At 36.2% G+C, this 144,179-nt stretch overlaps 7 protein-coding genes, 1 non-coding gene and 1 pseudogene across 8 annotated transcripts; 5 read left to right on the forward strand and 4 right to left on the reverse strand.

Annotated features, from left to right (window-relative positions):
• The first annotated feature begins 9,381 nt into the window (after positions 1-9,381).
• On the forward strand, positions 9,382-9,882 carry LOC112730365 (uncharacterized). Its single transcript, XM_025780453.1, has one exon. It carries the CDS (start codon positions 9,382-9,384, stop codon positions 9,880-9,882), a length of 501 nt encoding a protein of 166 aa, XP_025636238.1.
• Positions 9,883-15,757: 5,875 nt separating this feature from the next.
• LOC112731262 (small nucleolar RNA R71) lies at positions 15,758-15,865 on the reverse strand. The gene has a single exon (XR_003167049.1). It is a non-coding gene; the product is annotated as a small nucleolar RNA R71 (small nucleolar RNA).
• A 14,979-nt stretch (positions 15,866-30,844) lies between these two features.
• On the forward strand, positions 30,845-32,659 carry LOC112730366 (uncharacterized). The gene is made up of 5 exons (XM_025780454.1): positions 30,845-31,183; positions 31,238-31,732; positions 31,829-31,873; positions 31,973-32,217; positions 32,278-32,659. Exons 1-5 carry the CDS (start codon positions 30,845-30,847, stop codon positions 32,657-32,659), a joined length of 1,506 nt encoding a protein of 501 aa, XP_025636239.1.
• Positions 32,660-38,269: 5,610 nt separating this feature from the next.
• LOC112730368 (disease resistance protein RPV1-like) lies at positions 38,270-39,344 on the reverse strand. Its single transcript, XM_025780456.1, has 2 exons — positions 39,162-39,344; positions 38,270-38,761 (listed from the first exon to the last, which is right to left on the reverse strand). The coding sequence occupies exons 1-2, from the start codon at positions 39,342-39,344 to the stop codon at positions 38,270-38,272; spliced, it is 675 nt and encodes a 224-aa protein (XP_025636241.1).
• Positions 39,345-40,094: 750 nt separating this feature from the next.
• LOC112730369 (UDP-glucose flavonoid 3-O-glucosyltransferase 7-like) lies at positions 40,095-45,608 on the forward strand (annotated as a pseudogene).
• A 21,103-nt stretch (positions 45,609-66,711) lies between these two features.
• On the reverse strand, positions 66,712-76,636 carry LOC112727911 (disease resistance protein RPP2A). Its single transcript, XM_025777847.3, has 8 exons — positions 76,004-76,636; positions 72,392-73,457; positions 71,650-72,107; positions 70,240-71,344; positions 69,717-69,995; positions 68,557-69,381; positions 67,215-67,718; positions 66,712-67,060 (listed from the first exon to the last, which is right to left on the reverse strand). The coding sequence occupies exons 1-8, from the start codon at positions 76,459-76,461 to the stop codon at positions 67,001-67,003; spliced, it is 4,755 nt and encodes a 1,584-aa protein (XP_025633632.2). The 5' UTR covers positions 76,462-76,636; the 3' UTR covers positions 66,712-67,000.
• Positions 76,637-110,116: 33,480 nt separating this feature from the next.
• Positions 110,117-121,407, forward strand: LOC112727915 (uncharacterized). The gene is made up of 8 exons (XM_072208373.1): positions 110,117-110,289; positions 117,270-118,056; positions 118,214-118,489; positions 118,894-119,718; positions 120,147-120,719; positions 120,797-120,873; positions 121,076-121,178; positions 121,263-121,407. The coding sequence occupies exons 1-6, from the start codon at positions 110,117-110,119 to the stop codon at positions 120,848-120,850; spliced, it is 2,688 nt and encodes an 895-aa protein (XP_072064474.1). The 3' UTR covers positions 120,851-120,873; positions 121,076-121,178; positions 121,263-121,407.
• LOC112727914 (disease resistance protein RPP2A-like) lies at positions 120,016-137,276 on the reverse strand. The gene is given in 9 exon segments (XM_072209575.1): positions 120,016-122,061; positions 122,537-123,004; positions 123,112-123,451; positions 123,453-123,916; positions 124,264-124,542; positions 124,788-125,892; positions 126,198-126,655; positions 127,051-128,092; positions 136,667-137,276. Coding segments are annotated over 9 exon segments (4,659 nt in total). The 5' UTR covers positions 137,125-137,276; the 3' UTR covers positions 120,016-122,016.
• Positions 128,765-130,433, forward strand: LOC112727916 (probable UDP-glucosyl transferase 73B6). Its single transcript, XM_025777856.3, has one exon. The coding sequence runs from the start codon at positions 128,980-128,982 to the stop codon at positions 130,378-130,380; it is 1,401 nt and encodes a 466-aa protein (XP_025633641.1). The 5' UTR covers positions 128,765-128,979; the 3' UTR covers positions 130,381-130,433.
• Positions 137,277-144,179: the final 6,903 nt, after the last annotated feature.

The raw sequence follows: 144,179 nt of genomic DNA on the forward strand, positions 1-144,179 counted from the left end.
CAAGAAATGACTAGGGCTATGCTATGTGAAAATGAGGTTCCAAAATTTCTATGGGCCAAAGCTATAAATACAACTTGTTATATTTTGAATAGGACTATCATTAGAAAAGAGTTAAAGAAAACTCCTTATGAGCTATGGAAAGGAACCCCTCCTAATCTTAAGTACTTCCATATTTTTGGATGCAAATATTTTGTGCTTAATAATAAAGAAAATCTTGGAAAGTTTGATCCAAAATCCTATGAGGGAATGTTTGTTGGATACTCTACCATTAGCAAAGCTTATAGAATTTACCTCAAAAAACATAGAACCATAGAGAAATCCATACACATTTCTTTTTGTGATACTAATTCAATTCCTAGTGTTGTGGTAGAAGATGATACAGGTTGTGAGGATATTATGAACCAGGAAGTTAGTGAAGAAAATTCCAAGATTGTCCCAAGTGAAGATTCTGTCCACCCAGAAATGTCTCATCAGGATGGAGGAGACATTTCCAGTTTGTCTCCTAAGCCAGTAAGAGAATCCGGAACAGATCAGAATGGTGAAGCTCATCAAAGCAGTTTCTTACCTCCAAGGCCAAGAGAATGGAAATTTTTGAAGGGTTACCCCCATGATTTTATCATTGGTGACCCTTCCCAAGGCGTGACCACTAGATCCTCAAGCAAGAAGCAAGTTGATCAAAGCAATGTTGCTTTCTTGTCCCAACTAGAGCCTCTCAATGTAAAGCAAGCCCTTGAAGACCCTTCATGGGTTAAAGCCATGGAAGATGAGCTTGCTCAATTTGAAAAGAATGAGGTTTGGACACTTGTACCCAATCCAAATGGTAAGAAGGTACCGAGCACTAAGTGGATTTTTAAAAATAAACTGGGTGAGGATGGTAGTGTTGTTCGTAACAAGGCTAGATTAGTGGCCCAAGGTTACGATTAAGAGGAGGGTATAGATTTTGATGAGTCTTTTGCCCCGGTTGCAAGAATGGAAGCAATTAGGTTGCTTCTTGCCTATGCTGCCCACAAGGGGTTTAAAATGTTTTAAATGGATGTCAAATGTGCTTTCCTTAATAGATTTATAGATAGAGAAGTATTTATGGCACAACCCCCCGATTTTGAAAATAAAAAATTTCTAAATCATGTTTTCAAACTTTCAAAAGCTCTTTATGGGCTTAGGCAAGGTCCAAGAGCTTGGTATGAAAGGCTTAGTGCCTTCTTGTTGGAAAATAAGTTTCAAAGGGGTCCCATCGATACTACTTTATTATTAAAGAATCTAATGATGATATTCTTCTTGTTCAAGTTTATGTGGATGATATAGTGTTTGGATCGGCCAATGAATCCTTGTGTGAAGAGTTTGAAAAACTTATGACTAGTGAGTTTGAAATGATTTAATGGGAGAACTAACATTCTTTCTTGGTCTCCAAATTAAACAAACTCCTAGTGACATTTTTATTCACCAAGGAAAATATGCTAAAGAATTAATCAAGAAATTCGGCCTAGAAAATTCCAAACCTATGGGAACACCAATGCATCCAAATACTAAACTTGAAAAAGATGAAATTGGAAAAGTGTGAGTGTATGTTCAAGGTTTCAATCTCACCCAAAAGAATCCCATCTTTCAGCCGTCAAAAGGATCATTAGATACATTAAGGGAACATGTGATTATGGCTTATGGTATCCTAGATCTAATGATTTCTGTGCAGTAGGGTTTTGTGATGCAGATTATGTGGGAGATCGGGTGGATAGAAGGAGCACCTCCGGAATGTGTTGCTTCCTTGGAAGCTTTCTAAATATGTGGTCAAGCAAGAAACAAGCCACAGTTGCTCTATCCACAGCCGAAGCTGAATATATATCTGCCTCTGCATGTTGTTCACAATTAATTTGGTTGAAAACTCAGTTGGAGGATTACAAATTAAAAATCAATAGTATACCCATATTTTGCAATAATATGAGTGCAATAAACATTTCTAAAAATCTTATTCTGCACTCTAGAACCAAGCACATTGAAGTTAGATATCATTTTATTAGAGAACATGTGCAAAAGGGAACTATTGATATTCAATTTGTAAAATTCGAAGAACAACTTGTTGATATTTTCACTAAAACCTTGTGTGAAGAGAGATTATGCTCTTTGAGGAACAGTTTGGGAATATTAGAATTGAATTCTATTGATAAATTGTGAATTTTCTGATTCTGTTTGGTTTTATCTCGTAGGTAGGGAAGAGACAAATCTGGCTGTGCGTGGAACAAAGTCATGAGATAGGGGGAGACCAAATCTAGTGTTAGTAACAATGGGCCCAACCAATCCTTCTTGACCCACTCCATGACTCTGGCCCGTTTGTGTTAATCATCATTTTAAAAATAGTTCATTTTGGTAGCTATCATATCATATATTGTTAGGAGGAGTTCTTGTCACATCATAATCTTTTTCCATACCTTCTTCCCTTGATTCAAGGAAAAGATCCAGCAGTTACTTGTTTAATTTTTAAAATTTTCCTTGTTGATAACCGCACCACTAAATGCTCATTACTCTAATTAATCTCTCTCCACTCAGCATTTATTGTGGTCTCTCCCTCTCTCCTCTCCAACCCATTTGGCCACCTCTTCATTTCCTCACCTTCCTATTCACTTCTCTCTCATTATGAAAAAGAAGGTAGCGCCTAGAAGAAGCAACAGAACCCCACATACCAAAGTTCCTCCATCTTCTTCTACTCCTCACACTCACACTCATATCTATATTCACTCTACTTCATCTTCTTCACTTTCTTCTCAGTCAACCGAAGCCATGAGGAGAAAAGTCATTGCCCAGAAAACCTCATCTCGAAAGAAGATTGGTAAGGAAAAAGAACCTGTGATAGAAGAAGAAGAGGAGTCACAATCCTCCCCACCCCCATCACCTCCAAGGAAATCAACTCCACATACCTCTGGCCGCAGCTCTCAGCGCACAAAAGGATATGTTCTTCGAAACAAAAGAGAGCCTCCAAACTTGGATTCTCTTGATTTCAAAAACAAGTACAACAAGAATCATTCACATTTTGATCCGGCTAGGTTCAATTCATGTGCTGCTTATGAGTTTCATTCCAAAGTTCTAGTCAACCGCAAACTGTGTTCATCTTATGTGGTTTCTCTGGAAAATCTGTTTGAAAAAGGTGTTGATTTGTCTACTTTATTTGATAAAATCAAATGGACCCCTCTGCTCGAGATCCGTAAGCCAGTTTACCCAAATTTAGTTCGTGAATTCTATGCGAACATGATGTACCACGATGGAGAAATCCACTCATATGTCAAGAAGGTGCACCTATCTCTGAATAGAGAGACCATCAGTGCTGCTCTTGGATATGAAGATACTGGACCAATGGCATATATGACAGGAAAGTGGGATTCTCAGGTTGGAATATCCTATTAAATTGCTCTCATTTAAGTTTGTGAGAACTTCTCTGCATTGGATGGGACGGTTTTGACTCATAAAGCTCTTGGACCTGTAAGAGCGTTACTTCACCGCATCATTAACCATATCTTGATACCTCAGAGCGGATCATATCAAAGGGTAACAGTTTGTGATACCCTGGTTTTATTTTCTGTTATCACTTCATCTCCTATTTCCTTTGCTTACTTAATAGTTTGTCACATGTGGGAATGTGTACAAAGTGACAAAAAGGCAAACTTGTCTTATGGTATATTTCTTACATGCATTTTCGAACATTTTAATGTTGATGTGCTCAATGAACCTATAGAGAACAGGGTTTCAACTTTGAAAGGAGGAGGAATTTTTGAAGCCATGAAAGGCAAAAAGGGAAAAAGCGCTGTTGAATCAGATGATGAAACTGAATATCATCACTCAAGCTCTTCCAAACTTTCTGACTCAGTCAAAGATGTGTTGCAAGAATTCTCTCAGATGACCCATTTGATGATCATATCTTTCAAGGAGGCAAGAAAACACGCTTATAAGAATGAGAAGGCTTGGAAAAAGTGTCATGAGAGAATTAATTTGTTAATCAACAGCTTTGGAAAGGACATGGGTGATGCGGATGAAGACAACGAATCCCTGGGATCGAATGTTAATCTTTCTGATGTTTGATATGCTATTGGCTGATAGTATCTTTTGAACTCTGTTACTTTTTATTGCTTTCTTATTTTGGTATTTTGTAACTATTAGATACTTGTTCTTGGATACTCTAGACCATTTTGTTTTGATGAAAAACAAATATTCTGCTTGATTGTATGCTGTTTTCATTTATTTTGCAGGACCCCCATTGATGACAAAAGGGGGAGAAAAGTTACGAAAATTAAAAAATAGGAGCTAAAATCTGAATGATTAATGATTACCCCTGTGATTATGTGCTCTAAATTTTTCCTATGCTTGTGATACAATTGTTTACTCTTTCCATGATTTATGCTCTGATTTTTTGCTTATGTGGTTCATGCTTTGAGTTATGTTTGATCATTGTATAAATTAGCTTGAGCTCTGATTATATTTTTGATGTGTTATCTTACCATTGTTTAGTATAAATTGTCTGAATAGTTTGGCAGGAAATCCTTTTAATAGGAATTATTTGTACATGATAGTTTGAAGTATGGTTATATGTTGAAATGTACTCTGAAGGTACTCAAGCATGCTTTTGGTTGTTTAAATGAGTAGAAAATTTTTTAGATGATAACAAATCAAGTTTTGTTTATCACTTCACATCTGCTTAAAAATCAAGCTGTTCAACATTCTTTAATATCCCATATGTTGAATACATTGTGGCTGTGAGCTTGGTTTTAAATGTTACAGGTAATGCTTCCTTTAATAAAATGGCACATATTAAGGGGGAGCTTTGTAACAATTGAAAAGGGGAAGGATTACAAACCAGCAAAGGGAGTACTCTAAACCTTTACTCTTTTCCAATTCAAATTTTAATAATGTTTGTCATCAATGGGGAGATTTATGAGTTTGAAAAACTCCAAATTAATTTGATGATGATCAAACATTATTAAAATAATTAATTACAAAATTATTAATTTAAATTTTGATGCACATTAGTTGATTAATAATTTTGTGTTGTGCATATTTTGTTTTGGGCTGAAAAATGACAAGCCCAATGTGAAGTTAAAATTCAGCCTTGGTACAAAAAATGTTTTAATCAGTATGGCTGTATTGTTATTATAGTTGGGCCAAAAAAATCTTTAAGCAAGTCCAATTAAACCTTTGGTAAAAATCCAACTAGCTTGGTCCGAATTAAAAAGAAAGAAGGAAAGGGGGTAGTGCTTGATTAGTTTCGGTTACCCTTACTCACTTTTGATGGAATTCAAATTTTATGAACTAGCTTTAATTGTCTTGGTAACATGAAAGAGAAAATGCAAGTGATTTGATGGCATTAAATGGGTTTTACACGTTACTAGACAAAAAGCATGGGAAGTTGGTTTTAATTGATTTTAATTGATATCACTCATTACTTCCAAAGCTTTCCTTTTCTCTTCTCTCTCTTCTCTCTCTTCAGATTCGGTCACATCCATCAGAGGAAGATGGAATGAAGAACAAGCTATCAGATGATGGAAGAAGAAGCTAGAAGCAAGAAATGAGCTAAGGTGATGATGGCCTTAGTAAAAAGAAAATCTATAGTAGGGTGTGACTGAGATCTTTGCCACAAATGGTAAGATGTGGTGAAGAAGTCTCAAACTCTCCATACCCAAAAATGGAAGAGATCCAACTCGGTCAGAGAAGAAGATCCCTGAGGCATGACTCGTCTCTATTTTTTGTTCACCCATCACAGAAGGTAGCTAGAGAGGCTACGTGAAGGAGGAAGCAAAAATGGAGCAGGAGGAGCTGTCAAGGATCAAGCACTCATCAAGGGTCAGAAATCCTTCTTGGGGACCAAGTCAAGATGGAAGGCTCAGATTGATGAAGCTTGATGAGATGGGATGAGGAAGAGGTAATTGCATGTTGGATTTTGCATTCGGTTTCCTCATCTCTCTCTCTCTCTCTCTGGCCGAACCGATTTGTTGTTGAAGAAGAAGAAGATTAGCACGGTTCAACTGTTTCAACCTTGGAGGCTTCCCCTTCTATAATAAGGGTGAACATCCAAGGCTTGAGGCAAGGAGAAAAGAGTGAAAGCACAGAGTTCTCATAGCTACCCAAGCTAACAGAAGTTCTTCTCCTTCAATGTATTTCATGTTGTATTTTTCTGTTTAATTTTGTCTGTCTTGAGTCTCATGGAAAAAGGAAAACATTGAGGTTTGTATGAAAAAGCCATAGAGAGGAAAAAGGCAGAGTATACAAAATTAAAAGAAAAAGCCATAGATATCCTAGAGGTACTTTGTACATCTATGTTGTGTATCATGATTCTGTGGGAATCCCCTTATAAGTTGGGTTAACACTTAGCAGTTGAAAGCTTGGTAGGTGACCAAGTCAAGTTCAGGATTGGGAATAGATTCTGGACTTGTCCCGAATAGGAAGGGTAGTTCCTAGGGAGAATTAGTGTCTGTAATCAAGATGATTATAGTGAAATTTCATCATTGTTGTGATAGAGACTGGATATAGGCTGCATTGCACTTGGCAGATAAACCAGGATACTTCTTGGTCTGATTCTCTCTTTCTCTTCTACTCCATTTCAGTTCCTGTTGCTAAGGAGACAAAATTGAAAAATATCTCCTGACTGGGTACGAGACAAAAAGAAAATGTCTCGTGTCTGGTTATGAGACAAAACACAAAAAAATCTCCTAAAGCTAATTTAAAAGGCTGCAAGTATTATTACTCAGCAAAAAAGGGATAAGATTCAACCCCCCTTCTCTTAGCCACTGATAAACCATCAGTATTGATCAAATTTTTTATTTTTTAAGTAATTTCGATTCATTTCTTAGTTTAATTGAGGTTCATTTAGGTCTAAAAATAAATTCGATGTGTTTTTGTTGATGATTGAGTCTCTTTAACAAAGAAGAATGAAATTATTCATTATCACTTTTATTCAATCGTATTAGATTCCATTCAATTTGTTTTGAAAGTCATCCCAACTATTGGGACAAATTGTTCATCAACAACACACCTGAATTGCAAATGAACCGAAATATTATTGTAATAACACCATTGTGTAATAACAAATGAACCAAAAATTGTGCAATCTATAAACTCAGAAACTCTTACATTCTATTCAAATTCAAATTCATAAACAACATTGTTCTTAACAAAAAATGATTTAAATTATTCATTATCATTTCATTCAATTGTATTAGATTCCATTTGGGCTCTTTCAAAAAATTCCACTTCCCTTCCACTTCACATTATCAAGTACAAGAAATACCTTTGTACATGAAAGTCTTTTCCAAAACCCAAGACTTTCTGGGTCAAACTTACCCACTGTTCTTGTATGTTGTTCTTTGAAACAATAACGAATCTCTCTTTCCAAGATGTTCAAACGAAACAATATTAAAGAATAATTATCCAACATTTGTTTGATTATGGAAGACTTTTTATTTAATAGTAATGATCTGTAATGCGTATTTATTTTTTGTTGAGTTTCTAAATGTTATATGCTCTATTATATTACTGGTAGGATCTAACCATTCTTAATTATCATAATTTTTGTTAATAATGTATAATTATTTATTTTAGAATTTATAAAATTTATGAGATTATTTTACTGAATATTAGTCATGACTCTTTTTGGATTGTGACACAATTGAGGAAGGTGATGAATTTGTTAACCTGGCTATTTATGCAAATGGAGGCATCGACAATGCTAAAAGCGACCAATTTGATGAAGCCAAGCGTAGCAACAAGGAGACAATGGAGCAAACCATTTTGGAACAAAAAAGGTAGAAGTTTGATGAATTTATCTCTCATTCCAATAAAGAACTAATTAGGAGATATAAACAGTCTATATTGATGGTTTTAGAAACCCATAGTTTGTTCCAAAAAGTATGGAATTTGGTTTCTGAGAACTGCAACTAAGCTCTCTGTCCACTTCATTGATTCTTTTTCTCAAGCAATTATTGTTGAATTTGATTTCGTTACATTGAAGTGGTTATGTCCAACCAGTAATGGAAATCCAATCCCTCAAGTAAGAGAGCATTTATGGCAACATCTTACTTTCCTTTTTTTCCCTTATCATTACAGGTTATGCCTTTTTGTCTCGCAATTGGTGATTTTAAAATTTTAATGGTGTCTTATACCCTTATGAGGTTAGAGGTGGTCTGTTTAACAAGGGTAGAGTTGCTCAGTTTGAGACTTTTTGGGAAGAATGTGGAACACTGGACAGAGGGGGGCTGCTGAATCCAAATTTACTTGGTTCCATCATAGGCAAGATAATATATACATTCGGAAAAGGTTAGACAGATTGTGAGCAAAAGAGATTGGCGCCTTGTTATTCCAGAAGCATTCCTTGAAAATCTCCATAGAAGACTGTTGCGGCCCAGCCCAGTTAGCCTCATGGCCGACCCGGCCAACGTAATGCCTCGTCGGATCCGGGGGGCCGGTTTACGGGGCACCGCACAACCGGACCTTGACCCGGGTACCTCTCTTCCAAGGAGCCAGCTCACCTGGCAACAGCTGGCAAGGGGAAGCTTCGCGGAAGGTGGGTCTGTCCTTGAGGGCCCACTTTTGACACGGTATATATGGGGAGGGTCCTACCCCTCCCCCAAGGTACGTCACCATACCCTTATTCTCTGTTACCTGCATGCTTCCTGACTTGGGCGTCGAAGTGTCATTGCAGGTGGCTCCCCCCATATTACACCGCGAGCTCGGGAGATCGTCTACTTGCGTGTCACCCATACCAGACCTGGATCCAAGCTTACCCCATCAACATCCAGTGATCAACCTCGACCCGTCCAGAACCTCGAGTAACCGAACATTGGTGCCGTCTGTGGGGACCAGTTGACATGGACTTCATTCTGGGCACTGTGGCGATGGACGACGGAGGCGATCCACGCGGGGAGGAAGGCAGGGTGGCCACCCACTCGTGAGCGCACCAGATCCCCCCCGCGGCAACCCGAGAGATGACCCTTTGGAGGAACAGGTAGTGATAGCGCCAGAATAATACAAGAACTGCGCCACATGGTGCAAAACCTAGAGTGAGAAGTGGCCAACAGGGAATGCCATCAACCGACTCCTAGTCAAGAGCGTTTCCGATCTCCTCAAAGAGGAGAAAGAAGCCTCCGAAGAAGTCACTCCAGGCGCACTCCGAGCCCCCGGACAGAGTCAGAGAGCTGGGAAAGTAGGAAAGTGCCCAGGAGACGACGAGATCCCGTGATTTACTCCCGGTCACCAACAAGAGATACCGTAGAGAAAGACCGAGAAGGCAGCAGGGAAGGAAGAAGGAGAAGCCGACCACAGCATGAACACAACAGAGAAAGGTCAAGGAGAAGCCGACCATACAGAGAAGACAGCAGGGAAAGACCGAGGAGAACCCGGTGACCGGTGGTCATGTGGGCGACCCCTTTCCACCACTCGATCCTTGGAGTTCGGCTGCCGAAGCACTTTGATAAGCCAACAGATATGAGGTACGATGGGACTCAAGATCCCCAGGAGCATCTAACAGCCTTTGAAGCCAGGATGAACCTGGAAGGAGTAGGCGATGAAGTAAGGTGCCGCGCTTTCCCCGTAACCTTAGCAGGACCGGCGATTCGTTGGTTTAATGCCCTCCCTCAGGGCTCCATAACCACCTTTGCCGACATCAGTCGTGCCTTCTTGGCTCAGTTCACCACACATATCACTAAAGCGAAGCACCTGATCAATCTGCTAGGAGTAACGCAAAGAACCGGCGAGCCGACCCGAAAGTATCTAGATAGATTCAACGACGAGTGTTTGGAGATTGACGGCCTAACCGATTCGGTGTCCAGCTTGTGCTTGACCAACGGGTTATTGAATGAGGATTTCAGGAAACACCTTACCACCAAACCCGTTTGGACAATGCAAGAAATCTAGAACGTGGCTAGGGAGTATATCAACGATGAAGGAGTTAGCCAGGTCGTGGCAGCCAATAAGCGGCAGCCCGCCTACTCCAATGCTCGCCCGCCCGGCAGTGGAAAAAGGTCGAAGGAGCACTCCAAAGATGGAGGATCAGCTAAAACCTTCAAGCCGTTTCCCGGGTAGGGAAGTTCACCAACTATACCCCTCTATCAGCTCCAATTGTTGAAGTCTATCAGTAGATCGCTGACAAGGGCATCTTGTCGAAGCCCCGACAACTCAAGGACAGGATGGGAGGAAACAAAAACCTCTATTTCAATTACCACAAGGGCTATGGCCATAAGATCCAAGACTGCTTCGACCTGAAAGACGCCCTGGAGCAAGCTATTCGGGAAGGAAAGTCGGCTGATTTCTCCCACCTTATAAGGGAACCGAGGAGGCGGGACCACGATCGATCAACGAGGACAAAAGCTGAGCCGTGAGACAAAGACGGGAGCCCGAGGAGGACAATGAGCGCGGCCTCACTGTTGTAAACGTGGTGATCGGAAGAGATGTTCCCCCCAGATCAAAATCGGCTATCAAGAAGGACGCCAAAGTCTTAGCTATGTCCTCTGGCCCCACGCCGCCCTCCCAGAGGGTACCGTCGATATCATTCGGCCCCGAAGATCAATGGTTTGACGAGGTCACAGAGAACCCTCCAATGGTGATCACATCTAGGGTGGGCACCGGCTTAGTGAAACGGATTCTGGTAGACATGGTAGCTGATTCCAATATCATGTTCCGCAATGTATTTGATGCTTTGGGCCTACGGGATACCGACTTGAGGGGCCACCAACACGGCATGGTTGGTCTAGGCAATAACTTCATCAAGTCCAACGGAGTAGTTTCCCTCCTGGTCCTCATCGGTGGAGGCCGAGGAAAGAGGTCGCTAATGGCAGAGTTTGTTGTCTTAAGAGACTCCACGACCTACAACCTCATCTTGGGGAGGAAGACCATCAACGAGTTTGGGGCGGTGATTTGCACCAAACTGCTATTAATAAAATTTGTTGCTGATGATGGGTCAGTGGGGACCATCAGGAGAGATCTAGAAATGGCGGTCGCATGTGACAACGCCAGCCTCTCCCTGAGGAAGAAATCTAAAGAAGCATCCGGTGTCTTTCTAGCTGACCTGGATGACAGGGTTGATGACAAACCCAGGCCGGAACCCGAGGGGGACCTCGAAAATTTCAGGGTCGGCGACTCGGATGAAAAGTTTACCTTTGTAAACAGAAACCTGCCCCATGACTTGAAAGAACCCCTGATGGAGATGATCAGAGCCAACGGCGATTTGTTTGCCTGGACTCCGGCCAACATGCCGGGAATAGACCCCCAGTTCATGTCACATCAACTAGCCGTGAGACTGGAGGCAAAGCCAGTGGCCCAAAGGAGGAGAAAAATGTCCTAAGAAAGGGCAAAAGAGGTGGCCAGGCAAACGGCCAGTCTACTAGAAGCGGGCTTCATCCGGGAACTCGACTACTCGACGTGGTTGTCGAATGTAGTCTTGGTTAAAAAGCCCAGTGGGAAATGGAGAATATGTGTGGATTATTCCGACCTTAACAAAACATGTCCCAAGGACTCTTTTCCCCTTCCCAACATTGACGCTCTTGTTGACGCGGCGGCGGGTTACCGGTATCTGAGTTTCATGGATGCCTATTCTGGGTACAATCAGATACCGATGCACCGGCCAGATGAAGAGAAAACGACGTTTATAACGCCAGGAGGGACATACTGCTACAAGGTAATGCCATTTGGGCTGAAGAACCCAGGGGCTACTGATGCACCACTATTTCGTGGTACATCTTGTACTTAATTGAGTGGATTTTATCCACTATTCTCACATTCAGTCATGTAATTGCATGTTTTACATTTTCCTTCCTGATTTTGTGCTATGATTGAAAACATGCTTCTTTGGTCTTAATTTGGCTAATTTTAATCATCTCTTATTACCATTCAATGCCTTGATATGTGTTTAAGTGTTTTGATGAGCGGATAATTTATACTCTTTTTGGCATTGTTTTTAGTATATTTTTAGTAGGATCTAGTTACTTTTAGGGATATTTTTATTAGTTTTTATGCTAAATTCACATTTCTAGACTTTACTATGAGTTTGTGTATTTTTCTATGATTTAAGGTATTTTCTGGCTGAAATTGAGGGACTTGAGCAAAAATCAGATTCAGAGGTTGAAGAAGGACTGCAGATGCTGTTGGATTCTGACCTCCCTGCACTCAAAGTTGATTTTCTAGAGCTACAGAACTCCAAATGGCACGCTCTCAATTGCGTTGGAAAGTAGACATCCAAGTCTTTCCAGCAATATATAATAGTCCATACTTTGTCCGAGTTTAGATGACGTAAACTGGCGTTGAACGCCAGTTCCATGTTGCAGTCTGGCGTTCAGCGCCAGAAACAAGTTGCAAAGTAGAGTTCAACGCCAGAAACACGTTACAAACTGGCGTTCAACTCCAAAATTGACCTCTCCACGTGAAAGCTTCATGCTCAGTCCAAGCACACACCAAGTGGGCCCCGGAAGTGGATTTCTGCATCAATTACTTACTTCTGTAAACCCTAGTAGCTAGTCTAGTATAAATAGGACTTTTTACTATTGTATTTTAGATCTTCGGATTCTCTTTGATTAGTTTTATGCTATCTTAGACCTTTATGGGGGCTGGCCATTTAGCCATACCTGAACCTTTCACTTATGTACTTTCAACAGTAGAGTTTCTACACTCCATAGATTAAGGTGTGGAGCTCTGCTATTCCTCATGAATTAATACAAAGTACTACTGTTTTTCTATTCAATTCAAGCTTATTCCACTTCTAAGATATCCATTCGCACCCAAGAACATGATGAATGTGATGATTCTGTGACGCTCATCATCATTCTCACTTACGAACACGTGCCTGACAAACACTTCCGTTCTACATGCAAACAAGCTAGAATGAATATCTCTTAGATATCTAATACAGGGGACCGAGTCCGAGATATTAGAATCTTCGTGGTATAAGTTAGAACCCGTGGATAGCCATTCCTGAGATCTGAAAAGTATAAACTTTGTCTGTGGTATTTCGAGTAGGATCTGGGAAGGGATGGCTGTGACGAGCTTCAAACTCGCGAGTGCTGGGCATAGTGACAGACGCAAAAGGATAGTAAATCCTATTCTAGTATGATCGAGAACCGACAGATGATTAGTTGTGCCGTGACAGAGCATTTGGATCTTTTTCACTGAGAGGATGGGATGTAGCCATTGACAACGGTGATGCCCTACATAAAGCTTGCCATGGAAAGGAGTAGGAAGGATTGGATGAAGACAGCAGGAAAGCAGAGGTTCAGAGGAACGAAAGGCATCTCTATACGCTTATCTGAAATTCTCACCAATGAATTACATAAGTACCACTATCCTATTTTATATTTTATTTATCTTTTACTTATCAATTCATAAAATCAGTTTAATCCGTCTGACTGAGATTTACAAGGTGACCATAGCTTGCTTCAAGCCGACAATCTCCGTGGGATCGACCCTTACTCACGTAAGGTTTATTTCTTGGACGACCCAGTGCACTTGCTGGTTAGTTGTACGAAGTTGTGACACAGAATTAAGAACATGAACGTGCATATTGAGTTTTTAGCGCCGTTACCAAAGAAGGAATGATCACGATTTTGCACACCAAGTTTTTGGCGCCGTTGCCGGGGATTGTTCGAGTTTGGACAACTGACGGTTCATCTTGTTGCTCAGATTAGGTAATTTTATTTTAATTTTAAGTTCTTATTATTCCTATTTTCGAAAAAAAATACAAAAAATTTCTTCTTTTTTTGTTTTTACAAAATTAATTTTCGAAAATCCAAAAAAAAAAATTTGATTGATAAAATCACAAAATCAAAAATATTTTTGTGTTTCTTGTTTGAGTCTAGAGTCAATTTTTAAGTTTGGTGTCAATTGCATGCGTTTCTTTTTCTCATGAATTTTCGAAAATTCATCATATGTTCTTCATGATCTTCAAGTTGTTCTTGGCCAGTCTTCTTGTTTGATCTTTGCATCTTCTTGTTGTGCATCTTTTCTTGTTCTTCATATGCATTTTTGCGTTCATAATGTCTAAAGTTTGAAAATTTCTAAGTTTGGTGTCTTGCATATTTTTCTTTTCTTAAAAATTTTCAAAAATAAGTCTTGATATTCATCTTGATCTTCAAAGTGTTCTTGGTGTTCATCTTGACATTCAAAGTGTTCTTGCATGCATTATGTGTTTTGATTCATAATTTTTATGTTATGAGTCTTTTTCATATTTTTCTTTTTCTTCATTAAAAATTCAAAAATCAAAAAATATCTTTCCCTTTTTCTCTCTTAAAATTTCGAAAATTTGGATTGACTTTTTCAAAAATTTTTAAATCTAGTTGTTTCTTATGAGTCAAGTCAAATTTTCAATTTAAAAAATCTTATCTTTCTAAAATTTTTTTCAAAAATCAAATCTTTTTCAAATTTTCTTAATAATTTCGAAATTTTTAAAATTAATTTTCAAAAATCATATCTTTTTCTTATCTTTATTTCATATTTTCGAAATTAATACTAACATTTAATATGATTGATTCAAAAATGTTAAGTTTGCTACTTGCCTAGTAAGAAAGGTTCAATCTTTAAATTTTAAAATCTTATCTTTTTGTTCCTTGTTAGTCAAGTAATCAACTTTAATTTTAAAAATCAAATCTTTTTAAATTTCTTTTTCAAATATTTTTTTTTAAAAATAAGTTTCAATCAATCACATCTTTTTGTTTCAATCATATCTTTTTTTAATTTCAATCATATCTTTTTCAAATTCAATTTCAAAATCTTTTCTAACTTCTTTCCTAACCTCTTATCTTTTTAAATTTGATTTTCAAATCTTTTTCAATCAATCCTATCTTTTTGTTTCAATCATATCTTTTTCAAAGCTACCTAACTAATTCTCTCTTAAATTTTCGAAAATACATCCCCTCTTTTTCAAAATTTCATTTTAATTAACTAATTAGTTTTAATTTTAAATTTAATTTAATTTAATTTTCGAATTCTAAGTTTAATTTTAAAAATATTTTTATTTTTATTTTCGAAATTTAACTTTAAATTTTTAGTTTTATTTTTCGAATTCTCTCACCTCTCTTCTCCTTCTATTTATTTATTCATCTACTAACACTTCTCTTCCATCCAAAAATTCGAACCCCATCTCCCTCTCTGTGTTCGAGTTTTTCCTCTTCTCTTCCTTACATTACATTCTTTTCTTCTTCTACTCACATAAAGGAATCTCTATACTGTGACATAGAGGATTCCATATTTTCTTTGGTGTTCCCTTCTTTTTCATATGAGCAGGAACAAGGATAAGAACATTCTTGTTGAAGCTGATCCTGAACCTGAAAGAACTCTGAAGAGGAAGCTAAGGGAAGCTAAAGCACAACTCTCTAGAGAAAATCTGACAGAAATTTTCGAAAAAGAAGAAGATATAGCCGAAAATAATAACAATGCTAGGAGGATGCTTGGTGACTTCACTGCACCTAATTCCAATTTACATGGAAGAAGCATCTCAATCCCTGCCATTGGAGCAAACAATTTTGAGCTTAAACCTCAATTAGTTTCTCTGATGCAACAGAACTGCAAGTTTCATGGACTTCCATCTGAAGATCCTTTTCAGTTCTTGACTGAATTCTTGCAGATCTGTGATACTGTTAAGACCAATGGGGTTGATCCCGAGGTCTACAGGCTTATGCTTTTCCCGTTTGCTGTAAGAGACAGAGCTAGAGTATGGTTGGATTCTCAACCTAAAGATAGCCTGAACTCTTGGGATAAGCTGGTCATGACTTTCTTAGCCAAGTTTTTTTCTCCTCAAAAGCTTAGTAAACTTAGAGTGGATGTTCAAACCTTCAGACAGAAAGAAGGTGAATCCCTCTATGAAGCTTGGGAGAGATATAAGCAACTGACCAAAAAGTGTCCTTCTGACATGCTTTCAGAATGGACCATTCTGGATATATTCTATGATAGTCTATCTGAACTATCAAAGATGTCATTGAACCATTCTGCAGGTGGATCCATTCACCTAAAGAAAATACCTGCAGAAGCTCAAGAACTCATTGACATGGTTGCTAATAACCAGTTCATGTACACTTCTGAGAGGAATCCTGTAAGTAATGAGACGCCTTAGAAGAAGGGAGTTCTTGAAATTGATACTCTGAATGCCATATTGGCTCAGAATAAAATATTAACTCAGCAAGTCAATATGATCTCTCAGAGTCTGAATGGATTGAATGAATCATCCAACAATACTCAAGAGGCATCTTTTGAGGAAGAAGCTTATGATCCTGAGAACCCTGCAATAGCAGAGGTGAATTACATGGGTGAACCTTATGGAAACACCTATAATCCCTCATGGAGAAATCATCCAAATCTCTCATGGAAGGATCAACAAAAGCCTCAACAAGGCTTTAATAATGGTGGAAGAAACAGGTTTAGCAATAGCAAGCCTTTTCCATCATCTTCTCAGCAACAGACAGAGAACTCTGAACAAAACACCTCTAATTTAGCAAACTTAGTCTCTGATCTGTCCAAGGCCACTCTAAGTTTCATGAGTGAAACAAGGTACTTCATAAGAAATTTGGAGGCACAAGTGGGCCAGCTGAGTAAGAAAATCACTGAAACACCTCCTAGTACTCTCCCAAGCAACACTGAAGAGAACCCAAAAGGAGAGTGCAAGGCCATTGATATAATCAATATGGCCGAATGCATGGAGGACAGAGAGGACGTAAACCCCACTGAGGATAACCTCATGGGACATCTCTCAAGCAAGAAGGAGTTCCCCCTTTGAGGAACCAAAGGACTCTGAGGCTCATCTAGAGACCATAGAGATTCCAATGAACCTCCTTATGCCCTTCATGAGCTCTGATGAGTATTCTTCTTCTGAAGAGAATGGGGATGTTACTGAAGAGCAAGTTGCCAAGTACCTTGGTGCAATCATGAGGCTGAATGCCAAATTATTTGGCAATGACACTTGGGAAGATGAACCTCTCTTGCTCATCAATGAACTGAATGATCTGGATCAACTGACATTACCTCAGAAGAAATAGGATCCTGGAAAGTTCCTAATACCTTGTACCATAGGCACCATGACCTTTGAGAAGGCTCTTTGTGACCTTGGGTCAGGGATAAATCTCATGCCACTCTCTGTAATGGAGAAACTGGGAATCCTTGAGGTACAGGCTGCCAATTTTTCATTAGAGATGGCAGACAAATCTATGAAAATGGCTTATGGACTAGTAGAGGATGTGCTAGTAAAGGTTGAAGGCCTTTACATCCCTGCTGATTTCATAATCCTAGACACTGGGAAGGACGAGGATGAATCCATCATCCTTGGAAGACCCTTCCTAGCCACAGCAAAAGCTGTGATTGATGTGGACAGAGGAGAATTGATCCTTTAACTTAATGAAGACAACCTTGTGTTTAAAACTCAAGGATCTCCTTCTGTAACCATAGAGAGAAAGCATGACAAGCTTCTCTCAGTACAGAGTCAAATAAAGCCCCCACAATCAAACTCTAAGTTTGGTGTTGGAAGGCCCCAGCCAAACTCTAAGTTTGGTGTTGAATCCCCACATCCAAACTCTAAGTTTGGTGTTGGGAGTCTATAAAATTGACATGATCACTTGTGTGGCTCCATGAGAGCCCACTGTCAAGCTATTGACATAAAAGAAGCGCTTGTTGGGAGGCAACCAAATTTTTATTTATTTAACTCTATTTTTATTTTTATTGTTCTTTCATGTTTTATTAGGTTCATGATCATGTAGAGTCACAAAATAAATCCAAAAATTAAAAATAGAATAAAAAACAGCAAAAGAAAAATCACACCCTGGAGGAAGGACTTACTGGCGTTTAAACGCCAGTAAGGAGCATCTGGCTGGCGTTCAACGCCAGAACAGAGCATGGATCTGGCGTTGAACGCCAGAAGCAAGCAACATCCTGGCGTTCAAACGCCAGGAATGCACCCTGAGAAGAGCTGGCGCTGAACGCCAGAAACAAGCATAGAACTGGCGTTCAACGCCAGAATTATGTTGCATATGGGCGTTGAACGCCCAGAACAAGCATCACTTCGGCGTTTAAACGCCAGAAATGCATGCAAAGGTGTTTTACATGCCTAATTGGTGCAGGGATGTAAATCCTTGACACCTTAGGATCTGTGGACCCCACAGGATCACCTCAGCATCTATGGACCCCTCAGGATCCCCACCTACCTCCACTCATATTCTCCCCTCTTCTCATTCATCTTCTCTTCCCAATAAACACCCTTCCCCAAAACCCTTCACCAATCACCTCAATCTCTCTTCCCTATTACCACCTACCACCACTCACATCCATCCACTCTTCCCCATAAACCCCACCTACCTTCAAAATTCAAAATCACTTTCCCACCTAAACCCACCCAATATGGCCGAACCTACTCCCTCCCCCCTCACTATATAAACCTCTCTATCCATCCTTCATTTTCACACAACACAACCCTACCTTCTATACCTTGGCCGAATACACCCCCCTCACTCTCCTCCATATTTTCTCTTTTTCTACTTCTTTTCTTTCTTCTCTTTCTCGAGGGTGAGCAATATTCTAAGTTTGGTGTGGTAAAAGTATAAGCTTTTTGTTTTTCCATTACCATTGATGGCACCTAAGACCGGAGAAACCTCTAGAAAAGGGAAAGGGAAGACAAAAGCTTCCACCTCCGAGTCATGGGAGATGGAGAGATTCATCTCCAAAGCCCATCAAGACCACTTCTATGATGTTGTGGCCAAGAAGAAGGTGATCCCTGAGGTCCCCTTCAAACTCAAGAAAAATGAGTATCCGGAGATCCGACATGAGATCCAAAGAAGAGGTTGGGAAGCCCTAACCAACCCCATTCAACAAGTCGGAGTCCTAATGGTTCAAGAGTTCTATGCAAACGCATGGATCACTAGGAACCATGATCAAAGTGTGAACCCGAATCCAAAGCATTGGCTCACCATGGTTTGGGGGAAATACTTAGATTTTAGTCCGGAGAATATAAGGCTGGCGTTCAACTTGCCAATGATGGAGGAAAACGCACGCCCCTACACAAGAAGAGTCAACTTTGATCAAAGGTTGGACCAAGTCCTCATGGACATATGTGTGGAAGGAGCTCAATGGAAGATTGACTCAAAAGGCAAATCGGTTCAACTGAGAAGACTGGACCTTAAGCCTATAGCTAGAGGATGGTTGGAGTTCATTCAACGCTCAATCATTCCCACTAGCAACCGGTCTGAAGTTACTATAGACCGGGCCATCATGATCCACAGTATCATGATTGGGGAGGAAGTGGAGGTTCATGAGATTATACCTCAAGAACTCTACAAGGTGGCTGACAAGTCCTCCACTATGGCAAGGTTAGCCTTTCCTCACCTCATTTGCCATCTATGTAATTCGGCTGGGATTGACATAGAGAGAGATATCCTCATTGATGAGGACAAGCCCATCACTAAGAAAAGGATGGAGCCAACAAGAGAGCCTATTCATGGATCTCAAGGGACGCATGAAGAAGCTCATCACCAAGAAATCCCTGAGATGCCTCAAGGGATGCACCTTCCTCCACAGAATTTTTGGGAGCAAATCAACACCTTCCTAGAAGAATTAAGTTCCAACATGGGACAACTAAGAGTGGAACATCAAGAGCACTCCATCATCCTTCATGAAATTAGAGAAGATCAAAGAGCAATGAAGGAGGAGCAACAAAGACAAGGAAGAGACATAGAAGAGCTCAAGGACATCATTGGTTCCTCAAGAAGGAAACGCCACCATCACTAAGGTGGACTCATTCTTTCTTCTTAAAATTTTCTGTTTTTCATTTTTTTATGTTAAATATTTATCTATGTTTGTGTCTTATTACATGATTATTAGTATTTAAGTGTCTATGTCTTAAAGTTATGAATATGAATCCATCACCTCTCTTAAATGAAAACTGTTTTAATTACAAAAGAATAAGAAGTACATGGTTTCGAATTCATCCTTGAAACTGGTTTAATTAGTTTGATGTGGTGACAATGCTTTTTGTTTTCTAAATGAATGCTTGAACAGTGCATATGTCTTTTGAAGTTGTTGTTTATGAATGTTAAATATGTTGGCTCTTGAAAGAATGATGAAAAGGAGACATGTTATTTGATAATCTGAAAAATCATAAAAATGATTCTTGAAGCAAGAAAAAGCAGTGAATACAAAAGCTTGCAAAAAATATATATATATGCGAAAAAAAAAAGAAGAAAATAGAAAAAGAAAAAGCAAGCAGAAAAAGCCAAAAGCTCTTAAAACCAAAAGGCAAGAGCAAAAAGCCAATAGCCCTTAAAACCAAAAGGCAAGGGTAATAAAAAGGATCCAAGGCTTTGAGCATCAGTGGATAGGAGGGCCTAAAGGAATAAAATCCTGGCCTAAGCGGCTAAAACAAGCTGTCCCTAACCATGTGCTTGTGGCGTGAAGGTGTCAAGCCAAAAGCTTGAGACTGAGCGGTTAAAGTCAAGGTCCAAAGCAAAAACAGAGTGTGCTTAAGAACCCTGGACACCTCTAATTGGGGACTTTAGCAAAGCTGAGTCACAATCTGAAAAGGTTCACCCAGTTATGTGTCTGTGGCATTTATGTATCCGGTGGTAATATTGGAAAACAAAGTGCTTAGGGCCACGGCCAAGACTCATAAAGTAGCTGTGTTCAAGAATCAACATACTGAACTAGGAGAATCAGTAATACTATCTGAATTCTAAGTTCCTATAGATGCCAATCATTCTGAACCTCAATGGATAAAGTGAGATGCCAAAACTATTCAAGAGGCAAAAAGCTACAAGTCCCGCTCATCTGATTGGAGCTAAGTTTCATTGATAGTTTGGAATTTATAGTATATTCTCTTCTTTTTATCCTATTTGATTTTCAGTTGCTTGGGGACAAGCAACAATTTAAGTTTGGTGTTGTGATGAGCGGATAATTTATACGCTTTTTGGCATTGTTTTTAGTATATTTTTAGTAGGATCTAGTTACTTTTAGGGATGTTTTTATTAGTTTTTATGATAAATTTACATTTCTGGACTTTACTATGAGTTTGTGTGTTTTTCTGTGATTTCAGGTATTTTCTGGCTGAAATTGAGGGACTTGAGCAAAAATCAGATTCAGAGGTTGAAGAAGGACTGCAGATGCTGTTGGATTCTGACCTCCCTGCACTCAAAGTTGATTTTCTGGAGCTACAGAACTCTAAATGGAGCGCTCTTAATTGAGTTGGAAAGTAGACATCCAGGGATTTCCAGCAATATATAATAGTCCATACTTTGCCCGAGTTTAGATGATGTAAACTGGCGTTAAACGCCAGTTTCATGTTACAGTCTGGCGTTCAGCGCCAGAAACAAGTTGCAAAGTGGAGTTCAATGCCAGAAACACGTTACAAACTGGCGTTCAACTCCAAAATTGACCTCTCCACGTGAAAGCTTCATGCTCAGCCCAAGCACACACCAAGTGGGCCCCGGAAGTGGATTTCTACATCAATTACTTACTTCTGTAAACCCTAGTAGCTAGTCTAGTATAAATAGGACTTTTTACTATTGTATTTTAGATCTTCGGATTCTTTTTGATTAGTTTTATGCTATCTTAGACCTTTATGGGGGCTGGCCATTCGGCCATGCCTGAACCTTTCACTTATGTATTTTCAACGGTAGAGTTTCTACACTCCATAGATTAAGGTGTGGAGCTCTGCTGTTCCTCATGAATTAATACAAAGTACTACTGTTTTTCTATTCAATTCAAGCTTATTCCGCTTCTAAGATATCCATTCGCACCCAAGAACATGATGAATGTGATGATTATGTGACGCTCATCATCATTCTCACTTATGAACACGTGCCTGACAAACACTTCCGTTCTACATGCAAACAAGCTAGAATGAATATCTCTTAGATATCTAATACAGGGGACCGAGTCTGAGATATTAGAATCTTCGTGGTATAAGTTAGAACCCGTGGATAGCCATTCCTGAGATCCGGAAAGTCTAAACCTTGTCTGTGGTATTCCGAGTAGGATCTGGGAAGGGATGGCTGTGACGAGCTTCAAACTCGCGAGTGCTGGGCGTAGTGACAGACGCAAAAGGATAGTAAATCCTATTCCAGTATGATCGAGAACCGACAGATGATTAGTCGTGCCGTGACAGAGCATTTGGACCTTTTTCACTGAGAGGATGGGATGTAGCCATTGACAACGGTGATGCCCTACATAAAGCTTGCCATGGAAAGGAGTAGGAAGGATTGAATGAAGACAGCAGTAAAGCAGAGGTTCAGAGGAACGAAAGGCATCTCTATATGCTTATCTGAAATTCTCACCAATGAATTACATAAGTACCACTATCCTATTTTATATTTTATTTATCTTTTACTTATCAATTCATAAAATCAGTTTAATCCGCCTGACTGAGATTTACAAGGTGACCATAGCTTGCTTCAAGCCGACAATCTCCGTGGGATCGACCCTTACTCACGTAAGGTTTATTACTTGGACGACCCAATGCACTTGCTGGTTAGTTGTACGAAGTTGTGAAACAGAATTAAGAACATGAACGTGCGTATTGAGTTTTTAGTGCCGTTACCAAAGAAGGAATGATCACGATTTCGCACACCATGTTTCCAGGGTTTACAGGGCAGGAATGGCTTAGAGGATAGAAAGGAAGTATGCAAAAGTGGAAGAAATACAAGAAATTAAAGGAACTGCTAAAGCTGTCCAGCCTGACCTCTTCGTACTAATTCGACCATAACTTGAGCTACAGAGGTCCAAATGAGGCAGTTCTAGTTGCGTTAGAAAGCTAACATCCGGGGCTTTGAAAAGATATATAATTTGCTATAGTTTGCACGCTGTTAGGCGACGTGCACGCGTGGATCACGCGCACGCATGACCTGGAGAAAATTCAATCCACGCGTACGCGTGGACGACGCGTACGCGTGACTTTGCCGCATGCTAGACGTATCAGAAATCGTTGGGGTGATTTTTGGACTATTTTTAACCCAGTTTTCGGACCAGAAAACACATATTAGAGGCTACAGAGTGGGGGAATCAAGAGACAACTTCTCATTATTCATACTTTTAGGTCTTAGATGTAGTTTCTAGAGAAAGAGGCTCTCTCATCTCTCTTAGGTTTTAGGATTTAGGATCTCTTCTTTCAATTTTCAGGTTCAATGTTCTTTTGATTTAGTTTCTCTTCTACTTTCATTTATTCTAGCATTCTAGTTTATTTATTTTTCCAATTTAGTTTATGAATTCTCATGTTTAATTTGATTTTCTATTTAATGCAATTTGAGGTATTTCAGATTTATGATTGCTTTCTTCAATTCATAATATTGATGCTTTCAATTTAAGTTAGATTTTTCTAACTTGGCTTTGGAGTTGATTATTATTTGGAGACCCTTGAGTTGGAAGACTCAAGAGTTAATTTGTGATTGGCTCTCTAGCCACTAACGCTAATCCTTCCCAAGGGAGAGGATTCGGACTTGTGAATAGAAGTTGGCTCCCAACTTAACTTTCCTTTATTTAGTAAAGGATAACTAAGTAGAGACAATAACCTATTACTATTAACCTTGAGAAATCCAACAAGGATAGAACTTCCAATTAATCTTCTCCTAGCCAAGGCTTTTTAATTTAATTACATAAAACCTCTTGTTTATTTTTATTGCCTTAATTTATAATTATTTATTTTCCCATTCTTCAACTCTAAAAATTCTCAGAAAACCTATAACCAATAATAACACACTTCCCTGCAATTCCTTGAGAGACGACCCGAGGTTTAAATACTTCGGTTATTACTTTTTAGGGGTTTTGTTACTTGTGACAACCAAACTTTGGTATGAAAGGATTCTTGTTGGTTTAGAAACTATACTTTCAACGAGACTTTATTTGTGAAATTCTTTACTAGCAAAAATCCGTTCATCAAAATGGTGCCGTTGTCGGGGAATTGCAGACGTGTGCCTTATTATTGGTTATTATAAATATTTACTTTTTCGTTTCTTTGTTAGTGTTTCTTATTTTAGGAGTTTATTTTCATTAATTTTTATTAGTTTTTATTTCTTTAGCTACTATGAATTCTCACCCCTTTGGCTTTAAGTTTGGTTCCAATGTTGTTGTAAGGAATGGAAGCTATAATGAGAATAGGCATCAAGGTTGGAAGAATCAAAGATGGGAGGAGCCACAAGGATTTGATCAACCCTCTTGGCAACAACCCCCTCCAATGCGCTATAACCAACAACCATTCTATGATGCATACCAAGACAATAGTCATGGTAGACCTTTTCGCGACAACCAACCTCCACTAAATTACTATGGTCAAGAGCCATTCCAGGGTGCATATCAAGATGATGAATATGGTGGACCCCCTTGTAGTTACCAACAAGCCCCACCATATGCTTATGAACCCCCTCCTCAACATGACTTTGAACCACCATACCAACAAGTCCCTTACCATCAAACACCCCCATATGACCCTAATCCTTACCCACCATGCCAAGAACCTTATGAGCCATACTTAGAAATACCCCAATCCCAACACAATTACTCTCAAGAACCAACACCTCAATATACGCCATCTCCATATCCTTATCAAGAAGAACCACCTCCGTATTATGAGCCCTTTCTCCCAACAAATAAACCCTCCTATCCACCCCAACCTCCATTGGATAACAACACACTTATCTCTAATCTCATTGGTCTCGCCTCTAAAATCCAAAATCTTATATCCCGCAGAAACCAACCCTCCACCTCCAATATTCAACCCTCAAACTCTAGTGCGCTTCCTTTCAACCACATAATGATCTTCCCATCCCATCACCACCCTCCATGGAAGAGCACCCACATCCATTAATCCAAGAGCAAGATGATCCCAACTATGCTATTGACAAGAAACAAGAAAAAAGGGATCGTCTTTGCGAATTCATACTTCATAAGAAGCTAGATGAAGCCCTACAGGTGGAGGTAGTGGAGACCCTTGAAGTCGAAGGAGTGGTTGAAGAATTAGTGAAGGAAGACATCAAGGAGGAGTCTGATTTTGTCTTAGAGCAAAAGGAGGCCCAAAATGTGGAGGTAGGAGAGACCCTTGTAGATGAAGGAGTAGTTGAAGGGAGTTGTCATGGAAAGGAAATCATCAAGGAGGACTACGAGTTTATACTAAAACAACTGGACAAAGTAGCAATTATTGAAGAAGAAGAAGAGGTTGCAGACTTAGGAGATGCTAAACCTCCATGGGAAAGTCCAGTTATAGAGCCTCCTTCCAAGATGTTTGATGTTGACATTGAGGAGGGTGTACAACCTCCAAGGCATATCATGGTTGAAGACTTTGAAGAGGTTGATCAAGAGATGGAGATTAAAGAAGAAGAAGCACAACCCCCTATGCCCTTGGTAAGCCATGAAGAAGAGTTTGAATTGGAAGAAAGCTACCAAGAGGAAGAGGTTGAAACTGAAGAAGCTCGCAAAGAGGTGGAAGTTGCCAAGGGAAAGCTCAAGGGAATAGAGCTGGAAATCACCTTGCCAAAGTTGTTGGAGACCTCTCTCCCAAAGCCATCACCATCCATTCCTCCATTCAAGTGGGTAAATCTTTCATCTCTAAGCTTAATTAGCCCACTTGAATATGGGCTACTTGAGATGGATGGTCAGCTTAGAGCTCTTTGTGGCTTTAAGAGTAAGAGGGAGATAGTTAGTGATTGGCAACACAATCCTAGGTTCGTTGTGGTTGGGAGCTCAAAATCTAAATGTAAGGGTTGGTGTAGAGCTCGAATGAATGGGTCTAGGAAGCTGTTTGGATGCCTTAGTGAGAACTTGGATTGCTTACCAACCGGATGGAACCATGATGATCAACCTGAAGACGGGTGTAGACTCAAGATTTGGGATCCGGGAATATATGAGGATCAATTTTGGGAGCTCAAAGCTTGTGAAAAATCCCATCAAAGCTTGGAAAATTTACTTGGTGTTGATAGAACTAATTGGAAGTCCAAGCATTGGTGGAAGTTTCAGGATGAGTTCAAGCATAAGCCACCATGACAAAGAGCTCACCAAATGTCCAACTTAAGGACTTTAACTAAAAGTGATAGGTGGGAGACAACCCACCATGGAATGATCGTCTCTTTTTATTCTTAGTTTTATTTTATTTTAATTTTATCAGTGTTAATTCATAAATTCTGCATCATCACCTGCATTTTGCATTCTGCATATATATAAAAAAAAGAAAGAAAAGTGCGTCCCACGCGTACGCGTGGGCGACGTGTGCGCGTCACCCGTATTTTAGTCACCCCACGCGTAAGCGTCAGCGACGCGTACGCGTGGATCGCCAGATCGGCGTCAATGGGTGATTTGGCTGAGAGTTGTGCTGCCTTGGTGCTGGTATTGTGCGTTTAGCACAACCAGTGGTCACGCGTATGCGTGACCGACGCTTACGCGTCACTAGGATTCTTGCTCACCCACGCGTAAGCGTGGATGACGCTTACGCGTCACCTCTTCTTTTGCACACCCACGCGTACACGTGGGCAAAACTTACGCATCGCTTCGCAGATTCCATTCTTCTCCTTTCTTCTCTCCCTTCTCCTTCTTCTCTCCTCCTTTCTTACTTCCTTCTTTATCATCTCTTTAACTTCTCATCCCTCCTCACTTTCATTCCATTTTACTTAATTTAATTACATACTTTCATTCATTGCATTTTAATTTTATGCATATTTTTACTTCTTTTCTACGTTTATTATTTTTTCATTGGTGTTAAATGTTCTTATTCAACTGTTGTATCTTTTCTGGTATTATTTTGGTGCTTCGTGACTTGTTTCCATTGTTGGGAAATATTATTTATAGGTTAATGCTAATTTTTTATGATACTTGTATTCCATTTGCATTGACATGAACCTATATTGTCTTTCATTACCCACACTCTCTCCCCTATTATTGCACTTTTTGCACTATTGATATGCCATTTGCTTCTATTATTTTCTCATTTGCATGTTGTAGCTACCATGTAATTTAGACCCTCATTATTTGGCATAAACCCACCCATATTTTATTTGTTTTCTATCTTTGCTCCTGGGTTACTTTTCCTCCTATTCCTCTTCTTTCAGGGTGGCCACCGAGAAGGGAAAGGAGAAGTTTCTAAATGGGGCGAACAACAAGTCCATCTGCATAATCCACTAAAGAAAGAGCATCAGTTGGAGCAACTCGCCCACTTGCGCATCTCAGCATGCACCGAGGACGGTGCAATCTTTAAGTGTGGGGAGGTCGATACCGATCTCCGTGGGTTAGTACCTTCCTGTCTCAACACCAATGTTTAAATTTTCTTTGTAGTTAGTTGTTGCATTTGCATGTTTGATTGCATGTTTGTTACATTTTGTGCATATTTTACCAACTACTTGGTTGAAGTAATATTTACTTTTTCAAGAAACTTTTTAGAGTATTTCACTAATTTGAATAAAATTTTTTGTTAAACTTGTTTGAAGAAATTTTATTTTGGAACATGGTTTAGAGCTCGAACACACAAAATCAGTGAGATTTTGCGCCTACTTGATTGGTTGCATTTTATCAACCAAAATTTTATTTTGGTGTGTGTTGTTCTCTCTAAAATTGTGATCTTTGTCTTGCTTAATTCTATATTTCCATTGTTTGATGTATGCATATACTTATATGATTTAGGCCTTGTTTCACTTAGCTTACATACCCATATGGCCTTAACCTTTTCATTATCCTTTGCAAACCAATTTTGAGCCTATTTTACCCCTTTGTTCTTTACTTTAGCTCATCACTAACTCTAAGCGAAAAACAATAATGTCCTTAGTTTGAATCCTTGGTTAGCTTAGACTAGTGACAGTGCTCATGAATTAAGTGTGGGGAAATTGGATTTGCCAATATTTGGTTTGAGAATTGGGTGTTGTGTATTCTTGAGAAAATATGAACAAGAATGTTAAGAACATGTTTATGCATTCAATACCTTAATCATATGCATTGAAAAAGAAAAGAAAAAAATTTATTAAGAAAAGAAAAATAGAAAAAGAAAAAAAAGAAGAAAGAAAAAGAAAAGATAAAGAGCAAATAATAAAAGGGGACAAAATGCCCAAAGTAAATGGTGAAAGCAATGCATATGAGTTGTACTCAAATTCGGATGCATGAATATGTGGAAAACATAATTAATGGGTAGTTAGACTTTATATTATGATTACATGGATTGTCCTAAGTAAGGTGAGAAGTTTAGGTTAATTAAGGATTCAGATTTTAGTCCACTTAACCAAATACAATCCTACCTTGACCCTAATCCCATTACAACCCTTAAAAGACCTCTTGATTTGTGTATTTGTGAATTAAACTTTTGTTGATTAGTAGAAGAAGAGCAAGACTTAGAAAGCAAGATTAGTAGAGAATTGAGAGAATCGAACCTCAAACACCTGAGCGATTAGAGTGTATACACTTCCAATGAGGGTTCGATGCTCGATTCCTTGTTCCTGGCTTTCATGAGCTATCTTCTTCTTGCAAGTCTATTTGTACTTCATTTTTATGATTTGAATTAGTGAAATCCAGTTCATATTTGGTCTTGAAAGATTTATTTACTTTTCACCGAGTAGGTAAAAGCATTTTGTATTTAGCTGCATTCATACAGATAGGTTGCATTTCATATATTCTACCAGTCCTTTTCACTCTTATAGCTTCTCTTGAGCTTAGCATGAGCACATGCTAATGTTTAAGTTTGGGGAGATTTGATGCACCACTATTTCGTGGTACATCTTATGCTTAATTGAGTGGATTTTATCCACTATTCTCACATTTATTCATGTAATTGCATGTTTTACATTTTTCTTCCTGATTTTGTGCTATGATTGAAAACATGCTTCTTTGGTCTTAATTTGGCTAATTTTAATCATCTCTTATTACCATTCGATGCTTTGATATGTGTGTTAAGTGTTTCCAGGGTTTACAGGGCAGGAATGGCTTAGAGGATGGAAAGGAAGCATGCAAAAGTGGAAGAAATACAAGAAACTGAAGGAATTGCTAAAATTGTCCAGCCTGACCTCTTCGTACTAATTCGACCATAACTTTAACTACAGAGGTCCAAATGAGGCGGTTTCAGTTGCGTTGAAAAGCTAACATCCGGGGCTTTGAAAAGATATATAATTTACTATAGTTGACACGCTGTTAGGTGATGCACACGCGTGGATCACGCACACACGTGACCTGGAGAAAATTCAATCCACGCGTACACGTGACTTTGCCACGTGCTGGACGTATCAGAAATCGCTGAGGGCGATTTTTGGGCTGTTTTTAACCTAGTTTTCGGCCTACAAAACACATATTAGAGGCTACAGAGTGGGGAATCAAGAGACAACTTCTCATTATTCATAATTTTAGGTCTTAGATGTAGTTTCTAGAGAGAGAGGCTCTCTCCTCTCTCTTAGGTTTTAGGATTTAGGATCTCTTCTTTCAATTTTCAGGTTCAATGTTCTTTTGATTTAGTTTCTCTTCTACTTTTATTTATTCTAGCATTCTAGTTTATTTATTTTTCCAATTTAGTTTATGAATTCTCATGTTTAATTTGATTTTCTATTTAATGCAATTTGAGGTATTTCAGATTTATGATTGCTTTCTTCAATTCATAATATTGATGCTTTCAATTTAAGTTAGATTTTTCCAACTTGGCTTTGGAGTTGATTATTATTTGGAGACCCTTGAGTTGGAAGACTCAAGAGTTAATTTGTGATTAGCTCTCTAGCCACTAACGCTAATCCTTCCCAAGGGAGAGGATTAGGACTTGTGAATAGAAGTTGGCTCCCAACTTAACTTTCCTTTATTTAGTAAAGGATAACTAAGTAGAGACAATAACCTATTACTATTAACCTTGAGAAATCCAACAAGGATAGAACTTCCAATTAATCTTCTCCTAGCCAAGGCTTTTTAATTTAATTACATAAAACCTCTTGTTTATTTTTATTGCTTTAATTTATAATTATTTATTTTCCCATTCTTCAACTCTAAAAATTCTCAGAAAACCCATAACCAATAATAACACACTTCCCTGCAATTCCTTGAGAGACGTCCCGAGATTTAAATACTTCGGTTATTACTTTTTAGGGGTTTTGTTACTTGTGACAACCAAACTTTTGTATGAAAGGATTCTTGTTGGTTTAGAAACTATACTTTCAACGAGACTTTATTTGTGAAATTCTTTACTAGCAAAAATCCGTTCATCAGCTACGTACCAAAGGTTGATGAATAAGATATTCAAAGACCTCATCGGCAAGACGGTGGAGGTGTACGTAGACGACATCCTGGTCAAAACCGCCAAAGCTGAGGATCTCTTCGGTGACACGATACGAGGCTTAATCCGCTCAAGTGTGCCTTCGCCGTCGAAGCTGGAAAATTGTTGGGGTTTATGATAACCCAAAGAGGAGTGGAAGCCAACCCGGAAAAGTGCAAAGTGATCCTACAAATGAAAAGCCCGGGATATGTGAAAGACGTGTAGAGGCTGACGGGCAGACTCACAGCGCTATGCCGCTTCCTCGGTGCGTCGACGGCCAAAGCTCTGCCCTTCTTTAACCTGATGAAGAAGGGGATCGTGTTCGAGTTGACCCCAGCCTGTGAGGAGGCTTTCAAACACTTCAAAGAGATAATCTCGGCGCCACCTGTCCTCGCGAAGCCTAAGAATGGAAAAGCGCTATACTTGTACTTGGCAGTAACCGATGAGGCATTGGCAGTGGTCTTGGTGCGAGAGGAGGGAAAGATCCAGTAACCAATATATTTTGTGAGTAAAGCACTACAAGGAGCAGAGCTAAAGTACAGCAAGCTGGAGAAGGTGGCCTATGCGCTCCTGACCTCGTCGCGCAGGCTGCGGCAGTACTTTTAAGGACACCAGGTAATCGTCAGGACGGATCAGGCAATCCGACAAATACTCCAGAAACCAGATCTGGTGGGTAGAATGATGACTTGGGTTGTTGAACTCTCCCAATACGACTTGCAGTATGAACCCAAGCACATGATCAAAGCTCAAACCATGGCTGACTTCCTGGTAGAGGTCACAGGGGACCCTGTCGGGACTCTGAACACACGGTGGAAGCTCCACATAGACGGAGCATCCAACCAAATATTCGGAGGAGCAAGAATCATCTTAGAAAACCCAATTGGACTTGTATATGAGCAGTCAATCAAGTTCGAATTACCGGTGTCGAACAATCAAGCAGAATACGAGGCCTTGCTGGGCGGCTTAGCTTTGGCAAGGGAGGTCAGAGCTACCAGACTGGAAATATGCAGTGACTTACAGGTCATGACCTTGCAGATCAATGGGACCTACCAAGCCAGAGATTCACTATTATAGAAATACCTGGAGAAAATCAAAGAGTTGAGTAAGCAATTCGAGGAAGTCACGGTCCAGCACGTCCCGAGAGAGAGGAACACACGGGCAGATCTCCTATCAAAACTAGCGAGCACAAAACCAGAAACGGGGAACCGATCTCTCATCCAAGGTTTGATAAAGGAACCGGCAGTAGCTTTGCATCTGACTCAGGCAGATCCCTCCTGGATGAGCCCAATCATTGATTTCTTGGAAAGGGCCAAACTCCCCAGCGACGAAAAGGTGGCAAAGACAATAAGGCAAGAAGCGGCAAAGTATGCAATCATACAAGGCCAGTTGTTTAAGAAGGGGCTTAGCAAACCCCTGTTGAAGTGCCTACGTCCCGACCAAACGGACTACGTGCTCAGAGAAGTCCATGAAGGATGCTGCAGTCATCACATCGGAGGAAAGGCCCTAGCCAGAAAGCTCATCAGAGCCGGTTATTACTGGCCCTCTATAATGGCAGATTCTAAGGAATTCGTTAGAAGGTGCAAAAGATGCCAAGAGAATGCCAACTTCCACAAAGCACCAGTGACTGAACTGAGGCTACTAACGGCTTCCTGACCTTTCTCGCAGTGGGGAATCGATCTGTTGGGACCCTTCCCAGCTAGGCCAGGGCAGGTCAAATACCTAATAATGGCCATTGATTATTATACAAAGTGGATAGAGGTCGAGCCGCTGGCTAGCATATCCTCGGCAAACTGCCGAAAGTTCATGTAGAGACAGGTAATAGCCAGGTTCGGAATCCCGGATGTCATCATCTCGGATAATGGAACCCAGTTCGCTGATAAGAGATTCGGAGAATTCCTTGCCGGTCTGGGCATACAACAAAAGTTCTCGTCAGTTGAGCATCCCCAGACTAACGGACAAGTCAAAGCAGCGAACAAGGTCATCTTGCAGGGCCTCAAGAAGCGACTTGACCAGCAAAAGGGAGCATGGGCAGACGAGCTAGTATCGGTCCTCTGGTCCTATCTCACAACCTAGCAGTCATCTACCGGGGAGACCCCTTTCCGATTCACATATAGGGTAGACACAATAATACCTGTAGAGATTAGCGAACCGAGCCCGCGGCTACTCCTAGGAGGAGTCGAAGAAGCCATGGAAAAAGACTTGGTGGATGAAGCCAGGGAGATGGCCCACTTGTCAGAGACGGCTTTGAAGCAGAGGATGGCCCTGCACTACAACGCCAAAGTACTCAAGAAAGAGTTCAGGCAGAGCGACCTAGTCCTGCGACGTAACGACGTCGGGCTACCAACACCTGGGAAAGGAAAGCTGGCGGCAAATTGGGAAGGCCCGTACCGGGTGAAGGAGGTGCTCGGCAACGGCGCCTACAGATTGGAACAGCTCGATAGCAAAGAAATACCAAGGACTTGGAACGCGATTAACCTGAGGAGATTCTATCCCTAGCAGCCGAGGCATACAAGGCGAGCAGGAGTCCCACCGGTTTAACCGGGCGAGTAAGATCTGTATTGCTGTATGTGGGATCGTTTGTCCTATGTTTATTGTTTATCCTATGTATTTTTTGCCCTGCATTTATATTACTTGACATTATCATGCCCAATTGATTTTGTTCAAAACTCATCATATTCTCTTTTCGCGCCCAAATTATTAAAACAAAACAAAACGGCACCCCGGGACTGATCACCCCGAGAACCACTAAGCGAGGAATGCAATAAACGGCGGTCAAATTGTTAAAAGCCACAAGTCGGCTCCAATAACTACCAAGCAATTAGTTACAAATACGCCAAAAAACGGCAACCGAGTTTACCAAAACAATATTTGTTACATATACTCCAAAAAACGGCGGCCAAGTTTGCCAAAAGTATATAGAAATCTACATATTACAAAAGTAAAGTACAAAGGCAAGACCAAATCACTTCTTCGGCATGTCGAAAATCTTGCCGTCCTTGATAGTCTTGAAGACGCTAACAGCTGAGGTGTCGAAATCGAGGGCTAGCAACTTTACTTGAGCCTTGAGGGCCTCCTCGGTCATCAAGATAGTGTTCTTCCCCTGCTTCACAGTCTCTTTATACTTCCTTTTCAATTCAGCCGCCTCGTCTTTAGCTGCGGTTGCCGAGGCAAGGGACTCATCACGCTCCTTCTCGACTTCTTTTACCTTGCCCTGGGCAGCGTTGAGCTGACCCTCCAGAGTCATCTCCCGCTCGGTAAGCCGCGCCACGGCGGCATCAAAAGTCTTAACCTTCTATGCGGCAGTAGCCAGCTGCTCCCGAAGTTATTGAACTTCAGCTTTATATTTGTTGTTTGCTTGAATAGAGGACTCAAGCTTGTTCTCCAAGGAATGCGTTCCCGCCAGAGCAAACTCCACCTTCCTTGCTATAGCGGCTCCTTGGAGCAAGGTACGATACATCCACCTTGCCTGCACAGGAAGATCCCCACCATGGAAGAAGTCCTCCGTGCCCGGGAGCAGTTGGGAATCGATTATAGTTTTCGGCATTGAAGTTCTTCTCCATCACGGTAAGAACTCCCTCCGGGATAGAAGACGGCTTCCTCTTTCTTGGGTTGTCCACTATCATCACGTCTGGATTCTCCACCTTGATCTCTGGCTGAGGTTTCGGGCCACCACTAGTCTGGATCACCTCACCCTGGGAGGGCTGGGATTGAGCTCCGACCTCGAGGGCGTTCTGAGGAGGTTCCTCCTGGTTATTGGTGGCCTGGTTCTCGGCGACCGGTTCCTCGTCACTATCACCGGCAAGAAAAGTGTTGAACAAAGCAGCAAGACCAACCTGGTCGCCAGCCATCGACACTACAAGGAGAAACAAAACCCATTAGTCGGTAAGGTGGATAACGAAGCGACAAAAAATAGCAAACTAACAAACGATTAAACGACTACCTACCAATATAGCCTCTAGCCACATTCTGATCCCCCATAAGAAGATGGGGGTTTACATGATTCTTACCAAAGACAGCCAGCAGGACATCAACAACCTTCTTGTTCTCCACAGACAACCCCTTGTATGTCACTTTAGTAAAGACATTAGCCCCCACTCCGAAACTCCAATAGGTCGGGATGCGGCGTTCTCCCTCCAATGTCAACCAGAAGGGGTGCCGACCTTCCATCGGACGAACCTTAAAGTATTTATCCTTAAACCCATGATAAGAATCCTCAAACAAATCGAAGATCCTCCGACCTTGGACAGATCGGAAAGACATAAAGCCCTTCTTGGCTTTCCCCTCTTTAGAGGGATTTGTCAAAGTAAAGAGAAATAAAAAGACTTCAACAGAAACCGGCAGTTCCAAGTATTCACAAACCATCTCGAAACAGCAGATCGAAGCCCAACTGTTCAGATGCAGCTGAGACAGTGCTACGTCACACCAATTGAGTAGCGCCATCTGAAAGGAAGAAAAGGGGATACGAACTCCTAATTGGGTAAACATCACCTTGTAGAACCAGATCCAGTCGGCAATCCGGGGGGCATGCAGATTTAGTTGGTATATGCGCTCGTGAGAGGCAGGGACAAAGACCTCATAATTGGCCTCCTCGTCACCCCCGCCACACAAATAATCGGCTTGTCGGAACTCGGTGAGCTCCTCCAGTTCCATCTGGTTAGAGGAGTCCTTCACGTCGGAGGTTACCCAAGCGTATCGATCATAAGGTGCTCTCACAGCCGGAGCCCGTGCAACAGGACGTTAAGCCATACCTACAATGGGGAGACCACTCACAGTTAGTCTAAGAGGCCGGGAGATCGGTACTAATATCAGAAACTACAGTTTACTTACTCGAAGGCTACAGTTAAGCAAGGGATAAGTCTATAGCCAAAAGAAACAAAAGCCTAAAAAGCCAAACTGGAATGGTAACTTCCCTAAATGCATCTACCTAATACTAATATCTTTCAACATGCAATACAATTTAGAGGAACAACACGCATACAGAAGCAAAACAGGAAAGCAAGCAATATGAACAACAAAACAAAGGGGTACAGGCTGAAGAATGGGAGATGGAACTTACCAAGACAATCGCGCTAATCTAACCGAAAGGATGAGGGGCCTGAGCGAAACAGCCGAGTTGCAGCAAGGAATTTGGAACGAAAAAGGAGAATATGAAAGGAATGTGATGATAGTAGAAAGTGGAAAACTGAAGGAAAAACTGAATGAGAAACTGAAAAGGAAACTGACGCATGAAGAAGCGCGAAAGACAGGGGTAGAATAGTCATTACACACGGGGTTTTGAATAACCCATTATGAGCATTAAATGCTCGGCGCAAAAAACGAGGTGAGAAGCAGCACACCCCTGCAACAAAGAAGCTCACGCGCCCAAGAGACGCGTCCCGGTCACGAGCTATCGGCCAACCGACACCACACGCGATGGGAAACAGAACGCGCCACCTATGATGCTCACGGACATAGCTGGCGCGTTGGGGGCACTATTGCGGCCCAGCCCAGCTGGCGTCATGGCCGAGCCGGCCAACGTACTGCCTCATCAGATCCGGGCGGCCGGTTTACGGGGCACCGCACAACCGGACCTTAACCCGGGTACATCTCTTCTAGGGAGCCAGCTCACCTGGCAATAGTGGGCAAGGGGAAGCTTCACGGAAGGTGGGTCTGTCCTTGAGGGGCCCACCTCTGACACGGTATATATGGGGAGGGTCCTACCCCTCCCCCAAGGTACGTCACCATACCTTTATTCTCTGCTACCTGCATACTTCATGACTTGGGCGTCGGAGTGTCATTGCAGGTGGCTTCCCCCATATCACACCGCGAGCTCGGGAGATCGTCTGCTTGCGTGCCACCCATACCAGACCTGGATCCAAGCTTACCCCATCAACATCCAGTGATCAACCTCGACCCATCCGGAACCCCGAGTAACCGAACAAAGACAATCTGATCATTGTCCTATTCTACTATGACTCAGTGGAACCAAGCAAAGGAAGGGTGATCATCGGCTCGGGTTCCAAGCACTATCGGTTTCTTATCATGGTTTTTACTTCTTGAAGATGGATCCTGGTCTACTGAATCTGAAGAGATTGATTTACAAGTCTTTGCAGAGCAGCAACTCCCCCAATTGGTTGTATAAATCTTCTTAAAAATGTTTCTAAAGATATGGTGAGAACAACTATTATGAAAATGGGATCTTTCAAGGCACCAAATAGAGCCAGCTAAGTGTAATTCATATATCAGGTAACTATGTAACTGGCTGGATGGCAAATGATGCTTTAAAACAGCAGAGAGCTTATATAAGATGGTTAGAGCCTGAGCATCAGGTGCAACATATTTGGTATCACAAGACTTATGATAGATTATATATCTATCAATTTCTTTTTTTAATTTGTTGTACACCTAAAAAAAGAAATACCAACAGAAAGAGCTGATTAATGTAATTTTAATTTTAAGCAGGTGACATTGTCAACTATAGGTTATATTATTAGTACTTCAAAGGTTCAAATGTTTTCCATCATATTACCTTTATTGAGAACTAATTTGGCTCAAGAATCACAATTTCTCAACTAAAATGATTCATTCATATATTATAAGTTTACAGGGACTAATTAGAGCTCTTTCAACCAAGAAGAAAAGTTTTTTTTTTTTTTTTGCAAGGGTTTTTGAACTATAACATTATTTATTCAATGGTCAGCATTTCCAACAATATTTTGAAATACCTAAAAGAATTATAAAAAAGGAAAGAAATTATAAACTATTTTGATGATATACAACTATTTTAGCATATTTCTATCTACAAAAAATGAAGAATAAAATGATAAAACAACGATATAGACAAACCTGCAAAATATTCTCTCTGAGTGCCTTTGTGATAGAACAATTCATTCTCATTTGGATTAAAATTGAATTCAAGGAATTTTCTGATTCAGCAACATCACCTTCACTGCAACAACCAACTGATGATGCACATGATGACACTATCATTTCATTGCAGTTTGTGACATTACAAGTATCTGAAGCTACATCTCCTGTTATTTGGAGTTGTGAGCCACACTCCATCCTAACATTCTGAACCTGTGGAAGGTCTCTGATAATGGATGCTAGGCCTTGAGAATTTCTATTTGGGACTACTAATATACACAATGCTCTTTAATCTTAGTAGTGCATAAGGCACTTGTGTTATGGCAGTTTTATCTGCCATCAAAGTTGCCAATGATTCCATCTGTTCTATGTCTTCCTCTAGCTTATCAATCAATGAAAATCCTGAGAGAATGAGAGTTTTGAGAGATTTCAACTTGTAGATGCTTCTTGGAAGTACACAAAGCCCTGAACATCCTTTCAAATTGATTAGAAGAACTTGCTTGAGATGTTCAATGGTATGAGAAACCCAAGTCAATTTTGGGCAATATTTGAGTATTAACTTTTCAAGATTGGGCATATTTGAAAAGTCAGGAGTTTGTGTCAAGTGTTGAGAATGACTAAGATTGAGAACTTTTAGATTCTTCATCATCTGCAAGAATTTTAAGGAGATGAATTCAAGAACTGAAGAAAAAAAACTAGATTTGAATATATGAAAATTCACTTGAATTGTTTTTAGAAATTTGTTAATAGGTATATACTTTTTTATAAGAATTTCATTAATATGAGAAAACAGAAATACAGAAAAGGTTCCCAAATAAAAAAACAAAACACAAAACAAACACCTATAAGAATGCAAAGCTCTCCAATCGTTCAACATGTCTAAAAAGACCATGAGCTTTGTTTTTCTCACTTGTTCTTGAAGTTTTCTTTGTTTGAGTGCTATGTCCAACCACAAAAGTAAATGAAACTCAGAATTTATACCTGACCCTTCTTCCATACTAGGTCGAGTTTGCTATATTTGAAGTCAATGGCAACTAAATTTCCTTGATAAAAGTTTGCAGTTGTATATTCTGGAGAACATTCATGCCAGCACAACCATCGAAGATCTGTTGAAAGGTATTTAAAGTCTCCAACAAGTTGCACATTTGCAAACTGAAGCAATCTCAGTCTCTTCATCTCCTTAAATGCTTCTGTCTTTAATTGAGTTGGATTCAATGACTTTGGCAGGTTCAAAGCAAGTCCCTCAATAGCTTTTGTTCCCTATAAATTATAGGAACCAATAATTAAAATTGGATTAAGGGTAGCTAAAAGAGCACTAAAAACTCTTGATAATACATTAAGCACTTCCTCTGGATTCCACAACCTACTACGTTTCTCAGGTTTCATTGGCAAACTCTCGCGAATAATTTCTTTTCCCATGTCTCGCAGCAAACCATGCATGCCAAGTTTTCCCTTAGTGTCCACAGTAATAAGGCATCGTTCCATAAGAACATTTATTCCAATTTCAGCTGAATGCCCGTAGCCATTTAATATATCAATCACATCATTTTTGTCCATTCCAATAAAGAAAAATGCTACATCAAGAAATATTTCTCTATCCCTATCATCACTTAGACCATCAAAACTTATTTTAAGCTTCTTCTGTACATCGTTGTTTGGAATAGCTTTGAATTTATTCAAAACATTCCTCCATTCATATACTTTCCTATTAAATAGATGTGACCCAATTACCTCAAGAGCCAGTGGCAATCTCTCACAATATGAAACAACTTCATTAGCAAGTGAAGCAAACTCTTCTTTTGGACATGGTTCTTTGAATGCATGCCAGCTAAAAAGTTCAATGGATTCTTTGTCATTTAACTCTTTCATACTATATAACTTGTCAATTTTAAGACAACTTAGAAGATGGTCGTCTCTTGTTGTGATGATTATTATGCTACCGGGACAGAGTATTAAATCTATGCAGCATACATTCACCTTAATTAAAATTTTTTTTGACAATTTATTATATTAAAAATTTTATTTTTATTATTAATGAATTTATTGAGTTGCAATTTCTTTTCTTTCTTTGTTATGTTCCAAAAAGAGTTTCAAAAACAAATGGCAACTATAAATCAATTTATGTGCATATAAACCATAACATCCTACAAACCTGAGGCTCAATCGATGATTCCTTCATATACATTTCTCTTCCGATGTCTTGTAGTAAATGATTCATGCAAAGCTTGTCCTCATCAAACCACACAAGATTATGCTCTTCAAGTCCTTTAATTGCTCTTGGTGCGGCATTACGTCCAGCTTCTTGTAATATCTGATTTATATCATTTCGATTCATTCCAATAAAGAGATATCTCAAATAAGCTAGTTCAAAAAATATTTCCTTTTCTGCATATCCAACAGAATCTATGTTTTCTTTTAAAACCTGCCATACATCTTGAAAGGGTTATCTTTTGAAGGTGTCCAATACATTCTCCCACTCTTCTATACTTTTTTCAGATACAGCAGAGCTAACACACACAAGAGCCAGTGGCAGTCCATCAGAATATTCAATTGCTGATTGTTGGGCCGACCGTGGGGAGCTCTTGACGACCGGAGAGAATTCAGGGAGGAATCAAGTGAGATAACATAAGATGAGAAGACACCACATCCAACTCAAAACCTTAAGGTGTCAAGTTAATGGGTCTCTCATCTTATAAACTCCTCACTCTTCCATGCTTTCTTTGATGTGGGACTAACTTCAATACTCCTCACACTTGCAACACTAACAATCTCCCCCTCAAGTGTGAGCCTCCACATCAAGCACAAACTCCCCCTCTTTCTAGCTCCACCACCACCACAAGTATTCGTCCATCACACCACCGTAAAATATTGCGGAACACGCCGCCCGGACCACTTTTGCCGGGAAGACTTTCGATGCTTCACCTTGAATACCCCTTAAAACCAGACCGATTAAACCATCGGCTCTGATACCACTTGTTGGGAAAATGATGATGTTCCAGAGAAAGTTTGGAGAGGAAAAGATGTCCCTTATAGTCACTTGCGAGTGTTTGGTTGCAGGGCTTTTGTTCACATTCCAAGAGATGAAATGTCTAAACTTAATGGAAAGTCAAAGCAGTGTATCTTCATGGGTTATGGTCACGAAGACTTTGGTTACAGATTATGGGATCTGGTGAGCAAAAAGATAATTAGAAGCCAAGATGTGATTTTTCTTGAAGACCAAACTATTGAAGATCTTGAGAAGACAGATAAGCCAACAATAACTGTTAGACGTTCTGCTGATGATGAACCTGGTCTTTCCACTAGACCTCCTGTTGATGGGGGAGATGTACAAGTTGATAATGATGGTGATGATTTGCATGATGAACCTACACCTCAACCTGAGGTGCCAGATGTTGAAGTTCCACCTGAACCACCAGTTGAGCCTGAATTGAGAAGATCTACTAGAGAGTGTCATCCTTCTCAGAAATACTCTCCTCATGAGTATGTGATGAACACTGAGACTGGGGAGCCAGAGAGCTACCAGGAAGCTATGTTTGATGAGCATAAGGAAGATTGATTGAAGGCCATGTAAGAAGAAATGAAATCCTTGCATGAGAATCATACTTTTGAATTGGTGAAGTTGCCGAAGGGTAAGAGAGCATTCAAGAATAAATGGGTGTTCAAATTAAAAGCGGATGAAAATGTCTCACAGCCAAGGTACAAAGCTTGATTGGTTGTGAAAGGCTTTGAGCAAAAGAAAGGTATTGATTTTGAGGAGATTTTCTCTCCGGTTGTAAAGATGTCCTCTATTCGAGTTGTGCTTGGGTTGGCGGCTAGCTTGAATTTAGAGGTTGAGCAGCTTAACGTGAAGACTGTATTCCTTCACGGTGACATAGATAAAAAAATTTACATGGAGCAACCAGAGAGTTTCGAGGTTAAAGGAAAGGAGCATCTTGTATGCAAGTTGAAGAAGAGCTTATATGGGCTGAAGCAAGTGCCAAGGCAGTGGTACACGAAGTTTGATTCCTTCATGGAATGTCATGGGTACAGTAAGACTTCTTCTGATCCTTGTGTGTATGTTAAGAAATTCTCTGATGGTGATTTTATAATTCTCTTGCTTTATGTTGATGACATGCTGATTGTTGGTTATGACACTAAGAAGATTGAAAGTCTTAAGAAAGACTTGAACAGATCCTTTGCTATGAAGGATTTGGGTCCTGCAAAGAAAATCCTTGGCATGAGTATCACTCGTGACAGGAAGAATGGGAAACTGTGGTTGTCACAGCAGAAGTATATTGAGAAGGTTTTAGAGAGGTTTAGTATGAGTAATTCCAAACCTGTTAGTACTCCACTTGCTAGTCATTTCAAGCTGAGTTTGCAGCAATGTCCTACAAGTGAGAAGAAAAAGCAGAAATAAAGAAGATTCCATATGCATCTGCAGTTGGCAGTTTGATGTATGCTATGGTTTGCACCAGGCCGGATATTGCTCATGCAGTTGGAGTTGTTAGTCGGTTTCTCTCTAATCCTGGCAAGGAACACTGGCAAGCAGTGAAGTGGATTCTCAGATACCTTAATGGTACTTCCAGAGTTTGTTTATGCTTTGGGAGTGGCCAACCTGTGTTGGATGGTTACACAGATACGGATATGGCTGGGGATCTTAATTCAAGAAAGTCTACTTCTGGTTATATGATGACCTTTGCAGGGGGAGCTGTGTCGTAGCAATCTCGACTTCAGAAATGTGTTGCTTTATCTACTACAGAGGCAGAATACATTGATGTTGTTGAAGCTTCTAAGGAACTCTTGTGGATGAAGAAATTTCTACAAGAGTTAGGCATCAATCAAGAGAAGTTTGTGTTATTTTGTGATAGTCAGAGTGCTATCCATCTCAGCAAGAATCTGACGTTTCATTCCAGATCGAAGCACATAGAGGTAAGGTATCATTGGATACGTCAAGCACTTGAGATGAAGTCATATGCACTTGAGAAGAAGTCATATGCACTTGAGAAGATCCATACTGATGATAATGGTTCAGATATGATGACTAAGAGTTTACCTGCAGTGAAGTTTGATTCCTGCAAAGAGAAGACGGACTTGGTGGAGCAGCCTATCCCCACTTGAGTTGGTGAGGGGGAGATTTGTTAGTGGGTCCCCAACCAAGTGGGGCCCACAAGCTTTAAAAAAAAAGAAGAATAAATAAAGAGAGAAAATGGCATAAGCCATAGGAGATAGAGTGAAGCTTCCCGTCCAAAAAAAAAAAGAGTGAAGCTTTCTTTTGAAATTGAAAGCAAGGAAGCAAGGGTTTTTTTCGGCGTCGAAGAGAAGAGAAAATTTGGGAGAAAAGAGCATGCCAACCTTGATTATATTGACTTGGTAAACTTGCTCCATTTCTTATGAAATTTTAGTATGTTATTCCTGGTGTAGAGATGAACATTAGGATATAACTTGCTAGTTGTATTGCCTTCTCTTTTGGCTGATTTGAGATACCCACTTTGTAGGGTTTATGTTGATTCCACCAGTTTTGGTGATGTATTTTGTTGATTGTTGAGATGTCCTAGTGTCACTAGGAAGACTGTTTATATACCCATTATTCTGATAGTGGAAGATTTTACTGGACTAGGTCCCATGGGTTTTTTGTCCCTCTTTTGGGGGTTTTCCCACGTTAAAATTCTGGTATCTGATTATTTAATTTCTGCCATTATAATTGTTGCTTGGAGTATCTTTGGTGTTGCCCATTTAATTGCACAGGTTGTGGGAAAATTATTTCTGGTGCTTCCGCTATTAGACAGGTTCTTGTTTGAACCTTTTGTTGAGTTTTTCCCAACAAAGTGGTATCAGAGCCAGGTTTAATCGGTCTGGTTTTAAGGGGTATTCAAGGTGAAGCATCGAAAGTCTTCCCGGCAAAAGTGGTCTGGGCAACGTGTTCCGCAGTGTTTTGCGGCGGTGTGATGAACGAATACTCGTGGTGGTGGAGCTAGAAAGAGGGGGAGTTTGTGCTTGATGTGGAGGCTGACGATTGGATTTTTGATGGTTTAGAATTTCACAAATGAATTCTCGTTGCAAGTATAGTTCCTAAACCAAACAATAATCCTTTCATACAAAAGATTGTTTGTCACAAGTAACAAACCCTTAAAATTAATAACCGAAGTATTCAAACCTCGGGTCGTTCTCCCTAGGAATTGTAATGAAGTGTTTTGTTATTGGTTGTGAGTTATTTTTGGGGTTTTAATAAGAAACATGAAAGATAAATGGCAAGAAAGTAAACTAAGGCCTAAAAAGGTCTTGGCAAGGGTTGGTGGTCAAGGATCTCTATCCTAATCACTAACCACAATATGAGAATTGGCAAGGATTAATCTCATTAAATCATCCTCTAACTAGTAGTAAAGAAAAGTCAAATGAGCTATGTCAATCCTAGTCCATAAGTCCTAACTCTCCACTAATTCAATTAGTGAGAACTAGAGTCAATGGATCCCAATCATCAATTACTTGGACATTAGTAACTCAAGAGTTCCTAAGTTACCTTTCCAAGCCAAGAACATAAAACTCTACTCTAAAATCCAACCAAGCATTTCATCAAACACTTGGAAGGCATAAAAGGAAAGCATAGTAAAATTGCAAGAAAAGTAAATCTACACTACTCAATTTGCAAGGAATTAAACAACAACAAATCAAATGAACACAATTATTATGATTTACCTTGAATTGAATTGAAAGAGAAAGGAAGGAACAAAAGTAGATCTACAACAAAATGCAAGAACAACATAAAGGAAATTACAACAAAAGGATGGAAGAAGAATGAATGTAACAACAAGGAATTGAGAAGATAGAAGTAGAAGAAGATGAATTAAAATCTAGATCTAAGAACTAAACCTAATCCTAATTCTAGAGAGAAGTGAGAGCTTCTCTCTCTAGAAACTAACTCTAACTACTAAACTAAGCTCCACTAAACTAATGGTCAAAAGTAAGTAAAAGTATGAAAAGTATGTAAAAGTATGTTGATTCCCTTTCAATCCTTGGCTTAAATAGCATCAGAAATGAGTTGGATTGGGCCCACAAGGCTTCTAAAATCGCTGGCCACGTTTGCATTAAGTGGGTCATGTGCCACCATCGGCGCGTCCGGGTACTGTGCGCGTGCGCGCCCCTATGCGCGATGCAACTATGGAAAATCTTATATCGTTTCGAAGCCCCAAATGTTAGCTTTCCAACCCAACTGGAACCGCATCAATTGGACCTCTGTAGCTCAAGTTATGGTCGTTTAAGTGCAAAGAGGTCAGCTTGACAGCTTTCCGGTTCTTTCATTTCTTCATGAGTTCTCCAACTTTTCATGCTTTCTTTCTTCATTCCCTTGATCCAATCTTTGCCTCCTAAACCTTAAATCACTTAACAAACATATCAAGGCATCTAATAGAATCAAGGTGAATTAAATTTAGCTATTTTGAGTCCTAAAAAGCATGTTTTCACATTCAAGCACAATTAAAGGAGAATATACAAAACCATGCTATTTCTTGAATAAATATGGGTAAAAGGTGATAAAATCCCCAAAAATCAATACAAGATAAACCCTACAAATGGGATTTATCAGAGGCTCACACTTGAGGGGGAGATTGTTAGTGTTGCAAGTGTGAGGAGTATTGAAGTTAGTCCCACATCAAAGAAAGCATGGAAGAGTGAGAAGTTTATAAGATGAGAGACCCATTAACTTGACACCTTAAGGTTTTGAGTTGGATGTGGTGTCATCTCATCTTATGTTCTCTCACTTGATTCTTCCCCAATCTCTTGAAGTTGCCTTCACGAGTGTGTTATGCAGATCATTTCAGGAATGTTCTTGGAAGAAAAGCATGGCATATTGGACCTTTGTTTCTTATAAACAAAGACAAAGCTCAAAGAAGAAAAGATGCATCTATTGATGAAAACGAGTGTTTGAAGTGGCTTGACACAAAGAAGCCCAATTCAATTGTTTATGTTTGCTTTGGAAGCATTGCGAATTTTCCGGATTCTCAGCTAAGAGACATTGCTATTGGTCTCGAGGCGTCGGGGCAACATTTCATTTGGGTAGTGAAGAAAAGCAAGGAAGATGAAGATGAGTGGCTACCGGAGGGGTTCGAGAAGAGAATGGAAGGAAAGGGACTAATCATAAGAGGTTGGGCGCCACAAGTGTTGATTCTTGAGCACCAAGCAATCGGAGCCTTTGTTACTCATTGTGTTGGAATTCGACTTTAGAAGCAGTGACTGCTGGGGTGCCAATGGTAATTTGGCCTATTGCGGCAGAGCAGTTTTACAATGAGAAATTGGTGACTGAGATTCTTAAAATCGGAGTGCCCATTAGCGCGAAAAAATGGTTGAGATTGATAGGGGATACGGTTAAATGGGAAGCAGTGGAGAAAGGTGTGAAGAAAATAATGGTAGGAGAAGAAGCAGAGGAAATGAGGAATAAGGCTAAAGTGTTGTCTCAGTTGGCTAAGAGTGCTGTGGAAAAGGGAGGATCATCGTACTCTGATTTAGATGCACTCATTGTGGAGTTGGCTTCACACAAGCACTGATTTCCCATATTTTAAAAATAGATTACTCGTTTTAATTTAGCAACTTCAGTTGTAATTTTAAATCACAAGGATATTTTCTTGCGAATGAGTTATAGCTCAAATGGTATATGATACCATATATATATTAGTTTAAAAAAATTATATTTTTATGATGAAGTAATGTCATTTTTATTTAATATTTCAACAATCATGTCATACTAATATTATGTCTTATCATCAATTATATTTTATTTTATATAATCAATTTGTTTATAAAAAAATATTTTTTTATTTTTTTATTTATTTGCATTCTATTTATATGTTTGCATGTATTAATGTTATTTTCATTCTTTGGATGTTTAGGACATAAATTGATATTTTTTAATCTTTACTTAAAATATTTTTTTAATTTCCTACCATTTTTTACAGTAATGTGTTTTGCATTCATTAATCTTTGGAATTCTAATTTCCTACCTCTTGCATTTTTTTTTTGTAAATAATTAAAAAAATGAATGAATGAGAATGAAAAACATATAAAAATGTTATATTAAATTTAAGAAATATTTGACAATTAATATAAGAGATTAAGAAATAAAGAGTGGTAAGAGTCTTAATATGTATAAGTTGTAGAATTTGAATATTTGTAACTGAATTTTTTTATAATTATCATTATTATGATATTTTTAATGTATATTTATTACATTTAATTAGTACTTGATGTTTCAATTGAATAATAATAGATAAAAGTTTTTTGTTTTAATTTTTTAAAAATATTTTACTAAATAGTGATTGGTTGATTTTAATCTTTTGTCAAATCATTAGAATTGCTGATGTGGCATCATTAGCAAAGAAAAGATGGCTTAAATTCATTGCGAATAAAGTTAGTATCACGCTATCAGCTTTTATATATTACTAGAGAGACCCGCGCGATGCGCGGAGAGGTAGATTATTTATACTATATAGTATATTTTAATAAATATTATATTAAAAATATTTTGGAGAAGATATTATAAATAGATTTTTAATTTATTTATTTTTAAAAAATATATAGGTTATTTATATTAGAATTATACAAAACTACATTTTCATTTTTTTTTTCATTTTTCGATTTACATTAATGGCTACACTTTGTCTTTTCTTGTAATTTTTTTGTTTGTAAATAATTAAAAAAATAAATGAATGAGAATGAAAAATATATAAAAATGTTATATTAAATTTAAAGATTTTTGACAATTAGTATGAGAGATTAAGAAATAAAGAGTAGTAAGAGTGTTAATATGTATAAGTTGTAGAATTTGAATATTTGTAACTGAAATTTTTTATAATTATTATTATTATGACACTTTTAATGTATGTTTATTACATTTAATTAGTACTTAATGTTTCAATTGAATAATAATAGATAAGAGTTTTTTGTTTTAATTTTTTTAAAATATTTTACTAAATAGTGATTGGTTGATTTTTATCTTTTGCCAAGTCATTAGAATTGCTGATGTGGCATCATTAGCAAAGAGCTTAAACTCATTGTGGATATTAAAATTTAAGGAATTTTTGACAATTAGTATGAGAGATTAAGAAATGAAGAGTAGTAAGAGTCTTAATATGTATAAGTTGTAGAATTTGAATATTTGTAACTGAAATTTTTTATAACTATTATTATTATGACACTTTTAATGTATGTTTATTGCATTTAATTAGTATTTGATGTTTCAATTGAATAATAATAGATAAAAGTTTTTTGTTTTAATTTTTTTAAAATATTTTACTAAATAGTGATTGGTTGATAGATAGATAGATGCAAAAGATTTCATTTTCATCCTACATAGCAAATAATTACAACAAACTGTATGGATTTTTTCCTATTAATTAGCTATGAGTAGCAACAATGAGAATACGAGATAAGTCTCAAAGTAGTCCCTGAAGTTGCACTCGAGTCTCAAAGTAATCCCTGAAGTTAATAATTCCTCAAATTCGTCCCTGAAATTGCACTCCGGGACTCATAGTAGTCCTTGAAATAATTTCCGTCCATCCTTGCTACCGGAAAACTGAGCTGGACTGAAACGACGTCGTTTTGTATTTATTTAAAAAAAAACCTAATCCCCAATACGACGTCGTTTTATATTTATAAAAAAAAAACTAATCCTTATCTTCACCAATTCTCTTCTTCACTGATGTTCTTCTTCTTCTTCAATTTCAGAGAAGCAACAACAACATATTCAGAACCAACAAAAATCACAGAATTGAAAAAAACTAACAATTACAAAAAATCACAAAAAAGAACCAACAACAATTAAAAAAGATCAATTAACCTAAATAACCAGCATCAATCAACCTAAATAGCAACAATCACAAAAAATAGTAACAATTACAAAATCAAGAACACAAAAAATCAACCATAGCAGCTACATTAAAACACAACCATCAGCAGCAATAATCATGCAAAATATTAAACAATAATGATTCAATAACTAAAAAAATTAAAAAAAACTCACCTTTGCCGCAGAGAAGAGAAGAAGAATGCAGAGGGAGACAGAGAGGAGAACAGAGAGCAGACAGCGACAAATAGGGAGGGGCTGTCAGCCGAGACAATGGAGAGCGCCTAGAGCTGGCCGTGAGAGACATTCTGTTTGTGGCCTGGAGCGCCTACCTCGTTGTGGAGCTGTTGGTGGGCTTTGGAGTTGCCAGCGTGCGGCAGGCTTGAGAGCAAAGACGGCGGCGACGAAGGGTTGGAGGCGGTTGACGAAGCGCTTGAAAACAGTGGGAAAGTGTGAAATCTGGATGGCGAAGTCGGAGAGCACCTCGATCTCGTGGTGGTGCGAAGAAGCAGATTGGGAACGTGAAAGACTAGGTTGGGGAGGGACGATTGGTGCGGCACCGAAATGGAGGCCGGCGACAGAGAGGGTTGAGGAAAGCTTGCTTGTGAGGGAGAGAAGGGAAAGGGAAATGGCAGATTGGGGAAGGGGAAAGGGAAGGGTTGGGGAAGGGAAAGGGAAGGCTCGGGGAAGGGGTGGGGTTAGCGTGTTTTATTTATTTATTTATTTATTTTTTAAATAAATGTAAAACGACGTCGTTTCCAATGTTCCTTTCTTTTTTTTTTTTTTACTTCTCAAAACGACGTCGTTTTAAGATTCTGACGAACGGAAAATTCCTCAAGGACTACTATGAGTCCCGGAGTGCAATTTCAGGGACGAATTTGAGGAATTATTAACTTCAAGGATTACTTTGAGGCTCGAGTGCAACTTCAGGGACTACTTTGAGGCTTATCTCTGAGAATAAAGCATGTTATAAAATCATTTCTAATTACCTAAAGTGAAAGCTAAATTGGCAATACTTCTTAATCTAAGACATAGCTTTCTCTTCAAGGGTTGTAAAATTATTATTGAAGTAATTTTTTTAAAAAAAATTATCCCATGAAGTATTAAAAATACAAATAGGCTTCTTAATTTCTTTCTCAACAATTTGATTTAACTAATGGATTGAACAATCTTATAACATAATAAAATTGGAAGGATATTCATATTTTTTTTATGGATTGTAAAATTACTATTCATGTGATTTTTTGACCCAAAAATTATCCTTTTTTCACTGATTTTTATGATTTTAAATATAATACAAAATATTTTATTTAAATCCTATGTAATGATTCGTAAACAATTACAAAAGAATTTTTTTTTTCTATTGGTACCAAAAATCAATACAAAAAACAGAACATAATATGTTATAAGACTCTTTTGTACTAACCTGAATTGGAAGCTAAATTGGCACTCCTCTTCGACCATGTTGGAGGCACATATCTTCTTGTCTTTTTTTTTTTTTAAAGGATTGCTCTCCGCCTCTTTAATCTAGCAATTTTGGGTATTAACTCTTTCAGCCTGTCATTACCACTGCAAATCCTTCTATAACAAAGAGAATAAGACATGGTCAAAGAATGATAATCCATTTCAAGTAAATTATGGAAGCAATACCTACTTTTATGGAATAACAATTTGAAAAAGAGGAACATATAAATGTAAATTGTGGAATAATTTTAAATGCACATTAATTTTGGTTGTGATTGTTGGACAGAACCCGCTAAAAAAAAGGAATACATAAACATGTGCTACTTGCAATGATTTCACAATTAAAATATTATTTATAACAATAGAATTAGAAGAGAAAACGGTAAATTTAAAAATTTTTAGGAAAATACATGGGAAGAATGATGACGTTGGCCTGAGATCCAGAATCGAGCTCCGGCAGAAAAATCGCAACAGGAGGAATGTAGTTTGGTCTGGTTTCTGCAATTTATGCAATGTGGCTCCACCGAAGATGGACATCGCGATGGACAATTTGTTTTGAAGAAAAAACAATGGCTCATGGGACCGGAAGAGGATGTAGGTAGAAAAAAACAATGGCTCATGGGATGGTACGGAGAAGTGTCAGGAGAAAGAGGGTTTTGAGAAGTATGAGAAAGGTAAGGGGTTTTTTTTGGTAAATGTTAATTTGTGTTTTTGTTTTTTTAGAAATAAGGATTGATTTGGAAAAAGTTAAGTTGTTGGTTTTTATTGTGTTTTTTAGTTTCGTTTTGTATTTTTTTTTTTGTTTGAAAATAAAAGTTGATTTGGCAAGATTTGATTGGTTGATTCTAATATTTTGCCAAGTAAGCAATGTTGGTGACATGGCGTTCATAGAAGAAGAGGAATAACTTCAAAATAATGTGGGTAAACTTATGTATCTACTTTTATATATTAAGAATAGATAAATAAATATGTTGTTGGATTACTAAATTAAAGATACTAGAATAAAAAAATTGATTTGATGGCTAAGTAATGGTCAAAATTAATAAATTTTGGAGAAAATGACAAATAGGTCATTAACCTTTTGATCAGCGGACATTTAAGTTCTCAAGAATTTGAAAATATATTTAAGTCTTTGACCTTTTCAAAACCCAAACATATTGATCCCTCATGTTCACTTGGGTCTGTGAGACCCAACAAAAAAATCAAACGTAACTTCCGTTGTAATGACCTAGTTGATACGGATGCACACGTGAGAGAGTTTTTAAAATGGAACAAATTAGATCCAGAGATTAATGTGTACAGATTTTAAAGAGGTTCAGTTACTTAAATGTATTTTTAAATCCTCAAGAACTTAAAAATCTATAGACTAAAAAGTCAGAAATCGATTTGTCATTTGATCTCAATTTTGATAGCCCCTACGAAAAATGTTAGGAGGCAACACTTTATTTTTAATTTTTTATTCAATTAGAATTTAGAATTTAGTTTAAAATTAGTCAAATGTTGACAAAAAAAATAATAAATTTTGTTAGTCGCTCGTTTTACTCGTTCTCTGTATCTTTGTTTTCTCTCCCAACTCTCTTCAAACCCTCTCAGTCTCTGGTACCTTCACAAACATTGATCAATATGCACATTTATCAGAGGAACAGGATAAGAATTGAATGACAAAATCACGTTCCACTCTAGTCTCCAACAAGCCAAAGATACTCAAAAGGTCATGGCTCATCAAGAATAAAGATCAGAGCATTAAAAAACATGGGAGAATTTAATTACCAGATATCTGGAAGAAACCTGGGTAAAATGGAAGCAGCTTGTTGAAGAAGGGCGGCCTCATAACTCAACATCCTGTGTTCATCCCTTGAGATTCCTTGCAGAGTTCGCGACAAAATCTCCCCAAAATAACCGCTCAGATTGCATACTTGGGAGGGATCTAAGCAATAAAACACGGGCACAACCTTCTGATCTTTCCTTCGATGACACTCCATTATTTTCACGAGTTCTTGCAAGTACAAGGTTGATTCAGCATAAGCTATTGTGAAAACTATGATAGAAACTCTGCATCGTTCGATTGCGCCAGATAATAAAAGTTTATTAATCTTGGGCTCGGTGCCGTCTGCTAAAACATGCAGTCCAACACTTTTGAGTGCATCATAGAGACCTGAAATAAAAGGATGAAGGAACTGCAATCCGGAACTAATGTACGCATCATATTCTTGGTTTTGGGAAGACATAGCAGCGACTGGTTAAAAGTGATGCTCTCACTCAAACATATACAAGCTGAGGCTTAGGAGGCTTATGGAGGAGGCTGGAAGATCTTTTGTCAGTTCGTAGGAAGTTAGAGAAGAAGTAAACAGACTTGATACCTTCTTTGTGAAGCAAATCAGGTCAATGACACGGTTGGGGGTTGGGAATGCGATGCTGCCTCTGTAACATTAATATTAGGACAATTTATTTATATAAAATAAATAAAAAAAATTTACTCAAATATAACAATTAAGAATTAGTTATTTGTTTGTCCTATTACTATTTTATATAATTCGTAGAACTCCTTTCATATTTTAAGATTAACACATAAATTGTGGTATGTTTCAATAATTAATAGTTTATGAAAGAAGTATTATAAACATAAACCATGGTACTTCTCTTACTATTTATAAAAAATATATTGTGGGCATAAACCGTAGTATCCTTCTACAATTTATATATATAATTCGCAAAATCAAAGGACGGATTATATTGTTGGAGAGTTAGAATTTTTGGTGGTGAGAGTAGTGGAGGAAAATCCAGGGGCATCAAAACTCTGGCGTGGTGGAGTCATGGAAGACCAAATTCGTATGTACTGATTGAACGGCGTTGTGCATGTGGCTGGAAATATCGACCAATAGTTTAGTATTAAATATGTTAAAATTTCATCCGTAAGAAGGAGTTAATTTTTTTTTGTTAACTTATATGTTAGAATGTTATATGTGATTTGTGTAATTCATAAGTAATTTATGGATTTGTACGTTAAATTTTGGATTAGTATCGAATTATCCTTTTCGTTAATCAATTGTATTTATTTAAAATTTGATATGTATGGAATTGATTTTTTCGCTAAAGAACCAAATTTTGTTGAAAATTGATTTTTTGTTAGTGAGCCATATTTTTTAAAATTTGATACGTGTCGAATTAATTTTTTTGCTAAAGAACCAAATTTTTTTAAAATTTGATTTTTTGCGAATTAATATTTTCGGGAGTGAAGCATATTTTTTTATAATTTGATGTGTCGAATTAATTTTTTGTTAAAGGGCCATATTTTTTAAAAATTTGATTTTTTATGAATTAATTTCTCCATTAGTGAACCATTTTTTTTAATAATTTGATAAGTGTCAAATTAATTTTTTTTGTTAATAACCATAATTTGTTTAAATTTCATGTGTCGAATTAATTTTTTCATTAATGAACCCTGTATTTTTAAAATTTTATGAGTGTCGAAATAATGTTGTCTTCCACATATTGCAACCCACTAGGTGTATTTTTTGCGTTCAGAGACAACAGAATATGCCTTTGTATGAACGGATTATACCGTATTTGGAGACTGTGGGTTTGTATCACTTGGCTAGGCTGAACAGTCATTAGTTCTGGGTTGATGAGGCTTTACTTAGCACATTCATTGAGAGGTGGCGTCCTGAACAATCACTGATTCTGTGTTATTCTAGAATGATTGCCCAATTTGAAATTCTATAGAAAAAGTCCCAACGGCGGCATCTCCGTTTGACTTATGCCCCATAGCCTCCAAGTTTAGAGTGGAGAAGTGCGGAGGGTACTGCTGTGTGCCGGAACTTGAATGGTTATACTGTGTACGTGGATAGGCACCTGTATCATCATCATTGTCCCCAATTATATCAACAAGCTCCTAGTTTGAGTCATCGTCTCGCATTGCATTCTCAACTCGATCAGGTCCCCCCAACCCTAGAACATCAGGAATAATGTCAGGACTATGATCCATCTCATCATATGTCTGTTGCAGGACACCACGTTCTCGAATGGTATAGAACCAACTGCCTCTGTATGATCCAAATCAGCAAAGGAAGGAAATGCAACATACAGAACAGTTAGTGCAGCCGCAGCCATCGAACTAGAGACACCGCCCATGGCAGTCGAGCCAGGAACCAGGGCTGATGCCCCAGAACTATCGTTACCGACCTCCAACTTCGCATACAACTCGTGTATTCTGACATTTGGAAAATTCCTACGACAATGAAACAGAACCCAAATATCTTCATCGGCCGTTATCACAAACGTATCAAACTTCACACCGGTTGATACAACTGCGATAGGGATCTTATAAAATAACTTCTTCAACCACTTGCTCCTAAATACCCCAAACTTCTGCAATATGCTGTTCTTTAGATCTGACAAAGTATTTGATGAACTAATAAAAACACTCAAGGGTTCTCTGTCAGTGAACTTCACACCGTATTTCTTGCTTCTATAAATTTTTCCAGAGCAATGCACTAGTACTAGGAAACTCTCATCCTCACTTGCCATTGTGAAAATGATCCTCTTCATCACAATTGATTTTCACCGAGTATATATAGAATTTTTACTCTTCATAAACCGTAGAAGGGTACCACAGTTTATGTTTGCATGACTCCTATTTATAAACCGTGAAAGGGGTATCACAGTTTATGTGTATAGTGCTTTCTTCATAAACCGTGGTAGGTTTATGTGTTAATCCTAAAACGTGCGTGGAAAGAGTTCCACGAATTATATAAAGTAGTAATAAGACACGCAAGTAAACACTTCTCAATTATTGTATTTAGGTAAAGTTTTCCTCCATTTATTTCATTTACGTAAATTGCCCTTAATATTATATGTACGCATTATGTATGTATGTATTATTTATTATTATTATTATTATTATTATTATTATTATTATTATTATTATTATTATTATTACAGATATGCTACACATCCAAGTTTTATTGTTATTCAAGTTCAACCAAGTAGACCTAACACCAACAAAAACCACTCTCATTAAAAAGACGTGTACATGCGCTCAAAATCTCCAACGTAACTCTTCGCGCTCTAATATGAAAGACCGTTCTTCTTCTTCTTTTTCTTTCTTGATGCTGCGTCTTTTTTTTTTCTTTTTTCGTTATCTCACCAATAGCACTAACATTTTGTTAACATATTTATTGATTTTGATTTTTTCTGGTGACATCACTAAATAATTTTGGTTTAATTTTTAGTTTATTTAAAGTTTAAATTTGAATTAATTTTGATTCATTTGTGAATTATTGAAGTTCACTTGATACTGTTGATAAGTATTGATCAAATTTTTTATTTTTTAAATAATTTCAATTCATTCTTTAGTTTAATTAAGGTTCATTTGGATACAAAAATAAATTCTTTAGTATGGACAATGTAGCTTTTGGTCAAATGCATTATTCCACCTATAGTTGTGTCAATCATTTTGGTTGTTGCATTCATAGTAGTTCTGCAATGTAAGAGAAAAAAATGTTAAAACTCATCGTGAGAGAAATTCGTCAACTTTGGAAACAAGAAGCCTTTCCTACTATGAACTTGTACGAGCAACTAATGGATTTAGCAAGAGTAATTTAATTGGAAAGGGTGGATTTGGATCTGTATATCAAGGGAAGCCCTCTGGTGGGTTGATAGTTGCAATCAAAGTGCTTGATTTGGATTCAGAAGCAACATCAAATAGTTTTGAAGTGGAATGCAATGCAATGCAAATGCTAAATCTACGCCATCGAAATCTTGTTAAGATTATTAGCAGTTGTTCAAATGATGATTTCAAATTTTTGGTGATGGAGTTTATGCCAAATGGAAGTTTTGACAAATTGTTGTACTCACATGAGTATTGTTTAGATTTGACCAAATTTTTTATTTTTTAATTAATTTCGATTTATTTCTTAGTTTAATTGAGGTTCATTTGGATACGAAAATAAATTTGATGTGTTTTTATTGATGATTGAATTTTTTTTACTGTTTGTTTAAATCTGGACTAATTTTAGTTCATTTATGTGTTAATTGAGGTTCACTTGATGTTACTGATAAGTAGTGATCAAGTTTTTTTATTTTTTAAGTAATCTTGGTTTATTTTTTAGTTTAATTGAGGTTCATTTTGGTCCAAAAATGAATTCGATGTATTTTTGTTGATGATTGAGTCTCTTTTTTATCAAAAAAGAATGAAATTATTCATTATCACTTTATTCAATCGTATTAGATTCCATTCCATTCCATTCAATTTGTCTTGAAAATCATCCCAGTCATTGGGACAAATTATTCATCGACCTGAACTGCAAATGAACCAAAATATTATTGTAACTGTTACGGCCTGGCCCAAATCCCCTTACGGGCTGGCCCGACCCGAGAGTCACCCGACCCGAACGGTCGGGGGTGGGACGCCCCGTAGCCGACCCGGACACGCGTCCCTGACAGCTCTGTTACAGCTGTGAGGAGCACGCCTCGAAGAAAGTGGGCTTGCCCTTATCGGGCCCACATCTGACATAGTATATAAGGGGAATGACCTACCCTTCCCCCAAGGTACGTGACATGACTCTATCCCTTTTTCGCCTGCACACCTCATTGACTTGCGCGTCGGAGTGTCTTTGCAGGTGACACCCCCTCCCCTTTTTTCACATCTGGAGAGTTCGGGACCTCGCCTACTCCAACCCGGAGACGTACGACCAGACGACCTCCCCTCTTGTTGATCAGGACATTCACCCGATCGGTCCGGTACCCGACCTACCGAACATTGGCGCCGTATGTGGGGAAGGTCCATGGACTTCGTACTGGTCCAAAGTGGAGCAGGCCGCGAGGCCGAGCCCAGAGAGGACGCTGCCGCGACTATTTCCCAGCAGCGCACAAGATCCCCCCCAAGACACCCAACACAATCTCGCGAAGGACGCCCCTTCGGGGGAACTGGCGACAACCACGCCAGAATAATGCAAGAACTGCGCCATAGGATGCAAGACCTGGAACGCCGGCAGGCAGACAGGGAACACGACCAGCACACCCCAGAACAAAGCCACTCCCGCTCTCACTCTAGGAGCCACTCCAGACGCACGCCCAGCCCCCAGGCCGAATCCGAGAGCGCTGGGGAAAGAGGACGTGCTAGGAGACGCCATGACCCTGTCATCTACGCTAGACAAGAAGGGCGGCACACTACAAGTCGGAGAACCGAAGACGCTCGTCGGGAGGACGACGAAGAAAGAACGAGGAGAACACGGGGACCCGTGATAATGGGGGCGACCCCATTTCATCGTTCCATACTCGAGGTCCGGCTGCCAAAACACTTTGACAAGCCAACGGACATGAGGTACGACGGAACGCAAGACCCGCTGGAACACCTCACGGCCTTTGAGGCCAGAATGAACCTTGAGGGAGTGGGAGACGAGGTAAGATGCCGCGCCTTCCCGGTCACCCTGGCGGGGCCTGCAATACGGTGGTTCAATAACCTCTCGCAGGGCTCGGTGACCGGCTTCGCGGACATCAGCCACGCCTTCTTAGCCCAATTCACGACCAGGATTGCAAAGGCGTAGCACCCAATCAACCTGCTCGGGGTGACCCAGTGACCCGACGGGTCGACTAGGAAATACCTGGACAGATTCAACGATGAATGCCTGGAAATCGACGGGCTGACAGACTCGGTCGCGAGTTTATACCTGACGAATGGACTCCTGAATGAGGACTTCAGAAAGCACCTTACCACGAAACCAGTGTGGAGTATGCAGGAAATCCAATGTGTGGCCAAGGAGTACATCAACGACGAAGAAGTGAGCCGAGTCGTGGCTGCCAACAAACGGCAGCCCGCTTACAATCAAGACCGGCACCGCGGAAGCAGAGAAGGACAAAAGGAACATGCCAGAGACGGCAGCCCGAGCAAGGCTCCCAGACCATTTCCTCATGTTGGGAAGTTCACCAACTACACCCCCCTCACCGCGCCGATCATGGAAGTTTATCAATAAATTGCCGAAAAGGGGATCTTGTCGAAGCCACGACCACTGAAGGAACGAACAGGGGGAAACCGAAGCCTCTACTGTGACTATCACAAGGGCTATGGGCATAAAACCCAAGACTGCTTCGATCTAAAGGACGCGCTGGAGCAGGCCATCAGGGATGGAAAGCTAGCCGCATTTTCCCACCTCATAAGGGAGCCGAGGCGACGAAATCGCGACCACAACGGTGAGGATAGGACTCGGGCACCGAAGCGACGCCAAGAACTGGAGGACGACAACCAGGGCCTCACCATAGTGAACGTGGTAACAGCTAGGAATGCAGCACCTAGGTCAAAGTCGGCACACAAGAAAGACGCCAAAGTCCTGGCGGTCTCCTCATCCTCCACGCGAAGCACTAGGAAGCTCCCACCCATTTCGTTTGGCCCAGAAGATCAGTGGTTCGACGAGATCGGAGAGAGTCCTCCCATGGTCATAACGGCCAGAGTAGGAACCGGTCTCGTCAAACGAATCCTTGTAGATACGGGGGCAGACTCGAACATCATGTTCCGCAATGTGTTCGATGCTTTGGGCCTAAGGGACGCCGACCTACAGACGCACCAGCACGGTGTCGTAGGGCTTGGCGACCATTTCATCAAGCCAGACGGCATAATCACCCTGCCGATCTCACTAGGACAAGGACTGGGGAGGAGAACAGTAATGGCCGAATTTGTGATCCTACGGGACTCCACCGCCTACAACAAAATCCTGGGGAGAAAGACAATCAACGACCTAGGAGGGGTCATCAGCACGAGGATGTTAGTAATGAAGTTCATAACTGAAGAAGGGTCAGTAGGATCTGTGAGAGGAGACCTGGAAACGGCAGTCGCTTGCGACAACGCCAGTCTCTCGTTAAGGAAAAAGTCTAAAGAGGCATCGGGAATATTTCTCGCCGACCTGGACGCCAGAGTCGATGACAAACCCAGACCCAAGCCCGAAGGGGACCTGGAGAAGTTTAGGGTCGGGAACTCAGAGGAAAAATGCACGTTCGTGAATAGGAACCTCCCCCATGAGTTAAAAGAACCTTTGATGGAAATGATCAGAGCTAATGGCGATTTGTTTGCTTGGACACCCGCCGACATGCTGGGCATAAACTCCAGTCTCATGTCGCACCACCTAGCCGTCAGACCGGAAGCCAAACCAGTGGCCCAAAGAAGGTGAAAAATGTCTCAGGAAAGAGCAGAGGAAGTGGCCAAACAGACGGTCGGCCTCCTCGAAGCGGGGTTCATCCGGGAGCTGGACTATTCGACCTGGCTATCAAATGTGGTCCTGGTAAAAATGCACAATGAAAAATGGAGAATGTGTGTGGACTACTCCGATCTCAATAAAGCATGCCCTAAAGACTGCTACCCCCTTCCCAACATCGATGCACTCGTCGACGCGGCTGCGGGATACCGGTATCTTAGTTTCATGGATGCCTACTCCGCCTACAATCAGATACCGATGCACCGGCCCGACGAGGATAAAACGGCGTTCATAACGCCAGGGGGGACCTATTGCTACAGAGTGATGCCGTTTGGCCTAAAGAACGTGGGGGCAACGTACCAGAGACTGATGAACAAAATATTCAGCAACCTTAACGGCAAGACCGTGGAAGTTTACGTGGATGATATCCTCACAAAAACCACCCACCCAGACGATCTCATAAGCGACCTGGAGAACGTGTTCGCGTCCCTCCGACAACATGGCATGAGGCTCAACCCGCTTAAGTGCGCCTTTGCCATGGAGGCCGGAAAGTTCCTGGGATTCATGATAACCCAGAGAGGAGTGGAGGCCAACCTTGAAAAGTGCCAAGCAATACTCCAGATGAGGAGTCTGGGCTGCATCAAAGACGTTCAGCGGCTGACGGGAAGGCTCACAGCGTTGTCCCGTTTCCTCGGTGCGTCGGCAGCAAAGGCCCTGCCCTTTTTCGCTTTGATGAAGAAGGGAATAGCATTTGAGTGGACCTCTGCGTGCGAAGAAGCCTTCAACCACTTCAAAGAGATCCTAGCAGCACCCCCAGTGCTCAGGAAGCCGAAAGCCGGAGAGCCACTCTATCTATACCTAGCCATCACAGAGGGGGCGCTCGCAGCGGTGTTGGTATGGGAAGAAGGAAAGGCCCAGCAGCCGATCTACTTTGTGAGTAGAGCACTGCAAGGGGCAGAACTCAGATACAGCAAGCTGGAGAAGCTGGCACTGGCACTTCTGGTCTCCTCCCGCCGATTGCGACAATACTTCCAGAGTCACCAGGTGGTCGTGAGAATGGACCAGGGGATTCGACAGGTGCTCCAAAAGCCTGATCTAGCGGGAAGAATGATGACCTGGGCCATCGAACTATCCCAATACGACTTAGGCTACGAGCCCCGACACGCGATTAAGGCGCAAGCAATGGCAGACTTCCTAGTGGAAGTAACTGGGAATCCAACCGAGGAAACGGACACACGGTGGAAGCTCCATGTAGACGGAGCCTCCAACCAGACGTCCGGAGGTGCCGGGATCATTTTAGAAAGTCCGGCCGGAGTCATCTATGAACAATCGGTTAAGTTTGAGTTTCCCATATCAAAAAACCAAGCAAAATACGAAGCCCTCCTAGGGGGTTTGGTTCTAGCTCAGGAAGTCAGGGCCAAGAGGTTGGAGGTATGCAGTGACTCACAGGTTGTCACGTCACAAGTGAATGGAAGCTACCAAGCCAGAGACTCATTATTGCAGAAATACTTAGAAAGGGTCAAAGAGCTGAGCAAACGATTTGAAGAGGTCACGGTCCAACACGTTCCAAGGGAGAGGAACACACGGCAGACCTCCTATCTAAGCTGGCGAGCACAAAACCCAGAACCGGCAACCGCTCCCTCATCCAAGGAATCACGAAAGAGCCAGCAGTTGCCCTCCACCTGACCAAGTTAGCCCCCTCTTGGATGGACCCCATCATTTACTTCTTGCAAAACGGCAAACTCCCCCAAGACGAAAAGGAAGCCAAAGCGGTAAGAAGGGAGGCTGCCAAATATACGATCATACAGGATCAGCTATTCAAAAAGGGACTCAGCCAACTTTTGCTGAAGTGTCTGCACCCCGACCAGACGGACTACGTTCTTAGAGAAGTCCATGAAGGGTGCTGCGGCCACCATATCGAGGGCAAGGCCCTAGCAAGGAAGCTCATCCGAGCTGGATACTACTGACCGACAATGATGAATGACTCCAAGGAGTTCGTAAGGAAATGCACGAAGTGTCAACAAAACGCCAACTTCCACAGAGCGCCAGCCTCCGAGCTGAGTTTACTAACGTTCACTCGACCTTTCGCACAGTGGGGAGTCAACCTCTTGGGACCCTTCCCAGTTGGCTCGAGACAGGTCAAATACCTCATAGTTGCCATCGACTACTACACCAAATGGATAGAGGCTGAACCGCTCGCCAGTATATCCTCATCCAATTGTAGAAAGTTCATGTGGAGGCAGGTGATAACCTGTTTCGGCATCCCGGAGATCGTCATCTCGGATAACGGGATGCAATTCACTGACAAGAAGTTCGCAGAGTTTCTCACTGGCTTGGGGATAAAACAGAAGTTCTCCTCAGTTGAACACCCCCAAACAAACGGGCAAGTGAAATCTGCAAATAAGATCATCTTACTAGGTCTTAAAAAGCGTTTAGACAGCAAAAAGGCGCGTGGGCCGACGAACTTGCCTCGGTTCTCTGGTCCTATCGAACAATCGAGCAAAGCTCCACCGGGGAAACTCCCTTCCGCTTAACATACGGAGTCGAAGCAGTGATACCCGTGGAGGTCGAAGAGCCAAGTCCGCGGCTACTCCTCGCAGGAGTAAAAGAAGCAGTAGACAAAGACCTGGTAGATGAGGTCAGAGAGATGGCCCACTTGTCAGAGGTAGCACTAAAACAGAGGATAGCCCTGCGATACAACACCAAGGTCCTCAGAAGGGAATTTGAGGAAAGAGACCTCGTCCTACGACGAAACAACATCGGACCACCGTCCCCAGGAGAAGGAAAGCTGGCGGCAAACTGGGAAGGCCCCTACAGAGTCAAAGAAGTGCTTGGCAACGGCGCCTACGAGCTGGAAAGACTCGATGGCAAAGAAATTCCGAGAACATGGAATGCAGGTAACCTAAGAAGATTCTACTCATAGCTTGGACACACTAGCCAAGCGGCCTGGCGAGTTAGATAGGTGTTTAATATGTTGAAATGTTAATTTCCAATGATTTCCTTTCATTAAACGCCTACCGTGTTCATAGAACTGTCTAGCTAACGACTACTTTTTACTTGTCTAAATTCTCCTATCCATTATTCCCCAATATGTATCCCACATCGTCATGTTTTTCAACGTATGGCAAACGGGACTACGATACGGCAACCCGGGACTGATCACCTCGGGAGCCAAACACGTCAAAGCCATAACAAACGGCCGCGATAATAAGACCAAGACAGTTTCGCTCGAGTTACCAACATAACGGCAAAATGGACACAAGTAATAAGTCCGCACCGAAAAAACGGTAACAAAACAAAACGCTACTAAACAAACAGACAAAGGCGATAATTAGAAGCCGACCAGGCGACCACTAAAGTATAAAAGTTAGCGTTTTCAACAAGTATTCTACAAGGAAACATAAAGGCACAAGTTACAAGAGTTCACTTCCGGGGCATGTCGACAATCTTGCCGTCCTGGATTGTTTTGAAGACTCCAATAGCTGACGTATCGAATTCTGGGACCACGATCTTCACCTGGGCCTTGAGAGCCTCTTCGGTCATAAAGATCGCGTTCTTTCCCTGCTCCCTGACCGCCTTGTATTTCCTTTTCAACTCTTCCGCCTTGGCCCGCGCAGCCTCAGCCGACGAGACGGCCGCGTCACGCTCCTTCTCCACAGCGACCACCCGGCCTTGCGCAGCGTTAAGCTGGCTCTCTAGAGTCATCTCCCGCTCGGTTAGACGGGAGACGGTGGCGTCGGAGGCATTCATTTTTTCCTCAAAGGGCGCAGCCCTTTCCTCGGCATCCTTGCGCCCCCTCTCCGCCGCGGCCAGTTGTTCCTGAAGCTTTTCAACCTGGACCTTGAATTCGTTGTTGGCCTGGGCAGCAGTATCGAGCTTCCTTCGCAACGCCTGCATGCCCGACAACTCGAATTCAGCCTTCCGGACTATCACCGCTCCGCGAAGAAGGGTGCGGTACATCCACCTTGCCTGCCCTACGAGCTCGGTACTAAGGAAGTGATCCTCCATACCAGGAATCAGCTGACTATCAATAAAGGCCCCATCATCGAAGTTCCTCTCCATCACGGTGAGAGCTCCTTCTGGGCTGAAGGATGCCCTTTGTCTCTTGGGAGTAGGGACAAGCTTAAAATCATCATACTCCCGATGAGGAGAGGACGACTGACCAATACCGTCTGTCTCATCGGGAGCGGGAGAAGCCTGCCTCCCGGCAGAATTCTTGTCGGACATCTCGACGTCCCGGGGGGAAGGTACAGCTTGATTCTCCTTCTCCCCGGAAGGGCCTTCCGGCTTCTCGGCATCCTTCTCGTCAGCCTTCTCCTCATCGCTATCCTCCAAGAAGGTCTTGACCAAATTTTTGAGCCCGGTCACCGAAGCAGACATCTCCACTACAACAGAGAGATAAATACGTAATTTGTGAAGTCGGGAAGAGCAAATTAAACAATAAACAATACAAAAGTACAAGACAAAACAGCTCACAAATATAACTCCTGGTGGACTCCCGCTCACCCATAAGGAGGTGGGGGTTCACGGGGTTCTTTCCAAAAAGAGAAAACAGCACATCGGCAATCCTCTTATTTACAGGGGACATTCCCTTGTAGGTCACCTTAATGAAAGAATTCCCCGCCCCGAAGCTCCAATACGTCGGGATGAGGCGTTCCCCCTCTAGCGACAACCAAAAGGGATGGCGACCTTTAACGGGGTGACTTTGAAGAATTTATCTTTGAACCCATGATAGGAGTCCTCGAACAGGCCAAATACCCTCCGACCTTGGGCAGGCCGGAAGGACAAGAACCCTTTCCTCGCCTTCCCTTGTCTGGAGGGGTTGGTAAGGTTGAAGAAAAAGAGGAAGACATCCACCGACACCGGCAGCTCGAGATATTCACAAACCATCTCGAAACAGCGGATAGAAGCCCAGCTGTTCGGATGGAGCTGCGACGGCGACACGGATATCCGATTAAGAAGCGACATCTGGAAATCGGAATGCGAACGCCGACCTGGGTGAACATGGCTTTGTAAAACCAAATCCAGTCGGCAACCCGGGGAGAGCAAAAATTGATCTCGTACAACCGCTCATTGGGGGTAGGAACGAAGGTCTCGTAATTGGCCTCCTCGTCTGTCCCCCCGCACAGATACCCGGCCTGCCGAAATTCCGTCAACTCTTCCAAATCCATCTGATTTGGCGAGTCCTTCACATCTGAGGTCACCCAAGCGTAGGGGTCATAGTTCGCGGCGGAAACAGAAGCCCGGGAGATGACGCGAGGCATACCTACAGTAGGGGTACCACTCCATTAGTCTATGAGGTCGGGAGTCCGGGAAAAACCCAGAAACTATGTCCATCCTATTCAACAGTTAAGATCAAGCATGGCCAAAGCTATACCTATCACGCAAGCCACCTAAAAACCTACCCTGGAATGGTACCCCTCCCCTAACACATCTACTTAGCACTAGAAAGTCATCTAGCAACAAAAATCAAACAAGATAGCAAGAACGCAAAACAAATACAAACAACAAGCATAAAACAACGAAGCAGAAAAGAGAGAGGACCAGAGGTTACCTGAAACGGTTGTGAAAACGGAGAAGGAAGAAGGAAAAATGCACAAAGATGCTAGGATGATGCTCTGGGATTTTCTGGATGAAGGAGAATGAGATGGTAGGAGCGAGAGTGGAAAAAGGAAAAATTAAAACAAACTGTTTAAAAACCGCTATGCAAAGCGCGAAAGGGCCAGGGCCAGAATGGTCTTTACACGCGGGGTTTTGCAACCCATTATGAGCATTTAATGCTCAGCGCGAAGAACGAAGCGACGAACGGTTGCCTCAGTAACTAAGGGACACGCGTGCAGGGGGCACCTCCCTCCCACGGGCGGCCGACCTGACGACGACGCATGGAACAAGAAGTAACACGCCACTAATAGCTCTTACGACTATTACTAGCGCGTGGGGGCACTGTTACGGCCTGGCCCAAATCCCTTTACGGGCTGGCCCGACCCTAGAGTCACCCGACCCGAACGGTCGGGGGTGGGACGCCCCGCAACCGACCCGGACACGCGTCCCTGACAGCTCTGTTACAGCTGTGAGGAGCACGCCTCGGAGAAAGTGGGCCTGCCCTTATCGGGCCCACCTCTGACACAGTATATAAGGGGAAGGACCTACCCTTCCCCCAAGGTACGTGACATGACTCTATCCCTTTTTCGCCTGCACACCTCATTGACTTGCGCGTCGGAGTGTCTTTGCAGGTGACACCCCCCTTTTTTCACATCTGGAGAGCTCGGGACCTCGCCTACTCCAACCCGGAGACGTACGACCATACGACCTCCCCTCTTGTTGATCAGGACATTCACCCGATCGGTCCGGTACCTGACCTACCGAACAGTAACAACACCATTGTGTATAACAAATGAACCAAAAATTGTGCATTCTATAAACTCAGAAACTCTTGCATTCTATTTAAATTTATAAACAAAACTGTTCTTAGCAAAGAATGATGAAATTATTCATTAATACTTTATTCAATTGTATTAGATTCTATTCCATTCCATTCAATTTAAAATTGTTGAAGATGACGATAACGAAAGAGAAAAATAACAAAAAAGGAAAAGAAGAAGGAGGAGGAGGGGGGGAGGAGGAGGAGGAGGAAAGAAGAACCTACATGTACGAATTTGGAAAAATAAAAGGAAGAAAAAGCGGCAACAGAAGCACAAAAAAAACATGCACGCATCCAACTAAATAATTTAGTTGGACTTGGTTGGTAATATAACTTAGATGCAAAGCATTATTATTATTATCGTCATTAGAATTCATTGTTTTTAGTCATTACTTAACTATTAATTCAATTTTTTTAGTCTAGTAATTTAACAACATATTTTATTTGATGAATATTAGAGGATCATCAGAATTTATTATTTTTTGCCATCAGTTAACCAATAATACGAATTCTGATGCTAACAAGAGGTTTTGCCAGTAACTCGCGAATACTTTTGTCCTTATTTAATATTTTTTTTTTGTTGTTTACGATATTTTTTATTTTGTAGAATGAAGACTAATTTATTACGTATCTAAGCTCTATTTAAAGATTTAGCACAAAATAATAAGTTATTGCATATATAAGATGGAATTTAAACTTCAAACACTTTTTTAAGAAGACAAGTGAGCTGAATAATCAACCAATTCAGGTTAATTCTCTATTTAATATTTATAATACAAAAACTGATGTAGAGTTATATTTTATGACAAATAGATCATAAATAGATATTAAATAGAATTTTTTAGTCGAAATACTCTAATTATAAATTCTAAATTCTAAATTCTAAATATATCGGCCAATGGCATTCAATTGCTCTGCCAAAGATTTTGTTACAGGGGACTCTGTTTATAGTGATGAAATTTATGATACATTTATATTCCATGTCCAAGTCTCGGACAAGAGGTATTTGATGATCATTGCCCTGTTGAGTTGAGTCTTAAAACTCCATTGGAAATCTCTGAACCTCAAGGTTTAAAGGCATATAATCTACTGAAGAAACATATGTCAAAATGGAAACAGCATTTTGATTTGTATTCAATCTAGATTTGAAAGAGGTAGTTAACAGGTGATCCTTAATTCTTTTGTCCTTGTCCCCACAGATAAACGCAGATGAGTTTTTATCCTCTGAAAGAGATTGTGTTGTATTTGCAGTCTCTTCAAATGCGTTGTATTTGGGTGTTGAAGCAAGTTTGAGGTCAGCTTTCATAATTTTCTTGGTAGAATCAGAAGTCTCCTTTTAATACTTTGTCTAACACATCTAGTGATTCTTAACCTGCCATAGCATGGTTTTAACTTGGCTGTGGAAGATCTTTTATCTCCTCATACAGTCATACTAGAATGCAATAACATATTTGACTCTTGTAAAGTACATTTTCAAAATTTTGTTGCAGTTTTATGCAGGGGGTCTAGGGAAAAGTTGGATTGGGGCTAACTCGGTTAAACTAATTTGGTTCATGGTTGACAATTTTGTCAACTAAAATGACTCATCCATATAATTAGATTTACAGGGTCTAGATAGAGCTTTATTTAAACCGAGGAAACAAATACAAATTTGCAAGGCGACGGTTTTGAACTATATACATTATATATAGAAAAATAAAATGCTATGCATATATCTGCACAATCTCTTTTATCTTAGTATGTAAAAGTTAAGACTATTGATTAGGTTCGCTAATGGCTTGAGCAAGATTTTCTGATTCTCTCATTAAAATGTACTAGTTAGTAGCGGTCTAAAAGTTAAGTGCATCTCATGTTGCATCATCTATGGAGCCAATACTTGTATTACCCCTGCCATCAATTTTTCATGATATACAAAGTGTCTAAACATAACTTAGTGCATCATACATTAAAAGTTTAAAACCATTTGATGATATATATTTAATAGAAATTAATAAATATAAAATTATACTAAAACTACTGGTAAATTTTATCTTTCTTTAGCTTATTCTTACGTGCATCTTCAACTCGTAAGTGCCAATAGTCCTTGATCATCTAAAAACATCTTCACCCTATTAATGATTGGTATCATCATACTCTTTGAATTTTCGTTTTGTATGTGACTTCAAATTTTTCTGAAAATAAGATATGAACATTAGACAATTAGCAAATGAACAAAAAATAAGCACAAAAAATACCTTTGAGAAATTTTGTTTTTAAAAAATATGGACAGAACTAAATTGTGTTTTTAAAATAACATTTGTAGATATTTAGACAATGAGCACTTACTTTTGAGAAATTCTTGTTTACTCCTTGAAGTAAATCATTTTCTTCTCCATCATGAACAATGATATTTCCATCTGCTACCATATCATCACCACAAACAATACCTTCAGCTTGTTGCTCTGCATATATGAGATAAACTGCTGTCTTCTTCACAGTGAATCCTAATCCGGAAGAAACAACAATCTGCACTTTGTCACCAGCTTCAAGGTTCGCTATTACTTTCTGCCATTCATCATCTCTAAGTGAAGCCAGTGTATCTCCATCGTAGAGAAAAGGGGTGGTCTTTGTATGATTTATGATACACAAATTTTTAATGATAGGGCCTTCTAAAGGTACAATGTTTGAGGAAGAAGAATAGATGATACACAACATCACTGACTTTAACTTATGCCCATTCACCTGAGGGATGTCAAAAATTACAAAAGAACCTTCACAACTGAATGTTAACCAATCAGGATTCTTGTTGCCAGGAAGCAAGCAATCTCCAGGTACTCTTGCATTAAACTTCTGTATAATGAAAAACATACTTCAGTATTGGAATTTTAAGTATTAGGTATAAATAGTTAATTTCATGACTTAGTTTGAATTAGGTGCCAATGAGTAATAGCTCAAACGGCATAGACTCCCCATACTCAATTAAGAGGTTGCGGGTTTGAGTCTCCTATCTTTCCAAATTTTGCTAATGAGTAATAGCTCAAATGGCATATACTCCCCATACTCAATTAAGAGGTTGCGGGTTTAAGTCTCCTATCTTTCCAAATTTTTTGCCAATGAGTAATAGCTCAAATGGCATAGTCTCCCCATACTCAAATAAGAGGTTGCGAGTTCGAGTCTCATATCTTTGGTAAAAAAAAAAAAAAAAAGAATTAGGTGAATTACATACATTTGTAACGATTAAGATGCAAAGACAATACCCTAAATATTTTGACTATGACAAAATGGACTGCAAAGAACAAAAGTTGTTCAATAAAAATTTAGACCTGCTTAGATTATTTTGTCAAACACCCATAATATTTTGGAGAACCACAAGGGACTTTAATTCTTTAGAAATCCATTTTATCAGGGTCAAAATCTTTCGGGTACATATTTTGGCAGTACACGAAAGAGAGATTTTTCTATTATTATGAGATAAAATAAAGATACAACAAGATATCATTTTTATTTTGTTAAAAAAAATGAATGAGATAAAATAATTTAATTCTGAGTTTTAGGATGGACCATATCATATATTAGCATTTTCTAAAATTTTGAAATACCTTCTAAAACATTTTAAAAAAGATAGAGATGTTAAACTATTTTGATGATAGAACAAAAGGTAAATTGGTAGAAAAAGATAGAAACAAACCTGCAAAATATTTTCCCTAAGTAACTCTGTGACTGAACAACTCATTCCCATTTGAATTAAAATTGAATTCAAGGAATTTTCTGATTCAATAATGTCATCTTCACTGCAGTAACCAATTAATGATGAGCTACTCCCTTTTGAGATATTTGAAGCACTTGATGTTACTTTCATTTCATTGCAGTTTGTGACATCAAAAGTATTAGAAACTACATCTCCTATAATTTGAAGTTGTGAGCCACATTCCAGCCTAACATTCTGGACCTGTGGAAGCTCTCTGATGATGGATGATAGGCCTTGAGAGTTGCTATTTGGTACTATTAAGGAAACAAGATTTGACAAGTCCAAAAATGTTTGCACTTGGGGTGAGAAGTTATTTGTTGGAGAGGTCCATGACCAAATGATTGAAGGAAACACATTGCGCGATAATCCTTTAAAGTCACACAGAGAAACATACACAATGCTTTTTAATCTTAGAAGTGCATGAGGCACTTGTGTTATGGCAGTTTTATCTGCCATCAAAGTTGTCAATGATTCCATTTGTTCTATGTCTTCCTCTAATTTATCAATCAATGAACATCCTGAAAGAATGAGAGTTTTGAGAGATTTCAACTTGTAGATACTTCTTGGAAGTACACGAAGCCCCGAACACCCTTTCAAATTGATTAGAAGAACTTGCTTGAGATGTTCAATGGTATGAGAAACCAAAGTCAACTTTGGGCAATATTTGAGTATTAACTTTTCAAGATTGGGCATATTTGAAAAGTCAGGAGTTTGTGTCAAGTGTTGAGAATGACTAAGATTGAGAATTTTTAGATTCTTCATCATCTGCAAGAATTTTAAGGAGATGAATTCATGAACTAAAAAAAACACTAGATTTGAATATATGAAAATTCACTTGAATTGTTTTTAGAAATTTGTTAATAGGTATATACTTTTTTATATAAGAATTTCATTAATATGAGAAAACAGCAATACAGAAAAGGTGGGGGAATAGGGTTCTCATATAAAAAAACAAAACACAAAACAAACACCTATAAGAATACAAAGCTCTCCAATCTTTCAACATGTCTAAAAAGATCATGAGCTTTGTTCATGAAGTTTTCTTTGTTAGAGGTTTGCTATGTCCAACCACAAAAGTAAATAAAAGTCAGAATTTATACCTGACCCTTCTTCCATACAAGGTCGAGTTTGCTATATTTGAAGTCAATAGCAACTAAATTTCCTTGATCAAAGTTTGCAGTTGTATATTCTGAAGGACATTCATGCCAGCACAACCATCGAAGATCCGTTGAAAGGTATTTAAAGTCTCCAACAAGTTGCACATTTGTAAACTGAAGCAATCTCAGTCTCTTCATCTCCTTAAATGCTTCTGCCTTTAACTGAGTTGGATTCAATGACTTTGGCAGGTTCAAAGCAAGTCCCTCAATAGCTTTTGTTCCCTATAAATGATAGGAACCAAAAAGTAAAATTAGATTAAGGGTAGCTAAAATAGCACTAAAAAATTGGAAAAAAAGTCAAATAACTAAAACTCCAATCAGGTGGAATGATAAAAATTCAAGAGAACAGAATATAATTGAAGTTCCACACCCTTGTTTGAAAATATAATTAAAAATGATGAAACAAAAGTTTTCACAATATATCATTGTTGTTATATGAATTTGAAAATATACTTGAAATTCTTACCATGTCTTTTGATAATACATTAAGCACTTCATCTGGATTCCACAACCTACTACGTTCGTCAGGTTTCATTGGCAAACTCTCGCGAATAATTTCTCTTCCCATGTCTCGCAGCAAACCATGCATGCCAAGTTTTCCCTTAGTGTCCACAGTAATAAGGCATCGTTCCATAAGAATATTTATTCCAATGTCAGCTGAATGCCCGCAGCCATTTAATATATCAGTTACATCATTTTTGTCCATTCCAATAAAGAAAAATGCTACATCAAGAAATATTTCTCTATCCCTATCATCACTTAGACCATCAAAACTTATTTTAAGCTTCTTCTGTACATCATTGTTTGGAATAGTTTTGAGTTTATTCAAAACACTCCTCCATTCACATACTTTCCTATTAAACAGATGTGACCCAATTACCTCAAGAGCCAGTGGCAATCTCTCACAATATGAAACAACTTCATTAGCAAGTGAAGCAAACTCTTCTTTTGGACATGGTTCTTTGAATGCATGCCAGCTAAAAAGTTCCATGGATTCTTTGTCATTTAACTCTTTCATACTATATAACTTATCAACTCTAAGACAACGAAGAAGATGTTCATCTCTTGTTGTGATGATTATTGTGCTCCCAGGACAGAACCATTTATGACTTGCAGCTAAAGAATTTAGCTGCTCCAATTTGTCCACATCATCAAGTACAAGAAGTATCCTTTTCTGGCCAAGTCTTCTCTCTAATATTGATTTTCCAGATTCAGTGTTTTCAATCTTTATTTTCGTTGTGTTGTAGATAGCAGAAAGAAGTTGTTGTTGTAAATGAAGAATTCCATTATCTTGATCCCAAACTTCTCTTATATTTAGGAGGAAACACCGACCTTCAAACTCACGGAAAATTTTATTATAAACCGCTTTGGCAATGGTTGTTTTACCACACCCTCCCATGCCCCATATACCAAGTAGTAGAGGATTTTCTTGGTGCTGGTCTTTTAATAGTTGAATCACCTCTTCAACACGAGATTCAACTCCTACAGGATGATTAGCAACGAACAATTCCTTCATTTCCAGCATATGAGTAACTTGTTCAACAATGTTCTTAATATCCTCACTTTCATTCCTGCACCGTAGGCACTAGAGATTATACACACAGTAAGAGAAGATTTACAACTTTCTCAAGGTGTTTTAGTTTCATTGTAAGTATAGTGTTGCTTAAAGAAAATAAACACACGCAAGTTAGACAAAATTAAGTTGAATTATATCAGTAAGAATTTCATATGCTTTTATATCGGAAGAAATTTTAAAGAAAAAGAATCTTAGTATGCAATTCCTAAATTTAGAATTTGTCCAAACTTTATATATTTAAACACCTGTAGATAGAATAGAGAGATTCCTGCAAAATATGAAGGATATTAATTAATTTACTTGGATTTTCGGATGACAAACCCTGCAATGCACCCAACTTCACGGAGTGCTTTCCTCCAACTCTGCTCCTTGCCTTTTATTTTATCCGGGCATCTTTTCATAAGATTATCAAAAGCTTGTCCAAACTTACCAGTCTGATTTCGCACTTCCGAGGGATCTATATGGTAGAATACTGGCAGCACCTTTTGAGTTTTGTTTTTACAACATATCATGATGTCTTCCAACTCTTGCAAACACCATCTTGAAAATGCATAATTTGGTGACAGAATAATGATAGAAGTTTTAGACTCTCCAATTGCTTTCAGAAGCGAGATTGAGAGTTTTTCCCCTCTTGCTAGCCCGTTTTCATCCTTGAAAACATAGATACCAGCATTTTCAAGAGATGCATAAAGATGTGAGATGAACTTTGAGCGAGTTTCTTTGCCTCGAAAGCTCAAGAATACATCATATGGCCTTTGCTGCATAAGTTTTTAAATGTGAAAATAAAACACACTGAACTAACTTTCGGACAAGTATTAAATCTATGCAGCATACACTATAAACTGAATTAAAAGTAGGATACATTCACCTTAATTAAAAGTTTTTTAACTATTTATTATATTAAAAAAATTATTTTTATTATTAATGAATTTATTGAGTTGCAATTTTTTTTCTTTCTTTGTTATGTTCCAAAACGAGATTCAAAAACAAATGGCAACTATAAATCAATTTATGTGCTTATAAACCATAACATCCTACAAACCTGAGGCTCAATCGATGATTGCTTCATATACATTTCTCTTCCGATGTCTTGTAGCAAACGATTCATGCAAAGCTTGTCCTCATCAAACCACACAAGACTATGCTCTTCAAGTCCTTTAATTGCTCTTGGTGCAGCATTATGTCCAGCTTCTTGTAATATCTGACTTATATCATTTCGATTCATTCCAATAAAGAGATGTCTCAAATAAGCTAGTTCAAGGAATATTTTCTTTTCTTCAGATCCAACAGAATCTATGTTTTCTTTTAAAACCTGCCATACATCTTGAAAGGGTAATCTTTTGAAGCTGTCCAATACATTCTCCCACTCTTGTATACTTTTTTCAGATACAGCAGAGCCAACACACACAAGAGCCAGTGGCAGTCCATCAGAATATTCAATTGCATAATTAATAAGACCAGAAAAACTTCTTTCAGGAGTGGCTTTGTTGAATGCGCTCCAACTAAAAAGCTCAACACATTCGTTGTAGTCCATTTCTTTCACTCTATATATATGATTAACTCCAATCTCATGAAGTCGATCGTGTTTAGTCCTTGTCGTGATGATTATTATACTCCCTGGACCAAAGCATTCAGGAATTACTGGCAAAACCTCCAGCTCTCTTTCACTTCTCATATTATCAAGTATAAGAAGTACCTTTAAGCAACGAAGTCCTTCCCACCATATATTTCTTGTTGAGTCGAAGTTTTGCGCTTTTGTTTTAACTTGGTCTTTCAAAAACAAAAGAAGCCTCTCTTCTTTAAATTTGGAAGCCAACCATATTGGATAATCCCCCTTCCCATCCTGGATGTCTGGGACAAATCTCCTCACCTCGAAATTGTGCCTAATTTGGTTGTAGAGGGCTTTGGCAATTGTAGTTTTACCTATTCCCGCCATTCCCCATATTGCTATTATGAGGACACCATCTGCTTTCTGATTGTTTAAGAGTTGAATCAAATCTTGCACACGAGAGTCAACTCCCACCGGATGCTTTGCAATGAATAATTTCGTTGAATCTATCAAGGATGTAACATGTCCAACTATATGACTCATAACTTCTCTGTTATTCCTGAAAAAAATATAAATATAAAGCATAATCATTAACCAATAATACAAATGATTAGGGATATTAGTTAAGTTAGTTTGTTAGAAATATTGATAGCTGTCACTATGCTGTTAGGTAGTTATGCAAATCACCTATTATTTCCAAATCAAAAAAAAAAAAATACAAAAAAAAAATAAAAAACACCGATAATTAAAAATTAATAATGTCTAATCAAATTTGTCACAAAAAAAAAAATCAAATTTGTAACCACACATTGAATCAATATTCCTATATTTATTATATTTTACCATTATAAACAATACAATAAATTTATAACCCCCAATAATTAATTTTTATAAATAACTTCTTTTTTTTTTACCAAAGATAAGAGACTTGAACCCGCAACCTCTTAATTGAGTATGGGGAGATTATGCCATTTGAGCTATTACTCATTGGCTTCTATAAATAACTTATTAAATGTAATAAACATCCATATTACATTACAAATGTCATAATAATATAATTAATCATAATAAATTTTATGTTATAGATATTCAAATTCCATAATATTTGACCTACTTATATAAGTCTCTTATCACTATTTCTTCAAATAACATCAAATTTAGCACAAGAAATTTATTTCTGAACTATACAACATCTCAAACTTACTCAATGGAGCATCATTCTTTGGACAATATTACCAAACAAACAGACAATTAGTTTATCAAAGTTTGCGTAGTTCGTCTATGAAAAACATTAACAACCACAGATGAAAAGTAACCTCTTTGCTTAGAAATGATTATATTAGATGAAAAGAAGACAACTACATTTGTGGCACATATAATCAAACTCCACAATATCCAACAATAAGGTAATTCTATATACTTTTCATAATCCTATCTATCAAATTATTAGTTACTAACCCAATACTTATTTCATATCAAAGTGCTACAATAATTTTTGTACTATTTGATGGCGAAGAAAAAAAAAATTGTAAAGCACAACTGCTTCAAAAGTAATGACACTCTAGAAAAGTAATGACATGGAAGCACCGCCTCAATTGAAAAATTTGTGCAACCTTACATTTATATTTGAATTCAAAATAAATGATTTTAATTCCAAAAAAGGTTGTCAACAATACACTGTTACCAAAACATTTGTTCCAACCAAAAACACTGAACCTCAACACCTATTACAACAAATAAAACAGGTGATACTTCAAAAAAAATCCCTTATTCAAGACATCATTTTTATTTTTAATTTATATTATTAGTTGATTATAGGAACCAACTTCGCCAATACTAATATCATCAGACGAATATCACATTCTCATCAAGAGATTAAGGAGAAAGAAAATCATACAAATTCAAAACACGGAAGGAGAACATACATGCAAAGATAGAACAAACAACATAATAGAAAGTGCATACAACTTAACAATTCATAAAGAACATGTCTTTTCAAGAACCTACAATAGAAAGAAGAAAACAACAACTCTAACAACAACCAATAAAAAAAAGAACAAGTGCCACATAAGAAGACTAAATCCATCAACTAAAACAAATGCAAAAATTAAACCACCAAATAAAAATATCACTTTGTATAACTCCACCATCCAAATCTTTTGTACTACAAATTATTTTAAATAAAACACCTTTCAAATTTAACTTTAGTTTACATATATTTAATTTAATTCTACAAAATATAATAATTTTTAATATTTATTATATACTACCATTAATTTACCGTCCCGTCCCGCGTATCACGCGGGTCTCATTCTAGTTATAACATAAAGTATGTTGTTGGATTACTAAATTAAAGAAACTAGAATAAAGAAATTGATTTTATGACTAAGTGATAGTCAAAAATAATAAATTTTGGAGAAAAGAATAAATAGGTCTTTGACTTTTTGATCCACCGATATTTAAGTCTTTGAAGATTTAAAAATACATTTAAGTTTCTAACCTTTTTCAAAATCTAGACATATTGATCCCTCATATTCATTTGGGTCTGTCAAACTTAAAGAAAAAATCAAATGTGACTTACGTTGTATGACCTGGTTGATACAGAGATGCACACGTGAGAGAGAGTTTAAAATGGAACAAATTAAACCCAGAGATTAATGTGTACAGATTTTGAAAAGATCAAGAAATTAAATGTATTTTTAAATTTCCGAACTTAAATATCCACACACCAAAAAGGCAAGAAGTTAGAAATCGATTTATCATTTTCTCTAAATTTTAATTTTTTTATACGATTAGAATTTAGATTTTAGAATTTAGTTTAGAATTAGCCAAATGTTGACAAAAAAAAATAATAAATTTTGTTAGTCGCTCGTTTTACTCGTTCTCGCTATCTTTGTTTTCTCTGCCAACTCTCTTCAAACCCTCTCACTCTCTAGTACCTTCACAAACATTGTTCAATATGCACATTTATCAGAGGAACATGATAAGAATTGAATGACAAAATCACGTTCACTCTAGTCTCCAACAAGCCAAAGATACTCAAAAGGTCATGGCTGATCAAGAATAAAGATCAAAGCATTAAAAAACATGGGAGATTTTAATTACCAGATATCTGGAAGAAACCTGGGTAAAATGGAAGCAGCTTGTCGAAGGGCGGTCCCATAACTCAACATCCTGTTTTCATCCCTTGAGATTCCTTGCAGAGTTCGCGACAAAATCTCCCCAAAATGACCGCTCAGATTGCATACTTCGGAGGGATCCAAGCAATAGAACACGGGCACAACCTTCTGAACTTTCCTCCGATGACACTCCATTATTTTCACGAGTTCTTGCAAGTACAAGGTTGATTCAGCATAAGCTATTGTGAAAACTATGATAGAAACTCTGCATCGTTCGATTGCGTCAGATATATTAGTCTTGGGCTCGGTGCGGTCTGCTAAAACATGCAGTCCAACACTTTTGAGTGCATCATAGAGACCTGAAATAAAAGGATGAAGGAGCTGCAGTCCGAAACTAATGTAAGCATCATATATGAATTGGGGTTCCTGGTTTTGGGAAGACATAGCAGCGACTGGTTAAAAGTGATGCTCTCACTCAAACATATACAAGCTGAGGCTTAGGAGGCTTATGGAGGAGGCTGGAAGATCTTTTGTCAGTTCGTAGGAAGTTAGAGAAGAAGTCAACAGGGACTTGATACCTTCTTTGTGAAGCAAATCAAGTCAATGATAGTAGTCACTCCTCGGGGGTGGGTTGGTATTCATTGTTTAATTTTATTTTTTTATTATTTTTTTATATTTATTTTTATTTCTATTTATAAAATTAATAATTTAATAGTGAAAAATCACACTGTATTTTTTCAAGGGGTTAAAAAAAATATATGAAACACGGACACTTCGCTGAGTTATCGTGTCTGCGTGTCGGATACGCCGGGACACATTTTGGACACGACATTCACCGACACTTGTCCGACACGCGTGTCTGTTGTGTCCAATCGTGTCTTAATAAAAAATAAAAAATTCTTCTCCGGACACCTGGACACACCTAAATACCATCACGTGTCCGCGTGTCCAGTCTTATTTTTAACATATATTCTTAAAATAAATTTAGATATAGTATATATTATTATTTATTAAAACAAAAAATATTTTAAATAATTGATATAATTAAAATAAGACAATTAAAATAAATAAAAATTTTAATTTATATTTTAATATCAATAAAATATCAAAATATCATTACAATTTATCTAAAAAATACTTTATATTTTATATATATGCGTATCCCCGTGTCATGTAAGATTTTAAAATTCACATGTCGGCGTGTCCCATGTCGTATCGTGTCCCGTATCTGTGTCAGTATCCGTGCATCATAGAAAAAAAATTAAGAAACCATTCCCATCACTCCTCACTATGACACGGTTGGGACTTGGACATGCAATGTTGTCTCTATAACACATTAATGTTAATGTTCAGCTGCTTTTCTATTAATTTAAAACCATTAATTTTTATAATTTTATTTTTAAAATTATAAATTTAATAAAATAATTTAAACATTAAAAATAAAAATAAAAATTTTATAAATTATTTAATTTTTAAAAAGTATAAAATTTATAAATTTAAATTAAATAAAATATTAAATATATTTATTATATTATTATGTATAATAAAATAAAAATAAAAATTTAGAAACATTATTTATAATTAACTATATAAAAATGTTGTTAAGTTTATTTATTTATTTTTAATAGTATTTAATTTAAAATAAAGATAAAAATTTATATTTAAAATACTTTTTATTTTTATGTATAATTTCAATTGATATAAAATATTTTTTATTTTATATTTAATTTTTTAAATTATCTTTAATTTATTATTTTTTAAATTAGTTTATTAATTTTATTATATCCCCTCACTGTATCAAACACTATTCTTTTTCTTATTATATATTATTCTCTATACACATACCTATCATTATCTCATCGTCATTATTATATTACCTTATTCTCCTTTCTCATTTTTTTCTTCTCCTTTTACATTCTTTTCATCCGATCGTAATTAATTATCCCAAGTATCATCATCGCAATTTCTACTCTTGTCTATCACTTTGATTTATAACCATCTATTGTATTAACTTCTATGAATTGTTAAAATTTTGCTAAAAGAATTAAGACATAAAGCATTTAAAACTTTTTTAGATTATTAAAATTTGATATGAGTAATCCTAAAAAACAATATCATAAAATATATCATTTTCAACTAAAATAATTAAAAATAGTACATAATTGTAAGCTTTTCAACTAATAATTATAAATTTAAGTTGCAGTGTAATATAGTACCTTGAGACAGAAAGCAATCATTGCTATCCACATTTAAGTGTGTGTTTGGATTGACATTGGTCAAACTAGAGTTTGAATAAAAGTGATTTTGTAGAATTGATTTTGGGTAGAAGTGAGTTGTACAAACATTTATGTTTGGCAACTTTTACTAAAATGGATTTTGATAAAATAAATATTGTTTGGATAATATTAATTAAAATTACTTCTAAATAAATAATTAATTAATTATTAAAAAAATATAATATTAAATTATAATACTATTTTTTTAAGTATATTTAATCTTTTTTATACTTCTTTTAGTATTTTTTATATAGTATTTTTTTAATAGTACTCTATTTTAGTATATTATAATTTTTTACTATTATAATAAAAAGTAATATTTATTTATGAAATTAAAAATAAACATATAAAAATTAATAACTTTTTATCTATTTTTTATAATAAAAATTAATATTTATTTATTAAATTAAAAATAATATATAAAATAACATATTTTAGTACTCTTTTTAAGTACTCTTAATAATCTTATTTTTATTATTATTTTAGATTCTAACTTTTCATTAGTTATATTTTTGTTATTATTTATAATTAATTTTTTATTTAATTTATCATTTTTAATAGAAACAATAATACATATTATAAAAAATTAGAATAATAAGCGGTGTACAAAAATTAAAATAATTGTTTTAATACTCTCAGTATTCTTTTATTTAAAAAAAATTATGGAGAAAATCAAGAATGACTAGCAACAAACCTAAACGTACGTTGAGTGAAAGCAGAAGCTATAATTTCTTGCTTCTAATGAACGAACTTTGAGATGCAAAATCACGTCTATGTTTAGAGAAAAAAAGTTGCCAAACATCAAAAAACAGCGTCCAAAGCACTTAAACACACTTTTATTATATTCAACATGTTTACCAAACACACTCTAACTGCTATTTTATAAGTTTCATATATACTTAATATACTAAAACATTAAGTAATAATGCATAATTATACTAATTTAGGAAAATATCTTTATTATAGTTATATAAAATCAATATTTAATGCATTATTAAATTACTTATCAATTATCAATCGAAAATATTTTTAATCATTTTAATTATATTGATAATAATAATAATAATAATAATAATAATAATAATAATAATAATAATAATAATAATAATAAGATATGATAATTATATGATAATGGCACCGGCTATTAATAACCAATTTATATTTTTTAAATAAATTTATTTTAAAAAATATCTTTATTATAATTATATTATAATATTACAATTAGTATTTAATGAATAATGCATAATTATACTAATTTAAGAAAATATCTTTATTATAATTATATAAAATTAATATTTAATATATTATTAAACTAATTATCACTCAAAAATATTTTTAATTATTTTTATATTGATTTTAATTATATTGATACAATTCTAATTCTTATTCATTATCCAATGATTTTATTAATGGCAAGTTGTTATCTTAATGGTGATCCATTTATTTTAATAATAATAATAATAATAATAATAATAATAATAATAATAATAATAATAATATGGTATGATAATGATATGAAGTTGGCCCCGATTACTCTATTCATGATAAAAAATAATTATTCTAGTCATGATATAATATGATAAAATCATATAATTTTAACTAAACAAATATATGATGTATAATTAACGTAAATAATAAAAAATTACCTTAATAATAACTAATTTACATATTTGTTTGTTTTTAATAAAGCCTATATATAGAGTTTTTTTGTGGTACATGAGCTTAGATCTAAGAGTCAACTCATTTTCTTTAAATTTATTATTTATTATTCTTCTTTTACTACCTCGTAGAATGTTATCGAAATTGATCATTTTAAGGTACAATTTATAATTTTGTATAGTATTTTTTATATACTCATTTTATTATATTATTCTTTTGATAATTTAATGATTGTTCTTAATCTAACTTATTCTTTTCGTCTAATGTTTCAATGTGATTGTCTTTTGCCACAATTGTTTATAATGCATCACATCCATGAAATACCTCATCGAGTTGTATTCACTGATTCAGGTTCTAACTACATGAATGTAAACGTCCAAAGAAGAGGTAGTAAACTCTATTTTATCGAAGGATGGTTGGATCTACTCACATATTATGACCAACCTAATGGAATGTGAGTAAAATTAATTTTCTTGGGAAGGGTTCAATTTTTTATTGAGGAATTGTTTCCACGGAGTTTTGTAGGCCAAGTTCAAGTTCCATTCCCTCCATGCTTTCTATGTCTGCCCGGAGATCTTTGAAGTGGAGCACATAATGAGATTGCTAAATTTGTGTCAAACTCGGATATGCAATTTCATCGATTGGTAATATATTTAAATTTTCTTATTTTAAGTTTTTCGTTATTAAAATATTTTTATAACATATTGTGATTTTTTTCAGAAATTACCGGCCTTCTTTTGCATCAATGCAATGCCATTGAGGGGAATAAGGGTCGGTTTAGTTTTCCGGTGTGGCAATTCTATACCTTGCCATATTGCATGGATAGCAGATGATGAAGCTTATTTAACAAGAGGATTGTCTGAATTTGAACAAATTCTAAATTTCCAAACTTATGATATTTCACTTGGTTGTCGTTACGAGAATAATCCTAATCTATTCGTGTCTAAGGACTAGAATAGACTAAATATTATTTTAGTAATTTAGTTCTAATATTGGTATTTGATTAAATTTATTTTACATTAATTTAAATTTAAATTGTTACCTCAATTTACATATTACGACTATTTTTACTGGATATGTTATTTTTAAATGCTTTAATATAATATTTTTTTTCTAATATTGAAGGTTTTTTTTCTTAGATATATGTATCATCTTTTTCTCTCTTTTGTATTTTAGATTATTAATACAATTCTTAATAAAAGTGTACTTAAAACAAAAAAAATAAAATAAAATAAAGTATCACTATTTAAAGGAAAGAGAAAATGTATGTGAAAGAAAATAAAACAAAAAATTAAAATTGTTCTATTAGAAAAATTGTATACAGTTTGCGTATGAATGGGGCTGGGATTGGAGACTATATATGGATATTAATCATAAAAGCATATTGCACGTATTGTGGAATAATATATAATATATATATATATATATATATATATATATAAAAGAAAATAATTATAACAAAAAATATTTAATATATGTGATTTAAATATTTTTATGTATAATTAATATATATGTATGTATAAATAAAAAAATATTTAGAATTATTTAACAAAATTAATATATATGTATACATAAATAAAGAAACTACTGTAATTTATGAAGATTACACATAATTTTTTTTCTTTCAAATGAATTTATTCTAATTATATTACAATTAGCTCATGAATAATGTATAATTATATTATTTTAAAAAAATATCTTTATTATAATTATATCAAATCAATATTCAATGCATTATTAAACTAATTATCAATCATTAATATTTTCATTCATTCTAATTATATTAATTGATATAGTTCTACTTATTCATGTGCAATAATTTTAGGTTTAATTACTCTGTTGGTCCCTATAGTTTGGCCGAATTTTTAATTAGGTCCCTATAGTTTTTTTCCTTTTAATTGAGTCCCTATACCAATTTTTTTGTTTTAATTGGGTCCTTACGGTGACAAAAAACGTTAGGAGTAACGGAATATTCCGTTTCAAAATAGAATATACCCAATTATAAACGTTTTTTGTAATTGTTAGTGTATTTACTTATTATGTATTGTCAAAATTGCCCCTTCCTTAATAAAGGAATAACCCTTCATTTTCTCTGAGGTAAAAACCCTTCTTCTTCACTCCCTCTCCGTTTCTGATAGTTGGAGAAGGAGTTTGCATTCCACCATTGTATAATCGAGGTTTGTGATTGTCTATCGTCGCCGTCTTTATCGAAGTAGCTACTGTCGTCGTTGTTGCAAAGGTACGAGTTACACCTTTTTTCATTCTTCATTCTTTCAAATGTTGCCGAACGTTATGGCGTTGAAGTCATTATCATTGTTGGTGATGTTTGATTAGGGGATGACTACTCAGCATTTTTCTTTTTTTTGTTGTGTAGCAATGGGAGAATCAGAGTTTACAATAGAGCTCCATCACGGAGGAAGATTTGTTGACACGGGCGGTGGACGAGAATATTTAGGTGGGGTGGTTGTGGAGGACTTGCATTATGAATTAGATGAATGGTCTCTGCAAGAGATAGTGTTTTTGCTGAAGGGTCTAGGCTACAAGGGTTATGCAAAGCTATGGTGGGTTGAACCTGGAATGGACTTGAAGGTAGGTCTGAAAGAGTTGAAGTCAGATGGGGATGCCGTTAGAATGGGTAGGGCTTTAGTTGCTGATCCTGTGAAGCATGGTGTAGTGTATGCTGTTGATGGTTACAGAGAAGGTAATGGGGTTGAAATCACATCAACGGATCCAGATTATGTCCCAAATGAAGGCGAAGATAGTACTCTGATAGAAGTAGAAGTCGATTCTGAGTCAGAACCTTCAACTGAGGAGGATAGGTTTGAGGACAGTGCTGATGATGGTGAACATGAGGATTATTTTGGGTTCGATGTAGAGGATGGTGTTGATGGTGGGCAATCAAATGCGTTTGGTGGGATCAATGGCCCGCTAAATCAAGAAGGGACAACAGATAAGGGTGCTGGTGATAATGAAGCTGCTGGAGAGATGGATGAAGAAATTGGGGACATTTCGGATGGTTATGAAACTGAAGACATAGATAGTTACGAGGGAGATTCTGATGACATGATTAAGAAAAAAAGGTTTCCTAAGTATGATGAGGCAGAAATGTGTAGAGAGTATGAGTTTAAGGTTGGGTTGGAGTTCAAAACACTGTCCCAGTTTAAAGATGCAATTAAGGAGCATGCCTTATTGAATGGGAGAGATATTAGGTATAAGAAGAACGACAAATTGAGGTGTAGAGTAGTGTGTAATGGACAAAAAGGAAAGTGCAAGTGGATTTGCTTTGCAAGTAAGGTAGGAGGATCTGATTGTTTTAGGATAAAAACCTTGAAAGGTAAGCATACCTGTGGGAGGAGTTATACTGGTAGGCTTGCTTCTAGTGAGTGGATATCAAAAAATATTGTCAACAACATTAGTCGTGGAGAAGATATGCGGCTAGCCACTATTATTCAAGCAATTCAGGATAAATATATGGCAAATGTTAGTGTTGGAAAGGCTTACTGGGCAAGGAGAAAAGCAAGGGAAGAAGTACATGGAAGGGCCATATTACAATATGCCAAGTTGAGGGATTATTGTGCTGAGATTTTAAGGGCAAATCCGGGGTCCAAGCTTAATATTATGGTGGATAGGCCATCTTTAACTCACCAACCCCGATTCATGAGGATGTACATGTGCCTGGATTCGGTGAAGCAGGGCTTCTTGGCTGGTTGTAGGCCGATCATAGGAGTGGATGGATGTCACTTGAAAGGGGACCATGGTCAACAATTACTAGTTGCAGTAGGGAGGGATCCTAATGACAATTACTTTCCAATTGCGGTTGCAGCGGTGGAAGCGGAAACAAAGGACAGCTGGGGATGGTTTATTGATTTGTTGTTGGATGATATCGGCTCTGCAAGAAGATGGGTTTTCATGTCAGATCAACAAAAAGTAAGAATAATAGGACTTATGATAGTAAATATGTCATTGAACAATATGAATTATGACTCTAACTATGTCACTGAATAATCATTGTTCTTGGCTGATTGAATATTGCTACAAGTTTTTGGCTGATTGAATAATCATTGTTCTAACTATGATTCTAACTATGTCATTGAATATTGTTTTTTTCTTGGCTGATTGAATATTGCTACAAATTTTTGGCTGATTGAATAATCATTGTTCTAACTATGATTCTAACTATGTCATTAAATATTGTTCTTAGCTGCTTTTTTTTTTTTATATATATATAGGGATTGATGCAAGTTTTTGCTGAGATGGAACCTTCTATTGAGCATAGATTATGTTTAAGGCATCTATATGCCAACTGTAAGAAGGCATATGGTGGAGGGACAGTTTTGAGGGATCTAATCCTATCCATTGCTAAAGCCGCCTATGAGGAAGAGTGAGAGAGAAGAATGAATCTGTTCAAGGAAAAAAATAGAGATTGTTATGATAAACTGATTGGAGTGGACCCAAAGTTGTGGACAAAGAGCCATTTCACGTTTATGGCAAAGAGTGATATGCTAATGAATAACATATCGGAGGCTTTCAATGGCAGGATTCTTGAGGCAAGAGACAAGCCCATTCTGACGATGTTTGAGTGGATTAGATGCTACTGGATGTCAAGATTTGCAGAGAAGAAGAAGAAGGCTGAGAAGTATGAAGGATCCATTCTTCCTAAACCCAAAAAGAGGTTGGATGTCATTGCAACAAGAAGTATGGAATGGCAAGCTAGATGGGCAGGCGATCTGAAATTTGAGGTACATCACAAAAATAGGATGATCATGGAAAGGTTTGTGGTGGATTTGTTAGCTGGTACTTGTAGCTGTCGATTTTGGGGTTTAAGTGGCATGCCATGCCCTCATGCATGCAGTGCCATCTTTGAAAAGGGTGATAATCCCGAAGAGTATTGCAGCAACTACTATAGTCCAGGAGCTTACCTTGCAACCTATGGAAAATCAATTGCTCCAATTAATGGTGAGAACATGTGGCCAAAGGTGAACTGTGATACCATCATACCCCCAGTGTTCAGGGTTAAACCTGGTCGACCAAGAATGGTGCGGATTAGAGAACCTGATGAAAATAGATCGCAAACAAAGTATAGAAGGACGGGTACCTCTGTGACTTGCAGCAACTGTGGCCAGTATGGACACAACAGGAGGCACTGCCCAAATCCTATTCTCTCAGGTAAATCTTGTTTTGTTGTTGTTACATAGTTGTTGATTGTACCAGTTCTTTTCTGTAATGTTGTCTTGATTCTTGGGAACTTGCATTAGCTCCTGAACCTGCTGCTGCTGCATCTGATGGTGCACAAGATGCTGGAGCTGCTTCAAGGGGGAGAGGCAGAGGAAGGGGTGCGGGACTGGGTAGAGGAAGGGGCAAAGGAAGAGGAACTACTCTCACAGGTACTTCTATGATTTGTTGCTGGTACTAGAGGATTGATAATGTTTTATCATGAAATGAATTAACCATTGACACTTTTGTTCCATCAGCCTCTGCACCAACTACTGCTGCTGAAGCTGCTCATACGACTGACACTGCTGCTGCTGAATCTGCTCATATGAATGACACTGCTGCTGCTAAATCTGGTGCTGCAAATGGCTCACCTACTACTGTTACTGAATTAGTTGCTGGATCTGCTGCAAGGGGGAGAGGCAGAGGAAGGGGTGTTGGACTTAGCAGAGGAAAAACAACTAGTTTCACAGGTATAACTACATTTTGCTATTCCATACTACATGTTTGAAAGGATTTGGTGATGGAATGATTTAAAAATTTAGCTGTTGTTGCATCAGCCCCTGCACCAAATACTCTTGCTGGATCTGGTTCTGGTTCTGCAAATGACTCACCCCTTGCTGGATCTGGTGCATCTGCTACTGGAGCTGCTGCAAATCCTCCACATACACCAGCAACTCAACCAACTCCCTTCATTGAACCACTCATTCAGTTAACTCCACAAGTAGCACCAGTTACACAGCCTTTACCTAAGACTAGGACTCTTGGGATGAGAAGAAGTGAAAGATTGAAGATGGGAAGAACAAAGGGAGCAGCCAAACCTGCTGAACACATAGACCTCACGGATGATTGAAGCTTTTAGGGTTATGTAGCTCCTCCTACTATGGATGTATGTAGGGCTTTTTTGTGTATTATAGTCTACTGTGGAAGTATTTTGGTATTGGGAACATAACTTTTAGGTGGAGCATTTTGCTTTGTGGTGGACCACTTTTGATAGTTCATTTTAGGTGGAGCATTTATCTTGTCTCTAGTGCAACTTAGATCTACTGAACTTATGTAATGTGTGGAATACTCTAAGGACCACTTTTGTGAATTATATTATGCTAATGATGCATCTCTGATTGGCTGATAGCAGTTGTTTTTAGTTGTGTATATTTTCATTCAATATTACATTATACTTATAGTAGCAAACAAAAAAAAATTCATCCATTCAATCTAAATAATTTAACATACACTTCACAATAACTGCTCTTTTTAAAGCCAACATTGACCACTTCATCAATAAACTTTACCACATAGCACTGCAACTATTAGGGTTACACAACAAAAAAAAAACATCATCTGCATCTTGGTCTGCTTCTTCATGTTTTCTTCCAACTTTCGAAGTTCCTCCTGGACCGAATTCAACTCTACACATATTCTTCCAACACAATCATCAACTTCTCCAATCTCCACCTTCAACCTCTCCGTGTCAACACTAAGTCTATCAACCCTTCTTTCTTGTGCATTTTCACCCCTAATTTCACCCTCTACCTGACCAGAGTGATACTGTGAAGACAATAAGCAAGCATCACGAACCTTCTTTTCTTCATCAACCCACTCAAAAAATTTGCATCTTCTACTTGGGCAAGACATGAACCTTCTGTTTGGATTCTTGGGTGTATTAGAACTTTTCAGAATCAGAGAGTCTCCACAGAAGCAACGACTCCTCCTCTCCTTCTGCTTCAACCACTCACCTTTCATATCATCTTCATTGTCAATCCACTCGAAAAAACTGCACCTTGGCACTCGTCCACAAGCTACATACCTCCTTCCATGGCCACTTCAGAAGAAGACAGAACAACAACTGCCTCCCCACAGTAACACAAATGTCTTTTCTTGTTGAGAGTTCTTGAACTCGATATTCTCGAAGAACGTTGGGTGGAATCCATGCAAGATGAGAAACTTTCAGCAAGAAATCAGAAGAAATGGAGAAGAGGAGAACGATGAACAGAATACGATTCTGGTGTTTCAGGATAGGCCAAGGATTATGTAGGGTTAGACACAAGGGTATTTTCGTAACTTTAACAGAGGTCAACGTTTTATTTAACGTTGACTGCGACTAAGGACCCAATTAAAACAAAAAAATTGGTATAGGGACTCAATTAAAAGGAAAAAAACTATAGGGACCTAATTAAAAATTCGGCCAAACTATAGGGACCAACAGAGTAATTAAACCATAATTTTATTAATAGATAGTTGTATCTACAATAATTAATTCTATCCATAATTTTATCAGTAGATAGTTGTATTCACAATAATTCATGCTATAATTCTCACCCATCCTAATAATGGTTCGTTAATTATATGGTGCTTTATCTTTTGCTTTAATTAGTGGATAATAATAATAATAATAATAATAATAATAATAATAATAATAATAATAATAATAATAATAATAATAATAATATTGTATGGACATAAGATTAATTAGTTAACAAATTGAATTTTAATTATTATGTTTTATTTTTTACTCATATTTTTATTCATTAGTTATTTTACTTTTTATATTTACAGTAAATATTGAATGTAAAAAAGAAAAAAATAATATTGATTGTTATCTATTTTATTTATTTAGATTTATACTTAAATTTAATATAATTGTAGCAAGTATCTATAATTAATAATGATATGATACTATAACTTTAACTTGTATAATATAATAAAAAAGAACATAGTAATTTATATCTGCTTTCTATATAGCAATAATATTATATATATTAATATATCTCTTCTTTTAGTTTTTTTTTTTAAATATTGGCACAAAATTAATGTAGATAAATAACATACATACAAAGCAATTATCTCCATTGAATTAATCATAAAGGCTAATAAAAGATAATAACATAATTTTTACTTAATTGTTGCAAATATCTTCATTAAAAATTAAAATTACTCTATTAAAAAAATTGTGTACAATTTGCGTATGAATGGGGCTGGGATTGGACACTATATATCGATATCAAATATAAAAGCTGTGAGAATAAAAGAAAGGCAGAGAGAAAACAAAGAGAGGCAGACAAAGGATGGAAGAGAGAAAATGGTGGATAGTTAAGGAGCTTTTATAGGAAACTATTTTATAAGGAGCTTTTATAGGAAACTATTTTATAGTATGCTCTCTTGTTATTTATAGAAGTTAGGAAACTATATAAATGAGTGAAATAAAAATGTATTCAATTCAATTAAAATTAAAGAAATTCACATCCATAAAAATTATTCATTTTCTTTCTTTTTTCTCTTTAATAATTATATAGCGAGTGTATTATTGTGAGTAATGTTCAATTTTATATTACTTTCTATCTATTAGAAGTCAAAATTCCGCTGCAGACTCAACAATTGATATCAAGAGCCAACGTTATATTATTCATTATTTGAGTGGTAAAATTCAATTTTGAATATAATTGCTTCTACTAGTAGTAATGTCAAAGTAGTAAAAATATGAAATTGAGAAGTTCAATGGGAAAAATGATTTTTCCTATTGGAGGATGCAGATGAAAAATCTGCTTATATCACAAAAGTTACACAAGGCACTAGCGGAAAAAGAGAAAAAGCCGGAAGGAATGAAAGATGAAGATTGGGAAGAATTAGATCTTGAGGCACGGGCCGCAATAATCTTATGCCTTGAGAGGGATGTTGCTTTCTTGGTGAACGAAGAAACAACTGCAGCAGGCGTTTGGACAAAGTTAGAGAGTAACTTCATGATGAAGACTCTAACTAATAGGATCTACTTAAAATCCAAATTGTATACATGCAAGACGGAGGAAGGTACCTCAATTCGAGAATATAACAATAAGTTTGATAGGATCATATCAAACTTAAAGGATATAGATGTGAAGGTTGATGATGAAGACCAGGCACTCATATTGTTACTCTCATTACCGAAGTCCTATGAAAATCTGGTACAGACATTGATGCTGGTGGGTGACACTCTGACCATGGATGAGACGAGGGCATCACTTTTAGCGGATGATCTACGTAAGGTTACTACAAGTGTAATGTCATCTTCAAATGGAAGAGAGTATAATGATCAAGCACAACGATTGTTCGCGACTAGAGGAAGGACTAATGAAAGACGAAAAGGTAATAAGCGTGGAAAGTTTAGGCCAAAATCTAGACCTCACGCGGAGAGAACATGCTTTAAATGTGGTGAGGTTGGACATTTCAAAGCAAATTGTCCAAATAAGAAGATAACTTTCAAGAAACAGAACAACGACAACCCAAAAGAAAAGCAAGAAGCAAGCTACGTCTCAAATGATGAGGAGGATTGTTAATCTGTAACAGAACAATCTTATAAAATCTCCGGTAAGTGGATTCTTGATTTAGGAGTCTCACCATATGTGTCCAAATAGGAAGTGGTTTACTACCTATGAAAGCATAAATGGTGGCACAGTTTTAATGGGCAACGATCATGCTTGTAAAACTGTGGGGTTGGGTACTATAAGAATCAAGATGCATGACGGAGGAGTAAGAACCTTAAAGGATGTGAGACATATTCCAGACTTGCGAAAAAATCTTATCTCCATAGGTTTGTTGGAGAAAAATGGCTGCAAAATAGTTGCGAAAAATGGGGTACTAAAAGTTGTTCGTGGTTCTTTGGTAGTGATGAAGGGAGTTCGTCACGGTAATCTTTATTCTCTTTTGGGGACAACAGTCACAGGTGAGTTAGCAGTTGGAATCGGTGGAAGTAGAGATCAAACAAATTGCACAAGAATATGGCACATGCGGCTTGGACATATGTCAGAGAAAGGTCTATCATTGCTTTGTGGACAAGGTTTGCTGAAGAATATGAAGAAATCACAAATGAAATTTTGTGAGCATTGTGTGTATGAAAAGGCACATAGGGTGAAGTTTTCTACAAGCAAGTATAAAAGCAGAGGGTTGTTAGACTACGTGCATACTGATGTTTGGGGCCCAGCTAAAGTTACTTCCAAGGGTGGTTCCAGGTATTTTGTTACTTGTGTTGATGATTATTCCAGGTATGTTTGGATTTACTTCCTCAAACATAAGAATGAGGTATTTGATACTTTTAAGCGGTGGAGAACAATGGTTGAAAACCGAACAGGTAGGAAGCTGAAAACTCTACGATCTGATAATGGCATAGAGTACACGGATGGGGCTTTCAAGGAGTTCTGTGACCGAAAAGGCATTGCAAGACACTGGACAGTTAGAGAAACACCACAACAGAATGGAGTCGCCGAATGAATGAATTGTACGCTACTTGAGAAGGCAAGGTGTATGCACTCTAATTCCGGGTTAGGCAGAGAATGGTGGGTAGAATCGGTTGCTACAGCTTGCTACATAGTGAATCAATCCCCACATTCTTCTCTAGATGGAGACACAACTTATAAGGTGTGGTCAGGGGAACATGCAGATTACAAGAAACTCAGAGTCTTTGGATGCATAACCTATTATCATGTCAAAGAAAATAAGCTTGATGATAGAGCTAAGAAGGCAATCTTTTTGGGATATCCAAGAGGGGTTCAAGGATATCGCCTTTGGAGTGTATAAATGATTCTAAGTTTGTAATTAGCAGGGATGTTACCTTTGATGAACGATCTATGGTAGCTTTGTCTAAAGATATGGTGCCAGATGATGGTGATGTTGAAAAACTTCAAATACTCAAGTGGTAGAGATAGAGTCTAAATACCAACAAATAGACTAGTAATGTTCAGGTGGAGCATCCTAATGCTACTCGAGATGACGCAGAGGATGAACTTGATCATGAGAAAATTCAGCGAGAAAATGCACATGCATTACAACAGCAGCAGCAGGATTCTTTGGCAACTACTAGGCCAAAGAGGAATTATGATTTGTTCAGAAGTTCGGGGCAGACAAGCCTTTGAGACATTATGGGCAAGTAAACTTGGTAGATTATACACTCTCAATGGAGGATGATGAGCCGGTCACCTTCAAACATGCTATCAAAGACAAAGATAGAGAGAGTTGGTTGGTCCCTATGGAGGAAGAGATGCAATCTCTTCACAAGAACAAGACATGGGATGTGGTCCCATTGCCCATGAGAAAGACTGCAATTCGTTGTAAGTGGGTGTATAAAAGAAAAGAAGATCCTACCAAGTCAGATGGTACAAGATTCAAAGCTAGGTTAGTAGCAAAGGGATTTGCACAGAAAGAAGGTGTAGATTACAATGAGATATTTTCTCCTGTGGTGAAACACACTTCCATACGGGTGCTTTTAAGTCTTGTCGCTCATGGTGATCTTGAGTTGGAACAACTAGACATGAAGACTGTATTCTTGCACGGTGACTTAGAGGAAGAAATCTACATGTATCAACCTGAGGGTTTCAAGGTTAAGGGTAAAGAAAGTCAGGTATGTCGCTTGAGGAAATCGCTATATGGATTGAAACAATCTCCTCGGTAATGGTATAAGCGATTTGAATCCTTTATGTTAAAACAAGGTTTTTTCAGAAGTAATTATGATTGTTGTGTATACATTTGCAAGATTCCTGGAGGTGATTATATCTATCTTCTATTGTGTGTGGATGACATACTTATTGCCTCTAAGAGCAAGGTAGAGATAGATATGTTAAATGTTCAACTTGGTAAAGAATTTGAAACAAAAGACTTGGGTGCTGCACGGAAAATATTAGGCATGGAAATTAAAAGAGAGAGATCAAGCCAAAAAATGTTCTTGAGTCAAAGAGGATACATTGAGTGTGTCATTGAAAGGTTTGAAATGAAAAATGCTAAATTGGTGGTAACGCCGTTGGCTCCATATTTTAGGCTCTTTGGTAAATAATCTCCCACAACAGCAAAGGATAAGGCTTACATGGAAAATGTACCTTATGCTAGTGTAGTCGGTAGCCTAATGTATGCTATGGTGTGTGCACGCCCAGATATTTCACAGGCAGTCAGTGTTGTTAGCAGCTTCATGGCAAACCCGGGTAAGGCACACTGGGAAGCAGTCAAGTGGATATTAAGATACTTGAAAGGTACCACTGACACAGGTTTATGCTTTAGTGGAAAATCATGTCAAATCAGCGGCTTTGTTGATTCTGATTATGCTGGTGATCTAGATAGAAGACATTCTACGACTGGTTATATATATATAATACAAGGTGCTCCAATTAATTGGCGATCGATGTTACAAGTTACAGTGGCACTATCTACTATAGAGGCTGAGTACATGGCAGTAGCAGAAGGGGTGAAAGAAGCATTGTGGCTAAGGGGTCTTCTAGATGATTTGGGATTAAAGCAAGATTGCGTGAATCTGAGTTGTGATAGTCAAAGTGCAATTCATTTGGCTAAAAATCATGTTCATCATGCTCGTACCAAGCATATTGATGTAAGATATCACTTCATGAGCGATGTTATAGAGAAAGGTAACATTTCTCTTATAAAAGTACACACAGATGAAAACCCTGCTGATATGTTGACTAAAGTAGTGTCAGGAAACAAGTTCTAACACTGTTTGGAATTGCCCAATATTGCTTCATGTTAGGCATTACATGGAGAAATAGAGGAACTACGATTGGTTTGATTCTGAACAAGGGTACGTAGGCAGTCATTGTAAAAATGATGCAACCGGATATGAATACCACACTTTGATCGTCCAAACTTTGAGTAGATTTTAAATTGTGAACGAGGTGGAGAATTGTGAAAATAAAAGAAAGGCAGAGAGAAAACAAAGGGAGGCAGACAAAGGATGGAAGAGAGAAAATAGTGGATAGTTAAGGAGCTTTTATAGGAAACTATTTTATAGTTTGCTCTCTTGTTATTTATAGAAGTTAAAAAACTATATAAATGAGTGAAATCAAAATGTATTCAATTCAATTAAAATTAAAGGAATTCACATCCATAGCAATTATTCATTTTCTTTCTTTTTTCTCTTTAATAATTACATAGCGAGTGTAGTATTGTGAGTAATGTTCAATTTCATATTACTTTCTATCTATTAGAAGCAAGGTTCTGAAAACCGAACCGGTCATCGAACCGTTCTAGCTACTGGTTCACTGGTTCATAGGTTTAACCAGTTCGATCGTGGTTGAACCAAAAAAATCATTTTATAAAAAAATATTAAATAAAATATAAATAAACACACAAAAATATAATTATAGACTAATATAATCTTTTAAATATTATCCAAATTAAAAGTATTACATCAACCACAATATTATAATCTTATCGACTTATCCAAATACAAACACAAAAGTCAAATAACAAAAAAAAAATAATCAATCACAAACCATTCAATTATTCACCATCTTCATATTACATGTCAAATTGCTGCATAGAGAATACTAACATTTTGAGGTATTTTATTTGATCACCGCCAGTCTTCTGTTGCATCATGAGTGTTGTTCATTTAGCAGTAGAGAGTATGTAAAGGTAGGATTCGGTGAATTAGAGAGATGGTGTATTGAGGCCACTGATGAGGTGAGCACCAATCAACTATTTGAGACCATTCCTTCTATTCCATATTTATATCATAACCTGAATCTATCATGCACAGTATGTTGGCTCAACCTGGGAGGAACTGAAACATATTGAGCAAGCTGTAGGATTCCTAGTAAAAGTCAGTTTTACAGAATCTTGAATTCATATTCAAACAAACAAACGCAAAGAAAGTCAATATTGCTCATCTTCCATTCAATTCTTAATCTCAGGTATTGCATTAGAAACCCAAAAAATATTTAATGAAGTAACAAAGGAGCTCCGCCTAGTGAGTATCCTCTTTTTAATTTATAGCTACCTGTAAATTGATATACCTCAATTCCATTCTCTTTCTAATAACAAGAAGTCAAGAACAATTAATTAAGAGCAACATCATGAACAATTTAGCAAATTAAGATCAACAACATGAATAATTTATCAAATCAACATTAATAACTTGAACAATTTATCAAATCAAGAATAGCAAACCATAACAAGAACAATTTATAAAATTAACAAATTATCAAAAGGTCAAGAACAACATAACAACTTAACAATCTAAAATTTAAAAGTTAAGAATAGCACTAAAACATTAATTTATCAAATTAACAAGTTAATAAGATCAATTAGAACTGAAAATCAAAATAACAAGAACAACTAAAGCTTTAAAATATAGCAAACCAACAAGAAAACAAGAACTAGAACAACATACTAATCATTAAAAACAAAGCTGGAGCGCGGGAGAACAGAGCTTCTCGTTATGGGTTTTCTTAACATTCCACAAACTCATCTATGAAAAACATAACATCTAAAGAAGCATATCAAAGACAGCTTCTCGTTCCTTCCTTGTGGACACCTGCATCAAGCTTAGAACTAAGGAATTGATGTGAAGAACATTGAATTACCTTTGTTCGTATTACTAATAGTGTTCAGTATTACATTGAATAACCTTTTGTCTAGTTCCTTCCTGTCTACACCTATATCAAAATCAAAAATAACAAACCACAAATACAATTTATCAAATTAATAAGTTACTAAAATATCAAAACCAGCACGATCTAACAATTACAGTTTACAAAATCAAGAACAGCCCCTAGAACAACAATTTATCAAAGTAACAAATTAGAAAGATCAAGAGCATAACAAAATAAGTTAATATAGCAATCCAACAACCAAATAAGAACTAAAACTGCAACCTACTAATTAAAAGAACCACTAACTAAAACAAGATCTGCAATGTTCATCCAGTCATTGTTCTGCACAATTATCCCCAATTTAATCAAATGCTCAACTAAATGAATAAGCATAAAAAAAACCTAAGCAAGATCTTGAATGAATAAACTAAATCATACTAGTCTTACCAAGCAAAGGAGGAAAGGGACATCTCTGAATCTGAACAACAAATGAACAAAAAAAAGGCAAGAAAATAACCATTACTTTCAATATGAGACTTTGAGAAGTGAGCAATGAGTAGAGTATGAGGGAGAAGGAGCAAGAATGCTGGTGATGAGAAGGTGAGGGCGACGGTCGACTAGGCAATGAGCACGACGACCCACGACGTGCAACGGACGACGGGCTATCAGGAGAATATACAGGCGGAGGCACCGATTGTTTAGCGCTGAGTCGAGCCTTGCAGCAGTGGGGGGGACTGTAACCTAGGGTTGAGAGTTGAGAGAGGAAGGACTGAGGATTGGGGGAATGGCTTGGGGGAGAGTGGCTGGAGATGACAGTTGCGACGGCGGTGGCTAGATGAAGCAAGTGACAGAGTGATAGAGGAGCTCGAAGGCCAGATGTTCCTGCGGGTAGTGTGAGTGAAGTGAGTGCTCAAGGACGGGAGAAGAGGATTAGGTTTTGGACTTTTGGTGGAAAATCTGAAAACCGGCCGGGTCCCGGTTCGGTTTGACTGGCCGGTTCCCAGCCGGTTCGGCGATTTGATAACGGTTTTAAAAAAGGACGGTTACTTCACTGGTTCACAGTTCGACCGGTTCGACCGGCCAGTTCGAACCGATTTTCAGAACCTTGATTAGAAGTCAAAATTCCGCTGCAGACTCAACAAAAGCTTATTGCGTGCATTGTGGAATAAAAAATATATATATATATATATATATATATATATATATAAATAAAAATAATTATAACAAAAAATATTTAATATATGTGATTTAAATATTTTTATGTATAATTAATATATATGTATGTATAAATAAGGAAATATTTAGAATTATTTAACAAAATTAATACATACGTATACATAAATAAAGAAATTACTATAATTTATGAAGATTACACATGAATTTTTTTTAAATAAATTTATTTTAATTATATTACAATTAGTTCATGAATAATGTATAATTTTATTATCTTACAAAAATATCTTTATTATAATTATATCAAATCAATATTCAATGCATTATTAAACTAATTATCAATTATCGATATTTTTATTCATTCTAATTATATTAATTGATATAGTTTTAATTCTCATTCATATGCAATAATTTTATTAGTAGATAGTTGTGTCTGCAATAATTAGTTATATCCACAATTTTATTAGTAGATAGTTGTATCAACAATAATTCATGCTATAATTCTCACTCATTCTAATAATGGTTCGTTAATTATATAGTTCTTTATCTTCTGCTTTAATTAGTGGATAATAATAATAATAATAATAATAATAATAATAATAATAATAATAATAATAATAATAATAATAATAATATATGGACACAAGATTAATTAGTTAACAAATTAAATTTTAATTATTATGTTTTATTTTTTACTCCTATTACAGTAAATATTAAATGTAAAAAGGAAAAAATAGTATTAATTGTTATTTATTTTATTTATTTAGAGTCATAATTAAATTTGATATAATTGTAGCAAGTTTCTATAATTAATAATAATATGATACTATAACTTTAAGTTATATACTATAATAAGAAAGAACATAGCAATTTATATTCGCTTCCTATAGAGCAACAATATTATATATATTTATATATCTCTTCTTTTAGTTCTTTCCTAAAAATATTGGCACATAATTAATGTAGATAACATATATATATACTGAGCAAGTATCTCCATTGAATTAATCATAAAGGTTAATAAAAGATAATGACATAATTTTTATTTAATTGTAGCAAGTATCTCTATTAAAAATATTGGCTAATTATTACCGTGTACAATGAGTGTGTGTGTGTGTGTGTGTATATATATATATATATATATATATATAAGGAGTAATAGTAAATTGTAACAATTATTTATCATCTAGAAAATTCTTATCTCAGACATAGTTCTTTTTCTATTTATTATTTTTCAATGTTATTTTCCATACCTAATGGCCTACGATTCTATCAACAGTATTACTTATGGTAGATTATGTAATGATAAAGTTTGGAATAAAGGTAAGAGTAATGAGTAAAGATGGTCTGCGAGTGGTATTGCAAGATTACGGACACTTGGAAAATAACTGCACCATGAATGTGGTATATAGAGAAGTTTTTGAGAGCTTATAATGAAAAGATAATAATGAAATCTCTTAATTAAATTTATTAATTTATTAAAATTTATTACTATCAATTTAAAAAATTGACAAATTCTAAGGGATAATGGGTAATGCATTCTTATTGTACATTTATAGCTTGAGAATATTAGAATTATCATAAAAATTCGTATTAAATTATTATCCTGATAAACAATTTTATAATTACGTTAATCATATAATTTTGGAGTAAATACCCATAGTCGTCCCTGAGATTCACGCAATTACTCATAGTAATCCCTAAGATCCCGATTTCCCCATTGTAGTCCTCCAGATAGAGCTCCGAGCACTCAAACTGGTCCCTGGCCGTATTTCAGGTGATGATTCATCACCGGAGCACTGACATGGACGCGGATTGCCACGCTGGAGGGCTTCCAACGGCTAGCTGAGCTGGCTAATTTGCAATTTGTACCCATATTGGTCCCTCGTACTATATATAACCCTAAATCCCCAAATTCAGATACTTCATCCCTTCGTCTTGTTCATCTCTTCTTCTTCTTCTTTCATACACTTTTTTCTACTCTCACACAGTTTCAGCTGGGACTGCTACTCATGTCGATGATGGGTGGTGGTAGCACTGCAGGTTGAAGCTCTGTTCGTTCCCCATCTAGCTGGAATCGGAGTAGAACGCAAACGAAGAGCAGAAGATCGGTCCTGCCAGAATGGTGCGACTGTGGCTGCAGGCCGGTCCTCAGATGGTCTGGCACAGATTGGAATCCGAACAAACCGTTTTATGGCTGCCCCAACTATAATGTGGGTTAGAATAATTACTTGTGTTGTTATGATTCTCCTTCCCTGACTGTTCTTGTGTTGTTCCTCTCTGAACTTTGATCCTTTCTTGGTTACAAACAAGTGGGAAGAGATGGTGCGGGCTTTTTGTGTGGGCCGGGCAGATTCTGTGGATGAGGAATAGGTTGAGAAGTCAGAATCGTGTGGTGATGAAGTGAAGATGAATTTTGATTGGAGACTTCGAAGGTTGGAGGAGGATGTCCAGATGCAAAAAGTGATTACCCAGTTGTTAGTGTTAGCTGTGTTTGTATTGATAGTGTTGTTGGTGATCCTGTATTGTAAATGATGAATGAGTTGGTGGTTTAGGGTTTCCTGTTAGCAACAGATGTAAAAAACTGCTTGATGGAATGAAAAATGTTGTTAACTATGAAACTGTTGTTAAGATAAATTCCATTGTTTATCAAAAAAACTGCCTGTTGATGGAATGAAAAATGCTGTTAACTATGAAACTGTTGTTAAGATAAATTTCACTGTTTATCAAAAAAATAAAAAACTGCTTCCACCTGAATGGTAAACCACAAAACATAGTATATTAAGATAAATTTCATTGTTTATAAAAAAACAACAAAAGATGAAGATAAAAGGCAGCTTAGAAACCATTATGCTGCTATCTGTAGTTTCATCAAAAGCATGACATATCAAAAAGGTCTTTGGATCACAATTCACCATCTAGTCATTGTATGATGGAAAAGACTAATTACACAAAACAGAAACTCCTAAATATGGCTGAATGAGCTTCTGGTCCAAGCATCCATCGGCCACTTCTCTAAATATGCCCAAGCATCCTCATTTAACCTTTTGATCTTGTCCATTCCATCTCTGAATTCTTAGTATGTTGTTGCCCTTGCACATTCCCACAAAAGTTTCCGTAGTTGTAAGTCCTTCCAATTCTTGTTGAAATTTTTTGATAAATGCCAGACGCAGAAACGGTAATGCACATCAGGCATCACCTCTTTCGCTGTTGATATCAGTCCCTGCCAGATTCAGGAAACATTATACATATATAGCTTCAACAAAATGTACACATATATGACCCTGACTTTATATTCGTGACTCATAATAGTCCCTAACGTTTATGCTTATCCCCATAAAGGTCCTTAAAATTTACAATCGATCTCCATAAAAGTCCCTAACAGATATGCATATAATCAGACAATGATTCAGGAGCTAAACTATAAACAAAAAACATGTGTTATAATGCAATTGGAGTGACAAATTTCTTCTAAAAAAGATGGTATCAAATGAATAAACTTGTTTACCACAGGTACCATGTAAAAAGTTGGTAAGAACATGGGGTATGTTACTGTTGAAAAGCTATCATCAATTAAGTATTGAAGACAAAAAAGAACAGAACATATAAGAAGAAACCTATACCTCAATTTGCTTTGGTCAACTAAGGCAATAGCAATCTATTTCCCTGACAATATGAGAATGAAAATCTCTCTTCCACTAATTGATCTACACTGCAAAATGATGGAAAGGTTTTCTGACTAAATGTTATAAATAAATTACAAAGTTGCTAATGAATAAAATGCATCAAGTTGTTAGTTTCCTCAAGTCCAACAAAGCTGGCAGAACACAACTTTATTTTTTATTCTTTTTTTTTTGTGATAAAAACACCACTTTCATTTTTCTATTCTTATTAAAAGTGCAACTAATTTTCCACCATTCAATTAGTTCTTGTTAAAATCTAAGTATAACAATAAACCATTAATAGACCTGTATGTCAATTTCAGATTCCACTGTCTTTTAAAATAGCATATCTAGTCTGACTAGATTATTAGGCAATTCCTCCTACACAACATTTATCACAAATTTCAAAGAGGCATTTAGCCAAGCATGGAAACATTTTAGGCAAAACAAGTCCACCTTGCTGTCAAACTTAACTATATAGTATTCAATAGTGTACTTCAAGACAATGTAAGCTTTGATAAATTTACTGTAGTACTAGTATATTTTAACTCATATCCAAATCACTATCAAATAAAAACTCATCTCTTAAATTCATCTTACTACAAAAACTTAAGTGCACAAAGATAAAATTAAGATAAAAGCTCATTATTTGCCCCTGAAATTTTTGGAATATCAACATGCTCTTGGAAAGATTATAACAATTGGTCCTCAAATAGAAGTAATTAGTCCAGGAGCTACTGCAGGACGGCCAAAAAAAAATCACTCCAAGATCAAGTGAATCTCTGAAAAATTAAACTGATATTTGAAAAACTGTTCATAAACTGGGATTTTTTTGTTGGCACCTTGGGTTGGGTAGGAGTCTTTGACACTGGTGGTGGCTGTGTGACTTTAGATGTAGTATGAACTTTGGTGTTGGAGTGTGACATCAACACCTCAAGAACACATTTTTGAACCATATCCCTGTTTTATTCCGGTTAAATATAGCAACCCCACAAACTCCAGCCAACCTTCAAACCCTAGACACTACAACGACCCTAAAATTTCCGAACCTCAAACACACAAACAACTTGCATATCAACAACCAATACTGAATCGAAAATGCAAAGTAAAAAAAAGGGAGGGAGATTACCTTGAATACGATCACAAAGTCCGAACCTCTTGCTTCTGGTGATGGAGGGGAAGAACGAAAACCTCTTGCTTCTTCTTCTCTCAACTTTTTCAACCCAGGGATTAGAACCCTACGGTTACGCCATTGATGAGTATACGAAGATGGAGTCAGAGGGTGGAAGAAGAAGAGACGAGTGAAGTTTGTATTGGCGAGAAAACTGATATTCATGTTAAATAACGTCAAAACGGCGACGTTTTTGGCTATCAAGGGCACCAAACTAAAACAACGCCGTTTTGGAGCCTTCCAGCGTGGCAATCCGTGGCCACGTCAGCACTCCGGTGATGAGTCATCACCTGAAATATGGCCAGGGACCAGTTTGAGTGCTCGGAGCTCTATCTGGAGGACTACAATGGGGAAATCGGGATCTTAGGGATTACTATGAGTAATTGCGTGAATCTCAAGGATGACTATGGGTATTTACTCTATAATTTTGTATACTAACATTGATATAGTATTATTTTGGGTATATATTTTTCAGGCATCAAAAGACAGTATTGAGTTGTTATTTAGTGGGTTTAAATTATTTACTGTTTATTGGAGAATTTTCTGTATTAGATTTTTCTAATAATTTGTTCTTCATTTTCAGCTTATTTTGATATGTTCTTACACATATAACAATTTGTTGGTAAATTTAGGTATTACTAGATTATTTATGATCACATTTAGTATATATGTCTGATTTATTGAAAAAAGTAGATTACTAAAACCGGTTAATAACTATTTTAGAGTTAATACAATTAACACTAAATTAAGAAAAAAACAAACAATGCATAACTCATTACTTTTTTATTAGTCAAATTATTATAATTCAGATTAATTTTAACAAAATAACTTAAAATTATAATTTCAATTTTATCAGGTGCATGACACGGGTAATTACACTTGTTTATTTTATTATGCACATCAATTAAACTATACTTTAGAAATAATGTCATCGTATTATAATAAGTTTAAAATATTTTTAACTTTCTATATAATAAGTATCTTTTAAATTATCTAATGCATAAAAAGTTACATTTTTTATGTATCTTGAAAGTTAAAAATTAAAGTTAAATGATATTAGTTTTTTTATTAAGTACAAAAATAAACATTGTCTAAATGATATTAGTTCTTTTATTAAGGCAGAGAAATTCTATGAAAGGGTAATATTAAGTTCCATGTTCTTATATATGAGAACATGTACTCTTTATTATATTATATATAATATATAACTTTTGTACCATATAACAAAAGATGAAAATCTATATCTTCTTTTTGTTATGTTTTTTTTTATGTCTAAATTAGTTTGTATATTATCAACTTATTTCTATTATTTATGCAATATTTTCTTTTTTTAGTAGTTATCCATGAATAAATATTGAATTAATGATTTTGTTTATTGTAGTTCAATGTGTTTATTTCGATTAGGCTTGATATATTACCAAAATTCAAACATATTCTCTTGAATTACTTTTTGATCATATAGTTGGAATCGTTTAACGAAAAATCTTTAGACCCTAAAATTTTTAAAGTAAAAAATACAATAAAATAAATTAAAAAAACCTAATAAAATAAAATGATTTTTAAAATAGAATATATATAAGAAAAATAATAAATTAAAACTTACATGGCACATGCCATAGAAAAATAAAGAGAAAAAAATAATCATAAAAGTTAAAATAACGAAAATATATAACAATTTTTATCTTGCCATATTTAAATGTTATATGTCAATCTAATACTGAATAATAAAATAGATTAAAAATTAAAAAAATAACAAAATCAATTAACAAAGTTCTCTTACGTTGCCAGATTATTTAAAAAATTAATTACTAAAGTTCTTATCTTGCTATATTTATTGTATTACATGTGAATCTAATAATCAATAAAAATTAATATTAATTATCTAATGTAAAATAGATTAAAAATAAAGAAAAAAAGAATTAACAAAATATAAGTAGAGATTTTTTACTCTACCATTGGTAGGTATATATTTTTTTTATTTTGCATATTTTATATGCCAATCATGTGACAGACGAATAATAAATTAATTATTCTTTTTGCAATATAATTTAAAAAATTAATAAATATCAAATTTAGTATTCTATATAATTAAATGCCAAATTCAATATTCTACATAATTAATAGTTTAGATAGTTTAAGAAATTAACAAATTAATATTTTTAACGAACCTTTGATAGGTACGAACTTTCTTGCATCTTTTATACATGTCAATTAAATAACTTAGCCAATATATAAGACAAATAGTATTATGATAGATAAAATTAATAATTTCATTTTATTTCAGAGAAACTATTTATGTACTCAAATTTTAAATATAATATTCTATATAATTAATTATTTAAAAAATTAAAAAATATCATTGCAAAGCAATTTAAAAAAAATAAGTTAACAAAATATTTATGAAATTTCTTCATTCCATTATTGATAAGTAAAGACGTGTAAACAAAAATAAAAACATATATCAGATGAAAAATATTTTCTTTCTACATCAAATTGATGAGATAAAAAAAACAATTTTTTTACATTAAATTGATAAAAGAGAAAGACAGAACTATTTTTTACGTGAAAGGTTGTAAATGAATTAAAAAAATAGGAGAAAGATTGAAAATATAGATTAAAGAGTAAAGTATCGTTTTTGTCCCCAACGTTTGGGGTAAGTCCCAAAGTTGTCCCTAGCGTTTCAATCGTCCTATTTAAGTCTCTAACGTTTTAAAATTGACTCAATGTTGTCCTGTCGTTAGGGATCCGTTAACAGAATTGACGGCGGGACAAAATTGAGACAATTTTGAAACGTTAGGGACTTAAATAGGACGAAAACGTTAGGGACAAAAACGATACATAAAAATAAATTTTAATTTAATTTTATCTTTCAATAATATTAATTTTTTACTGTGCATAGTATTCAATTATTTTTTAATTATATCTAAATAAATTATTCTTAATCACATTAATTACTTTCATTTTAAATAAATTTATTTTTTTATAATTTTAAAGAATTTCGATACATTAGAGACAAAAGGTATAATTTATATTTTATTGTATATATATTATTTTTTTATTTTCTCCAAGTTTATATACTAGTTATTCTACAAACATTTTTTGATAACTAAAAATCGTTAAGAGTAAAATTATAAAAAAATTAATTTATTTAAAATGAAAGTAATATGATTAAGTGTAATTTATTTAGATGTGATTAAAAATAATTGAATACTATGTATAGTAAAAAATTGAAATTATTGAAGGATAAAATTAAAATTTATTTATATGTATCATTTTTGTCCCCAACGTTTTCGTCCTATTTAAGTCTCTAACATTTTAAAATCGTCTCAATATTGTCCCGCCATCAATTCTGTTAACGGATCCCTAACGGCAGGACAACATTGAGTCAGTTTTGAAACGTTAGGGACTTAAATAGGACGATTGAAATGTTAGGGACAACTTTGGGACTTACCCCAAATGTTGGGAACAAAAACGATACTTTATTCTAAATTAAATAAGTAAAATGAAGAGAAGAAAAAATATAAGTAGAAGTTATGCGTGAAATCGAATGAAGATGAAGACAATAGGACGATGGAGGTGATGCAATTGAGGATGCTGAAGAAAGGAGAAAGGCGATTGTAAGAGAAACACGTAAAAGTGTACATAAAGAACAAAATTAATAGATTTTTCTAAAAAATTACAAAAAAAAACTTTAATAGAATAATTAAAGTAAAACCAAGCTACTGGTGAGAGTAGAACGTACTCAAAACAAAAGAATATAAACTAAAACTAACATAGAATTAAACAAAATATGAAAATGGTGAAGAATGTCAAGACATTGATAAAACAAAAGATATAAATTAAAACTAACATAGAAATAAATAAAACGGTGAAAAATATAAAAACATTGATGTTTACTTAGTCTATTTTTTGATTTATTAGCAATTTGCAGACACTCAATGTATTTTTTGTTAGGAAATGTGTTATCATGGTTATGGTTATAGGAGTATCAAAACTATTTTATTTTAGTGGGAGGTTATTGGATTTTTTAAAATAAATTTTATGTTTATTTTATCCTTATAATTTGTTTTATGAAATAATTTGTCAGAGAATAAATATAGTTCAAAAGAATTGGAACCAAAGTCATGGTCAACTCTTTGTATTGGCTTTATATATTGTTATATTATCTATAACAATATATAAAGAGAATACGGAGAGAATGATATCCAATTTTTGTATTTCCATTTTAACCTTATTAATAAACAATGATTGACGTAACTGCATTTTTAAAACTGGAATAAAATATAATTATCATTAACTTTTCTTCATTCATATTGCAGTTACCTTTTTATTTTACACACAACTCCTACTCATGGAGTCCTCTTCTTCATTCTACGAAGTACAGGTAATACTCTCTTTTATCTTTCAGGTAATTCTATTAGCATCATATTTACAAATTATAATTATCAAAGTCAGATCTCTTACTGTAATTAATACATAGATATTAATTGTGTCAACATTTACATAATTTTTTTCTCTGTCTTTTTCTATCTCTTGGGTTATGTAAATTTGGGCAATTTACTATAATAAATAATATGGAAACCAATTTTACTAGAATGCACAAAATGAAAAATGGATATCAAAATGCATTTTTCCCATAATCTATGTAAACCGCGACAGGGGTCCTGCGATTTAAGAATACACGTAATCCGCTATAGGGTGTCGCGGTTTACGTGCAACGAGAAATAAGCATAAACCGCGACAGGGGTGTCGCGATTTACGTGTAGGCGCAAAATGTGCATAAACCGCGAGGGGGGTATAGCGGTTTATGCGTTTGTATAAATACGCTGAAGGGGTCTCACGAATTACATTTGTGCTGGAGGAAAAAGTTTCTAAAGAGAGAAGTAGTGGTTTTCTAGAGAGAGGAAAAGAGAGAAAAGTGGTTGAGTTGAGTTGGAGATCGGAGTCGGACCATGGCGGAGGCACGCAGTCTATACAGGCTCAACGGCGTGGCGCACGTTGCTGGGAGCATAAACGAAGAGGTTAGTTTGGTTATTTTAGTTAATGTATTTTGTATAATATGTTTCGTGTTTTTCTTTTTTTTGGTTATTTTTAGTTTCGTTATTGTTAGTTAATGTATTTAAATTATTATTTTAATCGTTTATGTCTTTCATTGAATTTTGTGATTAGAAAATAGGAAGTGTATGTTACCAGTTTAAACTTTAAAGTTGTAGTGTTTGTGATAGATGACTATAAATTACTGTTGGGTTTTTTATATGTTTGGTTTCTTCTGTCACATGCTCCAGCCGACTAGGTGTATATTGTAACACCCTAATTAGCCTAAGCTTTACCTCGCGTCGTAAAGCAAAGGTTAATCAGAGATTACGATAGTTCTAAGCTCATACATAATATTTATATAGAAAGAATAATATAATCTAGAAGCCCGATGAAAGATATAGCTCAAAATATGGATTTGAAAAGCGCAAAACGTACTAGCAAAGCTACTAGCTTAAAGCACAAGAAATGGATACAGTATATCAAAATATAATAGTATAATATCATAAGAATCTAGCCACGGCTCGCGGAGTTTAAGCCGGCTAGCCATATACAGACCAAAAAGAACCAGACAATAAACACAGCTTATACAAGTTTTGTTCTCTCAAATACAATCCTTTAGGCAAAACAAAATACAAAAGTGAGAGACATATACAAAATAAGCCAAAAAGAGACTCAAAAGATATCCGGATCCTCCGCTTCTGTCACCAACCAGACAACTCACCGAGGTGGGTTGCGACCTGCATCTGAAAAATACAACAGAAATATGGTTTGAGAACCGGAGGTTCTCAGCATGGTAACAATGCCCAGTGATGTAGGATATAAGATCCCATGATGCCAAAGGCAATCCTAAGCTCCATATCAATCACAGATTCAAACTTAAGGAATACTAAAATAGTTAAGCATAATATAGACCTTAACATAAATAAACCGGGTAGTCTATCTTAGGGGATTTCTATTCTAACCAACACCGCTGTCCCACAGCCTTCACCAACCGATCCTCCATGCGATCCATCGCCACCGCCTTCCGAACCTCCTCAATCCCAGTAGAAAACACAGATAATATACAATGCAAGTAAAACACAAGTAGAAGCATATAAGGCAAATAATTCAAATAGCAAATAAGCATGTTATTCAAATAGGCAAGCCATTCCAAGTAGTCAAAGCATACAAACAGATAAAAAATGCATATGATGCATGTCTGTCCTACTGGTTGTGATATCACATTGTCGGTTCAACTGTCAACCCGACACATCTCCATGGAGATGTCGCCCTTCGGAATCATCAATGGGAACCCTCGAGATATAGTGCTCGGATCACTGTCTAGGGTTTTGCGCCTGCACGCTCTATTGATCCGAAGGGATGCGAGCGGGATACTCTTGCCTCAGACCTCACATCTCAACGTAAGCGGGATTAACCACCGTCCTTACGCCACTGCCGCTACCTTGACAGGTGGGATTAACCACCGTCCCTGCCGGGCGCATAGCGTCTCATAATCTCAGTACAAATCAGTACTTCAGTGGTTTTCAGAAAACATTTTCAATATACATGGATCCATCATCTCATTCAGAGTCCTCGACTCATCTCAACCACCGTCAATTCACATTTCAGTTTTCGAACATCAACAATTCATCATTTCTCATCTCATATATCAATCATCCTTCACATGACATCAAACCATCCTTAGCACACCAGAAACCTAGGCCTCCGTTTTCTAAGTTTTCCAAATAATATTATCTAAATCCATTAAATTCTTTCCCATGTTTTAACTATCCAAAACTAGGCCCAAGAGTCCTAAAATGGTGTTAGAGAAGCTTACAACCTTGTTGGGAAGGTAGAATAGTTGAAATCAAAGAAAAATTTGAGAAACAGGGCGTATGCGGCCGCACAGGGGTGTGCGTGCGCACGCTCTGGAGAGTTTTAAAACGTGTTCATATGCACAGGGGTGTGCGTATGCACAGGTGTCAAAATTTACAAGGTCTGTTCACTCGCACAACCTGTGCCAGCGCCCTCAACAAACTAGCCTCCGATCCACAACGTGTGCTTGGGCACAGGTGCGTGCGTACGCACAGGTTGTAATTTCTTGATTGGAGTGTACACGCACCAGCTGTGCTATCGCTGTAACTAGTGAGCACTTCCCTGCCTGTGCATACGCACAGGTCTGTACGTGCGCACATACCAGAAATCTCACAATTCTGCAACTTAGCAAAATTTCAGATTTTCAACACCAACTTTGAATGACCATAACTTCCTCTACAAAATTCCAAATCTTTCAAACTTTATATCATTTCAAATAGTTTTTAATAAAATTTAATTCTAAGCCAATTTCAACCGATTTTGAAAATCGAGGCAAAAGTTATGATCAGACAAAGTTCACCAAAAATCCAATTTTACCAAACTTCACAATTTTCACAAATTCTTACCATACACATTCCAACCCATACCAAACCATTCAAAACTCTATTTTTCAGCAAAATTAACCTTTTGTGTCCTAATACACCAACATTACCATATTTCCCTTCACATTTCACTATTCTCAATCTCAACATCAATTATATAATACTTATCATCAAACCACATTCAAATTTATCATTTCATCAACCTCAACCTCACATCTATCACAATAAACCAACTTTCTAATCCATACAATTATTCAACATCATAATATCACTATAAACCATCATAATTGAACCCAACATTTATCAACTCATCATAAACCATCATTCATCAACATTCAACACACCAACAATCATTTTATTTCAAACCTATCCTATGGGTCACTAGCCTAAGTGTCCATGAATATTATATACTACATAGAGAAAATCGAAACTATATCTTGGCCAATTCTCTATATGCACCAAAATCCAAAATGAGCACAAGCAAGCTCTCAACTCCAAACCAAGCTTTCAATTCCACTTCAACAAGCATCAATATGTTTCAATAGCTCTCAAACTCACAATAATCAAGCTATATACATATAAATCACCACAAATCAACCTAGGGTTCAACATAAACATAATATCACAAAGATTCAAGAGCTCTTACCTTTCCCAATAGCTTTGGAAGCCAAAACCCAATGCTAAGCAAGGATTAAAGTGAACCTAAACATTCAAAATCACAAAAACTCACTTAACCCAAAGCCCTAATAACCCGAAATTTTGGAGAGAATAACTGAGAAGATTTCGTAGTTACCTTACTACTTTCTTGGATGAGTTTTGTAGAGCTCTTCACAAGGAACGCATAGCGCTGACGGCACGCAAATCGGAGCACCGTAGCTCGAGATATCGCAAAGAGAAGATAGGTGTGAATAGTATTCTCTTCTTCCTCTCTTTCCCTCTTTCAAATCTGAAGTGTGTGTGTGTTTATGAGATGAGAGTTCATTAAATGAACCTTATATATGTTGGACTTGGGCCCAACTTGGCCCCGGTCCAATCCGTTAGCGTTTTTAGTCCGTTTGGTCCAATTTCGGGCCAAAATTTTAAAATTAACGCCCGATTTTCAACTTCTAATATTTTTCTAAGGTTTTTGACAATTTTTACTTTTTCTCGTGCAGTACCGGGTAGACTTAAACCTGTTCAACCGGTTCAACTGCTGATTTGCGGTTTTTCACGATTTTTCGCAGAAAACACATTTTCTGACTCAGAAAGACCTACTGAGTCCAAAAATCACCTTTAAATCCTCTAATTCTCTCTCTAACTTTTCGGAGTCTAAACTAGGCAATATAATCACTTAATTAATCAGTTGATTAGTTGCGGTTCTTACATATATATAGTGTCCGGAGGCAGCAGAGCATGCCTCTGCATGATAGGATCTCTCCATATTCGAAGAGGGTCAGTTTGTACCACCTGGCGAGGCTCAACACTAGGTGGTTCTGGTTGGACGAGCCCTTAGTCAGTGCTTTCATTGAGAGGTGGCGTCCTGAGACGCATACCTTTCATATGCCCTTTGGAGAGTGCACTATCACGCTGCAGGATGTAGCATACCAGTTGGGGCTGCCCGTGGATGGTTTACCTGTATCCGGGTGCCTTACTGATTTTGAGAAGTTTATAGAAGTAGGCAGACCGACGTGGGAGTGGTTTGAGAAACTATTTAGCGAGCTTCCACCACATAATAAGGTGAAGCAGTATACAGTCCACTTCACCTAGTTTCATGAGAGGTTCAGGGTGCTGCCAGATGATACTACGGAGGAGACCGTACGCATATATGCACGGTCTTATATTATGATGCTGCTTTCCACTCAGTTGTTCGGTGACAAGAGTGGAAACCGGGTTCATATACGGTGGTTGCCCTTTGTGGTGAGGCTTGATGATATGGGCAGTTATAGCTAGGGGTCAGCAGCGTTGGCCTGGCTATATCGTTGCATGTGTCGGGTGGCCAACAGAAACGTGAAAAACTTGGCAGGTCCCCTGTAGCTACTGCAGTCATGGATTTTTTGAATGAGCCTGCTCGCAGTAGACATTTGGCCCTCATGGATTCCAGCCGCAGACGTCTGACCCTCATGGATTCCAGTCCCAGCTACATGTAGACCTGAATGAGCCTGCTGGCAGTCCATATGACAGTTGGTTGGGCATGGGAGGGACGCCTGCATCTGCATATGGCGTCGGCATGCCGGTCGATCCTCCAGCACAGCAGCGCCAGAGGCCCGCCAGAGTGAGACGGGCCGCTCGATGTGGTACAGGGTCGCATCTTCTGGGCGCATTTGGACATGACTCTGACGATGAGGATGAGGACAGGCAGGAGCCGTAGCTTACTATTTTATGTTCTCATTGATGATACCTATGTATGTCGGATTTACCATGTACTTTTGTACTATATGTGTTTGTACTTAGTTTATTTCCATTGAATTAGGTGTATGTAATGTATGTTTTTTTGTTAACCACACACTTTGTTTTATGTTTATATAAATTGTATACTAACGCATAAACCGCTACACCCCTCTTGCGGTTTATGCACATTTTACGCCCACACGTAAACCGCAACAGGCGTAAACCGCAACACCCCTGTTGCGGTATATGCTTATTTCTCGTTGCACGTGATATTCATTTTTCATTTTGTGCATTCTGGTAAAATTAGTTTCCATATTATTTATTATAGTAAATTGCCCTGGATTTAAATTTAAATAACTATTCTTAATGAAAAGCATTGAGTATATATTTAAGGAATTCTTTTTAAAGAAAAAAATTTGTGTATTTATATGTCATCTTTTATTTTTGTGGTCAGTAGTGCTCACATCATAATTTCAAAGTTCATTTTATATTTATGTCAATTCATAAAGTATTTTACAAAAATTATGCTTAAATAAATTTTTTATCTTATAATTATTTTATTTTTTGAGATTTAAAATTTTGCATTATGTTTATTCAAAAACTATTTTTGTATTTTATTTTAATTCTGTTAGTCTAAAAGTACTAATATTAATTTTAATTTTTTAATTTTTAGAATAGATAAAAAGATGCAATTTTTTTTATAAATTAGATGATTCAAAAACTACTGATTATAAAAGAAGTTAAGTTTAATTATTGACATGTTAAAAAAGATTGTTTAATTAGATAAAAAATTATAAAAAAATTAATAAAAATATAAGAACAAATATCAGATAAAAAAAATTTCTTTCTACATCAAATTGATAAGATAAAATTTTTTTTACATCAAATTGATAAAAAAAAGGTTTAATTACTCTGTTGGTCCCTATAGTTTTACCAAATTTTTAATTAGGTCCCTATACTTTTTTTCCTTTTAATGGAGTCCCTACACTGCTTTAATTTTGTAATTAAGTCCTTCCTAGTATAAAAAATATTAGAGTTAACTGAATATTTTTTCGTAAATTGAAGGTACTTATAATTAAAAACTTAATTAAATCTTTGACTGCATGTATTTTGGTAAAAATATTATGTTAATTTTAATATTTTTAACATGAAAAGGACGTAATTACAAAATTAAAAACACTGTAGGGACCCAATTAAAAAGAAAAAAAGTATAGGGACTTAATTAAAAATTTGGTAAAACTATAGGGACTAATAGAGTAATTAAACGTAAAAAAAAAAGATAAAACTATTTTTTAAAAGGATAGAAGAATGACTGAAAATATAAATTAAATAAATAAACTAAAGAAAAGAGAAAATGTAAGTGGAAGTTATGCGTGAAACCGAATAAAATTTGCAACTACAGTGATGAAAGCAATGAAAGACGCTAAAGCCGATGTAATTGAGGCTGTTGAAAGGAAGGAGAAGGGCGATAATAAGAGAAACACATAAAAATGTGCTTGAAGAATAAAATTGGTAGATTTTTCAAAAAAATTAAAAAAAAACTAATAGAATAATTAGAGTGAAATCAAACTACTAGTGAGAGTACAAGGGATATTTAAATAAAAGGATATAAATTAAAACTAACGTAGAATTAAACAAATCATAAAGATGGTGAAGAATGTAAAGACATTGATAAAATAATATACATATATATGTTGGGAATAATACACCATTCCCCATTGAGAAAACACCTTTGACAGAGAAATAAAATAGACACAATCACAACACAAGAATTTAACGTGGAAACTCCAATTACCGGAGAAAAAACCACGGCCGTTGTCAAATGACAACCAGAGAATATCACTATGTGAAAATTGTTACAACACATAGACTTCTTTCTCTCACCGGCACCCCAGTACACCCACACTCTCTCAAAGCAAATATCTAACTACACCTCACAACACTCTCTAATAAAGAGTACAGAGGAAAAGAAAAATCAGATACAAGCTTAAAGTGTTTCTGACTGGTGCAAAAAACAAATGGAGAACTTAGCCTCATATTTATAGCCTAGGCCACCCACTCCATTTGCTATCCTGAGCAATGTGGGACTAATTCAACCAAATCCTAACAATCTCCACCTTGATTGAAATAGTCACACATCTTCAGCTTCCATTGTCAACACCGACAATTCTTTGCTGCCATTGTCTATACCGACAATCATAGTTCAGAGAACTATCATACTCCACCATGAAAGTATACTCACTTGGAATTAGACCACTCCAAGCATTTCACCTTGGTACAGATCGAAACCTTGCTGAAAATTCATGGTGCAACTTCCAAATTGGCTTTTCCTGGAAGTTCTTCAGCCATCGACTTAACTCCGCCACACACCTTGCATCTCAACGCCAACCAATGCCCGTGTGCAATTGTGGACCCGATTGCCACAACTTATCCTTATCCATGGTAGTGCGGTAATACCATGAGGATACTTCTTGTCTTCTAGAGAACATCATCTTCTCTCGTAGAGAGAGCAACCAGAGATCTTCTCCTTCAACGCCTTGTGCAAACCTGATTGTATCAACACATCCTTGACTTGTATTTTCCACAAGCCAAAATTGATTCTTCCATCAAATTTCTCTATTTCAAGCTTCACAGCACTTGAATATCCTGACATTGTTGCAACCGTATACTGGAATAGTATAACTCAACCGTGCACTAGGAAGGGTCCCCAGGAAAGAGAGGTGGGTCACAATGGACACACTTAAATACCAAGTCTTTCCTTAGCCAGAACCTTTCCAAACAGCACTCTCACAGTGTCACACTGCCTTCCAGCAACAATAACAGCAACCAAAGATCAACCTCAAGCCACAGGACAAAATTCTTTTCTGATGTGGAAGGTCAGACTAGGCTGCAACCACAGAGCATACTAAGAATAAATCCTACCGAACCGAAGCTCTGATACCACTTGTTGGGAATAATACACCATTCCCCCTTGAGAAAACACCTTTGACAGAGAAATAAAATAGACACAATCACAACACAAGAATTTAACGTGGAAACTCCAATTACCGGAGAAAAAACCACGGCCGTTGTCAAATGACAACCAAAGAATATCACTATGTGAAAATTGTTACAACACATAGACTTCTTTCTCTCACCGGCACCCCAGTACACCCACACTCTCTCAAAGCAAATATCTAACTACACCTCACAACACTCTCTAATAAAGAGTACAGAGGAAAAGAAAAATCAGATACAAGCTTAAAGTGTTTCTGACTGGTGCAAAAAACAAATGGAGAACTTAGCCTCATATTTATAGCCTAGGCCACCCACTCCATTTGCTATCCTGAGCAATGTGGGACTAATTCAACCAAATCCTAACAATATATATATATAAACTAAAATTAACATAGAATTAAACAAAACATGAAGATGGTAAAAAATGTAAAGACATTTATGTTCACTTAGTCCATTTTCTGATTTATTAACAATTTGCAGACACTATATTTTTTGTTAGGAGATGTGTTATCATAGTTATAGAAGTAACAAAACTGTTTTTATTTTAGTGGGAGGTTATTAGATTTTCATAATAAATTTTATGACTATTTTGTCCTTATAATTTACTTTATGAAATGATTTGTTAGAGGGTAAATATAGTCCAAAAAAATTGGAAACTAAAGTCGTAGTCAACTCTTTGTAATGACTTTATAGATTTTCACCTCTGGTTATATGGTACAAAGATTATATATAATATAATAAATGGTACATGTTCTCATATATAAGAACATGGGACTTAATATTACCCTTTTATGGAATTTTTCTACCTTAATAAAAGAACTAATATCATTTAGACTTAATGTTTATTTTTGTACTTAATAAAAAAACTAATATCATTTAACTTTAATTTTTAACTTTCAAGATACATGAAAAGAGGTAACCTTTTATGCATTAGATAATTTAAAAAATACTTATTATATAGGAAGTTAAAAATATTCTAAACTTAAAAAAATTATTTAATAACAAAATTAAATTTGTTCAAAATCGTAGGGAGAGTTAGAAAGAGAAAGAAAAAGTTGAAACTTTTTAACTAATTACAATAATCACTACCATCAAAGCTATTAAAATTGAGTATATTAAGTGGGGAATGGATCCTCTCAATTGTTAAAAAAATTGAGAATGTAAAGTGTAATCTCTAACCCTTTATTAGTGAGGTTTAAGAAGCAAACAAGAAGGACAAATCTAAAAGTGTTCTATCTCTCTTTATATAGTGTTTTACTTTAACTAAATATTTTTTATGGATAGTATTCAAATGAGGAACAAAATAATAAGAAGATTTTGTATTAGATTATGAAAAATAATCCCATCCTTATAATACGATGACATTATTTCAAAACATGTAAAATGAAATAATAAAGTATAGTTTAATTGATGTGCACAATAAAATAAATATGAAACTTATAAAATAGTAGTCAAATGTGAATAGCAATAGTTGCCTTCTGTTCTAAGGTGCTATATTAAACTGCGACTTAAATTTATAATTATTAGTTAAAAAATTTACAATTACGTACTATTTTTTTATTATTTTGGTTGAAAATAATATATTTTGATATTGTTTTTTAGGATTACTGACATAAAATTTTGATAATTTTAAAATAATTTAAATACTTTATATCTTAATTCTTTTAGCAAAACTTCAACAACTCATAAAAGTTAACACAATAAATAGTTATAAATTAAAGTGATAGATAAGAGTAAAAGTTGCGATGATGATACTTGATAATAATTAATAACGATAGGAAGAAGAGAATGTGAAAGGAGAAGAAAAAAATGAGAAAGGAGAACAAGGTAATATAATAGTGACGGTGAGACAATGACATGTATGTATATAGAGAATAATATATAGTAAAAGAAAAAATAGTATTTGATATAGTGAGGCGATATAATAAAAATATAAATTAATAATTTTGAAAAAAAATGCAATTAAACATAGTTTAAAGAATTAAATATAAAATTAAAATAATATTTTTTATCAATTGAAATTATACATAAAGATAAAGAGTGTTTTGAATATAAATTTTTATCTCAGCTTTAAATTAAATACTATTAAAAATAAATAAATAAATTTAATAACATTTTTAAATAGTTAATTGTAAATAATATTTTTAAAAATCTTTATTTTTATTTTGTTACACATAATAACAACATAATAAATTTGTTTAATATCTTATTTAATTTAAATTTATAAATTTTATACATTCTAAAAGTTAAATAATTTGTCACAAAGAAAAGTTAAATAATTTATAAAATTTTTATTTTTGTTTTTAAATTTTTTTTATTCTTAATGTTTTGATTATTTTATTAAATTTATAATTTTAAAAATAAAATCATAAAAATTAATCTCTTCACAATAATAGAAAAGCGCTAAATAAGCACATGTGTCTATTGAGCCGCTAGTAATAGATAAATGATACTAAAGGGGTTAATAGTCAAATTCGTCCCTGAAAGATCACTCATTCTTTAAATTAGTCCTCAAATGATTTTTTTAGTCATATTAGTCCTTGAAAGATAAAACGTAAGTCAAATTGGTCCTTCCATTAGTTAGATGATGACGTGTCAGGTCAGTGACACCTAGCATGCCACGTGTCACTTGATATGTAAAAAAGTTATTTATAATTAAAATAGTCCTTGAAAGTTCAGACGTAAGTCATTTTTATCTCTAAAATTTTTAAAATTAATCAAATTAGTCCTTATATAATTTTTTATTTTTTCTTCATAATATTAAATTTAAAATATTTTTTGATAGTACTAATTTTAATATTATTTTTAGATCTTAATAAACAAAATTCTCTTTACATCAAATAATAAAAATAATTAAATTATTATAAATTTGTTTTGTCATTTATATTTTAAAATTTTATATTTTCAAATTGTAATTTTTTTTATAGTAAAATTGTTTTATTTAACGAATTTATCAAATTATTGTTGATTATATATTTTAAAATTTAATATTTTAAATCTCACTAAATAATATAGTAGTTATTTTAAAATTTAAATTTTTTTAATTTTTAAAATTATAATTTTTGTTATTGTTTAATTTATATGGTAAAACTCAATAATTAAAAAATTAATTTGTTGAATCACTTCTTAAATCTTAATATTTTAATATAAAAAATTTATATAATAGAACTCAAATTATTGTTGAATCTTAATAACTAGTATATACTAAAAGTTTTAATATTTTGGATTTCACTAAATAAAAATAGTAGTTATTTTAAATATTTTAATCTTTTATTCAACAAATGATCCTACAAATCGGTTTTTAAATTATTGAGTTCTATCATATAAATTAAACAATAATATAAATTATAATTTTAAAAATTTTAAAAGATTTAAATTTTAAAATAACTACTATATTATTTAGTGAGATTTAAAATATTAAATTTTTAAATATATAATCAACAATAATTTGATAAACTCATTTAAATAAAAAAATTTCACTATATAGAAAACTTACAATTTAAAAATGTAAAACTTTAAAATATAAATGACAAAATAATTTTATAGTAATTTAATTATTTTTATTATTTTATGTGAAGAGAATTTTGTTTATTAAGATCTAAAAATAATATTAAAATTAGTACTATCATATAATATTTTAAATTTAATATTATGTAAAAATAAAAAATATATATAAGGACTAATTTGATTAATTTTTAAAATTTTAGGAATGAAATTGACTTACGTTTGGGCTTTTAGGACTATTTTGATTATAAATAACTTTTTTATATGTCAAATGACACGTGACGTACTAGGTGTCACTGACCTAATACGTCATCCAATCATCTGGTGACACGTGGCACTTAACATCGTCATCTAACTAACTGCAGGACTAATTTGAGTTACGTTTTATCTTTCAAGGACTAATATGACTAAAAAAATTATTTAAAGACTAATTTGAAGAATAAGTGATCTGTCAGGACGAATTTGACTATTAACCCGATACTAAAGATACAAAACGTGGAATCTAGAAAAGTGATATTAGAGGAAAGAATTGGCCAAAAGAAGATACCTGTTGTACTTGATGACGTAGACAAATTGGAGCAACTAAATGCTTTGGCTGCAAATCGTAAATGGTTCTGCCCAGGGAGTGTAATAATCATCACAACAAGGGATCAACGTCTTCTTAATTGGCTTGGAATTGACAAGGTATATAGGCTGGAAAAGTTGAGTGACAGAGAATCTGTTGAACTTTTTAGTTGGCATGCATTTAAGGAACCATTTCCTATTGAAGAATTTGTCGGGTTTACAGGTAAAGTGGTCTCCTACTGTGGGAGATTACCGTTAGCACTTGAGGTTCTTGGATCACATTTGTTTAAAAGGGGAATACAAGAGTGGATAAGTGTTTTGGAGAAACTCAAAAACATTCCCAATGAGCAAATACAAAAGAAGCTGAAAATAAGCTTTGATGGTTTAAACGATGACGAAGATCGGGAAATATTCCTTGATATAGCTTTTTTCTTTATCGGAATGGACAAAGACGAAGTAATTGATATATTGAATGGCTGTGGATATTCTACTGAAATTGGGATCAGTGTTCTCAGGGAACGATCTCTTGTAACAATTGACTCTAAGAACAAACTTAGAATGCATTATTTGTTGCGAGATATGGAAAGAGAAATCATTCGTGAGAATCTACCTTTACCCGAAGAACGCAGTAGATTATGGAATCCAGAAGAAGTTCTTGATGTCTTATCAAAAGACATGGTATGAATCTCATGGATTTTTATTTGATTTTTGAGTTATATATTGTTTCTTGGATCCTAATAAGAAATTGGGTTTCAAATATCATTTAAACTCACTAGAGGCTACAAATAATTATCTAACCATGGCATTTTGTTTTTCTGTTTATTTTATTTTAAAGGGAACAAAAGCTATTCAGGGACTTGCTTTGAAGTTGTCAAGGATGAAACCAATTCATTTGAAGACCAATGCTTTTAGGAAGATGAAGAGACTAAGATTGCTTCAACTTGGTGGTGTACAACTCGATGGAGACTTTAAATACCTCTCAACCGATCTTCGATGGTTGTCCTGGCATGGATGTTCTTCAGAATATACAACTATAGGTTTTGATCAGGGAAATTTAGTTGCCATTGACTTCAAATATAGCAATCTCCAGCTAGTATGGAAGAAGAGGCAGGTACGATTATTTATGATGTAACAATAAACAACTATGCTAGGTGTATTTTAAAAGGAAAAGTATATGTAAACAATGAAAATACTAAACAATGTGAACAATGGATATAGGTAGACAATGAAAATATTAAACAATGTGAACAATGGATATATCGGATGTTTATTTTACTAGGTGTGCGAATGGTTATTCTAATATTAAGATTTAGGTGGGTAATTTGGAGGTGTAGTGTGTTTTGATTTGATTGGTGGTTGTTCATGTTATTCAAAAAAGTTATTAGTTACCTAAGATAATCCTTTAATATTATATCATAAAATGGTTAAAATTTTTTAAATTGTAAATTTCATCAATATAGTATAGAGCAGGTAGCTTCTTCATTTATTTATTTTTTTTTATTGAATTTTTTGCAGATGCTAATGAAGTTGGAAATTCTCAATCTTAGTCATTCTCAATATTTGACAGAAACTCCTGACTTTTCAAACATTCCTAATCTTAAAAAGTTAATACTCAAACATTGTTCAAGGCTATCTTTGGTTTCCCATACCATTGGAGATCTTAAAAAAATTCTTCTAGTCAATCTGAAAGGTTGCACAAGCCTTCGTATACTTCCAAGAAGCATCTACAAGTTGAAATCTCTGAAAACTCTCATTCTTTCTGGATGTTCAGAAATTAACAAGTTGGAAGAGGATTTAGAACAGATGGAATCTTTGACAACTTTGATGGCCAATAAAACTGCTATAACACAAGTGCCAAATGCATTGATAAGATTGAAAAGCATTGTATATGTTTCTTTGTGTGGCTTTGAAGGATTGTCCCGTGATGTGTTTCCTTCAATCATTTGGTCATGGACCTCCCCAACAAATAACCTCTCACCCCAAATGCAAACATATGCAAATGTTTCATGTCTTGTTTCTTTAACTGTGCCAAATAATAGCTTCCATGGTACATCATCCATTATCGGAGAGCTCCCAAATATTCAGGGTATCAGGTTAGAAAGCGGTTCACAAATACAAACAACCGGAGATTTTACCTTGGATGCCATCAATATAAAAAATTGTAAGGAACTGGAAGCACCACCAGCCATATCACATGTTTTAAAAATGGATACCTCAGCCTTAGTTGATTGTCGCAGTCAAGGTGACATGTCTATATCAAAAGCTACCATCAGTTTCATTTTAATTCAAATGGTAACGAACTGTCCGGTCACAAAAATACTCAGAGAAAGCATTTCACAGGTTTGTTATATCTGTCTTCATACTATCAAATTTTATTTTCTTCTAATTTATTTCGTTTACTATATATATAGATAGATTCTTTCTATTTTTTAAAAATAATTTTAGCAAAAGTAGTATTACAAGATATTTATAAGGCATTTCTCAACTCTTAAACTAACTCTTGGAATTAGGTTAGTAAAACTGGAATTAATCTAGAGAGTATTTAGAAAGAGAGAAAACAAGAGCAAACAAAAGACCTTAGGCACAAATATTATTTGCAGAAAACTAACCAATGAATTGTTTATATGATCAACTGCAAAGAGAAATTAACACTTAGATTTGCAAATCATTAAAATATACTCTGTCATATCTTATACACTTATTACTTGAACAAGTGAAATTTGTATTCTTAACCAAGCATATGTTATTTTGAATCATTAATCATTCAGAAACTGGCTGCCAGTACCAGTGATGTGGGAGAATGTTTGCTCCCTGGTGACAACAATACTGATTGGTTAAGTTTCAATGGTGAAGGTTCTTCTGTGATTTTCGAAGTCCCTAAAGTGAAAGGGCATAATTTGAAGGCAGTGACATTGTGCATTGTTTATTCCTCCCCAGATATCATGACATATGAAGGCCTAATTCTTAAAAATCTGTTGATCATTAATCACACAAAGACCACTCCTTATCTATATGAGGGAGATACCTTGCTTTCACTTAGAGATGAAGATTGGCAGAATGTCATATCAAATCTTGAAGCTGGTGACAAAGTTCAGGAGGTTGTTGTTTTGGGGGATGGAATCGTTGCGAAGAACACTGCAGTTTACCTCATTCATGATGAGTCGATCGACCAAAACATTGATGAATGCCAAGAAGATGTCATTGTGAATAGCATGGTTGTTGGTAAGAAAGAAGATGCTTCTAATGTTGATGATATGAGAGATAAGAATTTCAGTGTCCCTGCTGTTGATGCTACACCTGCAATCAGTAATAAGATTCCTGTTTCCGGCACAGATAAAAAAGTAAGTGTGATGGATGTAAGTTTGTTACGTTCTATATTTTGACATAAACATAATTGTTGTCATTTTGGTTCTTGTAGTTCAAGTTGTTGGACAAATTGAATTGCTTCAACTGCAACAGAGCAAAATTGTAACAACTTAAGATCTAATTTTCAAGGTATGATATGATGGCCTTCCTATGCTGCTTTACTTCCCAGTTAGGCAAAATTGTAATCTAGTCTGGGTTTTCCTCGGGCTCCTTGCCTCAGCCCTGCTGCGCGTACAGCGCGGTTCTTGTGTCATGGATTTTTGCTATGAATCTCACAAGAAGTAAATAAACAAGCTGTAGTTTAAAATGAGAACGATAATGATGATTTCAGGTGTCTTATCTGCACAAGAAACTATATCTCCACCTTCTCTATCCAGATGGAGCTCGTTACTTGTATCTTGGCCTTCATGAATCTAATTCAGAAAAGACTTAATGTGGGTTTGTGCTTATTTAACTATTTGATTGCTGCATTTTATTTTCTAAACCATGAACTTTTTTTTTTCTGCACTTGTATTTAGGTTGACATTGGCATCATGAAAAAGGCTGGTGAATGGATGTAATAAGCATTGAAAGGATGTACGGCATTTTTGGAATGCAAAGAGTAAAGGGGCAGCTGAACAGAGTATGATGTTGGTGAGCACGACGACAAATGTGGTGTTAATTCTTCATACATTATATATAGAGAGCGTCGAACATAATCTAAACGTAGAATAGTAAAACGCTATAAATATCAGAGATCAGCAGAGTCTCCTTTATACTCCTTATTATGTAGAACTTAATCTTCAGAGTGGAAAAGTTTAGACTATTAATCAGAGATGGCTTGAGCAACATTTTTTTATTCTCCCATTAAAGCGTACTACTTAATAGCATCCTAAAAGTTAAGTGCACCTCTTGTTGCAACTTATCTGGAACCAATACTTACATCCCTGTCATCAATTTCACATTATATAAACAGCTTGTGTAAAGTTGGGTATTAGAAAAACTGATAGACTTAAATTTAAGTTGGTATCACAAGTGATAAACTAAAACCATATAATGAGTTAGATTTAATAGAAAGCAATAAGCAGAAAATTTAACTAAAACCTTTACGAGCATCGTGCATTGAAATGTTGTTTTGGGAAAAGTATGTGCAGAAATTTTTTTTAAAAAATGATCCCGAGGTTAGAAGGAAAACATATAATTTTAGATCTAGGCCACAAATTAAATTTTATCTTTCTTAGCCTACACTTACAACTTCAACTTAAATTGACAAGTGACAATACTCCTTGATAATCATACTCTCTGGAATTTTCGTTTTCCAAGTGACTTCAAATTTTTCTGAAAATAAGATATGAGCATTAGTTTTACACAGAATCAGCAGAGAAAATGAACAAAATAAGTACAAAAACATAGAGAAAGTAAAAGCGGAGAGAACTAATGTGTAATTGAATATGAAGTTTCAACAATTACATACTTCTTTATAGTATAGGCGAGTGTGAGCATATTATATAAGGTGGCAAAATGAATAAATGTACTTTTACATTTTTAATGACAGCAGAAAAGACTTTCTACAAGTTGATCATTTCAGCAGCAGTTAATTTGAAGTTCAAAATAATATCAGCACTCCCAAGATAAACTTAAAGGTAGTAACATAAAATATAGGAGTCAAATAAAAATGCAAATATCAACCAAGTCCTTAAAGTGCAATTTTGCTTTAAAAACTCTATCAAATTTAGCCTGCAACATAACATGGACGAAATAAATTTTATACTTTAAAATAATGTTCGTAGATACTTAGACAATTAGCACTTACATTGTTATCGCCACCATGAACAGTGAAATTTGCATATGCTACCATATCGTCAGCACAAACAATACCTTCAGCTTGTTGATCTGCATATACGAGATAAACTGCTATCTTCTTCACTGTGAATCCTAACCCCGCAACAACAACAATCTGCACTTTGTCACCAGCTTCAAGGTTTGATGTTACCTTCTGCCACTCCTCATCTTTAAGTGAAGCCAGTGTATCTCCATCATAGACATAAGGGGTGGTTTTTGTGTGATTTATGATAAACAGATTTTTGACAATATGGGCTTCTGACGGTACATTTTTTGGGGAAGAAGAATAGACTATACACAACAACACTGTCTTTAACCTACGCCCATTCACTTGAGGGACATGGAAAGTTACAGAAGAATCTTCGCTACTGTATGCTAACCAATCAGGATTCTTGTTGCCAGGAAGCAAACAATCTCCAGGTACTCTGGGACTAAATTTCTGCACAATCAAAAAAACATACTTTAGAATTGGAATGTAAATGTAAGGTGTAAATCTCAAACAGTTAATGTTTGAATCAAGTGAATAGGTTGACAATAGAGACAAACCTGAAAAATATTCTCTCTAAGTACCTCTGTGACAGAACAACTCATTCCCATTTGGATTAAAATTAAATTCAAGGAAATTTCATCTTCAATAATGTCATGTTTGCTGCAACAACCAGCTAATGATGAGGTACTCCTTTTTGAGACATTTGATGCACTTGATGTTACTATCATTTCATTGCAGTTTGTGACTTTAAAAGTATCATCAGAAGCTACATCTGCTATTTGAAGTTGTGAGCCACACTCCAGCCCAACATTCTGAACCTGTGGAAGCCCTCTGATGATGGATGATAGGCCTTGAGAATTTCTATTTGGAACTATTAAGGAAACAATATTTGACTTGGGGTGAGAAATTATTTGTTGGAGAGGTCCATGACCAAATGATTGAAGGAAACACATTGCGCGATAATCCTTCAAAGTCGCACAAAGAAATAAACACAATGCTCTTTAATCTTAGTAGTGCATGAGGCACTTGTGTTATGGCAGTTTTATCTGCCATCAAAGTTGCCAATGATTCCATCTGTTCTATGTCTTCCTCTAGCTTATCAATCAATGAACATCCTGAGAGAATGAGAGTTTTGAGAGATCTCAACTTGTAGATGCTTCTTGGAAGTACACGAAGCCTTGAACACCCTTTCAAATTGATTAGAAGAACTTGCTTGAGATGTTCAATGGTATGAGAAACCGAAGTCAACTTTGGGCAATATTTGAGTATTAACTTTTCAAGATTGGGCATATTTGAAAAGTCAGGAGTTTGTGTCAAGTGTTGAGAATGACCAAGATTGAGAATTTTTAGATTCTTCATCATCTGCAAGAATTTTAAGGAGATGAATTCAAGAACTAAAAAAAAACTAGATTTGAATATATGAAAATTCACTTGAATTGTTTTTAGAAATTTGTTAATAGGTATATACTTTTTTTTATAAGAATTTCATTAATATGAGAAAACAGAAATACAGAAAAGGTGGGGGAATAGAGTTCCCATATAAAAAAACAAAACACAACACAAACACCTATAAAAATGCAAAGCTCTCCAATCTTTCAACATGTCTAAAAAGATCACGAGCTTTGTTTTTCTCACTTTTTCTTGAAGTTTTCTTTGTTTGAAGTTTGCTATGTTCAACCACAAAAGTAAATAAAACTCAGAATTTATACCTGACCCTTCTTCCATACTAGGTTGAGTTTGCTATATTTGAAGTCAATGGCAACTAAATTTCCCAGATAAAAGTTTGCAGTTGTATATTCTGGAGGACATTCATGCCAGCACAACCATCGAAGATCTGTTGAAAGATATTTAAAGTCTCCAACAAGTTGCACATTCGCAAACTGAAGCAATCTGAGTCTCTTCATCTCCTTAAATGCTTCTGTCTTTAAGTGGGTTGGATTCAGTGACTTTGGCAGGTTCAAAGCAAGTCCCTCAATAGCTTTTGTTCCCTATAAATTATAGGAACCAAAAAGTAAAATTGGATTAAGGGTAGCTAAAAGAGCACTAAAAAATTGAAAAAAAAAGTCAAATAACTAAAACTCCAATCAGGTAGAATCATAAAAATTCAAGAGAATAGAATATAATTGAAGTTCCTCTCCCTTGTTTGAAAATATAATTGAAAAGGATGAAACAAAAGTTTTCACAATATATCATTGTTGTTGTATGAATTTGAAAACATACTTGAAATTCTTACCATGTCTTTTGATAATACATTAAGCACTTCATCTGGATTCCACAACCTACTACGTTCCTCAGGTTTCATTGGCAAACTCTCGCGAATAATTTCTCTTCCCATGTCTCGCAGCAAACCATGCATGCCAAGTTTTCCCTTAGTGTCCACAGTAATAAGGCATCGTTCCATAAGAATATTTATTCCAATGTCAGCTGAATGCCCGCAGCCATTTAATATATCAGTTACATCATTTTTGTCCATTCCAATAAAGAAAAATGCTACATCAAGAAATATTTCTCTATCCCTATCATCACTTAGACCATCAAAACTTATTTTAAGCTTCTTCTGTACATAGTTGTTTGGAATAGTTTTGAGTTTATTCAAAACACTCCTCCATTCACATACTTTCCTATTAAACAGATGTGACCCAATTACCTCAAGAGCCAGTGGCAATCTCTCACAATATGAAACAACTTCATTAGCAAGTGAAGCAAACTCTTCTTTTGGACATGGTTCTTTGAATGCATGCCAGCTAAAAAGTTCCATGGATTCTTTGTCATTTAACTCTTTCATACTATATAACGTATCAACTCTAAGACAACGAAGAAGATGTTCATCTCTTGTTGTGATGATTATTGTGCTCCCAGGACAGAACCATTTATGACTTGCAGCTAAAGAATTTAGCTGCTCCAATTTGTCCACATCATCAAGTACAACAAGTATCCTTTTCTGGCCAAGTCTTCTCTCTAATATTGATTTTCCAGATTCAGTGTTTTCAATCTTTATTTTCGTTGTCTTGTAGATAGCAGAAAGAAGTTGTTGTTGTAAATGAAGAATTCCATTATCTTGATCCCAAACTTCTCTTATATTTAGGAGGAAACACCGACCTTCAAACCCACGGAAAATTTTATTATAAACCGCTTTGGCAATGGTTGTTTTACCACTCCCTCCCATGCCCCATATACCAAGTAGTAGAGGATTTTCTTGTTGCTGGTCTTTTAATAGTTGAATCACCTCTTCAACACGAGATTCAATTCCTACGGGATGATTAGCAACGAACAATTCCTTCATTTCCAGCATATGAGTAACTTGTTCAACAATGTTCTTAATATCCTTACTTTCATTCCTGCACCGTAGGCACTAGAGATTATACACACAGTAAGAGAAGATTTACAACTTTCTCAAGGTGTTTTAGTTTCATTGTAAGTATAATGTTGCTTAAAGAAAATAAACACACGCAAGTTAGACAAAATTAAGTTGAATTGTATCAGTAAGAATTTCATATGCTTTTATATCGGAAGAAATTTTAAAGAAAAAGAATCTTAGTATGCAATTCTTAAATTTAGAATTTGTCCAAACTTTATATATTTAAACACCTGTAGATAGAATAGAGAGATTCCTGCAAAATATGAAGGATATTAATTAATTTACTTGGATTTTCGGATGACAAGCCCTGCAATGCACCCAACTTCACGGAGTGCTTTCCTCCAACTCTGCTCCTTGCCTCTTATTTTGTCCGGGTATCTTCTCATAAGATTATCAAAAGCTTGTCCAAACTTACCAGTCTGATTTCGCACTTCCGAGGGATCTATATGGTAGAATACTGGCAGCACCTTTTGAGTTTTATTTTTACAAAATATCATGATGTCTTCCAACTCTTGCAAACACCATCTTGAAAATGCATAATTTGGTGACAAAATAATGATATAAGTTTTAGACTCTCCAATTGCTTTCAGAAGCGAGATTGAGAGATTTTCCCCTCTTGCTAGCCCGTTTTCGTCCTTGAAAACATAGATACCAGCATTTTCAAGAGATGCATAAAGATGTGAGATGAACTTTGAGCGAGTTTCTTTGCCTCGAAAGCTCAAGAATACATCATATGGCCTTTGCTGCATAAGTTTTTAAATGTTAAAATAAAACACACTGAACTAACTTTTGGACAAGTATTAAATCTATGCAGCATACACTATAAACTGAATTAAAAGTTTTTTATTCCCTAGTAGGATACATTCACCTTAAGTAAAAGTTTTTTAACAATTTATTATATTAAAAAGTTTATTTTTATTGTTAATGAATTTATTTTGGTAAAACGGGTGGCTGATTAGTGGCTGATTTTCAGTATGCACATTACATAATTATTAAAAATAGGGTGGAGAGGAGTGAAATTTCAGGATTAAGGGATTTGCAATTGTTTTTCTTTTTGTTATGTTCCAAAAAGAGTTTCAAAAACAAATGGCAACTATGAATCAATTTATGTGCTCATAAACCATAACATCGTACAAACCTGAGGCTCAATGGATGATTCCTTCATATACATTTCTCTTCCGATTTCTTGTAGCAAACGATTCATGCAAAGCTTGTCCTCATCAAACCACACAAGACTATGCTCTTCAAGTCCTTTAATTGCTATTGTTGCGGCATAATGTCCAGCTTCTTGTAATATCTGACTTATATCATTTCGATTCATTCCAATAAAGAGATGTCTCAAATAAGCTAGTTCAAGGAATATTTTCTTTTCTTCAGATCCAACAGAATCTATGTTTTCTTTTAAAACCTGCCATACATCTTGAAAGGGGAATCTTTTGAAGCTGTCCAATATATTCTCCCACTCTTCTATACTTTTTTCAGATACAGCAGAGCCAACACACACAAGAGCCAGTGGCAGTCCATCAGAATATTCAATTGCATAATTAATAAGACCAGAAAAACTTCTTTCAGGAGTGGCTTTGTTAAATGCGCTCCAACTAAAAAGCTCAACACATTCGTTGTAGTCCATTTCTTTCACTCTATATATATGATTAACTCCAATCGCATGAGGTCGATCATGTTTAGTCCTTGTCGTGATGATTATTATACTCCCTGGACCAAAGCCTTCACGAGTTACTGGCAAAACCTCCAGCTCTCTTTCACTTCTCACATTATCAAGGATAAGAAGTACCTTTAAGCAACGAACTCCTTCCCACCATAACTTTCTTGTTGAGTCAAAGTTATGCGCTTTTCTTTTAACTTGGTCTCTAAAAAACAAAAGAAGCTCCCTCCTTAGATAATCCTCCTCCCTATCCTGGATGTCTGGGACAAATTTCTTCACCTCGAAATTGTGGCTAATTTGATTGTAGAGGGCTTTGGCAATTGTAGTTTTACCTATTCCCGCCATTCCCCATATTGCTATTATGAGGACACCATCTGCTTTCTGATTGTTTAAGAGTTGAATCAAATCTTGCACACGAGAGTCTACTCCCACCGGATGCTTTGCAATGAATAATTTCTTTGAATCTATCAAGGATGTAACATGTCCAACTATATGGCTCATAACTTTTCTGTTATTACTGAAAAAATATAAATATAAAGCATAATCATTAACCAATAATACAAATTATTAAGGATAGGGGAATGTTAGAAGACCGTGAGAATTTATTGTTTTGGCCATTAGTTAGCTATCAATGTTTAAAATTATAAGATAAAACTAGACATTTTAATTTTTAATAAAAAATTGTTTTAAAAATTTTTAAAAATTATTTTTATTAGACAAATTAATTTTTGTGTCATTTTAAAAAAAATAATTTATCTTAAATCATAGTTTTTGAGAATATAATTATCTTATAATAAAATTTATTAACAACTTATTTGTCCAATACACCCAATTGGGTTATCCGAAAACGACAGCAAGCTTCTAGAAGCAAAAGGGGATCAAGGCTTCTACGTATACCATGACATTATGCCAAAATGGCTCAAATTGGTCAATACAGTGCGTGTGAAAATTATTACCCACACATTACTCCAGTCTATCTTATATCGTTCATATTGATTTATCTTGATATAAAATTTTAACCTTTTTCCCTTTTCTTTCTGTTTTCAAGTTATAGTTATTATTTAAGAGAGCTTATTTTCAAACCGAAACCAATCATTTCAATCACTTTGATCTAGTGGCGAGGACTTTGAATAATCTGCAGGCACCAAGTCGTAGATCAAAAGTTTCAAATCTCTCCGTCATCATTTAAACGGGGATTTATGATTGGTGAAAACCATAGCAATTTTCTAATTCATCTAGAAGCTCGATGAGCAGAATGACCTCTATAATAATTGCACAAAACTCCATTCCTATTCACTCCTCACACTCAAAACCATAATCGCAATCCCTTCACTTTAACCTTCTTTCTTACTTCTAAATTAAACTCAACAATTTATCTGCGAAATTAAACAATTTTTGCTTAACATGGGTAGTGAAGAGTGTAATTTGCACATATTCTTCTTTCCTTTCTTAGCTCATGGCCACATGATTCCCACCGTTGACTTTGGTTTACCTCAAGGTAGTATCCGCGTCAAAACCGTCGAGTTTCGCCCAGTTGACTTTGGTTTACCTGAAGGTTGCGATAACGTTGACTTTATTCGTTCATCGGATAAGATTCCTCTGTTCTTTGAGGCCACTAGGTTTCTACAAGAACCATTTGAGCGGTTATTGATTCAGCGTAATCCTGATTGTGTTGTCTCTGATATGTTCTATCCATGGACTACTGATTCTGCTGCTAAGTTTGGGATTCCTAGGATTATGTTTCATGGAACTAATTTCTTCTTCATGTGTGTTAGTGAATCTACCAGACTCTATGAGCCTCACAAGAATGTTTCTTCCGATTCGGAATACTTTGTCATTCCTAATCTACCGGATGAGATTAAAATGACAAGGATGCAGATGCCGCCTTTCGCTTTGCACAACGAAGGAAAAGGCACGCACCCCATCGCCAAATTGTCGAAGGAAGCAATCGAATCAGATAAGAAGAGCTATGGAACAATGGTTAATAGTTTCTACGAACTGGAGAAAGATTATGCAGATCATTTCAGGAATGTTCTTGGAAGAAAAGCATGGCATATTGGACCTTTGTTTCTTATAAACAAGGACGACACTCAAGACAAAGCTCAAAGAAGAAAAGATGCATCTATTGATGAAAATGAGTGTTTGAAGTGGCTTGACACAAAGAAGCCCAATTCAATTGTTTATGTTTGCTTTGGAAGCATTGCGAATTTTCCGGATTCTCAGCTAAGAGACATTGCTATTGGTCTCGAGGTGTCGGGGCAACATTTCATTTGGGTAGTGAAGAAAAGCAAGGAAGATGGAGATGAGTGGCTACCGGAGGGGTTTGAGAAGAGAATGGAAGGAAAGGGACTAATCATAAGAGGTTGGGCGCCACAAGTGTTGATTCTTGAGCACCAAGCAATCGGAGCCTTTGTTACTCATTGTGGTTGGAATTCGACTTTAGAAGCAGTGACTGCTGGGGTGCCAATGGTAACTTGGCCTATTGCGGCAGAGCAGTTTTACAATGAGAAATTGGTGACTGAGATTCTTAAAATCGGAGTGCCCATTGGCGCGAAAAAATGGTTGAGATTGATAGGGGATACGGTTAAATGGGAGGCAGTGGAGAAAGGTGTGAAGAAAATAATGGTAGGAGAAGAAGCAGAGGAAATGAGGAATAAGGCTAAAGTGTTGTCTCAGTTGGCTAAGAGCGCTGTGGAAAAGGGAGGATCATCGTACTCTGATTTAGATGCACTCGCCACTCATTGTGGAGTTGGCTTCACACAAGCAATGATTTCCCATATTTTAAAAATAGATTACTCGTTTTAATTTAGCAACTTCAGTTGTAATTTTAAATCACAAGGGTATTTTCTTGCCAATAAGTTATAGCTCAAATGATATATAATACCATATATATATATATATATACATATTAGTTTAAAAAAATCATATTTTTATGATGAAGTAATGTCATTTTTATTTATTATTTCAACAACCATGTAAAAGGGATCTGTAAATCCCACTCCCCCGAGATTGTGTTTATAAGTGAAACAAAGAACCAATCTCGACAAGTGGAAGCAAAACTTCGGGTATGCGGCTACAAAAACTGGCATATTGTTAACCCGGCAGGAGTGGCAGGAGGACTTGTGCTAGCTTGGAAGGACAGCATCAGTGTTCAAATTATTAGCAGTGGAGAATTTTTTGTGGCAGCCGAAATTAAGGAAGTCGGAAGCAGTGAGGTATGGCCGTTCATTGGTGTCCATTTGAGTTGTTCAGAACAAATTCGATCCTTACAGTTTGAGGAGCTTATAACAATGAGCCAACACATGGAAGGAAAAGTGGTAATAGCAGGCGATTTTAATGCTATAACAAGCCAAGCGGAAAAGGAGGGTGGAGGCCAAAAATCAGCAACCACCATTGCAACATTCACTAATTTTATTGACAGTAACGAATTGGTGGATATTGGAATGGTGGGGCACCCTTTCACGTGGACAAATCGAAGACAAGGGGAGGATTTGGTGAAGGAGAGGCTTGACCGCTATTTAGTTGGGATGGAATGGAAGTTGAAGTTTCCGAATGCAGTGGTGCACAGGCTCACAGAGTCAGGCTCGGATCATGCTCCAATTTTGATGGAAACCGAACCTCAATCCTGGCATAGTAAAAGGCGGTTTAAATACCAGGAACGTTGGTGTGGAGAAGAGGATGTCAAGAGAATTGTCAGTGAAGTGTGGAGAATGGAAGTTGTAGGCTCGGCTATGTTCTCCTTGGCCCAAAAGTTGAAAGTTTGTAGACATAGACTAGTTCAATGGTAGAAAACTCACAAAGCAAACTCCCGGAAAGAAATTGAAGACCTTCAAGCTAAACTAGAGGAGTTGCGGGTGGCTGGAATCAATGGGGGAGAGGAGGTTACCAGTTTGGAAGAGAAGTTGGAGCTGGCATATTTGAAAGAAGAGAGCTATTGGCGAGAAAAATCTAGAATCAAGTGGCTAAAAGAAGGAGATCAGAACACTAGATTCTTTCACCAGAAATTTCAATCAAGGATGCGAAGGAACAGAATTTGGAGATTAGTGGGGAGGGACAATGAGATTGCATCGAAACCGGAGGATATTGCAAAGGTAGCTGAGCACTACTTTTGCGATATTTTTACTTCTTCTTGTTCGGCTGATCCGAATCCATACTTAGAGGATTTGGAGTCTAAGGTTACAGCTTCCATGAACCGTAGGCTCCAAAGGCCAGTAACTATGGACGAGGTCAAAAGAGCTACATTTAGTGTTCATGCTCAGAGTGCTCCTGGTGATGACGGGTTTACAGCTAAGTTTTTTCACTTTTTCTGGGATATAGTTGGAGGTGACATTTTTAAGGCAGTGAGAAGTTTCTTTCACAGTGGCAGAATTTTAAAAAGCTTCAATCATACTCAAATTTGTTTGATTCCAAAGGTGCCAGATGCCAGTGATATGACTCAGGTATGACCGATCAGTTTGTCTTCAGTTATGTATAAAATTATTTCTAAAGTTATGGTGCACCGATTACAATGTATTATGAATAAAATTATAAGTCCAAATCAGAGTGCGTTTCTCAAAAGAAGACTCATTTCAGATAATATTCTAATTGCCCACGAATGTATGCACTATTTGAAAAATAAGAGAAGTGGGGCAGAGCATGAGATGGCTATTAAACTAGACATGAGCAAGGCTTATGATAGGGTTGAATGGCATTTTTTATGGTATATTATGGATAAGCTGGGGTTTGATGCTAAATGGATTAACTGGACTAAGAAATTGGTAACGACTGTTTCTTACTCTGTTGTTGTGGAAGGTCAACCATTTGGCTATTTTAGGCCAAATAGGGGCATCCGACAGGGTGACCCCCTATCTCCATATCTCTTTCTTTTTTGTGCAGAAGGACTTTCCTTCTTGCTACACAAGGCAGAGCAAGACAGATTAATTCAAGGAGTTCAAGTTAATCGGAGATGCCAAACAATTAATCACCTTTTGTTTGCTGATGATTCAATCCTTTTTTGCAAGAGCGCACCTAATACAAGCCAAAGCATTCTAGAATTGCTAGAGACCTATGAGGGTTTTAGTGGGCAAAAAGTCAATTTGAATAAGTCGGCTATCTTTTTCAGTCACAACACTCCTCAGAACACAAGACTAGCAGTTGCTCAGACACTAAATATTGAACATATCGGAGCACAAGACAAATACCTGGGACTGCCATCTATAGTTCAAAAATCAAAGAAAGCAACCTTTGGAGCTATCAAGGATAAAGTTCAGAAGAGGATTATGGGTTGAAAAAGAAGTATATTGTCATCAGGTGGCAGGCACACGCTATTGAGAGCGGTGGGGGAGGCGATTCCTATTTATACACTCTCTTGTTTCAAGCTCCCGGACACGCTGTTGACTGAGATTCATAGCATGCTCTCGCAATTTTGGTGGGGTCAAAAAGGCGCAGAACGAAAAATGGTTTGGATTAAATGGGACACAATGACGAGACCAAAGAAAGATGGAGGGCTGGGGATCAAGGATCTAAGGGCGCAAAATTTGGCTTTATTGGGCAAGCAATGTTGGCGTCTAATGAAATACCCTAACTCTACTATATCAAGAATGCTCAAAGCTAAATATTTCAGATATACAGATTTCCTACATGCAGAGATAGGAAGCGTACCGTCATGGGGTTGGAGAAGTGTTCTTGAAGGGCGCAAGGTGATCGAGAAAGGCTTGTTATGGAAAATAGGCTCTGGCACTAATGTTCGCATCTTCCATGACCCCTGGCTCCCACCACCAGTGCCCCTTAATGTCCCTCAAAATGCACTCACAATCCCGCCAAATATGCAAGTGTATTACGTTAGTGCGTTACTAAATCCTGATAGAAGTTGGAATAAAAATCTGATTGAGTCGATTTTTTCAGTTGATATATGCAATAAAATTTTTTCAATCAAACCAACAGAGGAGGAGGATGAAGTTAATTGGTGCTGGACAAAATCTGGTATATATGAAGTTGGGTCAGGATACAAAATTGCTTATGGATTCTTTCATTCTCCTACTTCATTGAGGTCCCAGAACATACACAACAGAGTCTGGAATAGCATTTGGGAGTTGAAATTACCACATAAAATTAAGATTTTTCTATGGAAGAGTCTTCATGAAAAGCTTCCGGTGTTACAACAAGTTCACAGCCGGTTCGCATCCACTCCTGTCACTTGTCCAAGATGCATGTTGAAGGCTGAATCAATTTCTCATGCTTTGTTCCAATGCCCCCTGTCTTCAATAATATAGAGCCTAAGCTTAATAACCCCTGACCTATGGATGAGAGAAGAAGAAACTTTTTTCAATTGGTGGCAACGAGTCTTATCCTGGGCAGTGGCTCAATTCGACGGTAGACAAAAGACCCTCCTTATAGCGGCGTTGTGTTGGAGCACTTGGAAAGCGAGGAATCGGTGTGTTTTTGAGAAGGTAATAAGCCCAGCACCAGAGATAGTGAAAGAAGCTAGCAATTTAGTGCGTGAACTCGTGAACCATACCTGATAGATGCTACTTTTTCTTTACTCTTACTTTACTCTCCTTTAAGCTCTTAGTCTTTCAGTCACAGCTGATGATAAATGGGAATACCCAATTCTTTTGTACTTCCTTATGGAAACACTTTTATTTTATATTAATAAAATAATATTTATCTTTGGAAAAAAAAAAAACCATGTCATACAAATACTATGTCTTATCATCAATTATATTTTATTTTATATAATCAATTTGTTTATAAAAAAATATTTTTTTATTTTTTTTTGTTTGCATTCTATTTATATGTTTGCATATATTAATGTTATTTTCATTCTTTAGATGTTTGGGACATAAATTGATATTTTTTAATCTTTACTTAAAATATTTTTTTAATTTCCTACCATTTTTTACAGTAATGTGTTTTGCATTCATTAATCCTTGGAATTCTAATTTCCAACCTCTTGCGTTTTTTTTGTAAATAATTTAAAAAAATGAATGAATGAGAATGAAAAACATATAAAAATGTTATATTAAATTTAAGAAATTTTTGACAATTAATATAAGAGATTAAGAAATAAAGAGTAGTAAGAATCTTAATATGTATAAGTTGTAGAATTTGAATATTTGTAACTGAATTTTTTCATAATTATCATTATTATGGCATTTTTAATGTATATTTATTACATTTAATTAGTACTTGATGTTTCAATTGAATAATAATAGATAAAAGTTTTTTGTTTTAATTTTTTAAAAATATTTTACTAAATAGTGATTGGTTGATTTTAATCTTTTGCCAAATCATTAGAATTGCTGATGTGGCATACTGGCATCATTAGCAAAGAAAAGATGGCTTAAATTCATTGCGAAGAAAGTTAGTATCAGCTTTTATATATTATAAATAGATATGTTGTTGGATTACTAAATTAAAGATACTAGAATAAAGAAATGGAAAAGTATATGGAACCAAAAAGTTACCAGCCAAAAACTAAACAAAACCACATTAATTTATATTAATAATTAATTAATTTTAAATTTTTTAAATTCAAAATTTAAAATTTAATTAAAACCTAATTAAAACTATAAAAACCTTCCTCTTCTCTCTCATATTAACCTACTCACCTCCAACAATCACACACACAAATCCCTCTCTCTCAGGTTCTCTCTGCCTCCTCACTGGAACTCACTCCTCTGTAACGGAGTATGTGCTGCAAGGTGCCGGTTATCATCTCGTTCAAATCTCTACCGCAGAGCCTATAGAACTTGCTGCCAGCACTGCAACTGTGTGCCCTCGGGCACCGCCAGCAACCAAGAAAGAGATGCAGAAATTTAAATAAAAGAAAAATTTTTCTTTTTTTCGTTTCTTTTTTTTTTTTAGCTGGACTAAACAAAAGAAGAAGTATAAGAGATGAAGGGAGGTGGACGGACAGAGGAGGGGGGCTCTCGGTTGGGGTCGGGATTTGGTTTCAGATGTGGTTTTGAAAGGATGAACGGGTAGTTTAAGAGAAGGGTGTTGACCGCAAATTACACACTTGATGTTAGTCAAAAGGAATTTTTAAATAATTACATAAATATAAAAAAAACATCCATTTAATATGAATAAAAACATCCTAATATTTAACAAAAGAAATATCCAGTTATAATTTAAAAAAAATTATGAAATTTTAAAGAAATAGAGACATTCACATTTGTAATACAAAAAAATTCGAAAAATATATAAAAGAACATCCATTTAGTATGAAAAAGAAACATTCTGATACTTAGCAGATATATATTAACTCATAGAAATTTTGAATTCACCCAAACGTATTTGGCTGGTTTTTGGCTAATTCCCTTTTGCTTCCCTAGCATTACTCTAAAGAAATTGATTTGATGGCTAAGCAATGGTCAAAATTAATAAATTTTGGAAAAAATGACAAATAGGTCATTAACCTTTTGATCAGCGGACATTTAAGTCCTCGAGAGTTTGAAAATACATTTAAGTCTCTGAGCTTTTCAAAACCCAGACATGATCCTTCATGTTCACTTGGGTCCGTGAGACCCAACCAAAAAATCAAACATAACTTTCGTTGTAATGATCTAGTTGATACGAATACATACGTGAGAGAGTTTTTAAAAATGGAACAAATTAGATCCAAAAATTAATGTGTACATATTTTAAAGAGGTTCAATGACTTAAATATATTTTTAAATTCTCAAAGACTTAAAAATTTATAGACCAAAAAGTCAAGAATCGATTTATCTTTTGATCTCAATTTTGATAGCCCCTACGAAAAATGTTAGGAAGCAACACTTTATTTTTAATTTTTTATTCAATTAGAATTTAGAATTTACTTTAAAATTAGTCAAATGTTGACAAAAAAAAAATAATAAATTTTGTTAGTCGCTCGTTTTACTCGTTCTCTCTATCTTTGTTTTCTCTCCCAACTCTCTTCAAACCCTCTCACTCTCTGGTACCTTCACAAACATTGTTCAATATGCACATTTATCAGAGGAACATGATAAGAATTGAATGACAAAATCACGTTCCACTCTAGTCTCCAACAAGCCAAAGATACTCAAAAGGTCATGGCTCATCAAGAATAAAGATCAAAGCATCAAAAAACATGGGAGAATTTAATTACCAGATATCTGGAAGAAACCTGGGTAAAATGGAAGCAGCTTGTCGAAGGGCGGTCCCATAACTCAACATCCTGTTTTCATCCCTTGGGATTCCTTGCAGAGTTCGCGACAAAATCTCCCCAAAATGACCGCTCAGATTGCATACTTCGGAGGGATCCAAGCAATAGAACACGGGCACAACCTTCTGAACTTTCCTCCGATGACACTCCATTATTTTCACGAGTTCTTGCAAGTACAAGGTTGATTCAGCATAAGCTATTGTGAAAACTATGATAGAAACTCTGCATCGTTCGATTGCGTCAGATATATTAGTCTTGGGCTCGGTGCGGTCTGCTAAAACATGCAGTCCAACACCTTTGAGTGCATCATAGAGACCTGAAATAAAAGGATGAAGGAACTGCAATCCGGAACTAATGTACACATCATATATGAATTGGGGTTCCTGGTTTTGGGAAGACATAGCAGCGACTGGTTAAAAGTGATGCTCTGACTCAAATCATATACAAGCTGAGGCTTAGGAGGCTTATGGAGGAGGCTGGAAGATCTTTTGTCAGTTCGTAGGAAGTTAGAGAAGAAGTAAACAGACTTCATACCTTCTTTGTGAAGCAAATCAAGTCAATGTCACGGTTGGGGGTTGGGGGTTGGGGGTTGGGAATGCGATGCTGCCTCTATAACACATTAATATTAGGATAATTTACTTATATAAAATAAATGAAAAAAAATTTACTCAAATATAACAATTAAGAATTAGTTATTTGTTTGTCCTATTATTATTTTATATAATTAGTAGAACTCCTTTCATATTTTAAGATTAACACATAAACTGTGGTATGTTTCAATAATCAATAATTTATGAAAGAAGTATTATAAACATAAATCGTGGTACTTCTCTTACGATTTATGAAGAATATATTATGGGCATAAACTGTGGTATCCCTTCTACAATTTATAAGTAGTTATATATATATAATTCACAAAATTAAGAGACGGATTATATTGTTGGAGAGTTAGAATTTTTGGTGGTGAGAGTAGTGGAGGAAAATCCGGGGGCATCAAGACTCTGGCATGATGGAGTCATGGAAAACCAAATTCGCATGTACCAATTGAACGGCGTTGCGCACGTGGCTGGAAATATCGACCAATAAGTTAGTATTGAATATGTTAAAATTTCATCCGTAAGAAAGAGTTAATTTTTTTTGTTAACTTATGTGTTAGAATGTTACGTGTGATTTGTGTAATTCATAAGTAATTTATGAATTTGTATGTTAAATTTTGGATTAGTATCAAATTATCCTTTTCGTTAATCAACTGTATTTATGTAAAATTTAGTACGTATAGAATTGATTTTTTCGCTAAAGAACCAAATTTTGTTGAAAATTGATTTTTTGTGAATTAATTTTTTGTTAGTGAGCCATATTTTTAAAATTTGATATGTGTCGAATTAATTTTTCGCTAAAGAACCAAATTTTTTTGAAATTTGATTTTTTGCGAATTAATATTTTCGTGAGTGAAGCATATTTTTTTATAATTTGATGTGTCGAATTAATTTTTTGTTAAAGGGCCATATTTTTTTTAAATTTGATTTTTTACGAATTAATTTCTTCATTAGTGAACCATTTTATTTTAATAATTTGATAAGTGTCAAATTAATTTTTTTGTTAATAAACCATAATTTGTTTAAATTTCATGTGTCGAATTAATTTTTTCATTAATGAACCCTGTATTTTTTAAATTTTATGAGTGTCGAAATAATGTTGTCTTCCACATATTGCAACCCACTAGGTGTATTTTTTGCATTCGAAGACAACAGAATATGCCTTTGTATGAACGGATTATACCATATTTGGAGACTGCGGGTTTGTATCACTTGGCTAGGCAACTGGTTCTGGGTTGATGAGGCTCTACTTAGCACATTCATTGAGAGGTGGCGTCCTGAACAATCACTGATTATAAGTTATTCTAGAATGATTGCCCAATCTGAAATTTTTGTAGAAGAACCCCCAACGACAGCATCTCCGTTTGACTGTTGCCCCATAGCCTCCAAGTTTAGAGTGGAGAAGTGCGGAGGGTACTGCTGTGTGCCGGAACTTGAATGGTTATACTGTGTACGTGGATAGGCACCTGTATCATCATCGTTGTCCCCAATTATATCAACAGGCTCCTGGTTTGAGTCATCGTCTCGCATTGCATTCTCAACTCGATCAGGTCCCCCCAACCCTAGAACATCAGGAATAATGTCAGGACTATGATCCATCTCATCATATTCTGTTGCAGGACACCACGGTTCTCGAATGGTACAAAACCAACTGCCTCTGTATGGTCTAAATCAGCAAAGGAAGGAGATGCAACATACGGAACAGTTAGTGCAGCCGCAGCCATCGAACTAGAGACACCGCCCATGGCTGTCGAGTCAGGAACCGGGGCTGATGCCCCAGAACTATCGTTACAGACCTCTAACTTCGCATACAACTCGTGTATTCTGACCTTTGGAAAATTCCTACGACAATGAAACAGAACCCGAATATCTTCATCGGCCGCTATCACAAACGTATCAAACTTCACACCGGTTGATACAACTGCGATAGGAATCTTATAAAATAACTTCTTCAACCACTTGCTCCTAAATACCCCAAACTTCTGCAATATGCTGTTCTTTAGATCTGACAAAGTATTTGATAAAATAATAAAAACACTCAAGGGTTCTCCATTAGTGAACTTCACACCGTATTTCTTGCTTCTATTAATTTTTCCAGAGCAATGCACTAGCACTAGGAAACTCTCATCCTCACTTGCCATTGTGAAAATGATCCTCTTCATCACAATTGATTTTCACCGAGTATATATAGAATTTTTATTCTTCATAAACCGTAGAAGGGGTATCACAGTTTATGTTTGCATGACTCCTATTCATAAACTGTGAAAGGAGTATCACGGTTTATGTGTATACTGCTTTCTTCATAAACCGTGGTAGGTTTATGTGTTAATCCTAAAACATGCGTGGAAGGAGTTCCATGAATTATATAAAGTAGTAATAGGACACGCAAGTAAACACTTCTCAATTATTGTATCTAGGTAAAGTTTTCCTCCATTTATTTCATTTACGTAAATTGCCTTTAATATTATATGTATGCATTGTGTATGTATGTATGTATGTATGTATGTATGTATGTATGTATGTATGTATGTATGTATGTATGTATGTATGTATTATTATTATTATTATTATTATTATTATTATTACAGATATGCTACACATCCAAGTTTTATTGTTATTCAAGTTCAACCAAGTAGATCTAACACCAACAAAAACCACTCTCATTAAAAAAGCATGTACACGCGCTCAAAATCTCCAACATAACTCTTTGCGCTCTAATATGAAAGACCGTTCTTCTTCTTCTTTTTCTTTCTTGATGCTGCGTCCGTTTTTTTTTCTTTTTTCGTTATCTCACCAACTACACTAACATTTTGTTAACATATTTATTAATTTTAATTTTTTCTGGTGACATCACTAAATAATTTTGGTTTAATTTTTAGTTTATTTAAAGTTTAAATTTGAATTTGTTATAACCGAAGAGAGAGAGAGAAAAAAAAAAAGAAAAAGGAAGAGGGACTTAGTGAGTCACGTGACTCACCCCCCTCCCCAACCCCAATTATTTCTCCCGAAACCCTTCCCTCTCTTTTCAATTTCATTTCTCCATCTTCTCACATCTTCTTCTTAAAATCATACACTATCATTAAACCCACTTCTTTCATTTTACTTCCTTCTCCTTCTCTTCTCTATTTTATTCATTCAAATTTCATTTATCACAACCCTAAATCATGAAGTTTCAACTTGATTAGTGAGGAAGGTATTCAACCTTTGAGTTCCAATTTTTATTGAGACTTCAAGATAACTCTTTGACTCAATAATTAGCCATATCCCTAACTTTTGTCATCTCTATATTTATGGGTATGTATAAATCCGAATTAGGACTATTAGGATTAGGAAATTTGGAGCTTTTAGTCAAGATGAGTAAGATTATGTTAATTGACAATGTTAGTAGCTCACAAATATCATTATTGTCATAATTTTAGAGTTGTAGAGTTATTGGACATCATTTGGTAGCTTGTTGGCGCGCTCAGAGTTGCTTCCGGTTCTTTGACATCAAGTTGTGAGTGGATATTATATCTATAATTGTTTTTAAATATATTATTATCAATATTTTTGTTGAATCATTAATTTTGGAATTTGAAAATATTTTATTATTGTGATTTTTGAATTTTTGAAATAAATATTGATTTGTGAGACTTACAATTTTATAAAAATACACGCAAGACAATATTATATATTTTGTAAAACATACATGTTTTCTTATTTGACTTTATTAAATTTTAATTAAATTTTAGTATGCATTCTTATATATATATATATATATATATATATATATATATATATATATATATTTTTTTATTTACTATAAAAATTTAGTAATATGTTATAATTATTAGAGATTTGTTATAAATGATTTGGTTTGGATTGGTTTGGAAAACTCTGACTAGAAAACCGTAGTTAACGACGGTTATGACGTTAACTTAGATGCATCTAACTTAGACCTCAGCTAGCAGGGGTATTGTTAGCCCAACGTGTAGGCCACACGTTGGATCTGTTATACCGTATGGGCACACTAGAGGAAAGGGCTACCCTTAGAGGTGGAGCCGCCCTAGGTGTGTAATATTTGATTTGATTTGACTTCTGGAATGAGAACACCCATTTCAGTTCATCCGCTTAACTACTTATCTATTTGTTTGCATAATTAATTAATATAAATTTCTCATCTTTGAAAGGAAATATAATTTTCAAGGTAAACTCTCTATTGTCTCGTGTGGGTTATTGACGATTGGATTTTTGATGGTATAGAAATTTACAATTGAAATCTCGTTGTAAAGTATAGCTTCTAAACCAACAATAATCCTTTCATACAAAAATTTGTTTGTCACAAGTAACAAACCCCTAAATTCTATAAACCGAAGTATTTAAACCTCGGGTCGTTCTCCCTAGGAATTACAATAAAGTGTCTTGTTATTGGTCATGGATTGTATTTTGGGGTTTTGGGATAAGAGACATGAAATGTAAATGACAATGAAAATAAACTAACAACTAAAAAGCACTTGGCAAGGTTGTGAGAATTAGAAGTCCTATCCTAGTTATCCTCCTCGATTGTGACCACAATTGTCCATTGCTACCACTTAGTTAACCTCTAATAATGGAGGAAAGTCAAGTGGATGAATCAACTTGATTCCACAAGTCCTAGCCAACTCCCAAGGGAAAGACTAGCTTTAGTGGTATCTAAATCAATTAGCAACTTCTAATTATCAATCAACAAAGACATTAGATAACTCAAGCGTCACTAATTACTCTACCATAGCCAAGAGGAACAAAATCTATACTAAAATCCAACCAAGCATTTCATCAAACACTTGGAAGGCATAAAAGAAAAGCAAAGTAAATTGATAACAAAAATAGAATCTAACAACAATTATGGCAATGAATTAACAACAACAATCAAAAGGAACACAATTATTATGAATTACCTCTTATTGAATTGAAAGAAAATGGAAGGAACAATAATAGATCTACAACAAAATACAAGAACAACATAAAGGAAATTACAACAAAAGAATAGAAGAAGAATGAATGTAACAACAAGGAATTGAGAGATAGAAGGAGATGAAAGCATGAATTAAAATCTAGATCTAAGAACTAAACCTAATCCTAATTCTAGAGAGAAGTGAGAGCTTCTCTCTCTAGAAACTAACTCTCACTACTAAACTAAACTAATTGGTAACTAACATCTGTTTCCCTCTTCACTCCTTGGGTTAAATAGCATCAGAAATGAGTTGGATTGGGCCCACAAGGCTTTAGAATTCGTTGGCCACGTTTTGCTTTAAGTGAACTAGGTGGCAGCAACGGCGCGTGCGCGCCACCATACGTGTAGCAACTATGGCAAATCTTATATCGTTTCGAAGCCCCGGATGTTAGCTTTCCAACCCAACTGGAACCGCATCATTTGGATCTCTGTAGCTCAAGTTATGGCCGATTAAGTGCGAAGAGGTCGGCTTGACAGCTTTCCGGTTCTTCCATTTCTTCATGAGTTCTCCAACTTTTCATGCTTTCTTTCTTCATTCCCTTGATCCAATCTTTGCCTCCTAAACCTTAAATCACTTAACAAACATATCAAGGCATCTAATAGAATCAAGGTGAATTAAATTTAGCTATTTTGAGTCCTAAAAAGCATGTTTTCACATTCAAGCACAATTAAAGGAGAATATACAAAACCATACTATTTCTTGAATAAATATGGGTAAAAGGTGATAAAATCCCCAAAAATCAATACAAGATAAACCCTACAAATGGGGTTTGTCAACCTCCCCACACTTAAACCAAGCATGTCCTCATGCTTAAACCAAGAATGAAGTAAGGGTATGGCATTTATTCAATGGAAACTAACTAAATGCAATCTACCTATATGCAACTATCTAAATGAATGCAAGTGCTTGGTCAAAATAAATCAATTCCCAAGAAACATATATGCACAAGGGCTAAGGACTAGCAAGTCTAATCCACAATTGAATTGAGTTATTAAATATTTTTACAAACTTGCATGAAGAATGATGATCATAGGTGAAAACATGTAATTGAGCATCAAACCCTCACCAGATGTGTTTGCACTCTATTCGCTCAAGTGTTTAGGGTTGATTCACTCAATTCTCCTCTATTTCATGCTTTCCAAGATTTGTTTTTCTTCTAACAATCAACATTTATTTCATGCATGCATACAAGTATCATGAGGTCTTTTCATTGGTTGTAATGGGGCTAGGGTCAAGGTAGGATGCATATTTGGTCAAGTGAGCTTGAAATTTGAATCTTTGATAAGCTTAAACTTCCCACCTAACCTATGACATCCTATACAATTAAGTTCTAATCTAGCTACCCATTCTTCACTTTTTCACATACTCATGCATTTTCTTTTTCATTTCTCAACACTTATGCATTGATTTTATTGGACCTTGCCTTGGGACATTTTGTCCCCTTTCTATTATTTTTTTCTTCTTTTTTTTTTCTATTTCTTTTTTTCTTTTCCATATTATTTTTCTTTTCTTTTTTCTTTTGTTTTTCTCATTTTTTTTCTTTCTATATACAAGAGCATCAATGCATAAGGTTTTACATTTGATCAATACATGAGTATGTACCCAATTCCCAATATTTTCAATAACAATACAAAATACCCTTTTATTCACCCAATGTCCCAAGGTTCCCACACTTGAATGATACTCACACACACTAGCCTAAGCTAATCAAAGATCCAAATTAAGGGACAATTATTGTTTTTCGCTTTAAGGCTTGTAATGTGCTAAAATAAGAATAAGTGGGTTAAGCGTAGGCTCAAATTTGGCTAACAAAGGAAGATAGAAGGTAAGGCTATTTGGGTAAGTGAGCTAAATGAAATGATGGCCTCAATCATATAAATGCATGAA

The sequence above is a fragment of the Arachis hypogaea genome, chromosome 12 (genome assembly GCF_003086295.3).
Source record: "Arachis hypogaea cultivar Tifrunner chromosome 12, arahy.Tifrunner.gnm2.J5K5, whole genome shotgun sequence".
Classification (NCBI taxonomy): Eukaryota; Viridiplantae; Streptophyta; class Magnoliopsida; order Fabales; family Fabaceae; genus Arachis; species Arachis hypogaea.

What these genes read in the sequence shown, in the direction of transcription:
- LOC112730365 (XM_025780453.1), top strand. Translation starts at nt 9,382, where the DNA reads ATGTGGGCGACCCCTTTCCACCACTCGATCCTTGGAGTTCGGCTGCCG.
- LOC112730366 (XM_025780454.1), top strand. Translation starts at nt 30,845, where the DNA reads ATGACTTGGGTTGTTGAACTCTCCCAATACGACTTGCAGTATGAACCC. An exon ending in TGGCAGATTCTAAGGAATTC is followed by an intron (nt 31,733 to 31,828) that starts GTTAGAAGGTGC and finishes CCTTTCTCGCAG; the next exon opens with TGGGGAATCGATCTGTTGGG. An exon ending in GAGCTAGTATCGGTCCTCTG is followed by an intron (nt 32,218 to 32,277) that starts GTCCTATCTCAC and finishes ATTCACATATAG; the next exon opens with GGTAGACACAATAATACCTG.
- LOC112730368 (XM_025780456.1), bottom strand. Translation starts at nt 39,344, where the DNA reads ATGAATCGAAATGATATAAATCAGATATTACAAGAAGCTGGACGTAAT. An exon ending in AATCATCGATTGAGCCTCAG is followed by an intron (nt 38,762 to 39,161) that starts GTTTGTAGGATG and finishes TCATATTGTGAG; the next exon opens with AGATTGCCACTGGCTCTTGA.
- LOC112727911 (XM_025777847.3), bottom strand. Translation starts at nt 76,461, where the DNA reads ATGTCTTCCCAAAACCAGGAACCCCAATTCATATATGATGCTTACATT. An exon ending in TTTGTCATCCGAAAATCCAA is followed by an intron (nt 71,345 to 71,649) that starts GTAAATTAATTA and finishes CCTACGGTGCAG; the next exon opens with GAATGAAAGTGAGGATATTA. An exon ending in TTAGGGAAAATATTTTGCAG is followed by an intron (nt 67,719 to 68,556) that starts GTTTGTTTCTAT and finishes TTCATTATACAG; the next exon opens with AAGTTTAATGCAAGAGTACC.
- LOC112727915 (XM_072208373.1), top strand. Translation starts at nt 110,117, where the DNA reads ATGGGAGGGACGCCTGCATCTGCATATGGCGTCGGCATGCCGGTCGAT. An exon ending in TAGTATGGAAGAAGAGGCAG is followed by an intron (nt 118,490 to 118,893) that starts GTACGATTATTT and finishes AATTTTTTGCAG; the next exon opens with ATGCTAATGAAGTTGGAAAT. An exon ending in TTTCCGGCACAGATAAAAAA is followed by an intron (nt 120,720 to 120,796) that starts GTAAGTGTGATG and finishes TGGTTCTTGTAG; the next exon opens with TTCAAGTTGTTGGACAAATT.
- LOC112727916 (XM_025777856.3), top strand. Translation starts at nt 128,980, where the DNA reads ATGGGTAGTGAAGAGTGTAATTTGCACATATTCTTCTTTCCTTTCTTA.